At 36.4% G+C, this 135,950-nt stretch overlaps 11 protein-coding genes and 1 pseudogene across 16 annotated transcripts in view; 5 read left to right on the top strand and 7 right to left on the bottom strand.

The window, feature by feature from the left end:
* The window catches only part of LOC133865028 (uncharacterized), an 18,538-nt gene extending 5,005 nt beyond the window's left edge, over positions 1-13,533 (bottom strand). Inside the window, exons 1-4 of the mRNA XM_062301493.1 lie at positions 13,177-13,533; positions 11,540-11,672; positions 9,399-9,619; positions 7,315-7,488 (exon numbers count right to left, since the gene is read on the bottom strand). Coding sequence (XP_062157477.1) covers positions 7,315-7,488; positions 9,399-9,619; positions 11,540-11,672; positions 13,177-13,344 — 696 coding nt within the window. The 5' untranslated portion in view covers positions 13,345-13,533. The remainder of the gene's footprint in view (positions 1-7,314; positions 7,489-9,398; positions 9,620-11,539; positions 11,673-13,176) is intronic.
* A 1,174-nt stretch (positions 13,534-14,707) lies between these two features.
* On the bottom strand, positions 14,708-16,713 carry LOC133864850 (uncharacterized). Its single transcript, XM_062301280.1, has 4 exons — positions 16,590-16,713; positions 16,111-16,259; positions 15,177-15,699; positions 14,708-15,009 (listed from the first exon to the last, which is right to left on the bottom strand). The coding sequence occupies exons 1-4, from the start codon at positions 16,616-16,618 to the stop codon at positions 14,841-14,843; spliced, it is 870 nt and encodes a 289-aa protein (XP_062157264.1). The 5' UTR covers positions 16,619-16,713; the 3' UTR covers positions 14,708-14,840.
* Positions 16,714-17,486: 773 nt separating this feature from the next.
* Positions 17,487-22,403, bottom strand: LOC133863674 (protein KINASE OF THE OUTER CHLOROPLAST MEMBRANE 1-like). 3 transcript variants are annotated; one of them, XM_062299715.1, is made up of 5 exons: positions 22,298-22,403; positions 20,863-21,237; positions 20,671-20,762; positions 19,857-20,330; positions 17,487-18,750 (listed from the first exon to the last, which is right to left on the bottom strand). In XM_062299715.1, exons 2-5 carry the CDS (start codon positions 21,226-21,228, stop codon positions 17,787-17,789), a joined length of 1,896 nt encoding a protein of 631 aa, XP_062155699.1. In that variant the 5' UTR covers positions 21,229-21,237; positions 22,298-22,403; the 3' UTR covers positions 17,487-17,786. The 3 variants fall into 3 exon arrangements, with proteins under 3 accessions (XP_062155699.1, XP_062155701.1, XP_062155700.1); XM_062299717.1 differs by lacking the exon at positions 22,298-22,403 and adding an exon at positions 22,136-22,188; XM_062299716.1 differs by lacking the exon at positions 22,298-22,403 and adding an exon at positions 21,936-22,027.
* Positions 22,404-23,441: 1,038 nt separating this feature from the next.
* Positions 23,442-29,509, bottom strand: LOC133864821 (uncharacterized). The gene is made up of 5 exons (XM_062301244.1): positions 29,209-29,509; positions 27,748-27,835; positions 27,569-27,668; positions 26,519-26,613; positions 23,442-23,993 (listed from the first exon to the last, which is right to left on the bottom strand). The coding sequence occupies exons 1-5, from the start codon at positions 29,417-29,419 to the stop codon at positions 23,732-23,734; spliced, it is 756 nt and encodes a 251-aa protein (XP_062157228.1). The 5' UTR covers positions 29,420-29,509; the 3' UTR covers positions 23,442-23,731.
* An 11,578-nt stretch (positions 29,510-41,087) lies between these two features.
* LOC133862242 (pre-mRNA-processing-splicing factor 8A) lies at positions 41,088-53,633 on the top strand. The gene is made up of 25 exons (XM_062298016.1): positions 41,088-41,519; positions 42,260-42,383; positions 42,516-42,608; positions 42,746-43,136; positions 43,812-44,301; positions 44,438-45,228; positions 45,345-45,613; positions 45,860-46,174; positions 46,276-46,580; positions 46,660-47,114; positions 47,249-47,375; positions 47,962-48,203; positions 48,290-48,413; positions 48,516-48,705; positions 48,792-48,899; positions 48,984-49,237; positions 49,823-50,439; positions 50,527-50,633; positions 50,725-50,979; positions 51,084-51,557; positions 51,868-52,029; positions 52,145-52,342; positions 52,423-52,701; positions 52,831-53,073; positions 53,205-53,633. The coding sequence occupies exons 1-25, from the start codon at positions 41,278-41,280 to the stop codon at positions 53,397-53,399; spliced, it is 7,050 nt and encodes a 2,349-aa protein (XP_062154000.1). The 5' UTR covers positions 41,088-41,277; the 3' UTR covers positions 53,400-53,633.
* Positions 53,634-54,027: 394 nt separating this feature from the next.
* On the bottom strand, positions 54,028-64,332 carry LOC133862244 (PTI1-like tyrosine-protein kinase At3g15890). The gene is made up of 4 exons (XM_062298017.1): positions 63,914-64,332; positions 63,305-63,452; positions 54,915-55,177; positions 54,028-54,839 (listed from the first exon to the last, which is right to left on the bottom strand). Exons 1-4 carry the CDS (start codon positions 63,955-63,957, stop codon positions 54,200-54,202), a joined length of 1,095 nt encoding a protein of 364 aa, XP_062154001.1. The 5' UTR covers positions 63,958-64,332; the 3' UTR covers positions 54,028-54,199.
* Positions 64,333-70,578: 6,246 nt separating this feature from the next.
* On the bottom strand, positions 70,579-72,216 carry LOC133864453 (protein TOO MANY MOUTHS). Its single transcript, XM_062300793.1, has one exon. The coding sequence runs from the start codon at positions 72,214-72,216 to the stop codon at positions 70,753-70,755; it is 1,464 nt and encodes a 487-aa protein (XP_062156777.1). The 3' UTR covers positions 70,579-70,752.
* An 18,710-nt stretch (positions 72,217-90,926) lies between these two features.
* Positions 90,927-108,777, top strand: LOC133863882 (topless-related protein 4). 4 transcript variants are annotated; one of them, XM_062300014.1, is made up of 26 exons: positions 90,927-91,058; positions 91,151-91,296; positions 91,837-92,016; positions 92,155-92,268; positions 95,310-95,468; positions 95,582-95,759; positions 95,859-95,982; positions 97,315-97,427; positions 97,681-97,849; positions 97,971-98,080; positions 98,228-98,297; positions 98,548-98,621; positions 98,749-98,844; positions 98,919-99,014; positions 99,401-99,528; positions 99,632-99,866; positions 99,963-100,127; positions 100,203-100,301; positions 100,491-100,634; positions 104,741-104,851; positions 104,942-105,121; positions 105,231-105,359; positions 105,468-105,563; positions 107,374-107,562; positions 107,878-108,044; positions 108,144-108,777. In XM_062300014.1, exons 2-26 carry the CDS (start codon positions 91,217-91,219, stop codon positions 108,337-108,339), a joined length of 3,402 nt encoding a protein of 1,133 aa, XP_062155998.1. In that variant the 5' UTR covers positions 90,927-91,058; positions 91,151-91,216; the 3' UTR covers positions 108,340-108,777. The 4 variants fall into 4 exon arrangements, with proteins under 4 accessions (XP_062155998.1, XP_062155997.1, XP_062155995.1 ...); XM_062300013.1 differs by having other exon boundaries at positions 97,378-97,427; positions 107,878-108,777; XM_062300011.1 differs by having other exon boundaries at positions 107,878-108,777.
* Positions 108,778-113,910: 5,133 nt separating this feature from the next.
* Positions 113,911-116,705, top strand: LOC133863883 (SNF1-related protein kinase regulatory subunit gamma-like PV42a). Its single transcript, XM_062300015.1, has 3 exons — positions 113,911-114,367; positions 115,553-115,910; positions 116,180-116,705. Exons 1-3 carry the CDS (start codon positions 113,946-113,948, stop codon positions 116,516-116,518), a joined length of 1,119 nt encoding a protein of 372 aa, XP_062155999.1. The 5' UTR covers positions 113,911-113,945; the 3' UTR covers positions 116,519-116,705.
* Positions 116,706-122,635: 5,930 nt separating this feature from the next.
* LOC133862222 (phosphatidylcholine:diacylglycerol cholinephosphotransferase 1-like) lies at positions 122,636-124,366 on the top strand (annotated as a pseudogene).
* A 3,325-nt stretch (positions 124,367-127,691) lies between these two features.
* Positions 127,692-133,278, bottom strand: LOC133864155 (protein POST-ILLUMINATION CHLOROPHYLL FLUORESCENCE INCREASE, chloroplastic). Its single transcript, XM_062300407.1, has 8 exons — positions 133,037-133,278; positions 131,898-132,021; positions 131,676-131,760; positions 131,500-131,578; positions 131,024-131,134; positions 130,746-130,858; positions 128,032-128,142; positions 127,692-127,939 (listed from the first exon to the last, which is right to left on the bottom strand). The coding sequence occupies exons 1-8, from the start codon at positions 133,140-133,142 to the stop codon at positions 127,829-127,831; spliced, it is 840 nt and encodes a 279-aa protein (XP_062156391.1). The 5' UTR covers positions 133,143-133,278; the 3' UTR covers positions 127,692-127,828.
* A 2,242-nt stretch (positions 133,279-135,520) lies between these two features.
* LOC133862546 (palmitoyl-monogalactosyldiacylglycerol delta-7 desaturase, chloroplastic-like) overlaps positions 135,521-135,950 on the top strand; it is a 2,158-nt gene continuing 1,728 nt past the window's right edge. Inside the window, exon 1 of the mRNA XM_062298378.1 lies at positions 135,521-135,950. This exon is cut by the window's right edge and continues 272 nt beyond it. Within this exon, the coding sequence (XP_062154362.1) occupies positions 135,671-135,950 (280 nt within the window). The 5' untranslated portion in view covers positions 135,521-135,670.

Here is a 135,950-nt window from a genome sequence, read left to right as displayed (position 1 = left end):
CTTCACCATCTCTCGACTCCAGTGATCCACTTAGTGATCCCCTTATTTCTTCCATGTCCGAGGCTTCCTCAGCTATTATTCCTTCTCATTCAATGGTCACACGGTCAAAAACCGGTACATTGAGGTCTCGGGCCTTTCCTGATTACACTTCCTTCTTCTCTACCAAGCATCCTGTCTGTGCTCTTACAAGTGTCTCTATTCCGATTGAGCCTACATGCTACTCCCAAGCTGAAAAGTCTCCTGAATGGCGTGCTGCCATGGGTGATGAGTTTGATGCTCTCCTTGCTAATGAAACGTGGTCTTTATGTCCTCGTCCTTCTCAGCATAACATCATACGGAATAAATGGGTTTACAAGATCAAGCAGAAACAAGATGGTTCTATTGATCGATATAAGGCAAGGTTGGTTGCGAAGGGTTTTGATCAAGAATGTGGGGTGGATTTTACAGAAACATTTAGTCCAGTGGTTAAAACATCTACTATCCGGGTTATTTTGGCCCTTGCAGTTCAGTTTAATTGGAGTATTCGCCAATTGGACGTATCTAATGCTTTTCTCCATGGACATTTGCTGGAAGAGGTTTATATGGAGCAACCTAGAGGGTTTGTTGATTCTCAGTTTCCCTCTCATGTTTGCAGATTGCACAAGTCCTTGTATGGCCTTAAACAAGCACCTCGTGCTTGGTTTACAAGATTATCTCAGACATTGCTGGAGTTTGGGTTTGTTTCTTCTTCTGTTGATAGTTCATTATTTGTGTTTCATGAGGGAAGTGTACACCTTTACTTCTTAATATATGTGGATGATATCTTGTTCACTGGAACTTCTTCCTCCCATATTGCCTCTGTTATTACTAAGCTTCAGCAGGTTTTTAAACTCAAGGATCTCGGCAACTTAAGTTTCTTCTTAGGCATCCAAGCTGTTCGGTCCTCTCAAGGTTTACATTTGAGGCAAGCTAAATACATCTCCGACTTGCTGTCTAGGTCTAAAATGCTGGGTGCTAAGCCTTTTTCTTCCCCCTGCCTTGCTGGTTCCAAGATGTCCAATGCAGATGGTGATCCCTTATCTCCAACTGACACTACTCTCTATCGCCAAACAGTGGGTGCCTTGCAATATTGTACCTTAACACGTCCGGATATTGCTTTTTCTGTAAATCAGTTATGCCAACACATGCATACTCCGTCTACACTTCATTGGACAGCAGCTAAAAGAGTCCTTCGCTATCTTAAAGGGACTATTGATCACGGCTTATGGTACACCAAAGGTCCCTTGACTCTTCAAGCTTTTTGTGACTCTGACTGGGCAGGTAATCCGGATGATCGTCGTTCTACGACTGGTATTGGTATTGTTTTGGGCTCCTCTCTAATATCTTGGACTGCCAAGAAACAAACAGTGGTTGCACGATCAAGCACAGAGGCTGAATATCGTGCTATGGCCCTTGCCACTACCGATCTATTTTGGTTGCGTATGCTCTTTAAGGATCTTGGTATTCCTTTGTTTTCAACTCCTCGTCTATGGTGTGATAATATTGGGGCTCTTGCTCTTGCTTCTAATCCTGTTTATCATGCTCGGACTAAGCATATTGAAGTCGACTACCATTTCATTCGGGAAAAAGTGCTCAATGGTGATATATCCATCAAGTATATAAGCACTCATGATCAGCTTGCTGACATCTTCACTAAAGGTCTCAGTTCTGTTCGGTTTTCTTTCCTACGTGACAAGCTTATGGTTTGTTCCGTCCCCATTAGCTTGAGGGGGGCTGTAAAACATATCACTGCTGCCACCTCAGCATCCGCAGAATCTCGTTCAAGTTCAAGTGAAGACTCCTCTCTAGTGTAGACTCCTAACTAATAGATAGGATTATGTATATTTAAAATAGAGAGTTCGAATTCTGTTCAAACTCTAGATAAGCTAGATAAGGTTTATGTTTGAAATTCAAACTTTAGATAGGTTTTCTTAACTGATCAAAAGATCATGTAACTATTTTCTCTATATATACGTTACTACACATCAATACAAATCATTGAAGTTCAAATTCTATTAGAGAGGACACTCCACAACCCAATATGTTAGCCAGACCGTCCATATTATCCACCTCACCCACAGGAACCATCACAGATTTGGCCAGATTAATCTTCAATCCTGACACAGCTTCAAAAGAAATAAGAAGCATACGAAGATAATGAAGATGATCAGAATTAGCCCCACAAAAGACTAAAGTATCGTCTGCGAACAATAGGTGAGAAATGTTAATAGCTTCGCTGTTGCCAGAACCCACAGAGAACCCTGAAAGGTAGCCCTTTTGAACAGTAGCGAAGAAGAACTTACTAAGAGCCTCCATCACAATGACGAACAATAGTGGTGACAGAGGATCACCCTGTCTAAGGCCACAAGAGCTACTGAAAAAACCGGTTGGGGAGCCATTCACCAGCACAGAGAATCGCACCGTAGATATGCAGTGCGCTATCCAAGAGCACCATCTCTCCCCAAAGCCACATCTTCTCAACATATACAGTAAGAAATCCCAGTTAACGTGGTCGTAGGCCTTCTCAACATCCAACTTACAAAGTAACCCTGGTTCGCCGGATTTGATTCGACTATCCAAGCACTCATTGGCAATAAGAACTGAATCAAGAATTTGCCTGCCTTTCACAAAAGCATTTTGAGGGGATGATATAATCTTCTCCACCACCTTTTTAAGTCTATTTGCAAGGACTTTTGCAATGATCTTGTACACACCACTAACAAGACTGATAGGACGAAAGTCCTTTAGATCCACAGCCCCAGACTTCTTCGGAATTAAGGCAATAAAAGTGGCGTTAACACTTTTAACAAACTTGCTTTGAGAGTGAAAGTCCCAGAAAACCCTCATAAGATCTGTCTTGATCACATCCCAGCAGTCTTGGAAAAACGCAAGAGAAAACCCATCTGGACCAGGTGCCTTGTCTCGATTCATGCTTTTCACCACCTCTAAGACCTCCACCTCCTCGAAAGGAAGTTCTAAAGAAGAGGCCTCAGCTGCATCCAAGGTGTCGAAAGCAATATTATCCATTCTAGGTCTCCATGGGAAGGGTTCTGTAAAGAGAGACTCATAGAATTGAGCCACATGTTCTCTGATAACCTGCTGGTCGGATGAAACAGAGCCATTGATGGAGAGCGACTCTATGGAATTAGACCTCCTGTTCGAGTTAGCAATCCGGTGGAAGAATTTAGTGCATTTATCACCCTCTTTCAGCCACAGAACCCTAGACTTCTGTCTCCAACTAATCTCTTCCTGCAAGGTAGAGTTCTCCAGATCTCTGATGACCACACATTTCCTCTCCTTTTCTTCAGAAGATAAACCTTGTTGTTCCTCCAACCTATCAAGAGTACATAACTCTTCCATGTGCAATTTTTTGCGAAACTCCACATTGCCAAACTCCTGTTCATTCCATCTCTTGAGATCAACCTTTAAGGCCTTAAGCTTTTGAGTGAAGATGAAGCTAGGAGAACCCTGGAAGCGATAAGATTCCCACCAAAGCCGAACCCTATCCACAAACCCTTCAGCCTTCAACCACATATTCTCAAACTTGAACGGTCTGGAACCCCATTGAATGCCACTACAATCCAGAAGGATAGGGAAATGATCAGAACACAATCTAGGAAGCCCTTTCTGAATAGACCCTGGAAACTTGACCTCCCAATCTGGAGAGACAAGAAATCTGTCAATACGAGACCAGGAGGGGTTCTCCTGATTATTGGACCACGTGAAAGTCCCTCCAGCGAGAGGAAAGTCCATGAGGCCCTGCTCGAAAATAAAGTCTGAGAACTCCATCATAGCAGCGTTAAGGCGACCTTCCCTAGACCTTTCAGCAGGAAAACGAATGACATTGAAATCACCCCCAATGCACCAAGGCATCTCCCACCAAGAAGCAAGGCCAGCCAGCTCGTCCCAGAGCAATCTTCTAACAGAGTCAAGGTTAGGACCGTATACCCCCGCGAAGGCCCAAGCAAAGTCATCGGCAACGCTCCTAAAAGAACAAGCGACAACAAACTCCCCCACATACACATCTAATTTCTCAACAACCCTTCTATCCCACATGATAAGAATACCACCAGAGGCCCCGCATGAGGGTAAGTAACACCAATCAACGAAGTGACATCCCCAAAGGCGCCTCACTAAGCTGTTGGAGATGAACTCCAATTTGGTTTCTTGCAAGCAAATAATGTCTGCCTTCCATTGTCCAATTAGGTTTTTAACTTTCAACCGCTTGCTACCCTCATTTAAGCCCCTGACATTCCACGAGAGAATTTTTGGCTTCATAAAATACCTCCAATCGCCCTCCCTTTACACCTACTCTGAGAGCTGCTTCCGCTTCTCGCATCATAATTAATAGAACAAGATAATCTATTAAGTTCTCTATTGAACTTATTGCCCGCTTTCAGAGAAGAACCCGTCTCCTTCTTGTCATTTTCAGCAAGGATAGCCTCGAACACGGCTGAAAGCTGACCTTCATAGCCATCACACGTGACCCCCACCGACTGGCTATACTCCATAATCGCCTTCAAGAAGTCCATTGGAGATATTTTACCGGATAAACCCCTGAAATTATCACCCGGACAGCAGCACAAAGGAGCCGGCTCTTCCTCCGGGGGCTCAATAAGCTTCATTCCATTCGTGGGCCCCAAACCGGAAGGGGAGAAGAGAGTAATAGAGGCATCTTCAGCTTCTAACTCCGAGGGATAAAAGCCCGAAGGCATCAAAGGATCCAACGAACTCCGACCAGCCCAGACAACCATCACTGAGTCTGAACCCATCCGAACTGTGGCAGGGACTTCCGGAATTTTAGGTACAACCTCCAACCTAGAACCGGGTAGCTTAGACCCATTATTAAGGACCGGCTGGGAGGTTAAACTTTCCAAGGCAGGGACAACAGTCAGCCCTCCGGCGCAGAGCAGAGGTGGGCATATGCCGGTGTCCACCACGTTGATGAGTGGCCCGGGACCTAACTCCAACAGCTTGGAGTAGCATGCTGGAGTTTGGATATCGAGAGGAGCAGAACCACCACCGTCAGTCTCTGTGCATCCCGCAGACTGCATCGCACTCCTGGCTATACCCTTTTCTTCCTTTTCTTCCCTTGTATCCGCATCTATGATAACAGGACGAGACCCCCGCTCTGGCCTGGAAGCAGACTCGACGCATGTGATCTCCAAAGACGTGATCGTCGTAGGAGGAAGACAGAACCCGCCAGAAGTCGACGCTCCCTCCGGAACACTCCCATCGGAACCCGACACTGCCAGCGGTTCTGTTACTGTAGGCGTTACTATAGGCGTAGCCCGATCAGCTGTAGAAACACTTGGGTTGGGCTTAGATTTCGGAACCCAACAAGTCCTCTGCTTTTTCTTCTTTCTGTTCTTTTTTCTCTTCTGCCTGTCACCATTGGGCTTGAAGCCCGGCCCAACCAACAGCAGCCCTTCACGCACACTACTCAGTGCTCGGTCCACCTCATTTTTCAACTTCTCCAGCTGGCTCTGCCAGAGCAGCAGGAAAGGTAGCGTGTCTTTCCCTCCAAACTTCTGAAAACCGTCGCTTTTTTCACCAAAGGAGTAGTCTGACTTGCCTCGGAAAACAGCATGGGACTTTGCTTCCGATATAGGAAAATTCATGTCCCCCTGCACAGTGTCGAAGGCATAACGGTCATGATGGTCTTTACCCAAGAGTTGCTCCGGCTGAACCTTCTTCAACACTTCCTCCTCCGGTCGGTGAGGACCTGTGCATAGCACTTCAGCGTAAGATGGTGCTTTGTCTGTGGTTGAACCAGTAGCAGCATCAGTGCCGGCTCCATTATCGTGAACCCGCTCCATCGCAGGCGGAAGTCCAGTCCGTACCAGAACTTTCCCTGCTGAGTCTGAGAGGAAGTCCCTGGTCTTACCCAGCTCAGCCAAGAAACTGCTCCATCCCCACCCATTCCGTCCTTCAGGAATGTAAATAATCCCTTTCAAACCTCCCAAGGCATAGGCTGCTACTTCGATAAAACTTCCAGCTGTGTTGCCTCCTCGCCTAACAATGAAGACCTTGGACCCCTCCCTGAAAGACCTTACAAAATCCTTCCCTGTAAACCTCAGCACACTCTCCAGGGTCGAGAGCAACCATCCACAGCTCTGGGCACCAAGCAGTACGAGCCCTGAAAATCTCCTCCTCCTTTCCTCCACTCTTACCACCGAAGCACCTTCTATCACCGAGAAGACAAACGTCTTGGATTCCACACAGCACCACCTCTCCATTCCTAATCTACTCTAAAGATCCTCAATTAAAATTAACTAATCAGAAGAAAACCATTTCATCCAACATCTCAACACGTCCCCAATCAACTTTTAGTATAATTGATGTATCATGTTACGAGAAATGTTCATCATCTATGATCTCTCACCTTTTTCTTGCATTTACTGAGTTCAAGAAACTCCAACACCAATGACGATTAGTATTACAAATGGAGTTGATAGTTTTCTAACTAAGTGTGATTGGGTGCGTGTGTTTTCTTTGTTATTTTTAACCTGGAATGTGGAATCAAGATATGGATTTCATCTAAAACACTAAAACTTTTTTTAAAAAAAAAAAAAAAACTACTACTAAAACAGGCCCAAAACAATCTAGAAATTGTTTACAATAGGCCATAAAATGAGGCCCAAAGAAGGCTCAAAACACTAAAATAGCCTCAAAAGGCCCATTACCTATTAGGCTGTTAGCGGTGTGGTTTTGCCTTCAACAACCGCAATACCCCGTGCGGATAGCAGTTACTAACCACACACCAACGCAGATAGATGTAGTTACCTAAAAGTAATAACCGCATAATGCGGTTGTGGATGCGCTTATGCTATAACCGCCTTCGCATGTACAACCCTACTTTGAGATATGCGTACCACATTTGGGCAATACCCCAAAAGGACCAAGTATTGTGGGGCTCCTTTGTAATTGCTTATAGACAGAAATTTCCTATAAACTGAGTTGTAGAAACTCCTACAACCCAACCTCTAAAAAAGTGACATGTATCTTTTTTAATAACATTAATAAGAAAGTATTTGCTTCTCACATGTTTAAAGAACACATGTCATGTTTTAGAGGCTGGGTTGTAGGAGGCAAAAAATTTGTATCCATTGCTTATATAGCTAAGTTCCGCCTAATACATACCCAATGTGGGGGATGCTTCAAAATCCATATCCAAGGTGTCAAACATAGGATATTTCATTTCTATGGAACATTTAAATGTATCATCCAAGACCTTGATGATCTTACTATTGAAACAAACAAGTGAAAACAATTTGCAAAAGTCCTTATCCTAACCTCAAGTGTTCTCAATTGTTCTTGATACTGAGACACCAACTCCTTCAAATGCTGCAATTCTCTGCTCTTATCATCGTACTCTTTCTGACGTTCATGTTGGATAGCCACAGCACGCTTGAGAATGGCATTCTCCCGCATGAGTCCCTCAATTTGTTCCTTCATCATCATGTTTTCCTAACATTTTAAAACATTTTAAAGAAGTAAATAGATAATAAGCTAAAAAAATATGCACAACCATGGCTTGGGCAACAAAAGAAAATTGACTTAGTTCGACAACACTTTTCCCTTCTCTCTTTTGTTCTCTCTTTTTTTTTTATAGGTAATAAACAAAATAGCATTAAAAAAGCGTAAATGTGCCCCTAAGCTTACATGGAGTATACAAGGACACCAAAAACAAAAACAAAAACAATGACTATTCATAACAAAAACAAAAGCGTAAATGTGCCCCTACTTTTTCATCCCACCATTTTTCCTTCTCTTTTCTTCAATGCTTCACACTAACACATGGTATATAATCTAGATAAGAGTTGTTGAAAAAGCATAACAATGACTATCCATATCAAACACCATTACTTACATTAATATCCTAATTACAAGGGTGTCCACTATTAGACAATTCTACATAAAAGCAGTTTCTCAATCCAATATCCATTATGACCTATTCTAATATCATACACCAAAAATAAATATTGGCATGGGAATAGTTTTGGCAAATTTTTCAAAATCAGTTTTCTCTTCTCAAATCTTTTTTTTGTTAAGTAATAATCCAGTCTTATTAAACTCTTCTCAAATGTCAGTTATCCAAACGAATTTTCAAATGTGGCCCACACACTAATTCACTTTTCAAAACAAACTGCCAAACTCTAATAAAAACAACACTTCCCAAAAAATAATTAAATAGTGTATGTATATATAGTAGAGATTGTCTATGTACAATATTTTTAAGGTGTGGAGGGTGCAGGTTACACGTACAAAAATTATTATTAAAAAATAAAAATAAAATAAAAAACTGGCGTGGTGTTGGAGGTCGCCTGACCCATGATGGCAATGACCACTGTCTGGCTGCCACCACCATGGAGCAGTAGTCTTTTCTACTTTTTACTTTTTTATTATTATTATTATTTTGTAAAAATATTTTTTGGTTTTTGTTTTTCAAAAACAACTTTGAAGTATTCTTGTGGACCCTCATACAACACTTTTTTTCAAATGTAGCCCCCACCTAAGGCCGTAAATGAACAAGTCTGTTTGACAACCCGCTCGATACTCGCTCGTATAAACTCGACTTGGATTTTTCAGCTTTTTGTTTTGCAAAAACAACTTTCAAATATTATTTTATGGACCCTATACAACACTTTATTTCAAATGTAGCCCCCCACCTAGGGTCGTAAATGAACAAGTTTGTTCGACAACCCCCTAGATACTCACTCGTATAAACTCGACTCGAATTCGGTTCGTTTAATAAATGAGCCGATCATGAACACAAAATTAAGCTTGATTGTAAACGAGTTATACTCATATAAACTCAGCTCGACTCATATAAGCTCGTATAACTTCATTTTTATTATTTTTTTATAGTATTCTTTTAATTTCGTATTTAGAACATCTTAAGTAAAGAGGAATTATCTTCTTGATATAATAGATATATCTTGAATTATTGTTATTGTGAGTCTAGATATATCTTGAATTATTATTATTGTATGTGTGCGCGCATAATGAATTTATATACATACATATAAACTTGAGATTGGATTATTTAAGATTCAAGTTTTTATTTAATTAACTCAAGTGATAAAATCTTAACAATAATTAATTAACTAATAATTAGTTTGGATTTACGAAAAAATAAACAATGATACTATTTATTTTATATAAAGAACGAATGAGTTAATTGAGCAGCTTGTGAATAAGTTCAAGTCTGTTAAAAAATAAATGAGTCAGTTCGAACAAATTATCTAACTCGGTGATAAGCTCAAACTCAGCTCGTATTTGAAATAAAATTAAATAAACATAACTTAAACATTCAATACCTAGCTTGATTGCATCCCTACCCCACCAAACTTTACCAATCACACCCATAGATGTACCTTGTGAAGAATTTGTGTTGCCTCGGCACCAGCATGTGAATTGATGGACTTCTCTAAAATCTCTAGCAGTCTTGCAGCACGAGCTTTAGCATCATCCATACTGGTAGCACACATCATTTCCCTTACAAACAAGTTTACCCATTCTGCACCTTCCACAAGAAGGCTGTTTGGAGTTGACAAATTATCAGGAGCAACCGCATTCTCATCATTTATTAAGCTAACTGCCAATTATGCAACTGTGAGATTGTTCCCAATAAGAGAGACTGCTCACTCCAAATAATACAACTTAGAGCAAACAACTTAGAGAACAACACCATTTAATACAAAATCATAGAATTAAAAAAAAACAATTAAGTTCTAATTGAAAATGACTTTTTTTTTTTATTAAGTAGAACTGGAGAGCTAAATTAGAGTCCATATGACAGTAATAACCTCCTCAAAGGAAGAGTCCTCAAAAGCACACCATAAATAGAATTGACAATGCATCCAACAGGACACACAATGCAATGATTTGGGAATGACATCAAATACGATTCTAAGAGATGAAAAATGATTTTGTCGTGTAATGCCAAATAGCTAACAAGAAACTCCTCAAGGAGTTTCAGGTAAATGGGTATAGTTTGAGAGTATGTTAAGTGGTCGGCATACACATTTTAGAAAATCTGACACCAATGGTGCCTCACCTTCTTCTAATGCCATCTCTTTTGCCTTTGCAAACCCCTTCCCAAATGGTAGCAGATAGAGGTGGAAATTTGGGTTCATGGGTCGGGTTTGTGTCATGTTGAGTCATAGGTATACAATTATATTAGTTGACCCGATCACGACCCATTTAATTAATCGTGTCAAACCTCTCAACTCTAACACGATCCATTTAACTAAATGAGTGACACAACACGACTCGCATAACCTGTTTCAACATGTTTAGAGAAAGGCTCACTAGAGCTGTCAAGAGAGGAAATGAGAGATATGGGTAGTGGTAACAAAAAGTCGTGGGCGTTTAGTGTTGATTGCTTCTATTAAAGTTTTGTTTTTTATGATTCAATTGATTGTGGTATCTGGCTTTGTTTCTGTGTTGGGTCCATTGTCCTCCAATGGTTTTTCTTATCCAACTACCCCTGGCTATGGAGCTCTGGTCTCCCTACTTCAATCGGGACTGTGACTTCTTACAAAGATTCTTGTTTCATCAATAAAAGACAGTTAAAATCATTTGCATTTTGTGGTGGTAGATGTTAACAACATGGAAGAAGCTATCTCCAATGACTATGTATTGAACCACTCTTTTACTCCCTCATTATAAATAGCCAAACCTAAGGACCCCACGGACGCCGTCAACGAGCTCACGTGTCTCGCGCGTGACAACCGCAACAAGATGATCATCAAGGAGGGAGGTATCGGACCGCTGCTCAACCTTCTCAATGAGGGCCCCTCTGTCGAGGCCCAAATCGTTGCCATTATTGCTCTCTACAACATCGCCATCAATTGGGAGAGGGTACGCCTTGTTGAGAAGTCGATCAAAATTCCGGTGATTGTTCAAGTACTCGAGGACTAGCCGACTAGGTTCAAGCCCCAATGGCGAACCTCATGGCACAAATGGCCGAGCTAGACCCCGATGCGCAAGAGGAGTTTGTCCGAGGGAACGTGACGAGGCCGCTCATGTCAACGCTATCCATGGCCACGATTTTGGACGATCCGAAGCTTCAGTCCGATAAGACCAGCATTCATTCCCTTGTTCAGATACAAAGAGCTAGCTAAGAGCACCATGAAACTATCATAACAATAGTGTGTCGTTGGGTCATTCGCATTCCAATGGGAGTAGCGGAGGTTCCAATGTGAGAGAGAGAGAGAGAGAGAGAGAGAACTGGAAGTATGAAAGCGGCAAGAATAAATTTGTTTTAGAAAATGTGGTCTTCAAGTTTTTAAGGGTAAAAGTGTAATTTAATTATACAGGTTATACGGATCAAGTGTGGGTTAAGCGGGTTGACACGAATTTGACCCGTTTATTAATCATGTCTAATTGAGTCAACCCATTTTGACCCAAACTCTATTACACTCAACCCTAACCTCCTAATTTCATGTAGGTTTTCGTATTGATTTTGTGGGTCATATCAAACATTGTCAACCTAAGTAGCACATTAACATACCCTTCTCCACATTTGCATCTGATTCTTCAGCAGAACCTAAATTTCCCTCAGTAGATTCCAAGCAAAGCTCATGCAGGCTCTTGATGGTAGCATCCAAATCATTACCACATTCTTGTAGTGCTCTATCAAGAATCTGAAAGTTAAAATCATCACTTGATCAAAAATAGGGAAAGGAATTTGGCTGTGAATGTTATACTTTCATTCGTGCAATCAATTACTATGTGAAGTCATTCCCAAGAAAATAAAACAATAGTCACTAATGAAAAGTCAAAACAGAATATAATTTCAACACAAAGATTAGGTAAGGTAATATATACCATTTAACAACGAAAAACTTAAACAAGGATGCAACCTTGAACAAATAGGAAAACTATAATACTCCAAATTGTATTGATTGAATTACATGAAAGCATTGAATGAAATATGTTTAATCTCATATCAAGCATGTTCTATGTAAATTTTGCTGTATAAATGATTATAAGAAACCTCAATTGTGATTAATTCCTTTAAGATACCGTACAGATGTTGCTAGTGCATCCCTAGACCTAGTACTGCAATGTAATCAAGGGCACTGCAAAGCAATGCAGGGCCTAACAAATACCTCAAAAGATTTAAATCAGGAAGATTCCAATATCATGAAGTATTGGATTGTATTGTTGAGGACATTACACAGGATTTATTGGGTCCCACTAGGTGTATTATACTAGATTGATCTACCCTATACAAGTGATTTCAGAGAGGCCAAATTGTAATAGACCTTTCAAGGTATCACAAAAACGTGACTAAGGTATCCCTAAGTCGTGATAGAAATTGTAACAAAAACTACTCTGTCAAAAGAAACTAATTTCAATAAAGCTTACATCTTGCACCCACCGAGGGATTTCTTGCATTAACAATAATATTATACAGGTAACGTAAGGACAAGACATTATGTTTTTTAGTATTACACAGAGACACCTTGATGACAATGCCAAGATAAACAGTCAAAACAAATAAATTTATGCAAACATCCCCTCAAGTTTCTTGCCCAAAAAAATTCAAAACCCATCCTGCAAACTTGATTTGAAAAACAACCCCTGGATGGAAAAACATTTAACTATATTCATAGAGAGCGAGATAGAAGAAGAACAAGAAGAACTCTTACATGGCATGGCCATAGAGGATCATAACTCCCAAGTCACAAATTCTTACAAGGATCAAAAATTTGTTTTTCGATAGCTGGCAATTCATTTCATTGAAAATCTTTAACATGTAATAAAAAGACATTGAAATTTAAAAAATCCATTCGATAATAGCTTAGCCAGCTAAAAAATCCTAAATAAATCAATTAGACGCATTAGAACCAACATAACAAATTCTCTATTTGGCTAATCCAATAGACAAAATGCAAAATAATCCTCAGCAAATTCTTTTCTTGGCTAAGAACAATTAAAAAAACAAAAGTTAAAATTAAATCAGAACAAAAATCTGAAGTTCCAAGTTGGAAATTTCCCAGTAAATTAAATCATAATTCCCATTCCACTGCAAGCATATCATCACAAGTTTCTCAGCAACCAAACAGATCACCACCACAACCCAAAACTACATTAGTTCAACATCTACAAAGTAAAAATCGATTGGAGAGAGAGGGTGTTTACATGAAGTTCCATGTGAGGAAATACGGAGCGGAGCTGATCGAGGAGAGAGGGGGCAGAGAACCGAATCGGCGAAGAAGAAGAGGCGCAACGGATTCTCTTGGCGACCGGAGGCGATGACGGAAGCTCTTCGAAGAAGGATCTCTTGCTCCCACACACAGCAGCAGACATCGTCTTCTTCTTCACCTACAACAACAATAATAATTCCGCTCACCCCCCCTTGCTCCGCTCCGACACCTGATAGAGAACAACAAAACAAGAAAAACTGAAAGCCAGGTTACAGATATTAGGGTTAGCACAGGGGCTAGAGAGAAATTTGTTGCTTTTCTTGGGGCTTGGGTTTGGAATTCCACAAAGAGAAGAAAGCGGCCAAGGGGGTTTTTATAATGGTGAAAGTGACCCTGGACGATGACAAAGCGTGTTGTTTTCCAACAATTTATTTATATATTTTACCCTTTCATCTTCTAAATATCTCTATATAATCAAGTTTTTTTAATAATTTAGAAAATAATTTAAAAAAAGTTTTCAAAATTGTTGTCCGAAATTGGGGATTTTCCGTTGAAGGCAAAGGGTCTCTCGCCGTTATACTAATCCGGCAAGGGTGGAAATAAATACATGTTTAATGATAGGATTACAACGGTTATATATACTCCTTACGGAATGTGTTTTATTTCTGACTTTAAAGTTATCTATATAATTAAAATCAACAGTTGACTGGGTTTGGAAAAGAATTTATTTGGATTCGGCGCATCAACCCGTTTTTTTCTTTTTCTTTTTTAATTGGATATTAATATTATCATAATTTTTTTTATTTAAAAGTTATCGAAACTGTCACGTTAATATTATGAAATAAAAATATAATTTTTAATATTAATCCATTGGTAAAGCTTTTAAAAAGTGTTTTGAGTTTTAAAAAGATTCCTAAAATTGATACGTGTTTTATTGTTGTACCACTCCCCAGTTCTCAATAGTTGCAACTCAATCAAGAGAAGCAACCCTTGGAAGGGTTCGTTTTTATCCCTCACGTAGGGACACCTCTCATGAGAACCTATCATGAGTCATGGGAGATAATTGCATGGTTGAGGGTGCACACTGTTATAATGTGATCACCCCGACAGAAGCTTTCAAAAAAAGAGTTTTATAGTTTGGTTTGAAAAAATGTGGAGATGGAAAAGTAAAAGAAGGCAAAATATTAGTTGAAGTAAAATCACATAGGGTATGTTCGGCAAGTGAAGAACATAAGAGAATAGTGGGGAAAGAATTTTTGAGTTAGCAAAAAGTGATAGATGTGATATAAAGTAAAATAAATTTATATAGAAAAGTGAAAAAGTTTTGTAGTATTGTAAATTTTTTTATTTGAATAGTAATAAAAAAAAATTATTAATATGATATAAATAGTGAAAAAAAGTTGGAATGTTTTGATGTTGATTGTTTTTTAGAAATGTAAAAATAATGTTGAAAATTTTTGTTTTGCTTACCAAACAAGGCCTATATAAAAACCCTTTTAGAACAATGATGTTTATGAAGCTTTTTTTTGCGTTTGAAAATTGAGAAGAATTTTTCCAAAATTTGCAAAAAAGCAAATAATGTTTTCATGAAAGCACAATATTGTTCATTATCTATACAATTTTCACAAACAGGAGTTGGCTACCGGCATTTCTTTGCTCTTAAGTATACCCCAAGGCCTTGAATGATAAAGTGGCTGGACCCTTTCGTAGCCTTTGGGTTGATGCAAACTGGTGGATGACATCTTGAATTCCCTCAAATGCGACTAAGAATTCTGCTGCATCAGTTTGGCTCAACAACTTCTTTACCACCAATTCCAATGCCTTGAACCTGTCATATACATCGGCAGTATGGAGAAAACCAAAACCAAAACCAAAGCTAGACACGATACGTGAAATATCTTAAGTGAAACGGAAGTAAACTGTAAGAGTTACCGTTTAAATTCTTATGTTAGATTACTATTTATCTCAAAAGCTTAAACGGGTGGGAAAATGGACCTGAGGTTTTGGGCCTTAGTGATGACACGTTCAATCTTCCTGAACTCGGACTGAATACATCCCAAGGCAAACCCAGCTGAGCGGTTTTTGATTGGAGTGAAGGGAAGGTGAAGGATACACGTAGCTTGAATCTCAGCCATTTCCTCATCGAGTATTGCCTCCTCAATACGTGTATCATGTGTGAGCTGAGATAGGAGGTCTTCATTGCCCCTCATTGAGTCTGATAATGATGAGCGGGCCAGGCCACAGACAAGGTCGAGCATGGCGGAGGGCCGCCAGTCGCCGAACCAGGTGAGGGAGGCCAACTGCTGCGGCGGAGCCCATTTGGGCATGAGGAGTTGGGCCACGTCCTTGAGGCGGGTAGGGACTGTGGCTCGGTTGTAATGGGCACGAAACCTGTTCAGTTGTTCTTCAATTAGATCCTCAAGTTCCCACTTTGTCTTCAGTTGCTTCTCTAGCCTTGCTGCTCTGTTCTTCTGCTCATGTCTCCACAGACTCTCTTTCTCCCAGAACAGCTCTTCACCTTAATAACATAACATAAAATAACATAGAATAAATCCATTTTCCCAGGTTAAACATTGAGGGAAAGGTTTAATTTCACAACCTTTTCACCAATTTTCCTTTACGTTCCCTTCATCTTTCCAAGATCCAAATGAAGCTTAGTCAAACTCCCAAGTGTAAAAACCCAATTATCAGGTTGCCTAACTAAATTGATAATTACCACAAACGTATGAGCAGTTTCCCAGGTTTTCTAAAAAATTACTATATCTTGTAAGAAAGGAAATTCTCCTGCAAAAAATAAATCCTTCAAATTTTCCCAGAAAGAAAATGAAGGAAATTTTATGGATTTTTACCTGTTGAAAGTAATATTCAATAACTCCTATGGAAAGCCAAAAAAGGGGGAAAAAAAGTTGAGGGAAAATTTAGGACTTACCTCGTTTGGGTGTTTCACGCTTGTGGAGGACCAAGCACTGGAATTTCTCTGCCATGCCATCGATTTCATCACCACATTCTTCTTGGATGACTTTCCTTGCCTTCCCTCCATTCTTTTCTCCTTCATGTTCACTCTCACTACAACTATTCCTGCAAAGATTTCCCTTTTGATTAGAAAGAAAACAATATGGGGCCTTAAAATAAATCTTTGCTCTAGAATCCCGCATCTTCTTTTGTTTACATTACTTGCTCGGCAACCAAGCAGAGGAAAGCTAAGTGCTTGCATAAGACAAGATAGTCTGAAAACTTCCAACCAATAGGTAATCAACAAAGTTGTTGAATCCCATATTTTCTTTTCCCGTTCTTTCCCGAGAACCATACAGAAAAAGAATAATTAACCAAGACACAGTAGCAGAAGAAACACAACGACAAAAAGAAAGGAAAGAAACAGTTGCTCTTCAAGAAGGTAATGGAGCTTACAAGAGTAGTTGGGGTGATGCTCCTTTCATTGATTTTCCTTTCTTTTCTCTCTCCACTCTGATGGCTTTTCTTGGAGTTTTAGCTCGATCTCTTCTCAGTTCTCGCTGAGAATGAGAACGTTTCGAAGTGGAAGAACCGGGAATTTATTATAGTTAGGAGGGGCCAAGGCGAGTGATAGACACCGTTGGATCTGCCACGTCCATCGAATTCGTGATGTAGATAATGGGAGTGTCTTGCCAGCTCACTACTCACTGCTCACATGGAAGCATACCTTTCCACATGGCTCCACTCCATGGAATAATCTTATTATTGATTATTATTGCTCTTTTATGGATTAGATAATGAAAATAAAAATTTTATATTTTCATTATGTCCAAAAGATATGTTATTTGTACAGCTTTTACACAACAATTGCACAACAATATTGTTGTGTCATTTTAAAAAAATAAAATAAAAATATAGCTCATGAATTTGTTAATATACTTTTTATGGCAGTCATGGTGCCAAAAAAAAAAAAGCTACCATGATGGACAATGATTATTTTACTTCTTCTAATTCTTTTAGAGTAAAAAATTTAAATAAAAAATAATAATAATAATAAAAAATCATAAAATTAATTAAAAAAAAAAAAATCAATATTGGTCATTGCTAACCTTGTCAATAAATACAAGATACCGAATAGAATCCTATCAATATATATTTATCGTATTAGTATATACTAAAAAAACACACAGCAGACAGTTTAATTTTTGTAAGAAATTTCAAGATTTCAATTTATGTTTCCCAAATACAGCACAATCATTTTCACATTCGCCACAAACCAGCATACATTCCTTTATTAGAGATATGGAAAGTGGAAACGAAGTTCCAAGTCAACAATCATGCCTCAGCAAGAACTTACAAAAGAGTCTACTAAAATTCATGAATGTATGGATTTCTACAACAGTGTGAAGCAATTCATTGAATTGATCATATACACAAAAGGCATACAATGATAGTTAAACATCTTTTCCTGTATATACATACACAAACTATGAACAGACTTAATTTTCTTCCCTAACAGCATTAAAATAAGAAGTTGCAGTCCCTGCCACATGCACTGAACAACCCATCACTCTACAAGCAATTCTTTTTCTGTTCACTATCTCTGCTGTCTATAGGGTCTAATAAACTTGCTTGTGACCACACATCAATAAATTACCTAGCAGCAGGAGCAGCAACAACACCTTCCTTGAAAAGAATATTTGCAACTGGTGATGGAAGCCAACCTGCATTTCCACCAGTCTGGCCATCCTGGCAATCCCCGTCATGCCGCTTCGAATTTTTCCGGCCTTTCTTCAGCCTAGCACCTATGTTTTGTCCAACAAATAAGCCCAGCTTCATAGCTGTGAATAAAGTACATGCAATTGCAAATGGCCTCACGGCCCAGTGAAAGTCCTCAATGTGTTGATACTTCTGCACAACTCCTGGACAGGTATCAAAAGACACTGCCTCCACTTCCGCTGGATCTGCCAAGAAAGTATTAGATTCATCTCCAAACACCAACCTCCCAGGGAAAGAAACGACAAGACAGCCATTTGGAAGGACTTGTGAGATCCTCCCAGTAGCCCATGCTGCTCCATTTTTATGAGGCCACTCAAACCGGGGAGTGGAAACATTTGCTTTCAGCCTCACAAACTGTCCAATATAATAACCTTCAGTCTTTTGAAGCTCAGAAGAGCTCCCAGTCCAGAGAGTCTCTAACCCTATAAATCCAACTGTTGCACTCCCATCACGCCGTATCGAGTGCAAAATTCCCACAGAGGAGTGCTTGTTGTTTTCCTCTTTCAAACATACCTGATCACCGATTGCCAAATTAAATGTCACCCTCTCAACTGTCGAGACCTGTACTCTCAGAGGGTTGTGTACTCCAGGTATCTTCACTAGAACAAAACTGTCTCTATCATCGCCACTCTCCAAAGCAACCACCGTTCCTTCAGGAAATTCTGTAGTTTTTGGTTTGTGTGCATTTATTTGCTTTCTTGAACGAACTATGTCACCCACTTCAAGATGATCTTTTGACAGATACCATGCAGTATAGCCACCATCACTTAATCTATTTGTAAGTGCGCAGCCTCCTAATTCAAGTGATCCTCCATCACTGTACACAGCATTCTGCGAACTGCAAATGTAAATAGTCAGTACACAATCAAAATGGAAAGAGATGGTGGGAGGCAACAAAGATAGAGCTCCGACATTCTATTGTTCCTTTTGGTGGCCAAATTTTTGCATAGACATATGAGTTATATGTGAGAATAAAAACCAGACACATCAATACAGTTAAGCAATTATCAATAGTTAGCATTTAAGCAATTATCAATAGTTAGCCAATTATTAACGTTCAAAGACAAAGGAATGCCTGGTTCAACTACAGTATGATTGTAATTTCTTTTTCTTTTTCCTCTCTTTTCTTCTGCACTAGGACCATAACTTCCACATTCTGCCAAAAACGGTTCTATTTTAGTGTTTATTGGATTAATCAATATGATCCCTAAACCAATATATTAATAAAATTAAAGAATGAGGTTCAAATGTGTATGAAACAATCATGAACTCCTAAATGGGGGGAAACCCACCCGTTTTGTCAATTGACACTAGCTTCCTACTAATCAGTAAAATACTAACATACTGAGGAAAGTCAGAAGTCATTCTGAAAATTAATTAGCCATGAATGGGGGCAAAATATATTTGAAACTAAATAAAATGCACGGGAAAGATTACTTCTAGGGAAAATAAAATGAACCCTAAAATGAGGACTTTCAGAGAAATTACCCTGTATTTTATTAAGATCTAATACCACTTATATTTAACCAGAAGTCTCTCAAATGGCCTTTCTCACACACTCAAGTGCAAAAACTCTTAGCTAGAAATGAGGGTACAAATTCACTGATATGTGTGCACTAACCAGAGAGAGAATTAACAGGGAAAAAAATAAAAAAAAAAATAAAAAAGAAAAAGAAAAAAAAGGACCTTATTGAGAACATTTTTTTGTGCTTTTATTACTCCCAAAAAAGGCTCTCCATCAAGCACCCAATTTAAGAATGCACCGATTTTTAAGAGTCAAATGTATCTGACCAACTGGAACCAGGAAAGAGAAAAATGAATACCATTCAAACACAGTAAGGCTATGATATTAGATCACATGCTGCCCAAAGTCAGCCCCAGGAGCCTGCTAAAAACAGCACCTTCAATGATCTAAAGAACAACAATTATATTCACAGTGAATACCTTTTAAATGCATGTAAAATATCGGTCATTAAAGGCCGATTCCGGAAATCATACTCGAAGCAACCATTGATAACATTCTCAACAGCAGGAGGCAAGCCACTTGGAATATGTGGTCTTTCTTGTTTGATAACAACTGAGTGGTATATTTCTTCAGCTGATTTGCCGAACCAGGGCTGAACACCAGTTAGCATCTCCATTATGCTACATCCAAAACCCCATGAATCTGTCTCAAATGATATTGGACCTCTAACTTCTGGTTCCCACTGTTCTGGGGCCATGTAGTTCGGAGTTCCAAGTCTTAGAGTCATCTCTGAATTAGACAATGCAATCCCAAGAAGTAGATATGGGATCCCAAAATCTCCCAGAACCACTTGGTCATGTTCGTTGAGCAGAAAGTTAGAAGGCTTAAGGTTCAGCACCAGGGCCCCAATTGAGTGCAACTCTAGAATTCCTTTTGCCAACTCGATCCCATACCTGTAAGCATCAGCATTCTGTAAGACTATATCTAACCATCAAAACCAATTGTATACTTCAGTATATTCTGATGAGTTTTAGACCATTCATAAAAAGTCTAATAAAGTTTGGTTAAATCATATATTAGAGCATTATTTCTAATTGAAATTTTGCACATTTCACATGCTAAATGGGACCTGTTAAACAGAAAAGACGACTCTCTGATTTAGTTGTTGACATAGGAGAACCCAACAAACCTAACTTTATGAAACTATATCCAAGTCTAACCCTATCTCATAAGGTAAATGACATTATTTCATAACGAAATAAATTAATTAATTAAAAACCCCCAAAACAACACCTTAAAACATCAGACAATTGGAGCTTGCCGCCCTTGAGCTGAGCCATTCGATCACCCACTGATCCCTCATGAAATTTCACTGCGATGCAGATCTGCCAGGACATCAGAAAGTGAACTAATACGGTGAGACAGATAAAGATCTTCCAAGAGTTAAAATAAAAAGTATCTAAATTAACTTTTCAAGAAAGTCACCTTTCCATTAACTATTGATATACCATACAACCAACAAACACATTGGAGTTCTCGGCACTTAAAAAATAAATCTTCAAACTTATCCAAAAACTTTTGGGTATGGCCCTCCTTCAATGGATGTAACATCTTGACAGCCACTTCATGATACTCCTCAAAATCATGACCCAATTGGTGATGAGTTGCCAACCAAACATCACCAAAGGGGCCCCTCCCAATCCTGTGCTTAAGTTTCAAAGAGGAAGGATCAATCCATGGACCAGTCTGATTTGGTGTAGCTTTGACAGTTCTAAGGCGGTCAGGGTCTCCTTCAAAGAGTTCATACTCAAAAAAAGTTGCTGGCTTCGCTGATCCGATCTCTTCAGTCATATTTCTTTCCTGCAGAAACGATACGGGTAAAAGAAGAGCACATCCAATAATCTACTAGTCCTTATCAAGACTGACAAAATAGAAAATCACATCATAATAGAGGCTCTAATCTTCCTAATCCTTCAGGAATGGAACCTCAACCCCAAAATTTGAATCTTAAGGCATACAGAGGTCAAAATTAATATATGTCACTGCAGGGAAATTTGATTATTCATAATTCACAATACACTCATATATACACCACTAAATCCAGTGAAAAATGCATAGACCGGAAACGGAGTTAGAGAGTTTAATGCCATCATCAAACAAACCTTCCTAAGACCAATTCGATTATTGCTGACTCTGAAACCAACTACGATTAAAAATAACCCCCAAAAAAATTAAATTTCAACATCCTTCAGTAACATCTTTTAATTACTGATTTCTGTCGGTACGAATTCTTGTTGAACAGAAAACATTTGGAGAAAAAGCCTCGAGGCATAAAACTAAACCATCTCAATGAGCTTCCCCTCTTCTCTTTTGAAATTCTTCAGATTAAATCCCACCCCATTCAAGGCATGGGCAAAAGAAACCCCACCCATACGTGAGTAACCGAGTAAGCAAGCAACTGATAGATGACACAGCTTTGACTACAGAAGGCTAAAAACTTTACACTTGAAAACAATCTCCTAGAATTATTTGTTCAGAGAATTAAATTTAAGACACACCAATTAAAGCACCACCCATGAACAATTCTCTTGCGTATATTTCGGCACGATTTACCCAGAAAAAACTAGTAGATATCTACTTCGATCCATATTTACAAGTGGGTCTGAAAGTTTTTTTTATCCAATATAGCTCCATAAATATCCCTTCTTTCCATTTATTCATACTCTTAATAGATCCAAACTAAAACATTCATGGGTACCTAACATACATCCGTACATAACAGTCAAATTTGCAGTTAAATTCCGTTTCTTTGCTGAGAAAAAGATACAGATAAATACTATATATATATACATAAATACATACATATATATATATATATATATGTATTTATGTATATTTATATATGTATAAAAACCCTTACCAGTAGAGAGAGAGAGAGAGAGAGCCGCTGTGTGATAAAGTGCGAATAAAGATCAATTTGACGGGTAGTTTGGAAGAAGAACGAAGAACGGGAAGTGGAGGCAAAAAGAAACAAAAAAGATGGGATACCACGTCACTAGAAACTCCGTTGCGGAAGATGCTGATCGAACACGTCACCGAGTTGGAAGCTGGGTAAGGTGGACACGTGGCTGTGATAGTTTACCGCGAGTTTTGGAGACGTGGACCGCTTGCAGGTGGGGCCCTCAGATTCTCTCGTTGGGGATTCGACGCTAGTGGAGCCCTCATCACGTGCAAACTGTTTTGGAGTTTTGGTCATTTTGTGATGGTGCACGCGCCATACCACTCTCCGCAAGTAATTTCAGGAACTTCATAGAATATGATTTTTTTATTTTTTATTTTTTTTCGGTTGTCTTTTTTAGTCGCTATCAAAGATGTTATATTACTACCAAATAATTTAGAATTCGATTGCGTCTGCAATTTTTAGACGTGTAATTTGAAAATATAATTTTTAAAAATGTGATTAAGTGTGATAAAATTACAGTTTATATTTTTAAATCATTTTATTTATAAAAACACACATTTTTGTCTGTAATTTAAAAACAAAAATGTTTCTACATTTTTAAATTACAGTTTTCAAAAAACGCAATCCCAAATAATATATTTTTTATAATTAATGCTTCGTTTGTTTCGATATAAAATATTTTCATCGTAAAATATTTTCAACGATTCCGGCAAAACTTGTTGGAATCTGGACAATATAACCGAATACCGGCAGAGCAGATTCCAGAATCCGGCCAGTGCCGCCAGATTCTAGTAATCGAATACCTACATTTGAGAATCTTCAACGGTAGAGTCAAGCTACCAACAAACTATAATGTCCGGCGGTAACGGATTCTCACAAATGTGGAATGTCAAACTCAATCTTAATCACACAATTTAGTGATGAAATTTAAAATATATATATATATTATTAATTTGATGGAGAATTGTAGATATTGTGAAATGGATATATGAGTTCAATTTTCATCTTTTAAGGGAAAATGTCTTCAGACAATCATGGGGTATTTGAACCAAATTTAGAATATCATTTGCACATGAGGGAAGAGACACAGAGGGGAAAGAGAGTACTAATTGGCAGTAGATAAAAATTAAAAGCTTTACATGGAAAACATCTAAAATAACAGAGGGACCCAACCATAAGATATTTACACTGAAACTAGTCCTCCACCCGCCCGCTTTTCTTTCCTTCTATCTTTGGTTGGGGAAATTACGCCTACTTCCAACTCAAAAAAATATAAAAAATTGTGTTAGCTGAGCTTATAAAGCACGATCATAGACCACCTTCTGGAACAAAATGGCAGCCCAAGGGCAAGCTTGGACAGGCTTTCACCTATATATAGTAGCCTACTCAATTTTACATCCATTTCTGGTAAGCTTTAAACCTACTTCCACCTCCTAAGCAGTGCAGCCCAAATCTGCCTTCTGATCTCATCCTTGAAATGCCCCACAAGCTGGATTTTGGGAGCCACCCCCTTAAGACATTAGCCAACTTCAACTCTGGAATAGGAGCATCCTCCTGGTTGCCATCACTATAGCACTTGGAGCTCTCCTGATTTTCGTCATCGTCGATATCATCTGAACCAGTCTCTTCGTGAAAATTTGATCCTGATGAGAACCTTACATAAAAGGAAAAAGCTACTAGTTCCATTTCTTGGTAAGCACAGGGCAGAAACAAGAAGTTGAGTTACAAAGTAATTTCGTGCACAAAGAAAAATCAACTGGGGATTTTGGCCATCTCACTCACCCCAATTAATTAGTTCTACCACCCTTCTTTTCTATGATATATATTCTTCAGATTGATTTTGTTCCTTTGCAAGATTCGAATAGCTAAAAGCAATGTAATTTGGCAGCTAAGCAGGCTAGCTAAGTGTCATTTCTAGAGCTAGTACTATTGAGACAGCTTCTGATAAGATCAACAAACAGAGCAATTCAAAGAAGGAAGATGATGCAGATAAGAAGTCTTCAAATCAAATACAAGATAAAGATAACAATGTGCTAGCTGAAGATAAGATCATGTAAATCATATTTGAATTTTGTAAGTGCTGTAGCTAAAGATATATACAAGTAAACGCTCCCATAGATTGATATGGGAACCACATTCATCAATCCTATCCTTAAACTCTTCAGATACTTATGCAGGGGCTTTCGTCCTTCTCCCTCGTAAACCTTTTCCTTTGTCAATTAACCCTTTTCTTTTCTTTTTCTTGTTTTTTTTTAAACAGGCTGAGTTTCCATAATTTAGTGAATGTACATGCATGATTCATGCATGACGATTAAGGAAAGCAAGGATGTGTTGAAGAGTGTTTGAAGCGATCACCCCAGCTACAAGAGCTAATTATTTTTTTTATAAGTAAATCTAGTCTTATTAAAAGCGTTAGACGCCCCTAAATACACCGAAAGTATACAAAATGAAACACCTAACTAGAAAGAGAAAAACGAATAAAGAAATCGACAAAACTAAGCGACAGAGGGGACAAAAAAACCATCATCCAAAGATACAAAGTATGAAAGAACGAAGCTAAAATATCCTCCATGGAACTCTCAAAGTCCTTGAAACACCTAAAATTTATTTCCTTCCAAACACACCAAAAAATGCAGATTGGCACCATCTTCCAAATCGCAGTACTCCTTGGCCTTCCAAAATTCCATCAGCAGACAAACAAGTCGATAACTCTTCTAGGCATAACACAAGACATACCAAATCAAGTGAAGAGAGAATTCCACAGAACTAAAACAACATCGTAGTGAAGAAGAAGGTAATCCACTGATTCCCCATTTCTCTTGCATAAGCAGCATCTATCCACTATGATAATATGCATCTTCCTGAGATTATCCATTGTAATGATCTTGCCTAGGGCCGCCGACCACGAAAAAAGAGAGCCCTCGAAGGAGCCTGAATCCGCCACACACTCTTCCAAGGGAAGCAACTACCTTCAGAGCAAATCCAGGGAGCTAAAGAAGGACTTGACCTTAAACATGCCTCTCTTGGAAGAGACCCACCAAAGCCTATTTGTACGACCTCTACTCACAATAGCTGAGTGCAACAGCTGGAAAAAGGAAGCAAAGACATCAACTTCTCAATCAAGCGCTTCTCTAACAAAGCTCACGTTCCACTGAGCAGAACCGCTCAAAATCTCCATATTATCCGCAACTAAGGCATCCTTCGCACGAGCAATACCAAAGAGAAAAGGAAACGATTCCTTCAAAACAGTATTCCTGCACCATAGATCATGCCAAAATTTTGTCCTAACCCCATCCCCCACCTCAAACCTAACAAAACTAGAGAAAGTGTTCCACCCTTTATGTTCTTCCACAATCCCACTCCAAATGCACCTACAGGCTCAAGGGAGCACTACCTGCTCCACAAACTACCAAACTTGGAGTCCACCGCAACTCTCCACCAAGCATCTCTCTCAATCCCAAACCGCCACAATCATTTACCTAACAAAGCGCGTTTGAACATCACCAAGTTCTTGATACCCAGCCCCTCTGAAATTGTAGTATAAACCTTAGACCAACTCACCAAGTAATATTTGAACTCTCTTCACCAACCCCACCCCACAGAAAATCGAACAAGAGCTAATTAGTACTATCAACTTTCCTGAGAGCCAAATGAAAAGTCAGACCAAAGTGAGCTCCAACTCCAACTGTATTAATGTAAACATGAAAATATAAGATAAAAGGTAGCATACAGAAGTCACACAACTTCTTCTTAAACTTTATGCGAAAATTGCATATGTTCGGGCCAAAATTGATGCTTAGAAAACATTTCTAATCTGCATCCTGCACCTAAAGTCAGCCTCAGATCCTGATAGGGCCTCTCAAATTTTTCAAATATTCTGATCGTTGTTTATTTTGTCTGGTCCTCAAGCTGTTAATCACATATACATGTGCTTAATTACATCCGCCCCAGTCTGCTTTCAGTGATCTACAGAAGATGTCTTTGCAAAAAGCAAAGACACAGATGAACTGCCTAATGCATCTTTGAGCCTCACTAACAAGTCTGAGCAACAGTTCTGAAAAAATGCCATGAATCATGGAATAGTTTCAGGGAGATCCAACACCACCGGTTTAGTGAGGGTGTGCACGAGTGATAATCATGTGAAACCATGACAAAAAAGAACCAAACAAAGATTCTTACAGTGAGTGCAGTTTGCAAGCAACGCTCATGTTCTTGTTCTTGGCACTTTCACTCAAAGGTGAATTTTGGATGGACATATGCCGAATGAATTGCAGCTGCATATACCACAAAAGAAACATTAGAAACTTGTAAGCAACCCCTTGAAATTGTAAGGTACAAAAATAAATGAAGCCAAGAAGTCACAAAAGAGAACTTAGAAAAAGCAAAAACCAAGCAATGGAATAGATTTAGAAACTCTCAAATCTAATTTTGAAACTGAATCAACTGATAAATGGACGAATACCTCTCTCTCTCTCTCCTTTTCTAGTCTGGGAATTAGTTAAGTAGAAGTTATATAATCTGACAATTGCATATAAAAAATGCTAATGATTGTCTATTCATCTAATCATCAACCCCCAGATATTGCACCACTGCACAGTAGTTTAAGAGATATACCCTGAAATCCAATAGCTAGAAGACTTACGATAACACCAAAAAAGAGCAAAGGAGTTGAAGTTGAAGGCTCTACAAGGGTAAGGCCACTTAGGATGAGGGCGGTGAGAAGCAAATTGATTATTTATGATATAACTAATAATTAACACCCAGATATAGCATAGAGCAGTACGATGTAGCTGATTTCAAATCATTGGGTTTGCAATAAACCACAAATGATAAGTTAATTTGAACAGCATAAATCAAAATCAAGCCATTTGGGATTGCTCATGATTTGTTTAAGTAATACTCATCAATAAATTGGAAAAGCAACTGATGAACTATACATATGGAATTTATGCCAAAGTTTTGGTTGAGCAGTGAAAGAAGTGATCAAATATTATCTATTTTGTTTTAGCACTTTCTTTTTTTTCTCCTTTTCTATTGGTACTTTGAGTATACAGTTATAATTCACTCATGCTCAATATACACATTATTATCTGAAATATTAACACTAATTTCCTCATTGCAAATGCAACTAACAAGTCTGATACACCAGAGACTAACTATTCAACTGAAACACTTAAAAATAATAATAATAATAATAATAATAATAATAATAATAATAGTAATGCAGACCTGATCACCATCCTTGATCCCAAAATTTTGAAGACACGCTTTGTCATTAATTAGCTGCTGATCAGCATAAGATAAGCAAAAGTGCCCCCATACATGCGACCTAACCACATGGAATCCAAAGAAAATAAGCCATAAAACTAATCGAACCATGTGATTCTGAAGCACTATCATTTGATTACCATGAAATTTCCTTTTGACACGAAACAAAAACATCCTCTACGGCTTGCTTGAGCTCTGCTACCGTGGCATTCTTGGCAACACAAACATCTATGAAATCAAAACCAAAAATAAGAAAATTGTTTTTGCATGTCACTATACATTGTTGTGCTATGCCAAATGTAAAACATCTGTGAAATCAAAACCAAAAATAAGGAATTTGTTTTTCCATGTCACTATACATTGTTGTGCTATGTCAAATGTAAACCATTGGGGAAATTGGAGGCCACATCTAATCCCTACTAAGCACAAATTGATTAAAAGCAAAAGACCAAAAAAAAAACCAACAACAAAATAAAAAGAGAAGAGCATTCATATCCGGCTCGGCAAATGTTTAGCTAAAATTTAGTTAAAAAACACATTTTTTTTCTATTTCAATTACCCACTTTTCAAAAACACTTACATCCGGATTAGCATTTTAGCTATTTACTTTTATTATTCCATTTAAATATTATTTCTTTATTATTTCCCCAACAATCATATTTTTAAAAATTTATCTTTTTCTAACGGTCATATTTTTCAAAATTCATCTTTCGCAACGTTCATATTCTTATGCTTCGTTTGTTTGGGTGGAAAATATTTTCTGTATTTTTCGGTATTTGGTGCAACCGAAAATGATGGTCAACAGAAATTATTTTCAGTTTAAGCGTAAAAGACTCTTTAATTGTTAGAAAACAATTTACGATTTTAAAAATCGTGAATCGATTTCTAAATTTAAACTCTTCATTCTTGCAAGCACGTTTGTGGGAATCCGCCACTACCGGGCATTAGAGTTTGTTGGTAGCCCGAATCTACCATCGAAGATCCCCGAATTTTGGTATCCGATCACCGGATTTCGGCAAAATAGGCCAGAATTCGGCCGGTGCCGGAATCTAGCACTGGTCCGTTGGATTCTAGATTGGCCGGAATCAGGCACAAATGACCAGATTCCGGTCACCTTCGCCGGAATCTGGCCAACCCAGATTCCGATGAAACTAGCAGGAATCTGGCCATTGTTGCTGGATTCCGGCCTTTATTGCCAAAATCCGATGAAAGTGGCTGAATCCTGTGGGCCAGTGACGAAATCTCGTCACTGGTGATTTTTTCATATAAGCCAAACGCTAAAAAACATTTTCAAGAAAATTATTTTTTTTGAAAAATTATTTCATTGAAAATATTTTACGAAGAAAAACGTTTTAAGTCGAAACAAACCGATACCTTCATTATCTTTCATTTATAAGAAAAGTTCATGACAACACATTTTAAAAATCGACGTTTACCTCCAGCATCTGTAAATTTGACATTCTAATCAGTTCAACATTCTATTCAGGGCAATCCAATTATAACGCAGCATGGGGTATTAATTAGCATTTTGAACTTAAAACTTTTTCAAACGGAGCCATCATTTTAGATTGAATGCTCTAAGAATGAATAAGAGAGGGTACCGAAGAGAGAGCCATCGAGCTTGAGGACGGAGAGGTTGAGGTTGAGGTGGAGCTGCTGCGGCAACTGGCGGTACGGATGGTGGTTCGGTGCACACATCTCCACGTCGTCGTTTAGCGTTAGCGGAGCCAAGCGCCGCCTCTCTAAGAAAGCCCTTAGATTTCTATCACCACTACTACTCTGTTCCTGAACAGTCAGGCTTCTGCTTCTCATGATTAGCTTGTTAGGGCTAGCTTTCTCATTTCTGGTTTTGCATTGAGATTTGAGAGTGAGAGAGGAGTGTAACGGAACGGAGGGGGTTTAGGGAGTTTGTTTGTCAATTTGATTTTGGAGAGAGAAAAAACGACCGTTATTATTATTTTGGCAAAACTCCGCATGCTCCTCAAACTATCACTTACTATCACGTAATTAGGCATTGACAATGTTCCCAAATTATTAAAAATCTGTCGATATCCTTCCAAAGATAGCAAAAAAATAAAAAATGAGAGTTAAATATATATCTTTTATCTACTTGAGTTTTGAAAATTTTATTTTTTGATACTTGAGTATTAATTCGTATCGTAGTTGGTATCTAAATTTTGAGAAAAGACAGACTTGGTACCTCTGTCTATTTTTCCATCCAATAATTAACGGTCAGCCACATTTCAACTCCATAGCGTTGACACGTGACATAATATAAAAAAAAAAATAGAAAATTAAAATCTTTAAAAATTAATTAAAAAATAAAAATTAATAAAACTTACAAAAATAAAAATAGAGGTTAAATACCTCTTTGCCCCCCGTGGTTTAAAAACTTTATTTTTTGTCTCCTCAATTTTCATTTTTTTCATACGTGGTACATATGTTATGCGAAAAGACGGAGATGGTACTTCCGTCAATTTTTCCTTCCAAAACTAATTGAATTTCACGTCAACGACACGTGGCACCATTGAAATTGCGACACGTGGCTACACAATTTTTTTCTTTTAATTATAAGCCTCTAAAAAAAATTAGGGATGGCCGGCCACCCCCAAGGGCCAAAATTGAAGAAAAAAAAAAAAAATCAGTTTGGCCCTCAAAGGTGGCCGAACCGCATGGGCCAAAGTGAAAACAAAGAAAGAGGTTTTAGCTCATGGGGGTGGCCGAACCACCCCCAAGCCATAGGGGTGGTTAAACCACTCCTTTGGCTAAAATAGGGGTAGCTGGCCACCCCATGTGGCCTTTTTTTTTATTATTTATTTTTTAAAAAGAAAGGCTTAAAATTTAAAAAAAAAATTGAAAAAAATTGTTTGGCCATGTGTCGCAAGTTCAATGATGCCACGTGTCGCTGACGTAGAAATTCATCAGTTTTGGATGAAAAAATTGACAGAGATACCATCTCCATCTTTTTGCATAATACATGTACTACGTATGAAAAAAAATGAAAATTGAGGAGCAAAAAATAAAGCTTTTAAACTACAGGGGTGTATAAGGTATTTAACCCATAAAAATATTAAAAACTTAAAAAAAAAAAAAAAAAATTAAAAAAAGGTGGCTCAGCCACCCCCTTGGCCGGCTTGGGGGTGGTCAAGGGCCAAAACCCTCACAATTTTTTCTTTTCTTTTTTCTCTTTGGCCATGAGCTACCCTTCTTCTTCTTCTTCTTTAATTTTTTTTTAAGTTTTTAATATTTTTATTTTTTAAAATTTTTATTAATTATAATTTTTTTAATTAATTTTTAAAGATTTTTATTTTCTATTTTTTAATTTTTTATATTCTGAGGGTTGACACATGATTGACCGTTAAATATTGGACGGAAAAATAGACAGAGGTATCAAGTCCTTTTTTTTCCAAAACCCAAACACTATATGCGATAGAAATTGAAACTTAGGTAATAAAAATGTATTTAACCCAAAAATGAAAAAACTTAGCCAGAAAAAATAGGGTAAGGAAGGGGTTGTGATTTGCAAACCCCCCCCCCCCTCAATCATATTAGTAATAATAGTAAGGAAAAATTTGTAAAAACAATCATTTTATTGAGTTGCAAATAATTTTTTTAGGAGTTTAAAAAGTGATTAAAAACTTTGGATGGAAAGAAAAAAACACAAATAGGATCTTGGACCCAACGTCCATCCTAATTTTGACGGAAACTGTCTGAGAGTGTTACATCAACACCAATCATATTATTACATGTCTCACTTGTAATAATATATATATATATATATATATATATATATATATATATATGTGTGTGTGTGTGTGTGTGTGCACGCACGCTTGCGTGTGTGTGTGAGAAAACTATACTTTACTCCCCCAATGTTTATCCATTTTTAAATCTTGCCTCCAAAGTGAAAAAAAAAAAAAAAAATTTGCAATGGATCCCAACAAAGTTTCATAATTTTGCAATGTATCCATTCCATTAGATGATTCCGTCTTCCCTTATGGAAATTGCCGCACATGCGCTGCATGTGTGATTTTTGCTATCGACTTCACCAAAATGCTCTCATGTTTCACCCGTTGAAATTTCGAAAATGACTAAAAATTAACTCACGCTGGCCAACTTCCTCAAGACCAAGACCATCATCGACCACACCAAGATCTTCAACATTAACCCTGACGTCCTCCTGGCCTTTGCCAACACTGGCATCTTTGTCACCGTGACCGTCGAAAACGATGACATCCCCGTCCTAGCGGTCCACGCCAATACGCACCATTGGGTCACCACCCATATCGCCCTGTTCCACCCGTAGACGGGGATTAATTATATTGTTGTTGGCAACGAAATCATGGCCACCACGGACAAGAACCTCATCAGCCACCTCGTGCCCGCGATGAGGAGTCTCCACCACGCTCTTGTTCTCGCCGGAATCAAAGACATTAAGGTTGGATAATATAATAATTTTGGCTCTGTTTTTTCCCCTTTTTGGGGTACATGGATTTCCTTTGATTTGGTATTTTGTAGTTGGAATATATTTTCTAAATATACCATCGAGCATCTATATATTATTTATGGCTGTTAATATATATAATTTTGTTATAATATATTATGGTATTTGATTTGATTGTAATTTATTATAATTTCATATACTCAGATGTGATGAATCAAATCTGATTACCACATTTATTTAATCAATTCCTTTTTTTTTGTAAATATGAGTCTTTTGTATTGTAATATTATCAATTGAATAAGCACAATATGTAGCTCTTAGAGCTTTATCCTCTGAACTTATATTATAGGTCGAACCACGTAAATTTCTTGTTTTCATTTTTATTTATTTCGTTATTTGTTATTTCTTAAAGTAAATTCTTCAAATTTCACCTACCAACAATTTCCCATGAGCAACGGAAGCCCCACTGTTAATCGGTTTCGGCCAATTGGCCTTTGTAGTGTTCTATATAAAATTAATTAAAAAATTATTACCAATCGGTCCAAGAAGGTTCTCCCCAAAATTATAGCTATGTTTCATCAACCTTTGTTCGTGATAGAAAAATACAAGACAATTCCATCTTGATCCATGGACCATTCCACTCTATGAAGCATGGGAGGGGAAATGAGAGTTTAATGCCTATCAAGCTTGATATGGAAAAAGCCTCTGACATAATGTGTAACATCTCGCATAATTATGTCGCAATTATTTTCAAATAATTATCAATTTTACAACTCACAAAAACTTTTAAACATTTTAAAAGATATTTAAGTGCGAAAATTTCTCTTAAAATATAAAACACATTTGCACCCATGCTCGTCTATTCACAAAGTTGTTAAAAAGCTTTAAAAAATTTAGGGTTCATTGAGCACCAAACATTCGATGCTACCATCGATCATTCGATGAAAACCCAACGTTCGCCTCGTGGAATGAATGATCAATGGCGATTATAAGCAATTTAAAATTTGAAATCTCAACACTTTTGTTCATGCACCATGCGACTATAAATTTATCCTTCAACCCCTCAGCTCTATTTTGGTCGTACATAACCTCTTAAAACCCTAGAGAGAGAGAGAGAGTTTCTTGAAAGATATTTTGTTCGTCAAAGATTGAAAAGCTCTTCATCGGGGGTAATAACCTTAAACTCAACATCCAATCTTTCATTTCCATGCATGTAATCACTACTTAAATTTGTATCTAAATCATGCTTAACTATTTTCTAGTAATATGGGTTAAGTTGACAATCTAGCTTGAGGTGATTGAATATTGCATGAACTTTAAAACTGGGGTGAAAATGCAGTTATCGAAAATCAACAACCACTTGCGCTAACCGCCGAGGCGGTTATTCCATAACCGCTACTTTTTTTGTGTTTTTTTTTTTTTTTGGGCCTTTTGGGTGTTTAACTTGCCTTGGATATATATATACTTGATAACATGTTTCTATTAAGCATACACCAAACTAAATAAGGCTAATAAATAATTCATAGTCCAATACAATCATATAAATGAAAATTCACAACTTCAAAAAATAGAAAATTCAAAACAATTAGGGATAATTACGTTTTCCCTCCATGAACTACCGGTCATTGTCAATATGCTACCACGAACTGACACTATCACCAAAAGAGAGCATTGAACTATTATTTACATAGCAAAACTCCCATTCCGTTAGGGAATCTCGTTAAATCGGACGGAATATGCTATTTTTAGACGTTAAATTTTGTTCAAAGATAGAAATGTCCTCAAACAATAATTTAATAAAAAATATTAAACCTAATAAATATATATTTTTTTAAAAAGAAAAGAAAGGGGGTGGCTTGCGGGCCACCCTAGAAAAACCTGGGGTTGCTACGCGGCCACCCCGTAGGCTGGAGGTAGCCTTCGAGCCACCCGGAGCCACCCTAGAGGTGGCCGACACCAAATCAAATATATATGTATTTCACAAAACATTTTTCATATGTATAAACGGGCTTATATGTACTCTATTTTTGCAACTGTACCATAACAAATAGATGGCTTTAAAATTTGAAAGCAACATTTTCTAGAGACTATACATAATAAACAAGCACAATTAAGCCTTTGCTCCCAACCAATTGGGACAACTATAATACTAGATAAAATACTATTTGCTTTCTTTTATTTTTTGTATTTTTCCTATGCACCATTTGGCCATTTGCTTCATTTTCATTTGTTTTAGTTCTAATACTTGGGAAAATATGCATATAAAACTAATGGTGATTGTCATGGTGGTCGTCTCTATCTGCAGAAGACGCTGAGAGGATAAGGAAAACTAATGTTGTTCCCGTGGAAGTGATTATCAAGATCCCTAATGACAGCGAGCCAGCTATTCTCCATGCCGACGTCAAGATTGTCCTTTATGAAGACATGCTATTGTGAGTTTTAAAATATTGCAAGCACACGAATCATTTGCAATATTGTGTATGTGCAAGTGCAAGGTCGAATATACAGAGAGTTGTGTTGCAAAAATTCATTTCTATTTAAACTAATTCTATTTTACCCTAATTCCAATTTTTGGGATTTCTATCATGCAAAATAATAAACTAAATTAAAACTTATTAAAAACCATTGATAGAAAGTACTAAGGTTTTAGAATCCACCTCGCCAAATCATAGCAACATATTATCATGATGATCAATACATATTCGAAGTTATTACCATACAAATCTTATGTATGTTCTACTATGCTTAAAAAATTAATTAAATCATTCAATGAATCCGTTCTTTGCACAAATCACAAAAAATATCCAGTTTAAACCAAATCATCAAATGTATCCGTAGAACGACATATAATGAATATTCAACGTTTTGATAAATAAAAACTACCGCAATCAATTAAATGAAACTATCTCAAATCATTACATGTATCCGTAAATCACAATAGATATTCAAGAATTATCTCAATAATTGAACTGAAGTATAACGATTAGAAATCAAAAACTCATAACATCAGATAGTATAAACCTACATGAAAATATTGTTGTTCTTCAATGACGAGGCTTCACCCTCAACCTTAGTTGAAGATTTAGCCTCTCATAAGCACAGTACTACAAGTGTGGCTGCTGGAAAATAAAATAAAAACTCAAAAGTTGCCTCCTAGCCGTCCCAGTACATGTACCAATTACTCTTACAAGAGAAAAGAGACATATATAACTATAAGTCCCTAGGGTTTTTGGCTGTTGAGCTCAGCACTAGAGTTCTCAATAAAAACGTGTCGGTGCTGCCTATCACGTGCTGCTTCTTCATAAAGAAAGAGACATGCTTCAACAATTCACGCGCAGCTCTAGCTGCCTTGGAGAGAAACATGTTTCAGCTGCTTCAGATAAATTGTTCGCCTTTAGTGTGTGTTCGGTGCTGCAGGTTAAGACAAAGTATAAATCACTCCACGTACGTGTACACTTCCAAGAGAAAAGACAAAACTATGCATAGACTACTTGCTAGGGTCAGCGCATGCACAACTTTGGAAAGAATGATTCGATCAGTTCTATGTGTTAAGAGCTGCTGGACTTTCCTTGGAGGAAAAACGTGATGTGCTACCAGGAATGGAAAAAGAACATGTGTATTTCACTGTTGCCTATTATCAGTAGTAACGTGTGTCTCAATTAAGTAAAAAAAAAAATGTAGGTCTTCGGTGATGCTCCTTCTCAAGGAAATAAACATGTGTTGCTCTCTTACATGGAAAGAAATCATGTGCTGCCATTTGGAGAAAACGTGCATGTTCAATCTGATCTGCTCTTCTTTTGGAAAGAATGACGTGTAGAAAACGTGTCTTGGCTCATGAAAATTATATATGATCTCCATGCAAGCATAATATATATAAATAAAATGCTATTAAATTAAATAAGCAGCGGAATTATAAATACCTTCAGCCATATCTTAGTTCAAGCAAGACGAATAACGAAGAAAATTTTCTGCAATACCAAAATTCTAAAAAAAAAAACAAAATTTAGAGAGTTCTTATAGCCTATGCCTATGAGTGTGTCAATAGATGAATACATATGGCTCTTTATATAGGTAGGCTAGGGATCCTCTTTATTAATTGGATATCTGATTATTCTCCTTCCATCAAGGAGAATAAATCAAAAATATTAATGTAAAAAACCATTTTGATTTCATATAACTTAATGTGGAATAAATCATATTTAATCTTTATATTAAATAATTACCGTTATGATAATTATTTAAATTCGAACCGTTACAACAAATTAAATAATTACCTTTATGATAATTATTTAAATTTCAACCGTTACAACAAATTTAATGTGTCTGAGGGACACATGTTTAATTTTTTACACTCCATGTTTGTTTTGGAAAGAATTCGGTGTTGCCCATGTTAAAAATATGTCAATATGCATGCCGCACACGTTCAAGACAAAATATTCTTTCCAAATTTGCTTCTCTTATTTCCTCTTCATTTATATTTTCTTCTCCCTAATATTTTTTTCCCTTGTCAATCCACAAAAATACAGCAATTTTCTTTCAATATTTTGCAAAACACTAAAACTAACCAAAACATTATAAAATAACAAAGTTAAAGGTTTAACAAATGCAAATTAAGGGGTCAAAATATACAATATTTAGCACTCATCATATGCCGAACGCAGGGCTTAGGTTCCCCATTCCTCCCCTTGTGGAGGAATTGCTAGTGGAGATGACTCTCTCACTTGGTCAAATTAAGCCAAATGGATGGCATTTCATTACCAGCTGTTGCACTTTATGGTATATGGTAGTGGGGGGAGTTCTCATTGCTCAAGAGTTTTTCATTTGTATCTTAGGGTAGTAGCAATGGTTGACATTATAGAATCATTCGCGGTTATAGAAGACGGCGGGACTATGAGGGTTATCCCTGAGCCTAGGCTGGTAGTCAAAACTGGCGACTCGGAGTCTCGTTGTCGACACGGGGAATGGCTGGCTTGTCGTCATTAGGGATCCTGATAATCAATTCCGTGGGAAAAATGTAAGTTTTCCATATTCTCTCGGCGTCTTCTGCAGACAGAGATGACTGCCACCTCTGACCCAACTTGGAGGGCGGAACCTCCACCGCCAAACTTGACAAAGCCTGACTTTTCTCTTCGATGACCTCTTCTGCCATCTCCTCCGTGGTTCGGCTTTGACTCTTTTTCTCCATCTTAAAACTAGCATTCAAAAAAAAAAGAGAGAGAGAAAAAAAAAAAAAAGGAAGAATAAAATGCAAATTTCACGCGCTTTGAATAAACAAAGGAAGATAGGGCAACATACGCCTAATAAAGACTGATTTCAATCACATGACTATCGAAGGGACACCTCGCATGCGTGACACCCTCCTGTTCATAACAAATATCCAGCTACAACGCACTAATCGAGACGCTGGTTGATTCTATGTTGATCATAATGGTGATTTATATATATTAAATTAACCAAAAATAACTCACAGAGCAAGTTCCATGATAAACTTTTGGCACTTTACCAAAATAAAGAGCACTTTTTTAGATAATTTTTTTTTTTTGTTCATATAAAACTACAAGAATGAAATAGCTTCTTTTCTATTTCTTTAGCAACTAAATTTGCTTCGGCCTTTACTTTGTATGTTGAGCAATGTTTTATACATGTTTATTTGAATAAATGATGTTATCGGCCTTTATTTCTGTCGAACTATATATTTTAATTGTAAATGTCAAATATATTTTGAAATTGAACAATATATTTTGGATTGTCATGTACAGATGGTGGGCACATGTACGGTATATAGGCTTGACCATATGGTATATAATTTACAGTTTAAAGGTCATTTGGTATCAATGGTTTATAGCGTGATCAACAAAAACATGTTTAATTGATGGTCACTATTGACAAATGTCATTAATGGTGTGGATTATCCAAAGTTGGACTTGGTTGGGTTACTTGTGATGAACGGTATGCGGCAACATTCGATAGGGTGGGCAATTTGGGTTGGTGTGCCGAGTTCGAGTCAACTCGCTTGACCCGCCAACCCGAACCCAACACGATTATTTATCGGGTTGAAACTCGTAACCCGAACACGACACGACTAGCCTGTCGGGTTATATACCCAACACGACACGATTAAACAAGCGGGTTATGTTAACTCGACAAACTCGAAATTTTTAAAGACTATGACACTTTTACCATTATAATTTTTATTTTTTATTTTTAAAAAAAGTAATAATAATAAGTAAACAAGTTGAACCCGTCAACCCACGAGTTGACGGGTGAACCGATTACTAAACATGTTGTAAACGGCGGGTTGACCCACCAACCCGTTTATAATCGTAACAATAAATTGGTCAACCCGCCAACTCGTTTAGCCTAAACCCTAACCCTGTAATTTCGTGTCGTGTTGGGTTCGCGGGTCCAACCCAAATTGACCTTAACATTCGAGACGTCAATGTTATACTACAGGTCCTTCGTGAAAGTGCCAACTCTACTAAGAATGAGTTCGTATCTCGAATAAACCATATGTAAAAAGTTACGACTAATATATAATTATGTATATGATTTTCCACTAGCATGATTGCATTAAATGTGAATTGTCCTTGTAATTATGCTTACTCTACTTTAACAGTAAACCTATTTTCTTATTGGCGTAATAACATATACAATACCTATAAATTTTAATGAAACTAGTGACATTCTCAATTTCTAATGGTTTATGGAATATGTTTTTGATACTTAAGGCTAATCGCATAACAAGTTTTGTGATAATTTATTTGCTAAGTCGTTGACTTACACAATAGCTTTTTCATTATAAAACACCTCAATATTTTGCAGGTTTGATGGATTGTTGGATTGAGTATTTCGCTGGGAAGAAGATGCCAAGCGAATGACTTAATAGTCAGGTTCGAGTATAATAGTTAGAGGTTGTTAAATATTGCAGTTATAATTATTTGGAAGCTCTATGTTTGTATCGATGATAGTTAATGATGTTATTAAAAATATCTAATTTTATCTCAAATCATTATTTTCCGCTTTTCATTATATTTTACTCTAGTGGTTAGTGTCAAGTTTAGTAAATTTAGTTAATTACAAGTTAATTAATGTGGAGGCACTCCAGGTTTATTATTTTAATTAATTAATTTGGGACGTCACATAATGAAATTGTCATTTCTTTTCTCAATTCTCAAAAAGTTAGGGTTCTATTCCTCCATGATTGGCTAGATTTTACAGTGCATCACTTCCCTCCTCTTCTTTTACATAATTAAAAAAGAATTCATAGTGCATCTCTTCAAGCATAGGCCCCTGTTAAGACGACCCGCTCTCCCCCTTTAGATGGTTCTAAAAAATCAAGACAAATTTTCTTTTCACAACATATGTAGGGTTTTCAAAAAACTAGTGCACATCACACATTTGCAGAAACATTGATGAAAAACTTGTATCTTTATCGTTAAAATGAGAGAGTTTTTCTTTCATAATAGATTCTAAAACTAAAATATCTTAGCATTTTCATTTACATAATTATGTCAAGATCAATACAAATACGTAACGGTATGGGTAAACTTAGTTGCTATCATATGATAATGGAAACAATATTTAAATCAAAACATATACAAAAGCATAAACATTTGACTAGATTTCTTTATCGATTTACTTCACTTTTTACTTTTCATTTCATTATATATTTTTATCAAGCGAACGCCCCACTTAACACTGGGTTGTTAGTCCTATTCCCCCTTATAGTACCGGGTTGTTAAGCACACTCATCCACTTAAACATTGGGTTGATAGGCGTACTCTCTCACTTAACACTGAGGTTGTTAAGCATACTCCATCACTTAACATCAAGTCGTTAAGTGTACTCCTTTACTTAACACTGGGTCGTTAAGCGTACCTCTCACTTACCATTGAATCGTTAAGCGTACTCCGGTCCCCACTTAACACTGGGTCGCTAGTTGTATTCCCTTTTATAGCTCTAGGTTGTTAAGCGTATCCTTTCGCTCAACACTGGTTATGATGAAACATTTTCTCAAAAAATTAATTCTTCAAATTTGGTCTATCCATTTTCAAAATTATACTTCTCTTGAAAACCTGTTTTTTTTTTTTTTTTTTTCTCAAATTTTGTTTTATAGTAAAACATGTAAAGCACAGTATAACATATGATGACATATATAAAATACTCAAATAGTAGGACTCGTAATCACAAGTACAATTATAAATGTACATGTGAAGCAGGTCATGATAAAATACTTGCATATAAAACAAAACAAAGTTATGCTGATTGTAATTGGGTTTTACTCAACTCTTTGCTAATATTCTTTGCCTAATCGTTCAATCTCTGTCGTGTGTTCGTATGCATTACGTTATGTTTATGAGTTAGATTTTATTTCTCTCGAGAACCCTAAAACTTTTCCAAATTTCCTATGGTCTTTCACCAATGAAAAAAAACCCCTAACTTTCAAAACTAGATTGTATCGGTCGATTCCCAATCGACTGAGAGAAACCAGCCCTCTGGCTAGCATGGCAGTGGCTCGAGTACTAAAAAAGTGACTCTTTTGCAAATCGATGTGGCTATTTGATAACGGAAAAAAACACAAGTACTAAAAAAGTATATAACCCTTATTTTTATACTGTATTTCTCTTGTATTTGTTTGTGGTTTCTCTTGTACTTGTTTCTCATCTATAAAAAGAAAAGAAAAAAAACAATTTTTCAAGAGCTCAAATTTGAAGTCATCATCCATGACAATTTGGCAAACATAGCAACATTTTTGTAGGACTATCAAGGTCCCTATGCATAAATTACCAAAAAAATGTCTCTATAGACTCTTACAAATTACAATTGACGAAGTGAAATCAACTCATTTTGCAATGTGGGCCTACCTTGGGTTTTGTAAGGCCCGATGATACCACCCAACCCCTCTCACATCTAAAGACCAAAAAAGAAAAGCCCACATCCAAGTCGGTACCCAATACCGCAGTCACGTGCCACCGCCATATCTATTTCTATTCTCCCACGAAATATAAGCCAATCGCCACACCCATTTTCTCTTTAGTTTCTCACTGTCTCTTTTCTCACTGAGAGAGAGAGAGACAAACCCACAAAACCCTAGAAATCGCCATTGAATCCCCTCAAACAACAAAGCTCTCTCGTACAGAGAAGTATCAAATCTACCAACGCTATAACTCATTTTGCTTATCAGAGTTTTTTAGGGTTTTAGGGTAGAGATTCGAATCTTTCCACCATGTGGAACAGCGGCCAGATTGCGCCGCCGGGGACCACTGGTTCGTCGATACTGCCGCCTCCAGCGGCGCAGCCCTCGTACACGGTGCTGCCGTCGCCGGCCGAGGCTGAGGCGCGGCTCGAGGAGAAGGCCAGGAAATGGCAACAGCTCAATTCGAAGCGCTACAGCGACAAGCGCAAGTTCGGGTTCGTCGAGACGCAGAAGGAGGACATGCCACCTGAGCATGTCAGGAAGATCATTAGGTGAGCGCTCTTTTCGCGTCTTCTTCGAGCTCAGTTTGGAGGATTTCATAGATATTATATTTTATCTGATATGTATATATGTTTTGTTTCTGTTAGTATTTCTGTTTATGTACTTATGCGTATTTTGGGCATCAAATAGTTGGATTCTGTTGATATTGCAAGCTTTTGTTTTGCTGTCGTAAGTTTGTATATTTCGATAATGGTCAAGTAAGTTTAGCGAATTAAAAGTGAAATGAGTTACTCTGACCCTTCACCTTGCCGGACCCGAGTTTATAGGACATGGCTTGGGTTGATATGGCTACCAGAAACTCCACAATAAAGGATAGCTTTTGGGAAAATTAGCGTAACAAATAGCCTGTAATTTAGAGTGTGAAGTTAATGTTCACTGCTGGTGGGTTAATTGTTGTTAGTGAGCGAAGTTTTTGGCTTTAAGCACTGCAAGGGTAGGCTTCGGTTTTTTAGTTGTACCCCACCCTTTTTTTTTTTTTTTTTTTTTTGTGTTTTTAATAATACGCTTTAGTTTTCTGATGGGATCTATGTCTTAAAAACTTCGCCAAGTAATAGATTTTGCATTTTAGCTGTTTATGTATTTAAGGAGCTACGTGCGTAATCATTCATTGTTTGTTTAACATATAAATTTCTTTTTTGTTGTCATGAAGTATGTCTGTATAGCTGTGACATTATAATAGTTGGTTGTTCTGGGTTTATCATTGTATTCATTTTGGTATTTGCTTTGACAGAGACCATGGGGACATGTCCTCCAAGAAGTATCGTCATGATAAACGCGTCTATCTTGGGGCCCTTAAATTCATTCCACATGCAGTTTACAAGCTTCTTGAGAATATGCCTATGCCATGGGAGCAGGTACTCATTCTTTGCTTCTTTTGACCATTAAATTTTTACTTTTGGTTTTAATACTTAGAATGTTTCGTTTCTGTCCTCGATTCTTTCTTATATGTTATTGTAAGTTGCCTTACTATGTCTTTCTGGTTCTAGGTCCGTGATGTGAAGATTTTGTACCATATTTCTGGGGCAATTACATTTGTGAATGAAATACCATGGGTTGTTGAACCTATATACCTGGCTCAGGTTTATTTCTCTCCCTTCTAGTAACACCCCCCAAAAAAAACCTCGGGGAGCTGTGTGGTGCGTGTTATGTTATGTGTTATTATCTTGTCAATGCTCTTTTTATTGATGATAACTGATTGAATCATTAAATTTTACAGTGGGGTACAATGTGGATCATGATGCGAAGGGAGAAGAGAGATCGACGGCATTTCAAGAGAATGCGCTTTCCACCTTTTGATGACGAGGAACCACCATTAGACTATGCTGATAATCTTTTAGATGTTGATCCTCTGGAGCCTATCCAATTAGAGATGGATGAAGAAGAGGATTCTGCTGTATATACCTGGTTTTATGACCATAAGCCTCTTGTGAAAACAAAACTCATAAATGGTCCAAGTTACCGTAAATGGCATCTCTCCCTTCCTATCATGGCGACTCTTCATCGGCTTGCAGGACAGCTGCTTTCTGATTTAATTGACAGAAATTATTTCTACTTGTTTGACATGGAGTCATTTTTTACAGCTAAAGCATTGAACATGTGTATACCTGGTATATCTCCTTATTTCTTCTTTTTACTTTATTTTATTTCTTTATTTCTTCCCTTTTCTATATGAGATCTCTGGTGCTCTGAAAAACATTTTTGGACATTCTAGTGGTGCAGATTTTATTGTAGATTATTTACTGTATTACAGTGTTCCCTTTGGTTTGATATGTGTCATTCTTAAATCTCTGGTTGCGTCTTTTAGGGAAACACATTGGTGCCATTTTTTTTTTGTCCTTTTGCATGATGGGGGTGTGTGTTTGAAATATATGTGATGTGATGTCAAGTACCAACACAGGTGCATCATCATCCAATGTTAAATTGGGCTTTTAATGTGTTTTGTGCTTTCGAGGCACTTCAATTTGAAGAGATCTGGTGTAAGTGTAGCTGCTTGTTGTTCATTTTATATTACTTAAGGTACACCCAATGTCAGTGGTACAATTGTTATGCTGGTATATGGGTGTGTTGGCAGTTGGTTGTATGCTGTGTTGTTGGTCCTATTATTAATGAGTTTTTAGTAGTTGGTACTAATTTAATTAGTTTGCCATGAAGGTTGGATTTACTCTCAAAGTTACTGTTTTTTTGCTTTTCTGTTGGCCTCTAACTAGCTAGTGACTCTTAAACTTCCAAATCTGTTCATTAGTGTAGTTCGTGTATGTACTTACTTTGTAGCACCTATGCAGGTGGCCCTAAATTTGAGCCTTTGTACCGTGACATGGAGAAAGGGGATGAGGATTGGAACGAGTTCAATGATATCAACAAGCTAATTATTCGGTCACCTCTAAGGACAGAATATAGAATTGCATTCCCTCATCTCTATAACAATAGGCCCAGGAAAGTTAAGCTTTGTGTGTACCACACTCCCATGGTCATGTACATAAAAACCGAGGATCCTGATTTACCTGCATTTTATTATGATCCCTTGATACATCCAATAACTAGTACTAACAAGGAGCGGTCTGAAAAGAAAAATCGTGATGATGAGGATGATGATGATGATTTTGTCTTGCCGGAAGGGGTGGAACCTTTTCTGAGAGACACTCAACTTTATACTGACACTACAGCTGCTGGTATTTCCTTATTGTTTGCCCCACGTCCTTTTAACATGAGATCTGGTCGGATGAGAAGGGCAGAAGATATACCACTCGTGTCGGAGTGGTATAAGGAGCATTGGTGAGTTCTCTCTGTTTCCTTTTCTTTTCTTTTCCTTTTTTTTTTTTTAATGCTGCTCAGATGTATGTATCGCATATAAAGTATCTAATATACATTGAATGTCATCTGATTTTGCTCTGTTTCTTCAATTTTGCAGTCCTCCATCCTATCCAGTTAAAGTTCGAGTCAGCTATCAAAAATTGCTAAAATGCTTTGTATTGAATGAACTGCATCACAGACCTCCCAAGGCTCAAAAGAAGAAGCACTTGTTCCGATCTTTGCAAGCAACAAAGTTTTTCCAAACCACAGAACTTGATTGGGCTGAAGCTGGTCTTCAAGTTTGTAAGCAGGGATATAACATGCTAAATCTGCTTATACATAGGAAAAATTTGAATTACCTCCACCTTGATTATAATTTCAATCTGAAGCCTGTGAAGACCCTCACTACAAAGGAGCGTAAGAAGTCACGATTTGGTAATGCTTTCCATCTCTGTCGTGAAATTTTGCGTTTGACAAAGCTTGTAGTTGATGCCAATATCCAGTTCCGCTTGGGTAATGTGGATGCCTTCCAACTTGCCGATGGTTTGCAATATACATTTTCTCATGTTGGTCAACTTACTGGCATGTACCGTTACAAGTATAGGCTTATGCGGCAGATCAGAATGTGTAAAGACTTGAAACACTTGATTTACTATCGGTTCAATACTGGTCCAGTTGGGAAAGGACCTGGATGTGGGTTTTGGGCACCAATGTGGAGGGTGTGGTTGTTCTTTCTTCGCGGTATAGTGCCTCTCCTGGAACGATGGTTAGGGAATTTACTTGCACGGCAATTTGAGGGACGCCATTCAAAAGGAGTGGCGAAGACCGTTACCAAACAACGTGTTGAAAGCCACTTCGATTTGGAGCTTAGAGCAGCTGTTATGCATGACGTTCTTGATGCGATGCCAGGTAATCTATGATCCACCATTTTCATTTCCTTTTGGCTTCTTGTTTTACTGTAAGATCTTTTGGCTGTTATAGTCCCAAGTGGTTTGTGGCTCTAACATTCTATTATCGAATTGCAGAGGGCATTAAGCAGAATAAAGCTAGAACTATATTGCAGCATCTTAGTGAGGCGTGGCGTTGTTGGAAAGCAAATATTCCTTGGAAGGTTCCAGGTTTGCCCGTTCCCATTGAGAACATGATTCTTCGTTATGTCAAGTCAAAAGCAGACTGGTGGACAAATGTTGCTCACTATAACCGGGAGCGTATAAAAAGAGGAGCGACAGTCGACAAAACAGTTTGTCGGAAGAATCTTGGAAGACTGACTCGCCTTTGGTTGAAGGCAGAACAGGTGCATTTACTAACTTCATCATTCTTTTTGTGTAAATTTCCACTCCATAACATATATGCATATGTATGTACAAATGTATGTATGTGTGTGTGGATCGTTCATATATACAGAGGCAAACACACACATGTATGTGTATCTATATTTTTCTGAAGGAGTTATTGGCAGCTCTTTTCTGTCTTTATCAACTTCTAATAAATGCTGTATTCTCTGTCTTGATTGTCTTTCAATTTTCATTATCCCTTGTAGGAACGACAACACAACTATTTGAAAGATGGTCCATATGTCACACCAGAAGAAGCGGTTGCCATTTACACGACGACAGTACATTGGTTGGAGTCAAGAAAGTTCTCTCCCATTCCGTTCCCTCCACTGTCTTATAAGCATGACACGAAACTACTTATCCTTGCTCTGGAGAGATTGAAGGAATCTTACAGTGTGGCTGTGAGATTAAACCAGCTTCAAAGAGAAGAGTTGGGTCTCATTGAACAAGCTTATGATAACCCACATGAAGCACTGTCTCGAATTAAGCGACACCTACTCACTCAGCGTGCTTTCAAAGAAGTAAGTTTGTCGATGGTTAAGAGTGATTTGATTTTGAGCCTTGATTCACAGCCTAATGGAATGAGTTTGAACTGATTTTTTTTTCTTTTTCTTTTTTTAAGGTTGGCATAGAGTTTATGGATTTGTACAGCTATCTCATTCCAGTTTATGAGATTGAGCCTCTTGAGAAGATTACAGATGCATATCTTGACCAATATTTATGGTATGAAGGTGACAAACGTCATCTCTTTCCGAACTGGATCAAGCCTGCAGATTCCGAGCCTCCCCCACTTTTGGTTTATAAATGGTGTCAGGGAATAAACAATTTACAAGGTATATGGGACACAAGTGAGGGGCAATGTGTAGTGATGCTTCAAACAAAGTTTGAGAAGTTCTTTGAGAAGATTGACTTGACGATGTTAAACAGGTGAATACATTGTTGGTGCTAGTGTAATTAGTTAATTTTTTGAATTATTGAATTGATATTTTTTACTTTGCTGTTGCAGGCTCTTGCGATTGGTTCTTGACCACAACATTGCTGATTATGTCACTGCAAAGAACAATGTTGTGTTGTCGTATAAGGATATGAGTCACACAAATTCGTATGGTCTTATACGTGGACTCCAGTTTGCTTCTTTTGTTGTTCAGTATTATGGGCTTGTGCTGGATCTCTTGCTTCTTGGATTGACTCGAGCTACTGAGATTGCTGGTCCTCCACAGATGCCTAATGAGTTCATCACTTATTGGGACACTAAAGTTGAGACCCGACACCCAATTCGGCTATATTCTCGATACATAGACAGGGTCCATATATTGTTCCGCTTCACCCATGAAGAGGCTCGAGACCTTATCCAGCGGTATCTTACGGAGCATCCTGATCCTAACAATGAAAATATGGTTGGATATAACAATAAGAAGTGCTGGCCAAGAGATGCGAGAATGAGGCTCATGAAACATGATGGTATATATCTTATTCTTTTTTTCTTTCTTTCTGGAGTTGCTTATGACCAACCCCTTTTACATAGAATGTATGGCTTTCTTGAGATTTAAAAAAAACTTGTATCATGTCTCTCTTTCTCTAAATTCTCTTTTCAGTAAATCTTGGGAGGAGTGTTTTCTGGGATATGAAGAACCGTCTTCCTCGAAGCATCACAACATTGGAGTGGGAGAACAGCTTTGTTTCTGTTTACAGCAAGGATAATCCGAACTTGCTCTTCAGCATGTATGTATATCTAGCTATCTAGTTACTTTGTTTTGCATTTTTTTTCCCTTGCTTTGGACCTATGCTTTCCATCAAAGATTATATACTCAATGTTGCTTGGAATGCTTTGTTTTTTTATTGATATGCGCTGGTCTGGCTGCTTTTATCTCTCAAGTTGGCAGGTCCTGGATATTTTCCATAGAAAAATCGAAAATATGAACTAAAATAAAAAGAATTGGTGGATAGTGTCAGCCCAGATCTTATTCAACCATGAGACATCGTTTTTGCACCCAGATTTTTTTAATTTGTTTGTTCTTGTGTTTATGGTTGGCATTTGTCATATTGTTTATACGAGTGTGTTATAGAGGTTTCTTATTCTTAAGACCTATATGTTTGGGTTTAATTACTAGTTTCTTTTATTTTTTAAAAGAAAAAAAAACTGTACCTTTGAGATGTCTTGTGTCTTAGTACCATATCGCTTTGGGAGACGTTTTTTCTTTGCCTCGCTAGGCCCCTCCGTAAAGAGCTTTTTCAGGTTATGATTGTGATGCTTGCTTAATGACGAATGGAATTGTTTTCTGAAAATATCTCTTCTTTTGTCTTGCAGGTGCGGGTTTGAAGTTCGGATACTTCCTAAAATAAGAATGAGCCAGGAAGCATTCAGTAATACAAGAGATGGTGTCTGGAATCTGCAGAATGAACAGACCAAAGAACGGACTGCAGTTGCTTTCTTGCGGGTTGATGATGAACACATGAAGGTGTTTGAGAATCGTGTGAGGCAGATTCTTATGTCTTCAGGATCCACAACATTTACAAAAATTGTCAATAAATGGAATACAGCCCTGATAGGTACTTGTTTTGAAATTTTTATTCTACCTTGTAATAATTCTTTGGACATCGTGTGGATATTTATTAATGGTTCTTGTTTTTGCTAGGTCTCATGACTTATTTCCGTGAAGCCACTGTACATACTCAAGAGCTGTTAGATTTGCTGGTTAAATGTGAAAATAAGATTCAAACCCGTATTAAGATTGGGTTGAACTCAAAGATGCCTAGCAGGTAAATTTATGGTCATATAAAATACTATATTCTGGGTGAAGGTTTTTAATCTCGTTACTGTTGAATTTCAATCTGCCATCCTGAAGCTCAATCTGCTTTCAGGTTCCCTCCTGTCATTTTCTACACTCCGAAGGAAATTGGAGGACTTGGCATGCTCTCCATGGGTCACATATTGATTCCACAAAGCGATCTCCGTTACAGCCAGCAGACAGATGTTGGTGTAACTCACTTTAGGAGTGGAATGAGTCATGAAGAGGACCAGCTGATTCCCAATCTTTATCGATATATACAGGTAAATTGAGATTCATTTTTCACGTGTATATGGCATGCCTACATATTTACTTTGCTTGTTTGACCATCTTGCTGGTTTCTTGACAGCCATGGGAGAGTGAGTTCATAGATTCACAGCGTGTTTGGGCAGAATATGCACTGAAGAGACAGGAAGCTCAGGCACAAAATAGGCGTTTGACCCTTGAAGATTTGGAAGTGAGTGGTCTTTAGTTTTCTGATGTTTTTACGGCTCATACAAAAATTCGACCATCCTAATAGCTTTCTCCATTCTTTTGACAGGATTCATGGGACAGGGGAATTCCACGTATAAATACTTTGTTTCAGAAGGATCGACACACTCTGGCATATGACAAAGGATGGAGGGTGCGCACGGACTTTAAACAGTATCAAGTTTTAAAACAGAACCCTTTCTGGTGGACACACCAGAGGCATGATGGTAAACTTTGGAACTTGAACAACTACAGAACTGATGTCATCCAAGCTTTGGGAGGTGTTGAGGGAATTCTTGAGCATACCTTATTCAAAGGAACATAGTAAGTATACTGTCTTTTGATTTTGTTTAGATTAGTTATCACCATTGGTGTCATTGTAATAATTTTTGAGGATTGCATAATAATCTTTTGGGGCATGTGAAAGGGACAAGTGGGCATATTTAATCTGGTTAGTTAATACATCTAGTAGAGTAAGTTTTTGTCCTTTATAATGTAGGATAGAGTTTATTGCACTCTTCTTCATACTCGTAACAGAGTTGAATTCTTGGTCTTCAAATATAGAAGGTTCACTGTGATGCTAGACTTTTATTGATAGATAATTACAACACTCGCCCATAGAAGGTTGAACCCATGACCTCCCTCTCCGCTCCTTATTTATGGGGCAGATATGTCATTTGTTCCAATGGACCGCTGGCATCTATGTTGGAGTCCATGTTCTGTACACTGAACCAATTCTGAAGGAAGTGGGTCATATGATAGAGAACAGCAATACTGTATCTTTTAAATTGTTACTGTAGCTATGTGGATAATTTATATAGCGATGGTTGTCTTCTCCCTAAGAGATTAATATCTTTAAAAAGAAAAAGAAACACTTCGTGATTGAATCTGCTTATTTTGAATTTTCAGCTTTCCAACTTGGGAAGGTCTCTTTTGGGAAAAGGCATCTGGCTTTGAGGAATCAATGAAGTATAAGAAGCTGACAAATGCTCAGAGATCTGGTCTCAACCAAATCCCAAACCGTAGGTTCACTCTTTGGTGGTCACCTACTATAAATAGAGCAAATGTTTATGTGGGTTTCCAGGTCCAGTTGGATCTAACTGGAATCTTCATGCATGGGAAGATCCCTACCTTGAAGATATCACTGATTCAGATATTCCGTGCTCATTTGTGGCAAAAGATTCATGAGAGTGTTGTTATGGATCTTTGTCAAGTTTTGGATCAGGAGTTGGATGCTTTGGAAATTGAGACTGTGCAGAAGGAAACAATCCATCCACGGAAGAGTTACAAAATGAACAGCTCTTGTGCAGACATTCTTCTCTTTGCTGCTCATAGATGGCCAATGTCAAAACCTAGTCTTGTGGCTGAGCCAAAGGATGTGTTTGATCAGAAAGCAAGCAATAAGTACTGGATAGACGTGCAACTCCGCTGGGGAGATTATGACTCTCACGATATTGAGCGCTACACGCGGGCCAAATTTATGGATTATACAACAGACAATATGTCTATATATCCATCCCCTACTGGTATGCTTTTATTATTTTTTTGCTTTACTACATTAGATAGCTTCAGGTCTTTCATTTGAATTGATAATTATTGGATTTTCCATGCAGGGGTGATGATTGGACTTGATTTGGCCTATAACTTGCATTCTGCATTCGGTAATTGGTTTCCTGGGTCAAAGCCTCTACTGCAACAGGCGATGAATAAGATCATGAAGGTACTCATCTTAATTTTATTTTGATGTATTCGTTGATTATGTTATAAATTAGTGATATAGTGCTGAATAATGGTTCTTTGTGCTTTTGCAGTCAAATCCAGCCTTGTACGTCTTGAGGGAGCGGATAAGAAAAGGTTTACAGTTGTATTCTTCTGAGCCCACTGAGCCGTATTTGTCATCTCAGAACTATGGAGAGATCTTCAGCAATCAAATTATATGGTTTGTTGATGACACTAATGTGTATCGTGTTACTATTCATAAGACATTTGAAGGAAATCTTACGACAAAACCCATCAATGGTGCCATCTTTATATTCAATCCAAGGACCGGGCAGCTGTTTCTGAAGGTCTGTTTCTTTCTTTCTTTTGCTCTTTTTTCCAATGGTATTTTGGAAGTAGTCTCTCGTTAGGTGAGATTCTGAACTTTAGTTCATGATATGATTTCTTGCAGGTCATCCACACCAGTGTGTGGGCAGGGCAGAAGCGTCTTGGTCAGTTGGCTAAGTGGAAAACGGCAGAAGAAGTTGCTGCACTTGTGAGGTCTTTGCCAGTTGAAGAACAACCGAAGCAAATTATTGTGACTCGTAAAGGAATGCTGGATCCCTTGGAGGTCCATTTGCTGGATTTCCCCAACATAGTTATAAAAGGTAGTGAGCTGCAGCTTCCGTTCCAGGCATGCTTAAAGATTGAGAAATTCGGTGATCTGATTTTGAAGGCTACAGAGCCACAAATGGTTCTTTTTAACATTTATGATGATTGGTTGAAAAGTATTTCATCATACACTGCATTCTCCCGGCTCATTCTGATCTTGCGCGCACTTCATGTCAACAATGAGAAGGCGAAGATGTTACTAAAGCCTGACAAAACAATCGTCACTGAGCCGCACCACATCTGGCCTTCTCTCACTGATGATCAATGGATGAAGGTAGGTAACCCCACTGTTGTGATTATGCATTTATTTTTCTTGGATTTGTAGCGTATAAAAGAAAAAGGATTTGTCACCATATTTATCTTTCAAAATACTTCATCCAAGTTTTGTGATTGATATTGGATGGTTATGATTTAAATTTAATATTTTCAGGAAGTGGCCTTAATTAATAAATGAATTATTCTTATATTTTGTACTGCTTGTGCCATATGTTTGCTCATATTTGCGTCTAACTGTCTTTATCTATTAATAGATTTTATGTATCCCTTCGATTTTAAGAGTTATGCCAATAATTTTTATGGTACAGGTTGAGGTTGCTCTAAGAGATCTCATACTCTCAGACTATGCAAAGAAGAACAATGTGAATACATCAGCTCTGACACAGTCTGAGATCCGTGATATCATACTTGGAGCTGAGATTACTCCACCTTCTCAACAGAGACAGCAGATTGCTGAGATTGAGAAACAGGTGATGTTTCTTTTTCTGTTTCTCCTTGGTTTAAACTCTGTTTCTTCATTCTCAATATAAACTGGTTTTCTTTCTACTGCTTATTAACTTGATCATCTTCTGTTAACAATATCAGGCGAAAGAAGCAAGTCAGCTGACAGCTGTGACAACAAGGACTACAAATGTGCATGGTGATGAACTGATTGTCACCACCACAAGTCCATATGAGCAAGCTGCATTTGGATCTAAAACTGATTGGCGTGTGAGAGCAATATCAGCAACAAATCTCTATCTTCGTGTCAATCATATTTATGTGAATTCAGAGGATATAAAGGTACATTTCTACCTTCTCATATTTTATATCTGATAATCATATATGTTTATATTTGTTGACATGGTCACTTGATAATGCAGGAAACTGGATATACTTATATCATGCCAAAGAACATCTTGAAGAAGTTTATCTGCATAGCAGATCTGCGGACACAAATTGCTGGTTACTTGTATGGTATAAGCCCTCCTGACAACCCACAGGTGAAGGAAATCCGTTGCATTGGCATGCCACCACAATGGGGAACCCATCAGCAAGTTAATCTTCCAGCAGCTCTCCCAGAGCATGATTTCCTGAATGATCTGGAGCCTTTGGGATGGATGCATACTCAACCTAATGAACTTCCCCAGTTATCCCCACAGGTTTTTATCTAATCCAGTACCTTTTTTTTTTTTTTTTCTTTTTTTTTTCTTTTTTGGTAAAGAAAAGAAGATGCTTTAGCCTTGGGTTGTTTCGATGATTTGTTATCTTACCTGAGACATTACTCGCAGGATCTCACGACTCATGCTAAGATCTTAGAGAGCAACAAGCAATGGGATGGGGAGAAGTGCATTATTTTGACTTGCAGTTTCACTCCTGGTTCCTGCTCCTTAACGGCGTATAAGCTGACACCATCGGGGTATGAGTGGGGGCGCGTGAACAAGGACACCGGAAGTAATCCTCATGGCTACCTTCCCACTCATTACGAGAAGGTCCAAATGCTCCTGAGTGACCGCTTCTTTGGTTTCTATATGGTAAGAGCATTCTCTACCTGTCTTTTAAATATATACATGCTTCATCGGTTATGCTTTTGAGTGGATATTGTATGTAGTTATTTTTCATGAGATGTTTATTCGATTGGTGAATGGGTTTTGTTTGTTTGTAGATTCCGGATAATGGTCCATGGAATTACAACTTCATGGGGGTGAAACACGCACCTAGTATGAGGTACGGGGTGAAGCTCGGGACGCCTCGTGAATATTACCATGAGGACCACAGGCCAACTCATTTCCTGGAGTTCAGCAATTTGGAGGAGGGAGAGACTATTGCTGAAGGAGATCGCGAAGATACCTTCACTTAGAATTTTTGAGATCAGCGGTTATCTTTCTAGATGAGAGGGTGGGTTACATACAATGCGAAAGTGCATGTACTGATAATCTTTAACTTGGCAGGACTCCCACCTTTTTTTTGTTGTAAAAATCATGTGTATCTTGAGTTATTTCTATACCCAAATTGTGGTTGCCAGCTTTTTGTAGCGGTTGTATTTTACTAGTCTTTGTACATATATATACGATTCTTGCTAGTTTTAAGTGTATACATTTATATTGAAGCTAAAGCCTCGAATCCCTAATTCCGCCACAACTCGAGTAACAACGTGTGAGCATTTTGTTTCTTTGCCCTGTGTTGCCACAGTTAGTGAGTACCCCTCTTTGTTAACTTCCACTATCTTGAATTTTATTTTATTTTTTGGGTTTATTCAAAGCACGTTTTCTGAAGAATAATGTAAATACTGTATGCAGCAATAGTTTACCAAAAGTCAACATGATAATGGCAATTATGGTACATTTGTGTTTACAAAAGAATACATATTAGAAAGATAGATGGAGCCAAAGATCTGAGCACCATCCGAAAAAAAAAATTCACACTTTTCATGTCATTCTTCCAGAAAATTAAAAAAGAACAAAGAAAAAAATGAGAAGGAACAAAAGTTGATAAGCAACGCACAATAAATCTCACAGCACGCACAAAACCAAGCTTTCTTGACAGTAGCCAGTAGCCAATACTAATAAAAAGAACGGCCAGTGACACCTAGCCCAGATAAACCCAAATATTGTAACTAAATACATATTTCACATTGAATCTATACTGCAGTTAGTAGTCTCAGATCTCCTCTTTCAATTCCGGTTTTGAATCCTTCTCCTCTGAGATGAAGTCTAAGCTGTCTTCCGCAGCTGATGCCCCATCATTATAATCTGCAGCTTGAGGGGCCTTGAACAGTTCATTATTTTCCAGTTCAGCTAATTTTACTTTCGAATCTCCCTTCAGAAGCTCCACCACCTCAAGCATCGTGGGTCTTTTCTCGGGTCGACTGTTAGCACATATGAGAGCAACCAAGACAACTCTTTTCAGCTCTTCCTCTACATACTTACCATTAAGCTTTGGATCTGCTACCTCATCGTACTTTCTCTCACAAACCAATGGCAGCGCCCAATCAGTAATTGAGCGTTTCATTGTTGAACTCAGTTTTTCAATGGGTTTCCTGCCACTAGCAATCTCTATCAGAAGTATCCCAAAGCTGTAAACATCACAACTCTCATTTGCTTTCCCTAACATAGCATATTCAGGTGCAAGGTAGCCAAGGGTACCCTTAACTCTCGTAGTCACATGTGTTACACCATCAGGGATTAATTTTGCAAATCCAAAATCAGCAACCTGAGCCTTAAATTCTGAATCTAGTAACACATTGCTTGCTTTAATGTCTCTATGGATTATATGAGGGGTGGAGTAGTGGTGGAGATAGCTGAATCAAACAAATTAGGAGGTTATGTATGTGCTGCAACAAAAGATGAACAGGAAAGTTGGGTTCAGTACTTACGCGATTCCATCAGCAGCTCCAACAGCAATACTCATCCTTCGGTCCCAATCAAGAAGGCATTCTGCTGAGTGCTGCCCATGAAGATGAGATAGCAAGCTTAAATTTTGCATGTAGTCATACACGATCAAACGCTCTTGCCCCTCAGCGCAATAGCCACGTAAAGTTAGCAGATTCTTATGCTGTACTCGTGCCAGTATCTCAACCTCAACAGCAAATTCCATATCTGCTTTGTTGCTCCAAGCCTTCAACCTTTTGACTGCAATCTGCAAATTTATCACCTTTCAGAATGGTATCCAGTACAAGGAGTTAAAGCAAACACCCATAAGAATTCTGCTATATATGGGAGAAAAGGAGCACTACAACAGTACGCAGTTGCTCAGACTACCATCAGGAGAGGAATATTGAGGACAGGCTGCAACTCTTTAACAAATTGAGCACCTTATGGATGACATGAGTGAGAAAAAAAAAAACTTGCTTCTAATGGCGATAAAAATTACAGATACTAACTTTTGATATCATGATTCTCGTCAACTTACAAATGCTTTACTTATAAAATTTAAGAATATTTTGTATAATGCTGCCTACCTTTCTGTAGTGCAGTAGCTTGAATATATATAGAACAATCTGAGAGAATACAAGTATACATCAACTAGGACTGTACCACACAGTCGTGTACTCTAGAGACTAAAGTAGTATAATTTAAACACATCACTCTTCTGATAAGATAGAAGAGATCTAACTTATATCTATCTCTATCTCTATCACAAACTAACTCTAGATAGAAGAGATCTAACTCTTATCTAACTCTATATCTTTAGAATCACAAACTAAGTCTACATCTTTAGAAGAGTCCTCAGTTAAAGAGTTGTTTGTGCTAATACGCCCCCTCAAACTCAACGTTGTAGGCAGCCGAACGTTGAGGTTGGTCTTGAGAATGAGGAATCGGGCTGCAGCCAAGGGCTTTGTGAGAATGTCGGCAAGCTGGTCTTTGCCGGAGATAAACTGAACATTAAGAGCTTGGGAGGCAACCATGTCCCGTACAAAATGATAGTCAATTTCTATATGCTTAGTGCGAGCATGATAGATAGGATTTGACGTGAGATATGTAGCTCCAATGTTATTACAATACAAAACTGGTGGTCGGGAAGATTGTACACCAAGATCACCAAGAAGAGTCTAAATCCATGTTATCTCAGCTGAAGCATTAGTAAGGGCTTTATATTCGGATTCAGTGCTTGAGCGAGATACTGTTGGCTGCTTCTTTGAACTCCATGAGAGGATGTTTTTGCTGAGAAGAACACAATAACCAGAAGTGGAACGTCGATCATCCGGACAGCCAGCCCAGTCAGAGTCCGAGTAGGCTGTGAGCTGCCGTGAAGAATTCTTGTGAATGCAAAAGGTATGATCAATTGTAGACTTCAAATAGCGCAGGATGCGTTTGACTGCAGACCAGTGAGAATCCCTTGGATCTTGCATGAATTGTGAGACTTTGTTGACCGCAAAAGCAATATCAGGTCGAGTAAGAGATAAATACTGAAGAGAGCCGACTGTGCTGCGGTATAGAGTAGTATCCGTAATTGTCGAACCATCAAATCGACTAAGAGTTGTAGAGGTGGACATTGGAGTAGAGACAGGCTTGACAAGAAGCATATTTGTCTTGGTGAGAATATCATGAATGTAGCGCTGTTGAGAAAGATGTAAACCATCATTATGCCAAGTAGCTTCAACTCCCAAGAAGTAATGTAGAGGTCCAAGGTCTTTGAGAGCAAAAGAGGAGTGTAGAGCACTTATAAGTTGAGAAATAGCTGCTGTGTTGGAACTGGTGATAATGATATCGTCTACATAGATAAGCACAAAGATGATAACACCAGTTGCTTTGTAAGTGAACAATGAAGAGTCAGCCTTGGAGCTTTGGAATTTGAGTTCAAGAAGTTTAGCACTGAGGCGCGAAAACCATGCACGTGGGGCTTGTTTTAAGCCATATAAGGCCTTGTGTAGCTTGCAAACTGCCGTGGGATAAGATGGATGCTGAAAACCGGGTGGCTGAGCCATATAAACAGTTTCTTGAAGAAGACCATGTAGGAACGCATTGCTAACATCAACTTGATGTATTGCCCAACCTGCAGAGACAGCAAGTGCTAATACAGTTCTAATAGTTATAGGTTTAACTACAGGGCTATATGTTTCAGCAAAATCAATTCCAGGTTGTTGATGAAAACCCTTTGCCACGAGACGTGCCTTGTACCTTTCAATTGTCCAATTTGCCTTTCTTTTAATTTTGAACATCCATTTGCAGCCAACTATATTCATGTTTGGGGAAGGGGAGACAAGGGACCAAGTTCCATTCTTAAGGAGAGCATCAAATTCCTCATTCATTGCGGTACGCCATTCTGCATGTTTACTTGCTTGAGTGAAGCAAGTAGGTTCAACTTCATGTAGTGCTAGGGAGGCCGTGAGGGCCTTAGGAGTGGGATACTCGATTCGACCATCCGTAAGGATCGAAGGTTTGAAAATATTATTTTGAGATCTTGTGGTCATGGCATGAACATGGGGAGGATGTGATGGCTCGGAATCAATGGGAGAGTTTAAGGGTATTAGAGCTTGAATATTGTCAATATTTGGGGAATTTGAGGTATTTGGAGACAACTCTAAGGAATGATTGTGAGGAGCTTCATTATGATGTTGTGAAGCAGGAAGAGGTGATGGAGGAATCAAAGGAACAGACACAATTGGAGGCTCAAGTGGAGGTGAGGAGGAGATGATAGGAGTGAAAATTTTGAAGGGAAAATTACTTTCATTGAACACATGGCGAGCAATATAGACTTTACCAGAGGGAATATGAAGACATTTGTACCCTAGGTGATTTTTACTATAACCAATGAAGACACATGAGGTGGATCGAAAAGCAAGTTTGTTGGAATTATAAGGACGAAGGAAGGGCCAACATTCACATCCAAATATTTTGAGAAATTTATAATCGGGTGATATGTTGAACAGGCATTCATAGGGAGATTTGTGATGTGTGACTTTGGATGGAAGCCTGTTAATGAGATAGGTGGCAGTTTCAAAGGCTGAGTCCCATAGGGAAAAAGGAACAGCTGCAGTGGCGAGGAGTGAGAGTCCAGTCTAAACAATGTGTCGATGTTTGCGTTCCACAGAGCCCATTTGATGATGGGTGTAGGGGCAGCTGAGACGGTAGGAAACTCCCATAGAATTTAGAGAAGTTTGAAGAGGTTTGAATTCACCACCATTGTCACTTTGGACCGAGATAATTTTAGTACCAAAATAGGTTTCAACAAGTTGTTTGAACCGAAGAAAAGTAGGACAAACAGCAGATTTTGATTCAAGAGGATATAACCATGTGTATTTGCTGAAATCATCGACAATACTTAAATAAAAACGATTGTTATTTATAGAGGTTTGTGGAGCTGGGCCCCATACATCAAGAAATAACAATTGTAAAGGAATGCTGGAAATAGAAGGAGTGCGACTAAAATGAAGACGATGGCTTTTTCCTTGCTGACATGGAGAGCAGATGGAAGAGAGCTTGGAGGAGGTCACGGGCAATTTATTTGACTTGATAACTTGACTAGTGATAGGAGACGCGGGATGGCCCAATCGAAGATGCCACTGGTCCAAAGAAACTTTTTCACCAATGAAAGCAACATGAGACTTGGAGGAAGCTTGATAGGTGGGCCATGGATAAAGTCCGGACTTACTCGGGCCTTGGAGGAGGAGCTTGCGAGATAGAAGGTCCTTAACACAGAAATAAGACGGATGAAACTCAATAAAAACCTGGTTATCACGAGTGAATTGATTGACAGAAATCAAATTCTTTTGTATTTGAGGAACATGAAATAGAGAAAGTAATTTGAAAGTAGTTGAAGGTGTAGGTAAAATGCCATGACGAGAATGTAAAATTTTCAAACCTTGACCATTGCCCACTCGAATTTGATCAGGTCCAGTGTAGTTTTCGGCCTGTAAATTGAGGTTGGAGAGGTCATTGGTGAGGTGAACATTTGCACCAGTATCAGGGTACCATTGAGAGTCTGGAGCAGAATTAGCAGATGCCAAATTGGCATTCAGAGGAGCAGAATCAGCCGAGTAGTCTTGATCAAAGCGGTACCAGCATGAAGTAGCGGTATGACCCTGTTTTTGACAAACTTGGCATGTGGGACGCTGTGAGGAGAATTGTTGAGGAGGTCCTCGGCCACGGCCACAGCCTCGGCCTCTGCCGCGTGAAAAATTGTTGCGGTTGCCACGAGTGTACCTCTGAGATGGAGTAGTTTGGCGTTGTGCAGTATTGGCAGTTGATATATTGACATCCACAGCAGACTTATGGAGGTCTAAACGCAGCTCAAAGGATAGGAGATAACCATATAAATCGTTTAAGGATATGGAATCTTGCCTTGTGGTCACAGATGTGACTAGAGGATCGTACTCGACACCGAGCCCAGCAAGTATGTGAGTGATCAGTTCGGAAGCCTCAATGGGCTTGCCAATTGCTGCGAGAAGGTGAGATAAACCTTGCGCCTTTTGGAAGTAGGCTGAGATGGGTTGGTCGCCTTTCTTGAGGGTCGCCAATTGCAGTTTGATCTGCATAATTCTTGATTGTGATTGAGCGGAGAAAAGAGTCTCCAAGGTGAGCCAAACTTCACGGGAAGTGGAGAGGTCGATGACGTGCGGCAGAGCTTCGACGGATAGCGTGGAGATAATCGCACTAAAGATCATCCGATCTTGATGATACCAGGCTTGATAGCCGGGGTTGGCAACCAGCAGACCAAACGTTGGGTCGGCCATGAGCTGGGGAGGTCGGGGATTTGTCCCATCGACATAACCATAGAGGTTTTGTCCCTCAAGAAAGGGGACCATCAGAAACTGCCAGAGGAGATAGTTGTCCTGACTGAGCTTCTGAGATACATGATGATGAACATTCTGAATAGACAGTGGTGCGGAAGAGACAGTGGAGTTGGAAACCGGGGGGGAAGTTTGGGTACTATCCTCAGAACCGGAATTTACTGGAGTAGCCATAGACGTGGATCTTTAAATTGGCTCTGATACCATATAAAATTTAAGAATATTTTGTATAATGCTGCCTACCTTTCTGTAGTGCAGTAGCTTGAATATATATAGAACAATCTGAGAAAATACAAGTATACATCAACTAGGATTGTACCACACAGTCGTGTACTCTAGAGACTAAAGTAGTATAATTTAAACACATCACTCTTCTGATAAGATAGAAGAGATCTAACTTATATCTATCTCTAACTCTATCACAAACTAACTCTAGATAGAAGAGATCTAACTCTTATCTAACTCTATATCTTTAGAATCACAAACTAAGTCTACATCTTTAGAAGAGTCCTCAGTTGAAGAGTTGTTTGTGCTAATATTACTATCACAATTAAAGTGATTTCTTGAGAGAGCATTGACCAGAGAATATCGGGAGGTTTAACTGAACTTTGTAATCTACATTTCATGAAGTTTCATAACCAAGCACTTTGAACCCTCTTTAACTAATTTTCTTGTTATTCTAAAGAAAATGTCACCATAAAGTCAGTTCCATTTGCACTCTTGCAATTAAGAACTATAATTTTGACAACACACACACATGTATGTATGTATGTATGTATGTATGAAAAATGCATATTCAGAGAAAAAAAAAAAAAGAATAAAGGAATTCCTAATCAATGTGCATGACACAGGAGGCAAAATGCAAGAACCACGCTTATTTATCTTCAGTAGTTAGTGCAACAAGTATATCAAGAGTAATCAATCAATGCAATTAGCAGTAACATTTCTCCAAGCTGGCCCAAAAGAGCACCGTAGCCATCTTCCTACTACGTCACTTAAGATGCAAGTTTTCTGTATCTCAATACGGGCTGTAAACCTATTAATATTAATTGGTAAGAGCAATTACAAAGAAGAGTGCACTATTGGCAATTGGCTAAAGAAGAGTGCTTCAAGATAGAATAATGATGGAAAAAGCTCTTCAAAATATTAGGCAGGCACTTAAAATAAACAAACACAAACCATACTGGCTTAGGCAGTGATTGAGCAACTTTGAAACCGACAACTGTGCGTGGCCACAGGAAAAGTTTAGTGAAACAAGGCTGGCAATTTGCCATTTACAGGAAACACTGTAAGGTTATAAGATCGATACTCATGTCCGTCCCAATCACCTTACACCCTATGGCATTACTTCAATAATAAGTTTAAAACTAACCAGCTAGGCTGAATCACCTGTCAAGTGTAACTGTACCATGACTTCCCAATGCTATGTCCTTGCTTGACTTGTGCGAAGTCTTCCATGGCTTATCATTACATTTTACAGTGCCAAGCTACAAAGATTTGGCGCTATGTTGGGCACTAGATTTTTGTGGTAAGCACAGCAAGGATAGGCACATAAGAGACCATTTAGCATCGAATATAGCACAAACGATAAGCTTTAAATTTAATATTGTTTTGCTATATGCATGTTGACGTATGACGAAGTAGTTTTTTATGTAATGTCAGTTTCCTTCAATAAAAAAAATTGCCTTGGAGAAAGGGAATATCGTGGAAACAGTATTCCAGCTCAAGCAATTTAAATTGAAATTGCTAGTGTGGGACGCAATACTGAAACTAGGAAAACCCAATCACTAGATTAGACCACAACATCTGTCATTCCATATAACATGAGAAGTCATATCCACAACAAGTGCTGAGACAGAGGCCCCATCCCACTTCTTCCCTAATGGTTCCTTATGCAGGTTCTAAACAAGGTTGGGGTGGGTTAATGCAATGGCCCAAGCAGGATAGAGTGCGGTGGCAGCTTTTTGGTTGTATTTTATCCTAAATGTATATCAACACATGTATTTTATCCTAACTCTAGAAGTTCCCCTAATACATATTTCATTAAAAACTTTAATTTATTGGAATCATTACAAAGTCTGTCATGATTGGTACTCAACTCACCTTACTTAGGGTTGACACATGAATCTTACTTCAGCTAAAAGGAGTCATTTACATGTACCTTTCTTGGCATGTCTACCCTGTAACCATATTCTCTATTGCGTCCTTTTTTTTTTTTTTTTTTTTTTAATCATATCCTTCACTACTTAGACCTTTCTCTAACCATTTTCATTCCTTCAAGTTAAATCAAATCTCTCTTTCTCATTGATGGTTTAATGGATCTTTGTTGCACATGGTATTAAACCATTTTAGGTGAGTCTTTCTAATTTCTTAAAAAATACTATCCCACTTTTGAACAGATTTCTCTATTCCTCATTCTATTAATTCTCTGAATCTTCAATCTTAAACATTCTCTTTCTAGATTGATGCTAAAAGAAATTGAAATTAAGGTTAAAAAAAAAACAGTTCTTATAACAGGAGCAAGGACAGGATAGGGCTGCCCTACCTCAAATCCACTCCCTTCCCAATCTTACTTCCATACCATTATTGTCATCCAAAAGAGGGATGCTAGACATCCAAACACTTTTTTCTAGAATTTGGTTCCAAGTTGATGTGTCACAATCCCATGAGATCTATTATTTTGGGAAATGTGACACATCAGGTTGGAATCAAATTCTGGAAAAAAGTGTTGGGATGTCAAGCATTTCTCCATCCAAAAACCTTTTTCTTCACCACATTCCAATGAGCGACAGCATTCTCAGAACTTTTTTTTTTTTTTTTTGAAAAGTAACTAACAAGGGGGGGTTTCATAGAACTCAAACCTCCAATATCTCTACTAGTCATAAGCATGACTTCCTAGACTATTCAATGTTTTATATCCATTTCTGATGTAAGCTATGGAATCTTCATGCCAATGCTTAATTATCCATACCGTACATTTGCGTGCATTTGTTTGAATGCAATCTTTCAGTTGTTATGTTCGGTTATCTTATCATTAAAGCATGCATTTCAATAAAAATTTGGAACATTAGAAATATAACACTTATAATTATTCTTTCTAAAATAAAAGAAAGCTAAAGTCCTTTTTGAGAAAACAGAGAAACTAGACACAGGTCACATGACTGTTTAGATTTGTTGACATTGTCTACTAATCACAAGAGTATATAACTAGTTGATCAACTTCTATTCAAGGCCTGCAATGAAGGGGGTGGGAGACTACCAAAAAGTGGAATGAAGCACTATGAGATTATACAGTTCCTAAAAATATAAACAGATCCAAACCTAAAGTTGAAATAATAAAAAAGCCAACATTTCAAGACACTCATTTTTCTATATGAATCTTAAAATTGCCATTCAATGTTGTTAAAAAAAAAAAAAAAAAAAAAAAACCTCTTTTGGAAAATTAACAAACGATAGAGGGGTAAAATCAATTATATACTAAGCAGAATTCACATTAGAGAACATAAGTGGAAAGCTTGAAATGAATTCATTACTTGTGATCCATCCCAAAGCTGACCCCAGTAAACACTGCCAAATCCCCCTTCTCCAAGCTTGTTATCATAATTAAAATTGTTCGTGGCTGCGTGCAGCTCCTTCAAAGAAAAGACTCTCCATCTTTGCTCCTTCTTCCCTCGTTCTTTCCTGTAAAATTAAGCACTCCACTAATTAAATTTGTATCCCAACATTATAATGTAAAAAGAAATACAATTATGTCTAATAAAATTGTGTGTGAGAGTGTGTGCTCGGGAGTGTTACTCTTCATTTGGTTGCCGACAAAACTGTGGTAGAACATATTATTCTGGTAAAATTAATCATATACTATAGTTCACTGATGCCTGTGTACAATGTTTTATTTACTCGTCAAGATTCCATTTTTATCTCCTTTTCCCACCATTTCTCAATAACCAAGCAGACCACTGAGAAATTCCTCTCACCCACACCCGAGTGCTTGTCCCTAAAATCTAAACTAAACTCAGAATTCAAACCCTCCTTAGCTTTCTCACATCTCACCAGAATACAGCACATCATAACAATTTCTCAATCCAACAACATTAAGGAAAAAAAACCCACAAAAGAAAGCAACAAAAAAAGTAATAACATACCGATCCGAACCCTTCCAGCAGACAAACATTGAGCAGAAATCCATATTCCGCCACTACAACCAAACCCAATAAAAAAAAAAAAATCAAACAACAGATTCTGGGTTTTCAAAACCAGCTCCTTCTCCAAGCTTTTGACCCTTCAACTACTCCCTGCTCTTGTGCTTGGTGTCCTTCCTCTTTCTCTAGGCTGTTCCAGAGTGAAAGTCAAGAGTACAGCTGAAGCTGAGGAAGATTAGATGCGAAACGTAACGCTTTGGAAGAAGGGACACACATTTCTCTTCGTTTGCTTTTTTGTATATTTTTATTTTATTTTTTTAACTGTCGCAAGGAATAAAGCTAAAATATATTTAGGCAAAATGTTGCGCTACGAGGAAGACGTCGGAACAAAACACTTGGGTGCGGGGGGGTTGTCCTTTTAGCCTTTCTTGCAGAGTGTAGTGGGCAAGCACTTGAATAGTTGAATCAATGCGTTTCTTCTCCATCAAGCCTTCTTTTTTTCTCTCTCTTTTTTTTTTACACTTTTCTTTATGTTTCTTGGTCCTTGCTGTTTTCAATTTTTATTTTGTTAATTTATTTTTATTTTTATTTTTATTAAATCCAATGAAATATGTCCTTGTCCTTAATTAGAGTGGTTTAGAATATATTTGTTAATGGGAGAGGTTGCAAGTATTTTCAAAGGAGTTTTGAAGGTGGACAGAGTATGATTGATTTCCAACAAGTGGGTTATATTAAGTAAAGTTGAAAGGTAAAAATATTAGTAAAAAGCCAAGCATGATGACGGACCATGTTTTAATGGCGATGGTGTATGTTGCTAATCACCTTTTTATGATTTATGTATTAAGGAACTCATAAGATACTTCTTGTGTCATTTTCCTTTTCCGGCTCAATCATAGAGATTAGAGACTAGAGACTAGAGAGTCACCCTTATCTATTAATCCTCTTTTGGGCTTTTTTTTTAAATAATAAATCTAGGTGCGTATTCCTAACACAACATTTAGGGTTAACAATTTTTGACACGACCCGTTAAACCCGACTTAAACTCGACACGAAGTTAGCAAGTAGAGTTGAGCGCATGGATAGAAACACTCATATCCTTGGTGGGTTCCGAGCTCCTCCAAAATTGAAATAAATTTCACAAAAATTTGAAAATTTATATTAAAATCGAATTCAAAATCTAAGTGTTTTGTATGAATGGACTCCCCAAAATTACTTTTTACCCCCATTAATATAGTTTTACCCCCCTCTCCTAAAATTTTAGTTCCACCCTTGGTTAAATGGTATAATACGTTTAATTATATGAATTGAGTTAAGGTTGATCTATATAGTCTTATATCAATACATTGACACGACTCAAAGCCGACACACGAATATGAATTGCCACCTTAGTTGAGATTGTTCATGTGCTTGCAAGGATTTTGGCATTATTTTGATGATTTTTTTTATTAAGACTTCTTAGAGAGAGAAGTTATTTCTTCATCTATAACAATGAGAATATAAGATGCTTTGTTGGTGATTTTTTTTTTTTTATTAATTTCATTGTATTTTTTTTAGCCAAACATGAAAATTGGTAGTGGGCCACTTCTATTTGGCCAAGTGGGATAGTCAAGCCAATCCTTATGGTCGTTCACTCTCAAATGGCTAAATCAGGGTGGCTCAATCACCCCAAATTATTATTATTATTATTGTTGTTGTTGTTTCATTTTTATTTATTTTTTGTTATATATAGTTATTGGATTACTATAGATATCATCTGCGATACTTTTCGATACAGACAAGTTCCCTTATTTCGAGTCAAAATACATGTACTAATAAAACATTTAACTCTAATAAGGGTCCGTTTGGGTTTACGATTTAAAAAAAGTGAGATTTAAAAACGTGCAATTTAAAAAAGCGATTTTTAAAAACGCAGTTAAGCGTTTGACAAATCGCAGTTTAGCCTTTAAAATCTCAAATTAACCTTTAAAGAGAAATGCTAGAACATCTCCTGGTGTTCTCCTACAATGGCATATATGTAATTAAAAAATTACATCTATGTCCTTTTGGATGGCATAGATGTAATTTTTTAATCAAAAAAATTACATCTATGTTATTCCAGGAGAACACCAGGAGAACACAAGGAGATGCTCTAGCATTCCTCACCTTTAAAATTTCGCGTTTTCAAAAAAGTACCATCTGACCTGCGATTTGAAAAAACAATTTTTTTTCATTTTCAAATCACAATTTTTAAAAACGTAATTCTCAAATAATTTATATTCTGCAATTCGATTTAAAATCACACTCATTATCTATAAAATCACAATTTCAAATACACCCTAAATGTATAGAGACGGATTGCAATTCTTGTCAGGATAGTCAATTACAAAGGCATCTTGGTAGAAAATATGGCACTAAAACCGTCAACCTCAGTGTGTCTTTTTCCTTGATTACATATAAGTGACAAGATTGCTAAAAGTCCAAGTTCATTGCCCCCACACAATGCTTCAAATTATATATATATATATATATATATATATATATATATATATATATATATATATATATATATTATTCGCCATAATTTAGTTGAGAATTCAAAAACTTTCAAATGCCCTTAAAATAACACCACAATTCTAATGCTCTTCCCAACCTCTCTCTGACTCTCTCTATCTTCAACCACTTTAATCTTGCGAGCCAATTTTTATTTATTTATTTTTGCAAAGTGGTGGTCAAATTGAGTAGTAGGAATGTATAACATCAAATGGGAAATTTCATGTTTTGAAAATTAAAAAATAAATAAATTATCACTTGCATCACATGCACCTTTTTCTTCAATGCTGATTACTGATTAGATGAAAGAAAATATAAAAATATAAAAATAAAAAAAATAAGAACATGGCAAGTTGTTAGGAATTTATAGGATTGGCATAAAGTTCAACGACAAAAGTTAAGACCCAAGAAGAGATAACAATATTATTTGCAGAGAGGGGCTCAAGTTTAACATCTTGAGGCCTGGTTGTTTTTGTGCACCCGATACAAACCAATTATTGGAAATATATTCCATTTAGGTTAAGATTAAAATATTTTTCATTTAGGTTTGAGATTTGATTATTATATTTATATTTTTTCATGGACTTTTATACCGTTAGCATTGATCAAATTAATGTAACAATAACGTAAGTGTTTAATACTGATCATCTCAAAATTCTGTGTCTTTTTTCTCTACTTTTCCTCATACATTTCTACATAATGAACCACCCAAATGATTGAGAATAAATAATGAAGATTCATGAAAGGAAAAAAAAAAAAGGGAGAAAAAATAGATTTACCAAAAATTGTTGGGTATAGTCGGATTATGAATATAATTCAAGTTTGATGCTTTAGAAATGATCCAAAAATTTGAGTAGGTAGGCCTAAACAATCATTGATGTCAGAGCAGATGCCAATTGCTTTGGCGAGCCCTACACGACAAAATTATTATCCATGCCATGTTAACTTAATTTGGCAACATTTGGATTTCTTTAATTTCCTCTTAATTTAAATAATTATTTAGAAAAATTCAAGATTCAATATATTAGATGAAAAATAATGAACAAGAAACTATTACCATTCACACACACACATATATATATATATATATGGTCATTGTAATTAACCATTGTAATTTCTTAGCTTTCACTATTTTCTTCAGAAAAAACACTTTTCCTAATTTTTTAACTTCAAAGTTACTACTGTATACATTTTTTTTTTTAATTTCTTTTTAAATTATTGGATTTGAATCTACCTAATGATTTTAGACATGTGCATAAACCAAGATTGTCCAGTTTCTAATTAGCCAAAAAAAAAAAAAAAATGAAAGAAAGAAAAGATTTGCCCAGTTTCTGTATAAAACAAGAGATGGTATCTCTCTCACAAATTAAGTTTATGTAGAACGTGTTGTTTTGATCCTCCTTAATCACACAAATTAAGCCTATTATCTACGGGATATAAATTTAATTTTCTATAAGCCGGGTTGAAGGAACTCCTTCAACTCAGTCTCTAAAAATATCATGCATTTCTTAAGCACGTGACACTTTTAGAAACTGAGTTGATTTTTTATTTTTTATTTTTATAATTCAATTTGTAGAAAATTTCTGTCCGTTACCCGCCCATCATATGTCTTAACGAAGATGTTTACTTTTTGTAAGTTGAATTAATGTTGTATCCAAAAAAATACACATGCACGTCGACACGTGCGTGTTACTCTCATTTGTCTCTCTCCAATACAACATGTTATATTATACACTAACATTTTAAAAACGGCACGTCGTGTGGTAATTAAATAATAATATGATTTGTATTTATTAATGAGATCAATTAAAAATGTGTTATTATACTCCTTTTTCCTGAGGGTGACATTAATTAGAGATTAATTGAACATTTGAACCTATTACCGTTGTTTGCTAGCTTATTGACTTGCATGTGCTTCCATGAAAAATGCATGTTGGTCGTGTTGAAATTTAAATTGGTCCATAGAACGTTCACATCGGCTAATGGGGCCATAAATTTAAATTAAGATAATATGAGGATTAATGTATTTTGAAAAGGTAAGTTCAATGAGTAATATTTTAATAAAGTACTCGTCAATTGTGAAATTTAAATTTGTGCAAGATTTCTCGGGAAATTTGTGTGTTACATACTCATGTTGTACGTTTGTGGTGAAAAATGAAAATTATTAGGAATTTAATTTCTCTTATACTTCGTTTGTTTGGGCGTAAAATGTTTTCTGAAAAATATTTTTGGCATTTTTCGGTGTTTGGTGAGGGCGAAACTAATGGTCAACGAAAATCATTTTCAGTTTGACAGTAAAAGCCCCTTTAATTTTTGGAAAACGATTTATAGTTTTAAAACCATAAATTGTTTTCTGGATTTAAATTCTTCATTCTTGCGCTCACGTTTGTGGGAATCTGTCATCCGCTGGGCACTGGAGTTTATTGGTAACCTGAGTCTACCGTCGAAGATTCCTGAATTTTAGTATCTGATTGCCGGAATTTGACGACGTCACCGGATTTTGGCGGACCAGATTAGTTGGCCGGAATCTGATCAATACGACTGAAATCTGAAAATTTCTATCGGAATCTAGGGATTTTGTTGGATTCCGGCCAAATTGGTTGGAATTTGAAAATTTCTATTAGAATCCAGCCGTACTGGTCAGATTCTAGCCAATTTGGCCAGAATCTTGCGAAGGCAGCTGGATGTCGCTGGATTCCATTTTACGTTGTTGGTAATTTTTTCGTATAAGCCAAACGCCAAAAAATATTTTTTTAAAAAATTAATTTTTTTGAAAAATAATTTCGTTGAAAATATTTTATGACGAAAAATATTTTATGTCGAACCAAACGGAGCATTAGTAAAGATTTAAGGAAAATGATTTTTGCACAACAGTTGTACAATTGTTGTGTAAGATCTTAGAGACATGAGATGAGTTCTATCTCCTATGTGGTGGGTTCTATCATATGGGTCTCACGTGGAATCCATCTCATATTTCTAGAGTGGTGCCCAACAGTTGTGCACCAATCACTCCTCAAGATTTAATGTGAGAAAAAACAAACATGTCTGCCAACCAGCTTCAATGTTTGTTAAGATCATCGCCAAATGAGCCCCATTGACCCACATTTGCGACAAGCTCATGATCAATTCATATTGATTAGCTAACCACGCGGTGTGCCCACACGTTTATACCCAACTGCATGCTGCAACCAGTACTACTGAATGAGGAGAAGACTTTTATTCGTGCAAGCTGTACAAGTTAGGATATACCAAAGCATTTACATGTTCTCGGTGGTTAGGCCGTCAAAGTGTGAGGCAATGACATGTATGTGATGCCTTTAGATGTTCTGGGCCGCATTCGTGCTATAATGATTTAATTAACGAGTTTATAGCCTTGGCAGACAGGCCTGTATAATCTTTGAAATTTTATCATGATGGGATAAATCATTGCAATAGTTGGTATTTATCGAGAAATTCTTAGTAAGCGTGAGTCATCAACTTGTGTTGACTACATTCTTGCCTTTTGTACAGACAACCCATCGCTCCTACCGATTGAATGGTTCGGTGAAGTATTCGGATCACAACCAAGTGGACGGTTCGCTTCTGTCTACATCGTGAGAAATCTACTGAAGCTTATCATTTGAGGAATGAGAAGTTGTAACAAAGTTTCTATAGGCGAAATATGGGGAAGATTCATTGTTGAAACTTGTCCAACAAAACGACTCGCGAACTTGTCACAACACCAGGGGAGGGGGCACGAGTTCGTCTTGTGCCTTTGAAATAGGGAGACACTTTGCTTTTTTGCCGATCAACCAAGCTTGACACGGTTCGCGCCAAGTAACTTTAACCAAAGAGTGCCTTTGGTCACCTCGCAAAGAGATGAGGGGGGTACTATGGGGGCGGATGTCAACCTCCCCTGAGCTAATGCATGTGCCTGACCTAAAAATGAGTCATCGTCGACGAGCGCCATGACAATTGGTAATTGATAAACCTTTATGTCTCAACCTGTGTGTTGCGTAGCTCATTCCATGCTCCGTGAACTGTTGTGTCATACTTACGAAATTTGTTAATTCAATAGACAGAATTTAATTGTAGAGAGTAAATTGTTCTTTCGGTATACATCATAAACTTCTGAGTTCATTTTGGTACTACATTAAGCTAATTGCAAATCAGATAAACTTCATGAATTAATTTTACATTTTTCCCTTCAATTAAAAAAGTACTTAAGCAACAATGGCCGGAGGTAAAAATGGTGTTACCACTTATATTTATGTTACAGCCAAAAATAAATATTATAAATATTATATATGTATTACTTGGGTTTTATTTCTACATTACATTAAAGGCAAAGAAGAAATTACAAAAGTAGCTAGTTGAAGCAAACTAACATAAACTGACAATTTCAAAAAAGCCCCAGATGATGTATGGAATTTTGTTGGCATGTATGTTTCCATGGTAGAAAGATGCTCTACTCTTCTTGCTGGCCGTGGCACGTCACACAAACCAATGCCCGGATGAAGCCATGGATCTAAATCTTCTACACCGCTATTGGCGTTGTAGCAGAGTCCGGAATTGTTATAGAGCCTTAATTTCCTTCTCATCCTCCACACCGTTTCTTTCCCGAAAGGAATCGGCCCCCTCAGTTGATTATCGTCTAATCTCAACTCGCTCAGATTCTTCAAGTCTCGGAAGTTCGCCGGAATTGAACCGTTGAAGTTATTCCCGTCGAGATGAAGGACACGGAGGTTTGTTAATCGGCCGAGTGATTCCGGAATCGGACCGTTCAAGTTCATATTTGATAAGACTAAAATCATCAAGCCTTTCATGCCGTCAAACCCATCGCTAGGAATTGCGTCGGGCGCCATTGGATTTCCTTTCATAATCAATGCTTGGAGAGAGACTAAGCCTGATATGGGTAGGGGTCCCGTGAGACGATTGTAGCTTAAATCCATAAGCATGAGGTTTTTTAACCCGTCGATTGAGTCGGGGATTGGACCGATCAGACGGTTACGGCTAAAGTCTATTTTGATCAAGGAATGGCAGGTTCCAAGAGTGGGTGGGATCGAACCGGTTAGCAGATTTTGGCTAAGGTCCAAAATGTTCAGATCCGGGAAGGTAAAACCGGGTATTGAACCGGTTAGTTTGTTCCCACTCAAGTCTAACGACCTTAGACCGGTGACTCGGCCCAGTGAGACTGGGATTGTACCGTTGAGATTGTTTTTGTGAAGATCAAGGACCCTTAAACGGGTGAGATTGCCGAGTTGACTAGGGATGGGACCCACGTGGCCGTTTTCTCTAAGCACCAAAGTTTGTAGCGTGGCACCCAACTGACCTAAAAATGCTGGAATTGGCTGAAGGTTGTGACCAAAACAACGGTAAAAGAATAGGGTCCTAATGTGTGGGAGCTTAGTGACAGATGGCGAAATATAGGAGCGGGTCGGGTCGCACGTCGGGAATGCGGTGTCGTCGGACAATGCCCCGAAGGAGAGTGAGACAATGTGGTAGATGTTGTCCTTGTCGGGCATGCACTCGATGCCGTGCCAACGGCCACGACAAACGTCAGGGATGTCGGTGGCCCAGTCGTTCCCTGTGGCCCTCATGATGTCGTACACCGCTTCTTGCTCGTGGGTGTCGGTCCGGAACCCGTTCTTCTTCATGGAGAACCCGGTTTGTGGCCCATCAACTAGAGCAGAGGAATCGGACATTATAACGGTAAAAGGCGTAGCAAGTGGCAGTAGAAGACAGAAGAAAATGAGTACTAGAAGTAGAATACTTTGGAGTGAGAAAAAGAGTGCCATTTTGTGAGTGGAATGAGGACATGGAATGGGGCATGTTTGCTTTTTTATAGGGCCCGAGAGGTGAGTTAATGAGGTGGGTCACGTTGGTGGAGGAACCAAACTGACAAATGTTTGGCTGGTGCATGGATTGATGTGGGGGTAGTTATGGACTTCACGGGGATGAGAAGGATAGAAATAAATACTCTATCTTTTACATGTTAATGTGTTTCACGGGAATTTCACCCATTTTGGGCTGGGGACCCCAACCCCCCCCCCCCCCCCCCCCCCCCCCTTGCGCCAGGGACAAAGATTTTAAATGGGAAATTTCATTTGCTCCGTGATGTTTTAACTCTTTTGCAATCATATATCTCTAAAGTTCAAATATTTATAGTGTCGGGTAGCTAAGTTTAAAAAAAATTTAATGTCACCCGTCTAACGAAAGCCGTGAAAATTCTCAACTCACGAGTCAAGGCTACGAGTACTTTTTTTTTTTTTTTTTTTAAATTTAATTTAGTGATAATTTTGTATTTTTATTAGTTTTGCAGGGGTATAAGGGACATAACACTATTTTACCATTTGATTTAACTGCAAACCCTAGAGGCAGGGGTGGGATTGCAAAGTTTTTAAACTTGACTACTTGACATTGTGAATTTTTAAAACTTTGAAGGGGTGTGATTACAAAAACGCTGAAACATTAAGGAGTAAGTGAAGTTTTTCTATTTTAAATTAATCATTTCATAGTCAATATTTTATTTTGTTGTATCTAATAGTATATATGTAATATTTCGGTTCCATATTGGAAAGAGATGAATAACTCACATAGAGTGAGTGATTTATAAAGATACTGACGGGTGCTAAGTCTTACCTTACCTAGTTACTAGGTGAAACTAGACTTCATAACAGATTCTAAAAAAAAGTTTCAAATTGACTAGTCTTCTTCGGATGATAGTGCAGATGTGGTTAACGCTTTTCTTTGGGTCGTTACAATATATAATCGGACATCATTTAAATTTTTTTATTGACATGATAACATATTCATCATGTACCATCATATACACCGTCAAATACAATAAATTAAAATTTTGACCGTAAAATAATTCATCTCTATTATATTAAATAGATTTGAGATTGGGAATATCGGTAGGTAGCACTATGTCTATGGGCTGGATCCGGGTCCTTCATTAATCACATTGAGAGGTACAATTCTTTCCCGTTGGTGGCTCAAAAGTCAAAAGTCGTCCTCTCCAGTCTCCTCCCATAGTTGTCCAAGGTTAAAAGAAAAATAGTCAGTTGAAAAGTGAATGTTTTACTTCGAGTTCATGATATTTAAAATTTGGGAAAACTTTACTTAAATGTTTTTAAACTTTCATCATATTTACAAATATCTTTTTAAACTTAAAAAAAATTTCAATTTAGTAAATTTAGTATATCAATATTTCAATTTTAACACTCCATTATGATTTCTCGTTAAATCTTAACAAAAGAGTGTTAAAACTTTCAAAATACTCATCTCTTTCTTTTAGAGATTTTTTTTTTCTTCAAGGATTTAAGCGTTGGTCAGAATTTAACAAAATTTACAAAAATATCCACACCTGAATCTTTAACTTTTTTAATATATATTAGACAAACATGAGTATTTTGAGAATTTTAATAGGATTTAATGGAAAATCTTAACGGATGGGCAAAATTTAAAAAAATTGAAAGATATATATATATACTAAATTGAGAGTTTTTGAAGTTTATGAAAGTAATCGTAAAAGCGGTGACAATTAAAGAGGATTAAGTGAAGTTTCCTCTTCAAATTTTGACTATTGGTAATTACAAATTCAAAACCTGAATAATCTTTTTTTTTTTTTTTTTTATTTGTAATTTTTACATATAGGATTAAAATATTGGTGAAAGAGAGGCAGTGGCTAGATTGGCATACTTTGTGAAGGACTGTAATCTTAATAGAAGAGGTTTGTTCATATTAAAAATAAGAAAAAATAAAAGAACCGCTCTCTCACACGAATCGGGTAAAGTTCAAACTTTTGTCCATGAGTGTAAATCCAAAAAAATTATTTGCACTTAAAAGGAGGACTTAGTTCCAACCATAAATATAGTTTGCTTAATTGCCTTGGTTGAAATGGCTATCGGGTTCCAACTCAATGCTATGAGTAAGAAGTAAAGATTTCCAATGCTTCCATTTAGGGTGATGTAGAATGAAATTATTTTGACAGATCTGGTATTTAATCCCTTTTATGATTATCATGGCCAAGTCAGCTTACTCCTCTTTTTTTCTTTTTTTTTAACAGCACATGCAATTAGATTCTGGAAGCTGCTTTCAGAAAACTACCATCATTACATTGGGGTTGATGTCATGAAAATGGTACCATTAGGCTGCAGTAAACATGTATAAGAACTCGTTATTGGTTTTAAATATTTGGATATATAGGAGCCATTTATTGAATTTTTTACAAGTTCTGAATTTTCTTTTCTTGTTGGGCTAACTCCATTCATTTGCAGGTGTTATGATCGAAGATGTGCCACTTGATCGAGGAAATGCAAGCAACACAGGAGCAGCAGACCATTCAAAATCTTTGTAGATAGGCAAATACTGCTGCCACTTTTAGTAATTTTTGATTTGTTTCTACATGTATCTAGTTTTATGGTGTGTTTATATCTACGAAGTTTTGAAAAGTCGAAAACTGGGTGGCAACCAGTTGTGGCCTAGAGACTGAGCAGAGCAACTTAATTGTATTGAATGGCATAAGGCATGTAATCATTGAATGATTTTGATCATTTTGAGCCAGCAGCTTGTATTGAATTTTTAAAGATGTGTACTGTGTTGGTTTATTTTATTGGCTACATTTTATCAACGAAAACACTGCCATATCAGGGACATTGTAATTCCAGAAGACCGGCAAAAGATTTATTGCAGAAATATTTAATCAAGAACGGAAAGGGCTGAACAAGGCAAGATTTGCATGATATCTCTCAAAGAAGGAAAGGTTCTGAAGAAGGAAAGGTTTTGGAGACTTTACAGGTCAGAAAGTCGGTTTTCCCTGAAGACCATTTGGATGGCCAAAAGTAGCGTCCAGACGCCAGTCACAGAAAGTCAGAGTTTGATTCCTGTCCGGACGGCCCATCAGACGCAAGCCACAAAGAGCTCCTGTTTGCTACCTGTCCGAACGGCCCAGCAGACGCGAATTATCGAGAGCACATGTTTGCAAGGATGTTCGAACACAAAAGTGAAGACTATGGATGGAGAAGCTTGTCCATACAATCGTCTGGACACTAGGTCAAGCCATCCCTTCAGCAAAACATAGGGTTTTCTATTGCCCGTCCGGACGCGCGATGACATGTCCGAATGCCACCTATGGAAATCCGAATTTGAGTAGAATTTGAATTTTTGAAGTCTATTTAAAGGGGCTTCTAGATATTGTTTCTTTAAGGATTCTAAATAGAATTCCAATGTGCTAAGAGAAGAATATTTAGGCATAAAACGTTCATATGTATTTCTCTTAGAGTTATTTGTGTTGTAACCATTTCAAGCCTAGCTAGAGAGGAGCTCTAGTTAAAGGGGTCAATTGAAGAACTCTTCAGACAGGGGTCTGGTAGAGAGGCGCTCAAGTATATGTATTTGTTAGAGTTCAAGGTACGACTACTGCAAGGGTATTGTGAGTACTACTATCTTATAACTAGTTATTTCTTCTGTTAGTTGATTTATTGGGTTTGGCTGCCCCGGAGTGATTTTTCTTTTTGGTGCAAAGAGTTTTCACTTCGTAACCAAAATATCCATGTCTATTTCTTTACTACTTTTATATTTTGATTGCATGCTTGGTTGCGGTTGATTATTTAGGAGTTATTATTTTTCAATTGGTATTAGAGCAGTTTCACTCGTATTTTTGGATTTATTTCCTGAGTGTTTTTCGTGACTCAAACCATGTCTCTAAATCTTAATTTTGTCCCTACTTTTGATGGTACTAATTATGGCTATTTGAAAGCTCGAATGAGATTTTTTTTTTAAAAAATCTATAGATGTTTGGCACATAGTTGAATCTGGATGGTCCCCACCAGAAACACCAACTATTGAATATATAGACTATCATTCAAACTCGTATTTCGAATGACCAAGCCTTAAATGCCATCTGCCAAGCACTTTCACCATTTGAATTTTCATGAATTTTTCATTGTGAAACTACCTTGGAAGCATAGGGAATCCTGGAAACCACATATGAATGCACAAAATTTGTAAAATCTATCAAACTTCAAATGTTGGTTTCCCTGTTTGAAGGAATTAAGATGCTAGAGGATGGATCTTTTAGTGAGTTTTACACCAAGATTAGTGATTTGAGAAATTCTATGATAAATCTTGGTAAGAAAATATCTTATACAAATCTCATTAAAAAGATTTTTAGATCTTTACCTGAAATGTTTAGAATTAAGGTTACAACTATTGAAGAAAGTAAAGATCTTGATGAGATGAAAGTAGAAGAGCTCATAGGTTCTCTTCAAACTTATGAGTTTTCCTTGCCCCCTATCAAGAAGGCTAAATCCATTGCTCTCAAAGTTGCAAAAGGTAAGAGCAAAATTTCTTCTAATGAATAAACTGATGATGAGGATGGAATAGCCATGTTTGCTAGGAATTTCAAAAAATTAATGAACTCTAAAAGGTTCAAAAATAAGAAATTTTCTAATAATTTTAAAGGTAACCCCAAAGGTACTTTAACAAGAAAAAGATGAATCTGACAAAAAGGATCCTCATGGTCTTAAGTGTTTTGAATGTTCAGGTTTTGGGCACATCCGAGCAGATTGTGGAAACCTCAAGCAGGCAAAAGGCAAGGCTCTCAATACCACTCTGAGTGATGATTCTGAGGATGAAGAGACTCCAGGTAAGGAATCTAATCTTTTGGCTTTTGTTTCATCATATGATAGTCCTAAAGAGTCCATTGAATATTCCTTTGAAAGTCGTGGTCCTGAAAATGAAAAAGATAAGCTTCAAAGGGTTTACAATAAGCTTTATATTAAATTCATGGAATTAAGAGAAGTAAACCAACAGAATGTTCAGAAGCTTAATCTTTATGAGACGGAGAGAAGTAAGCAGATTGAAAGAATCAAAATCCTAGAAGAAGAATTAATTGAATCACAGGTTTCATTAGAAAAAATTTCTAATGATAAACTGGTTCAAATGTTAAAGGGGCAAAAATGTTCATTTGATAAATCTGGTTTAGGCTTTGATAAAACTGTGATTTCTAACATTGCTTATACTTCTAAGACTGTTTTTGTGAAGCCTGAAGTTACTGAATCCCATAATGCTTGTGAGGACAAAGGTAAGGCAGTTATTATTTTTTGTGAGAATGCTAACATTAAACCCATAGTGCTTGTCATGAAGCATTCCAAATCAAGAAGTCTGCCTACCTGCCACCATTGTGGCGTCTCTGGTAACATCAGACCACACTGTCTACAGATCCACTCTCAGAAACCTCGGATCAAGAAGCAAGAGCCAAAGAAGGGTAAATTTGGCACTAGACCTTCCAAGATTCATCATGCTCCTCGATAAAAGCGGCAAGATTATTAGAGGTTTGCTTCCACTTGCCGTCATTGTGGCAAGACTGGCCATAACAAAGCCAATTGTTTCAAGCCCCGTGAGCCCAGGGATAATCACCTCTATGAAGGATTATTCAGCATGATGCAAAATGTCTTGAGTAGATTGGACAAACTGGACATGGCTCACAACCCTGCACCTAGGGTAAAAAAGGCATGGGTAAGGAAGGATGAGATCATTCACCCCTTGAGGGAGAGTGAACTCACCTAGAGGTAGGTGAGGACATGGCATGCCTAGGATCACGGTTCCTTATCCTAGAGCATGTTGGGATTTATGCACTGCATCTTGCTTTTATTGTCATATATTTTTCCTTATGCTTTGCATCTCTGTTTGGAACTCTCTTTATCCTCATACTTCTCTTGGCACTTTAAGAGAATTTTTAGCAGGTTTTCATGAGGATGACAGAAAAAGCACGTCGGACAGTTGCTTTTCTGGTAATATCAAACCTCTCTTTGAGGACATGTTTGTTTTTCTTTACATGCTAAGATTTAGGATTTGGTATCTCAGTCTTCTTATCTGAAAAACATGTTCTAGTTGTTTTTTTTTTTTTTGTGTTTTTTTTTTTCAACAAAAAAAAGGGTGTTGCAGTTTATTCTTTATACATTTAATCAGATAACATATGTATTTAGAATTGGTATCTCAGTCTATGGGCATTGATAACATATCCTTACATATCCTTGAGATGATTTAAGTTTGATATCTGCTGAGTTTCTTTGCTGCATCTGAAATTTGATAGTTTATTCCTCTTATGCGATGGATTTGTGCACTATCAAAAGCTCCCTTAAGGTAATTATTATTTTTTTTGGTGCAAAGATGATCAAATTGACCAACTCATTAGTTGAACCTAGAATCTATAAATTATGGCATTCTTTCTAGGTTACAGCACCAAGAATAAAAAACAATTAATTCTCATAAAATATGAATATAAAAAAGATCCATTGCTGAATGTGCTGTTAGACTGTTCTTACACTTGTCTCTATAGAAATAGTCAGTGATCAAATCATTGCAGAAATAAACAATCACTAACGAACTAAGTAAAAGAAAAAGTGTTGTGACTTAGGGGAGTGTATCAGATGAGAGTGGCTAGGCCCTAGTAAGATAAGATTTGACTTTTGACTCATCAAACAATAATTTTCTCTTAGTTAGAAAATTCAGTTGTTTTAAACCTTATCAGTGAACCTATTGCCTTATTGAGAAAGCTTTCACACACGACACATATGGCATGAGTTGAGTAAATTGTTTAAATTTAAATTTCTTCAGAAAAATTTGTGCTCAGATATTACTTGACTCTCATGTATATTTTTGGATATGTTTTAACTGCCACATAACTGTTTTTTCCATTTTATATACATGCGTGTTCTGATTATCTGTGTGAAAGTTTAACTCTGCTTGTCTTTCTTATCTTTTTCAGAAAGCTGCAACGGGATCTAGTGCCGTGATGACCCTTATTTTTTTGTGGTTTATTTTGATAAACACTTTTAATTTATGGGCTACATTTGCTGAACTCTGCTACATTCATTTTTTTTTTTTTTTGGGATGTCAGTAATTATTTCTTGTGGTTTTTAATACTTTGTTTACCCTTTGTCTTTTTGAGACAAAAATGTGAAGTATTTTTAATTCTTGGGCCGTATATTGTTTTTTTATCCCAGAATTGTCAAAGTGGGAGTTTGTTGGTTTATTTCATTGGCTACATTCTGTCGACGAAAACATTGCCATATCAGGAACACTGTAATTCCAAAAGACCGGCATAAGATTTATTGTAGAAATATTTAATCAAGAATGGAAAGAGCTTAAAAAAACAAGATCTGCATGATATCTCTCAAAGAAGGAAAGGTTATGAAGAAGGAAAGGTTCTGGAGACTTTATAGCTCAAAAAGTCGATTTTCCCTGAAGACCGTTTGGATGTCCAGAAGCTGCGTCCGGACGTAAGCCACAGAAAGTCAGAGTTCTATTCTTATCTGGACGGCCCATTGGACGCAAGCCGCAGAGAGCTCCTGTTGGCTACCTGTCCGGATGGCCCAGCGGACGTGAACCACCGAGAGCACTTGTTTGCAAGGATGTCTGGATGCAAAAGTGAAGATTGCGAACGGAGAAGCTCTTCCATGCAATCGTCCAGACGCTCGGTCAAGCCGTCCGGACGCCCTTAAGCGAAACATAGGGTTTGCTGTTGCCCATCCGGACGCACGATGACCTTACGCCGCCCATGAAAATCCGAATTTGAGTAGAATTAGGATTTCTAAAGTCTATTTAAAGGGGCTTCTAGGCATTGTTTCTTTAAGGATTCTGAATAGAATTCTAGCATGCTAAGAGATGAGTATTTAGGCATAAAACGTTCATATGTATTTCTCTTAGAGTTATTTGTGTTGTATCCGTTCAACCGTTTGAAGCCTAACTAGAGATAAGCTTTAGTTAAATGGATTAATTGAAGAACTCTTCAGACAGGGGTCTGGTAGAGAGGCGTTCAAATATAGGTACTTGTTAGAGTTCGAGGTACGACTACTGCAAGGGTATTGTGAGTACTACTATCTTGTAACTAACTATTTCTTCTGTTAGTTGCTTTTCTGGGTTTGGTTGCCTCGGAGTGGTTTTTCTCTTTGGTGCAAAGAGTTTTCACTTCGAAACCAAAATATTTGTACCTTTCTCTTTACTGCTTTTATATTTTGGTTCCATACTTGGTTGCGTTTGATTATTTAGGAGTCATTATTTTTCATATTAAAAATTTGAACTACTGATTTTTTATTTTATTTTTTTTAGATAGATGTTGATGATTGTTTTTGCCATCTTTTATGTAGTTTCGGAACTTTGGTTAATACATGTGAGTGTTGTGTTAAGGTATTTGTTGATGGAATACTATGATGTAAAAGTGTTAGTTGTTCTCTATTAGGTGTCTACACATGCCAAGATTAATTAAAATTGGCAATTAAATAAATAAAATTCTTTTTTTTTTTTTGAAAATAAAAACAAAGTAATCGACTTCGTATGTCGTCGTGGAAAACAAGCTACCAACAACGAATTTGTATGTCGTCGCAGATAACAAGCTATATATATAGGCAAGATAATCTAGACAGACACATACACTAATAACTAATGTGGGACCACAATACATTGTACAACATATAACCTAACAGCTCCACACAAACTCAAAGTGGAGTGCGAGAGACCAACTTGAGTTGGAAACAAGATTGCGAATACTTTTTGGAAGATGTAATGGAATGAAGCTTTAGTGATTCTTGAAGAAGATGATGACTAACAAAGTGACAATCAATCTCAATATGTTTGGTCTGTTCATGAAAAACATCATTATGAGCAATTTGAATAGCATTCTTGTTAAGCAGTAAACATGAGTGGTAGAGGAGAGAGAGAGACCTATATCCTGTAATAGCCATCACAACCAAAGAAGCTCCGAGGTGGTGTCAGCCACCCATTGGGGGAGGGGGGGTGGCCCACAATCCACCCAGAGAGGGCCGAGGGTGGCGGCGATTCACCCCTAGCCACCTCTAGGGTGGCTTGCAAGCCACCCCCTCTCCCAAGGAGTGGTCGTTGAACCGGCAGCCTGTATTGCTTCCAAAATTAAATAATTATATTTACTTAACTTAAATTATTACTCACAGTGTCATCCATCAACTAATTGGTAATTAGTTGATTTCAATATGCTATACTAATAATCAGAGTATACTGAAGCGGTAAGCGAAATAAATTGATCTGAGATTAACAATAAACCTTCAAAACAAAATCAAGTACCATCAATTATAAATTTGGAGCCTCCAAATAGACTTTACAACTACAACTAACCCAACCTGCCAAAACGATCCATTCACTTGGCATCTTCATCCCATTGAACTTCTCACTCAACCTCCTGAAAACTTGCTAATATGCAAAACACCGAGGTGTTTCACAGTGGAAAAGATATAACAGCGTAAGTCCACGACTTGGTAATCAAATCATTACAAAATCAATTACACACTGAGCCTTAGTTGACAGTTGGAATATTAGACGTGAGTTTTCATAAATATGTGTATTGTCTCTGTTATTATGCCATTAAAATGTAATTTATTTTAAAGAAGTAATGAGTCATAGTTTCGAAACAATCATTGATATTTTAATGTAGGAAAATCAAGCTATATATATATATATATAACAACTTTTTTCATTTTTGCCTCCAATGTTTAAAAATTGGCAATGTACCCTAATAAACTTTTTGAATTTTTCAATGTAATCACTCTGTTGATTATTTTTGGGGATAAATACATTTTACCCTCTCAAAGTTTGACCACTTTTTTACTTTTGCCTCTGATATTTAAAAAGTAGCAATGTACCCCAACAAAGCTTTCAAAATTTTTAATGTAAGCACTCCGTTAGCCATTTCCTTCTTCTTTGACGTAAAATGGCTCACATGCTCTGTACGTGTTTTTATCGGTACAAAATTTTCAAAATTGTCTCATATACACGTGTTAATTCTCAAAATGACCACATTTAAAAAAAAAAAAGAGAAAAAAGAAAAGAAAAAAAAGGAGTGGTCGTGGCAACTCTCATGGGCCATTTGGGGGTGACTCCCCCCATCTAGCCACTAGCCAGAATGGGGCTGTCGAGCCCCATTCCAGTCTGATGGGGGTGGATCGGCCACCTCCTTAGCCAAATGGGGGTGGCCGAACCACCCTCATGGGTTGTAGGGGTGGCTCGCCGTCCCATTTCGATCAGATGGTGGTGGATTGAGCATCTCATTGGCCAAATGGGGGTGGCCAACCTTTTTTTTTTTTTTTTTTGAAGTAGGGGAGTTTAGGTATTTTCAATAATTTATGTTAAAAAAGACAAATAATTAGCAATTTAGCGAAGTGCTTGCATTGAAAATTTTGAAAACTTTGTTGGGGTATATTGCCACTTTTTAAACTTTATTGGGGTACAAGAGGCCAAATGAGGGTGGCTGATTCACTCCTATCTGACTGGAATGGGGGTGGCTACGGCCACCTTTTTTTTTTTTTTTTTTTTTAATGGGGGTCATTTTGGGAATTCAACATGTGTATATGGAGCAATTTTGGAAATTATACCGAAAAATGCACATGCAGCACACGTGAGCCATTTTTCATTAAAAAAAAAAGACAGAAATGGCTAATAGGGTCGTTACATTGAAAATTTTCGAAAACTTTGTTAGGGTAGATTGCCAATATTTAAACATTGGAGGCAAAAGTGAAAATGTGGTTAACTTTGAGGGTGAAATGTATTTTTCCCATAAAATTATTTATTTGTTTGGATATTTAGGAAAATTATTTTAGGCATTTGTCGAAAAAATTTAACAACACAAGTATTGGTTGATTTAAAATGGTTAATTACTCTTTATTTTATTTTATTATTTCGGGTTATTACAAAAAAAAAAACCCCATTTCTTTTTCTTTTCTTTTTTTTTTTTTAATTTTTTTTTTTAAGTTTTATATATTTAATATATTTATATTTTTTAAATAAGGGTGACATATGTCATTATTTTATTGGCGTTGATGTGGCACACTAACAGAATCTGTCAAGTGTTTGACAGAATTTGACTACATGGACTAAATTATTTTTTTTACTTACCCCGAACACTTCTGAATTATTTTCAACCTGCTAGAATTATTATTATTTTTTAAAATCTCAACCATTATTTTTTTTTAATTCAAATTGTAGAGATTTTTCCATATCAATATTTCTCGCTTCATTATTTACTACTTTTTTTTTTTTTTTTTTTTATTACTTCCTACGATAAATTACAGAAAAATGCTATTTTGCATACTCAGTTGGCGTGATATATTCAATCTGCCTTTAGATTAGTCTTAATTAAAAAAGATAAAAAAAAAAAAAAAAAAATCAAGAGTGAATTAAACATGTCACATCAAATAAGTATGATAAGAAAATACAAATTAACATTTCTTTAAATTATCCGATGATAAGTGTTGATAAATATGGTAAATAATAAAGTGATAGATGCTGATATGATCATATGGTTGTTGGTAAATGGATTGTAAAAAGGGAATAAATGGAATTGAAAGTAGTTCTCCATCAACCTCGGACAGGACTTCACCTCCTGCGAGTTGCTTGACAAAATGACTCAATGACTTCTCCCATAGAAGGATTGCATTATCATTTAGTCTACTACCTAACTAAATTAAAGGACAACACACAAAACAAAGAATGCTAATCATCTACCTTATTCAAATAATAACAACTAACTCAACAACCCTCGAGATAACAAACAATTTTAAGGATCAGAGAAATTCTATTTTTCATATTTGGTGGTATATCTCTCATTCATCTTTTGATCAAATTAATTATTGAAATTTGTAAGACCGACAGATTTAATGGTTGATCTGGAAAAAAGAAAAAGAAAAAAAAGAATTGAAATGTATGGAAAATGTATTGCAGAATATGAAATAGTATTTCTATCAAGATTAGGATAATCAATCTTGTCAATCCTGGTACTTAGGATTGAGTCTACTAATCCTTCGGATTCTAACGTATGATAAAATTTAGAGTAATGTATCTTACACAACTTTTGCACAATTCTGATTGCTTTTTATTTTTATGATCAACCATTGGATTTGTTTTCCTACATGTGTGCCATAAATATTCAATAGTTGATTTAAAAAAAAAAAAGTTATTAGAGTTGTGCAAAAGTTGTGCAAGAAACATTACTCTAAAATTTATATCATTTAATTTAAAAATAATTGTTGATTTTTTATTTCAAAAAAATTACTCAGTAGAATAACCTAAGAATTCTAAGTAAGGGAATAATAGTTATCCGAATTGAACAAAAGTAACTATCATAATGAGAAAAGATGAAACAGGCTTGTTCTACCAAATCCTAAATCTATCTCATCAAACTATTTGCTGATTCCAACTTTAACCGATGGTGCCAGTAATGAGTACGTGTGACTTGGATATTGTTTGTGCAAATACCATAAGACAATGGATCACACTTTTATGCTCCGTTTGTATCGACGGAAAATGTTTTATATTAAAAAATATTTTTAATGAAATAAGATTTTTCAGCATTTAGCTCATGAAAAATGAGTTACGACTGAAAATGACTAGCGACTTCAAACAACCTTGTGATCCAACGGTTTGAGAAGGAGAAGTTCAAACTCGAAAAATGATTTACGAACATTTAAAAACGAAAACCATTTGCCGAAACTAAAGAAGTTTTTTTGGTCAAACATAAAATATTTTCGATTTGACCATCATTTTCAATTGTACCAAACACCGAAAAAAATAGAAAACATTTTTCAAAAAATATATATGCTGAAATAGATAGCGCCTTATTTTTGTTTGGTAATCAACATATGCATTCAGTGATAGTTTTTTTTTTTTTTTGAGTGGAATTAAGCGCATCTTATAAATAAACAATTTAAGTACATCGCTCAACAACGATAATATCATAAATACATTGGGGAGTTTCCCCAACACAAACATGGGCCTTACTCAGAGATAAAGCTACCCTTGCAAATAGATGAGCTGCACCATTTAGATTACGCCTAACATGATGGACCTTCCAGTTCTGCATATTGTGCAATATCCCCCTAGTCTCCTCAATTAGATGGCCATATATACACCAGTTACTACCCTCTTTTCCCAGTGCTTGCACTATTTGGAGAGCATCTCCTTCCAAAATAACCTTATAAAAGCCCAATTTGTGACTAAAGTATACAACCCTTAAAGCCGCAATTGCCTCTGCAATCTCCGGAGCAATGATATGATCCTTTGGTTCAGATAAAGTTGCTAAAACCTCACTTTTGCTGTCTCTGATTATAACACCAATACCCATTTTCTTTTTGTTAGTCTCCACAGCTGCATCCCAATTGACCTTAACAAAACCATCCATAGGAGCTTCCCACCAAAACTCATTTTCCCCTATTGTTCCTGATAATTTATGAGAATTTGCATCTTTAAACGCTATCAAAGAGTTATAAACATTACTTACCACTGTATTATATGGGCTATTGGGTTTTCCATAAACCACTGCATTTCGACGAAGCTATACGTTCGGAACAACAACCCCTAATAGCTCCATATCATCTTTATCCAAAAACCGGTGAAGTTTCTCAAGAACAAAAGTGTTAGGGATAAAATCAACCCTAGAGACACGTGGATCCAATGACATCTCGGAGTTACGTCTCGGACATTTGTTCCGCACAGTTCCGCCCAGCGAAGAGAAGGTCGTTTAGGTCCAAAGACATCTCGGAGATATGACAATGTCTCGGTCTTAACATTCCAGGTTACGGTATATATAATATCCCGAGATCTTCTAGCCGAAACGAAGTGAACATATCTCGGATATTTGTGTCTCGGAGTAATAACGTCTCGGCATGATATCGAGTCAGTGTGATATCCCCTCGGGGTGATACCCATTGGATGTGTCAACATCTCGGAGTATAAACATCTCGGACTTACACAACCCCGTTATGGTGCGAATATATCCCGAGATCTCCAGATCGGAGCGAAAACATCTCGGATATCGTCACCTCGGAGGTTGGCTGAAATGTGCTACAATCTTCTAAAAAGTGCCATGCGCCACACTCGTCTTAGATTGCGATAAGGATGAAATCCCAGAAGATCAGGGATAATCTACAGATCCTTAATTTATGGGATAGAATAGTTATTGACACGGAATCAAGTCTAAAGAAGTACAAACGCAATCAACTACGGACTTCACACTCCTACCCGAATTCCCTGAAGATCTGGTTAAAATTCAAACAGGCTAGGACTCAAACTCCTAATCCAACTAGGTGTCAAGAAGGTCCGGCCTATAAATAAAGACCGTCACACCAGGTATACGATGACGAATTCTCTAAGCTCTTGAGATTAATATTCAGAATACTCTGCAGAAAACTTTTTAGACTGACTTAGGCATCGGAGTGGGCGTGGTCGGCACCCCCGACGAGTTGTTTGTTCCTTTTTGCAGGGTTGAGGTATTCAGAAGAAATCAACAGCGAATCTTCAGGCGACACGTCACCATACCGGAAACTGTATCAACAAAAAGCAAAATTTTCATGCACAATACTACGTTTCTAGATCTTGCTGTCACACATGCTCCTTATGACCCTTGCAGTCAAACAGCCCCATAAAACATGCCTTGTGGTCTCCACCTCCACCCCACAAAGGGGGCATAGAGGGTCTTCTGAAATTCTTCGTCAGAAAAGGTTGGCTTTAGTGGTCAAAGCATTATGGCATGCCTTCCACAAGAAGACTTTCACAACATGAGTGACATTCATCATCCATAAATTTTTCCACATTAGATTATGCTTACGTGCATGTGAGCACTCGCCTTGATCAAATGCTAAGATCTCCTCTTGTAGGTAAGCACTTCTAACTGTGAATTCCACATTTGTAGTGTTTCTCCAAATCTGTCTGTCTTCATTATGGATGGTCCCTGGAGGGATTTGACAAATGCCATCTGCAATCTTTGCTCCAAATAAATCCCGAACCATGCTTGTCTTCCATGCTTTTGTCTCTCAATCAATAAGATCCATTACCCTTGCATTATCGCGTAGTCCTCCTCTATGAATTATAGTACGATGGCCTGTAGTAGGGGGAAGTCATTTATCATTCCAAATGTGTATGTGTCCACCATTACCCACACACCACTGTAGACCTGTCTTGAGAAACTCAAGCTTCGAGCATAAACTCCTTCAAACATAAGATGGTCGGCAACACATTAAAGAATTGAGGAGCGAATTGTTCTTGAAATGGTTTGCTTTTAAGATCTTTGCGGGTAGAGACTCAGGGTTCTGAAGAATTCTCCAACACTACTTATCTAGTAAAGCTTTATTTAAATTTTCTAGGTCTCGAAACCCCAATCCATCTTGGCTCTTGGACAAGCCCAACTTTCCCACTTTATCCTTAGATCTTTGATACCTGGTCATGACTGCCCCACCAATACCTCTGCATCATAGCATTAATCTCCCTTAATAAGGTATTTGGAAGAAGAAAAATGTTCGTAGTGTTAGTAGGAATATTGGATTGGGCCACTGCTTTCAAGAAAATTTCATTTACAGCTTGTGACAAGAACTTGTTCTTCTAGTTAGAAATTCTACTCCAAATTCGATCTTTCACAGACATAAAAGCCATCCTTCGAGACCGTTCCATCAAAGCAGGCACACCCAAATATTTCTCAATACTATTAGCTGCATGGATACTTGAATCAAGCAGAAATCCCCTTTTAATTGCATCCTTCGTGTTACGGCTAAAGAAAATGGAAGTCTTTTCTTTGTTCGGTCTTTGCCCTGAAGCCATTTCTTATCGAAAAAGTACATTTTGCAATCTTTGCCACTCACTGACGTTCGTCTAACAAAAAAGAAGACTATCATCGGCGAAGAATAAATGGCTTAATCTCACCATTAGTTAATAAACAAATAATCTCACCTATAAATTTATGGGGCTGAGATGCTATAAAATCCAAAAAAAAAAAAAAAAAAAAAACTATTGGGCAATAAAATGCACCCTTAATATTTTGAAAACGATTAAAATTTTGTAAAATAGCTCAAAAAACATTTAAAATTCCACTCTTTTTCTTTTTTCTTTTTGGGAATAGCTTACACATAAAATGATGATAAAATAATTGTATTGTTCATGAATCATAATTATGTATTGCCACGTGTGAAAACCATATTTTTATATCAACATGGGTCACTGTTCCACCCAACACCCTCGCAATGAATACACATACATCAGTTGGTTGTTTTTTTAATTAATCAGATAAGAGTTTTGATTTGACTACAACCAATTTGATAATGATTTTCTAAATTGAATGAATATAAATGTAATGTAAGTTGGTTTAATTAATTAATGATGTTCTACTTTTCTTTTTTGTGTTTTTCAAACCCAATTGCGCTGGAATCATGACCAAATGGAAAATTTTCTAAACCAACCCCTGTTTTTCCGGCCTAATCAATCTTCTCTTTCATATTCTACCGTCTTCTTCTAACATCCAACCAGCAACACCAACACGACCAATTGCCCTCATTTTCTTAGACAAAAAAAGACTTTGAATAAATGTTTCCCCAACATGCACGCCACACCAAAGCTATCACAATCCTTAGACAACCCAACCAATGGGCCGAAGAAAAATAAATAAATTCGCGAATTCTTTCGAATTATTATTTAATTGATAACGTTTCTCAAGTTATCAACGTCGACCCCCCAAAGTCGATCGGACAAAGACAAAAATGATTATAAAATATCTTCAATAAAACAAAAATACCCTTATAAATTTAAAAAAGAAAATTAAAATAAATAAAAACCCAAGGTCAAACCACCTCAAATTTTTATGTTTTTGGACTATTTGGAGTGATTCGGCCACCCTCCATTTAATTATTATTATTATTTTGTTTAAATTTAAATTTTTATTATTGGAAGATATTGACATTTTTTGATAATTTGAAGAAACGTTATCATAATTTAATGAAAAATGCTACACACACCTTCGAGTGTACATTTTTTAACGTGACACAAAATTATCGTGGGATTTAAAATTTAATAATAATTTATCTAAATTTTAATGATAATCTTTAGTGTTATGTCAATGAATACGTATTTAAGAATATGAAAGTGAAAGCGTGTATCTAGCAATTTTTTAATGGAGGAATATATAGACTTTTTCGAAAAGAAAAAGAAAGAAGAAAAAGAAAAGGACCTTCGCGATTGCTTCTTATCGAAGTCAAGTGCACGCAAAGTGTTGCTTTATAAGCACAGTATCTTATCATCGCCTTCATTAACTCAATGTTCTTTGTGCTTATCAGTCGTCCTTTTCCTAGGAGCCTCAGTCACTGACATAGACGATAACCAAGCGCATGCGCGTGGAAAACAATGATGTGTGTTAGTACCATCGTGTTTTTTGCATAGTTTGCCACGCCCCTTAAATCCTCTGCAATACCTTTCTGACAACGAATGCTTTCTTCATCATTTGACGGTGTCGTTCCCGTACGCGCTCTCTGGCGCGTAGGATCGTTCTTTTCTTCACGGAAATTAATAGATATGATTATTCTAATGAGAATTATAGCCTGAGATGCCACCCAGTAAACCTTCACGCTTTAGACTCTTAGATGTTCAAATATTATAGGTAGAAAATTTTATCACCAATCCAGGGATACTGTTAATTTCACCATTAAAAAAAAAATAAAAAAATAGTGATCGAGGGCAATTCTATACTAGGGTTGAATAATCAATAAAGAAAGAGAAAATGTGTCATACATAATTTATTATTTTTGAAAATGTGTCCGACATATTATTTTGGAAGTAAATTTTAATTTTTTTAATTTTTTTTAGAATTGTAGCATTTTTCAAAATAAAATGGTATTTTATATTTTACAGAAGAAAGAGAATTTAATCAACTCATAAATAAAAGGATTCAACCTTACTACTTTTTGTTCTTTCTTTGTACTTTTTAAAATTAACATTGGATTTGTAAAGCTTATGTTGAGATACATATGGACCGAGTGCCGAGCTCTACCGACTTTCTTTATTGACAGCTGCACTTGCGATGGGCTTTACTGACTAACGACCATAGGTCAATTGATAATTTTGAAAAGCAAAAGGATGAGAGAAGAACCAGAAAAGAAAATGAATCATTTTTCTTATTTAAAATAAGTAATTAATGCAAGAAGGATCTAGTAATTCTTTCTGTCAAGATGTTACGCGTAACTTAATTAGAGTGTGTTTAGTATTGTAATTTTACTAGTCAAAAGTCTAATTTTAAATTAAGTGCGTTAGAAAAACTAAAGCATATAAAAAAGAGATTAAAAAAATTATACTCTAGTTTTTTTTTTTTTTTTTTTTTTTTTTTTTTTGGCATTTTAAGCCACGAATCCTAATTTTACACGACATAACAATTAATTCGTACTTTAATGCTTACTAAGATAGATCCCTCATAATTAGTATTGTATTATAGTGTAATTTTAGGTGTATTTTGTTTGGGGATCTGGCCAGATATTTTTAAATGCTAGCTGACTATCGTTAATAATGGGACGGCGGCACACCGCAGAATCCTCCTTTTCGTAATTCCCTAGAACTTTAAGGGAATTATATAAGCGACAGGCGCAATAGTAATAATGCCCTTTTCACTTCAATTAATTCCTTTTTCGTAGAGAGAGAGGAAAAAAAAAAAAAGAAAAAAAAAAAAGGAAAGAAAAGAAGAAAAGGACAATATATAAACCCCACCAGTCATTTCGTCGTTGTCCTTCACGTCTACGCTCTCTCCAAGTCTGGATCCGCTACGCTCTCTCTCTCTAAGTCAAGTACAGAAAGAAACAAAGAGGTCTATCTCTCTCTCTCTATAGGTGTATGTGTATGATTGTCTGAGGTTTGTAATTTTGGGAATTGGGAACTCAATTTGGAGTGGTTTTGCAGTGAGGCTGGGATCGGTTGGTGTTTCTTTCATTTGTGAGGTTTTGGAGGTGTTTGGATTGGAGGGAAATGACTTCGCTGAGCAGAGAACTGGTGTTTCTGATACTTCAGTTCCTGGACGAAGAGAAATTCAAGGACACAGTTCACAAGTAAGGAGATGCTTTTTCCTTCTTTTTTTTTTTTTTTTTTTTTGGGGGGGGGGGGGTTTATTTTGTCTTTTCTTTTGGTAAAATTGTTATTTGTCTCTGGTTGGTTGCCAAGAAAAGTTCATGAAAAAGAAAGAAAATGGAAGATGTTGGATATTGTTTTCTGTGTTGTTTTGGTGGAAGTGATGAATGTTGTCAAATGTTTTGAGAATTCAGTATTTTTTTTTCTCTAAAGTTTATTATAATTTTCGGGGCAACCAATCGGAGGTTAAATTGTTTAATTGATGCCGATTGTGTATTGGTGTGTGTGGTCTCTGGTTGGTTGCCAAGAAAAGTTCATGAAAAAGAAAGAAAATGGAAGATGTTGGATATTGTTTTCTGTGTTGTTTTGGTGAAAGTGATGAATGTTGTCAAATGTTTTGAGAATATAGTATTTTTTTTTTCTCTGAAGTTTATTATAATTCGGGGCAACCAAACGGAGGTTAAATTGTTTAATTGATGCTGATTGTGTATTGGTGTGTGTGGTTGTGGTTTTGAATGAAGGTTGGAGAAAGAGTCGGGGTTTTTCTTCAATATGAGGTATTTTGAGGATTGTGTCACGAATGGTGAATGGGATGAGGTGGAGAAGTACCTATCGGGGTATACCAAGGTTGATGATAATAGATATTCAATGAAGATTTTCTTTGAGATTCGGAAGCAAAAATACCTTGAAGCACTGGACAGGTGACTTTTATCGATTTTTTTTTTCCTTTGAATAAATGCTTATGTTTGAAATGATCGGTGTGCCACTAAAATTTCAGGGAATAATGGCTTTCTCTAAGTGGGTATTTTTATGTTTGTGGGATTGTTTTTACTTTGCAGGAATGACCATGCTAAAGCTGTTGAGATTCTTGTAAAGGACTTGAAGGTGTTTTCTGCATTCAATGAAGAGCTCTTTAAGGAAATCACGCTGCTTCTAACCTTGGGAAACTTTAGGTACGTTGAATGTTTCTTATTGAAACTGTAGTGAGTGGTTATATACATGTTATAAGATTTATGGCCTAAGTTTTAGTCATATAAATGTCCAATCGATGATATATTGAATAAGGAGACATGGATAACCAAAGAATGTAAATTTAGTGCGTTTCTCACTCTCAACGTGGTGCAATGGGGGCTCTCTTGTATTAGTTGGGTGGATTCATTGGTTCCTGTTGTTTGTAGGACAAGGTTAATAAGAGGCATTTTTCAATATCCAATTTTTCTAGTACCAATTACGTAATATTAATCTTTCGAAGTGTTTCTTGGTCATTCTTTTGTTCATTGGATTGTGCCACATGGATACATTTTTTTGACATGAACTTGTTCAGTTGCATGTTAAGACCAAACCTCTAAATGACTGTTGGTTCTTTTACATTTGTTGGTTGAATTTGTAGGATTGGAACACAAGGATTCAGATAACCATGGGCGGAAAGCCCCCCCAAAAGTTTTAAAAGGCTCCCAAAATATGTGTTTTTATGAGTATCCTCCTTGCAAATTTATTTTTCACCCCCTCCCCCAAGAAAAAGTTTTTTTACTAACACCCCCCCCCTCCCTCTTCAAGTTATAGTTCTGCCCCTGCAGATAAATTTTAGAACAAGATTAATGAGAACACAGGACACAGACTCCTTTAGGTAGCACAGAATACTAGAACCAATTACTTAAAAGAGTATATCTTTAAATGTTTTCTATTTCTATTAGTTTCTTCTTGTGCCTTGACATTTGTGTCCTCTCCGAAATTTTGGAATGAATTAAACTCCAAACCAATGACTTAAATGTTTGGCCATAAGTAAAGAATCTTATTGAATTGATTCATTGGAATAAAAAGGTGTTTATATGTTGGATCATGTCATTTTGATTGAAGATTTTTTTGGCTTTCAGCCTTTTCTGGTAAGACTTTAACATGGAATTTGTATTGAATGATTAGAACATGCTTTGAGGTGGTAGGAGGCGACATAAAGTCCTTGGATTTAATGGAGGTTATAGCATACCATATTAATGCCTTTTTGAGTTATGAGTCAAGAAGTTAAAGATTAAATGTTGTTAGTATTTTTCATGGATCTATACTTTTGAAGGGTGAGAGAACAATGTGCTAAACACAAGAGAGGACACCACATACAGCTATGTGGAGATTATTGATATTTGAATGTGGATTAGATGCTTATGCTTGGTCCTTAATAAAACTTTGCTTGGAGATGGGGAACTCTATTGAGTATACACTGTGTAAATGAGTGCTTAGAGGATGGCATGTCTTCTTTGGACTTAATCAAATGGTTTTTTTTTTTTTAAAAAAACAATGCTTGTTACAGTAACTTTTAAACAAATGGTACATGGAGAAAGTTGGAGAACTACTTTTTTCCCTGCCCCCTCCCCCATTGGGAGTAGGGCTGGGGGGGGGGGGGGGGGGGGGGGGGGGGGGGGGGGTTAGTAACTGAATATTTACCTTCAAGGAAAAAAGTTATTTGCAGGAAGACAGACATAAACATGAGTCATAGTTATAATGTGACACAGACATGCCAGCACAATTAATTTTTCGAAGTGCAGGACAAGGAAAGGACAGTATAATGGCAGAATAAGTACCTTCAGATCTTCCTTTTCCCGTAAGATTAGGTTGGAGGGTGAGTTTTTGGGTTCAAAGACCCACTAAGTACGAGTTTATTTATCACTTAACATCTAACTATCTATCAAGCATTGATAAATTTCACTACATAACATAAGGTCCAATTTGACATATGCCTCTAGTTCTCCACTGATTCATAAATCTTTAATAGTCTTGTATCTTTTTGCCCTCTTTCTAATCTCAAATTTTGTAGGAGATGGCATCCAGTGTTCTCACTTTATTTATTTTTGATAAGTCAGTGCTCTCGCATTTAATTTAAAAGCTACTATCTTATTGTTTCCAAAACTACATCCATAACTTTCCGAAAGACATTAAACTATACTTTTCTACAATCTGAGGAAGAGGAATGTCCTGGTGATTGAGTGGTGCTGTATGTGTAAAAAGAGTAGGGAGTCCATTGAACATCTGCTACTTCATTGCGAAGTTGCTCGCAATCTATGTAGTTACATTCTTACTTTATTTGGGGTAGAGGGTTATGTCACGAAGGGTGCTGAAATTGTTGACTAGCTAGATGGTCTAGCTAAGGAAGTTTGGCGGTTAGTTCCGTTGTGTTTAATGTGGTGTATTTGGCGGGAGCGAAATGCTCTGCATTTTGAAGATGTAGAGACATCGATGTTGGAGCTACGGAAGCGTTTGCTTAACACGTTATATGTTTGGATAGCGGCTCATCATAGGTTGAGTGTTTTTACTTATGCATATTTTTTAAATTTATTTTCTGTTCGTTCCTATTAGGGGTACTCTTATATACTTCATGTGTATTAAGGTTGCGCCCTGCGTTTTATTAATGAATTGACATTACTTATAAAAAAAATAAATAAAAAAAATAGGGATAATTTTAAAAATTAGTACGAGTGTGCACATCAATTTTTGAAGATGGACATGTATTATGAGACATCCCAAAAGAGGAAAGAAGAACAAACTAAATGGGACCGGGGAGGTATAATTCATGCTACATCGAATTTGCTTAAGCTTGTTATGAGATTTATACAAGCCATCATTATGGTTGTTTCCTATTTACACTTTCATTATGTCCATTGCATATCTGCTGAATGTTGAAGAACTTTTCAGATAGGTGTTGGGAAAGTGTCCCAGAATGGAATCATACTTTAGGAGACGTGGACCCTGATAAAGAACTACCGAAACAAAATAAGATGTATTTAATTTACCTCCATGTTGGAATTCTCTAATACCCATAATTTTGAAAAGGTGGCATGGGCTCTGAATTTAATGCAAGTGGAAGCTTATTCTAATGTATAAATGCTGGATTCAAAGAGAGGAACTTGTAGTTATAGGTGTTGAACTATGTTAGTGTTCGCATAAGCAGTATATCATGTGTGTGTTTGTTCTAAATGAAGTTCATGGAAACATTTTTCTTCGTCAGGGAGAATGAGCAACTGTCCAAGTATGGGGATACAAAGTCTGCGAGAGCTATAATGCTTGTTGAGCTTAAAAAGTTGATTGAGGCAAATCCACTTTTCCGGGATAAGCTTCAATTTCCTACCTTAAAGAACTCAAGGCTGAGGACATTAATCAATCAGAGGTAGTTGGAACAGTTATCCATATATGCTCATGTTTTATTCTTTTATTCAACAGAAATGTCAATTTTTTTCTTGCCAACACTGATTGTCTTTTGTTATTCTTGTTAAATTGCAGTTTAAATTGGCAGCATCAGCTTTGCAAGAACCCAAGGCCCAACCCTGACATAAAAACCCTTTTTGTGGACCACACTTGTGGAACATCGAGTGGTGCTCATGCTCCGTCCCCTGTGACTAATCCTCTAATGGGTTCCATTCCTAAAGTTGGTGGCTTTCCTCCATTAGGTGTTCATGGTGTAAGTCAATAAAATAACATCTCTATTTCGGGGACAACAATAATCTATTTTCCCCAAAAATTTGACTTGGCTGTTTATTTTCTTATTTATTTATTTCAGCCTTTTCAGCCACCCCAAGGATCTCTTACAACATCTCTTGCGGGATGGATGGTTAACCCTTCTTCTGTGCCGCACCAAACAGTTTCTGTGGGGCCTATTGGCCTTACTGTTTCCAGTAATGCAGGTACTTCTTGCTTTCTTTTAGATTATTTCTTCAAACTATATTCTTTTAATACAAGTTGTCATTAACGGAAAAAACCTGGAATTCACTGTTTTTTTATTTTTTTTTTATTTTAAGTATGCCTTACCTGTATATGAGCTATTCAGAGTTATGATATTATGGCTATTTAAATTGTAACTGAAGTTCCAGTTACAAGTGATCTATAAATCACTTTGTAATATAGGTTTAAATGCTCCTTTCATAGTTTTGGCTGATCTGGACTGTTTGAAGGACTTAATATAAGCCCTTAAATTTTTCTTGTATTCTTTTTGGTTTGTTTGCAGCTCAGTAGTTGGGTTGCTTGTAAGTTGTTGCCTTTTTAGTTGTCTTAGTCATTGGAGTTACAGTTGTCATGATCATAAGTAGACACTGATAATCTCTATAATATACTTAACTCACATGAATGTTTTAATGTATTCATCTGCAATTTTAAGCCAAAAAACTTAGTTTCAAGTTCGTTAATGCAGTATCTTGTCGGAACTGTGCAACAGATAGGGAAAGGGCTTATGTGTGAAGTCATATATTTAATCCAGCTTCTCCATTGGATTTCCTGGGACTTTCTGATATTTATTGTGCCGAGTTTCAAATTGACAGAGTTGCAATAGTGATTTTGATGGGAATCTTATTAGCATTTGGTGACCATGGAAAGTATGTAAGTTTTAGTTGCCAAGGTTGGTTTTGGATAGAGCATTAGACCATAGAGCCATGGGGATTGTCTCTGAAATATTTTCTGATCAAATCACATGTTAAGAGGATCTGTGAACCTTTGATCAGTGTACAAAGACATAATGACCTACTTTAAGATGGAGACAAGTTGTTCTATTCAACAGATCTGCATATATATTAATCTCATACTTTTCAGTATAGAAATCTTAATAGGAGTTTTTCTATGGGATTGTATGATTACGTTACACAAGAGAGAGTTCGCATCCTCTATTCTCTATTTGGATTCTTTTTGACTCTTCTTCCCATTGGTTATTACATATGCCAACGAGTTTAAAGATAGACGTTTCTATATTATCTTCTCTTTTCTCTGCTTTTATTCAGAGAACATGGTCATTTTAATTCTTTAGTAATGCTTTGCTTTTAGAAAAGTGGTTGAGGAGGGTCTGGCTAGTGCCTGCCATGATTGCATTCGTTGGATACATGCCAATCAATCTTCTTTTGGATAAAGGACTATGTTCCTTAGAATGCACATGATACACACCCTATGTTTTCTTATTCTATGCTCTCTCATTCCAACTTCACTTTTTCAACTGAGTTTGTCATCCTTCTTGCATATACTTTTTGTGGTAGCATCTATGCTAAAGCGCCCTAGGAGTCCTACTAACAACCCGGCAATGGATTATCAAACTGCAGATTCTGAACATGTGCTGAATAGATCAAGACCTTTTGGATTATCAGATGCGGTATGACAATTTTGTTGTAGACTTTACTTTTTCTAATTACATGGATTATTAGCCACTTTTTGATAATTTCTTTGATTACTTATTTCTTGAATGGATTAGATGTTTATTTGTTTTTATTTCAATGTGGACCTGAGCTTATGACAATCTGTAACATCTTGTGGGTTCACATTTCAGATAATGTTTCTTTCATGTTGTTGATGTAGATTTATTGTTAAATGACTGTTCCACTCCGTCCCTCTCTACCCCCTTGCAGGTTAATAATATGCCTGTCAATATCTTGCCAGTGATGTACCCTGGCCAGAATCATGCCCATACTTTGTACTCTTCTGATGACCTGCCAAAGACTGTTGTTGTGAACTTGAATCAGGGTTCTGCTGTCAAGAGCATGGATTTTCATCCAGTGCGACAAATTTTGCTTCTTGGTAAGCTCTTGCTGCTCATATATCTGTTTCTGCTTCTTGAATCTTTGAAGTTAAAATGTAGTTGTTTAAGGCTTTCATTAATGTGTTTCCTATTATATATTTTATCTTCTGTCAACTTCAGTTGGAACGAATATTGGTGACATCACAATCTGGGAAGTAGGTGGGAGGGAGAGGCTTGTTTATCGGAGCTTTAAGGTTTGGGACATTGGAAAACGTACAATGAATTTGCAGGTCTGACAAATATCTCTATATATGTGTATATGTATGTTCCGGTAAATATGTACCCACATGAACATGTGGACATACATATAAAATTTTAAGCTGGACTACTGCAGGAGCAATTATGCAGCTAATCTCTGTCTTTATGTCATGTGATAGGCGTTGTTGGCCAATGAATGTACTGCATCTGTAAATCGTGTGATCTGGAGTCCTGACGGTGCTCTTTTTGGTATGTCCAAGGGGATTTATTTGTTTATATATTTTTCTTTAGCTTTTCTTATCTTGTGATTTATAACAAGATATAACAGATATGTCTAATAACATCACATTTTTTAGTTCAAGCATGGGACTTATATTTTTAACAATTGGACATTTTAGCACTTACGGTTGTTTTACCTTTCTAAAAAGGGGCATAAGAGGACTGATGTCTCAAGAAACAATTTGTATCTCTAATGATTTTTTCCTGCTTTCCATTTCAGGCGTTGCATTTTCGAAGCATATGGTGCAGATATATTCCTATCATGGTGGTGATGATTTACAGAACCACCTGGAGGTCTCTCTCTCTCTCTCTCTCTCTCTCTCTCTCTCTCGCGAACACACACATATAAAGCTTTTAGGGATTATTAAGAAAAAGATGTCACTTTTGTTAATGATTGAAATCTATCATGAATTTTTTTCAGATTGAGGCTCATGTCGGTAATGTTAGTGATCTTGCCTTTTCACATCCAAACAAACAACTATACATTGTAACTTGCGGAGAGGACAAGACCATTAAGGTTTGCTTTATTTGGGATTCTTTCAGTTAAATGATGATGATGGACTACATTTGTAAAAGTCCGATGCCGTGCAGGTATGGGAAGCTATCAATGGTAATAAGGTGTACACTTTTGAGGGGCATGAAGCACCAGTTTACTCTGTGTGCCCACATCAAAAGGAAAACATTCAGGTATTTATTTTGTTTTATTTGCATTGTTGCTATAGTCAACAGTTTTCCCTGCTTGAAACTTTTTCTTGAGATACATCCAAGGCTTATATCTTGTGCCTTGCCAGAGTTTTAGGCTCTTGGGATATTATTCATGGTTAACCTTAGCAGCTTTACCTAAAGTTTTTGGTTTAGTTATTACACTCTAAGTCCATGCAAAAGTTTTTTTTTTTTTTAAAAAAAAATTACAAAAAGTGACACTATTTGGTTGCAGCTTTTTATTCTGAATTGTTTTGGAAAAAATGGGAAATATGAAGCTTAACTTTCACACCCTAAGGCTAGGGTTGCCATTTTTTTTTCTGCCGTCTAGATTTGGTTTACATCATTGAAGGTTTTCTTCCTTCCAACAGTTTATCTTTTCAACGGCTATTGATGGGAAAATTAAGGCTTGGTTATATGATAACTTGGGTTCAAGAGTTGACTATGATGCTCCAGGTCAATCTTGCACAACAATGGCCTATAGTGCTGACGGGACAAGGTAGTAGTGAGACTGATCAAATAGTTATTTCCTTGAAATTTTCAAACTGACTGGGTGATTGCTCAAACTTTATATCACGTTTCTCTTGTTACGTGCATCATAGGCTATTCTCATGTGGAACGAATAAAGAAGGAGAATCATACATTGTTGAATGGAATGAAAGTGAGGGGGCTATCAAGCGGGAATATAATGGTCTTGGAAAGCAGTCTGTGGGGATTGTGCAGTTCGACACAACAAAGAGCCGGTTCTTGGCTGCTGGTGATGAGTTCCAAATCAAATTTTGGGAAATGGACAATGTTAAAATCTTGACAACTACTGATGCAGAGGGTGGATTACCGGTAACTCCCATGGAGGCCCTCTTCTTGATGTACTTCTCTGTATTATGAAGAACCTCTTCTTATAGTTAAACAATCTTTACCTTGAATATCTTTTAGGCTTCTCCTTGCATTCGATTTAACAAGGAAGGGATATTGCTGGCTGTATCAACAAGTGGGAATGGTATCAAAATACTTGCAAATGCGGATGGTGTACGGCTTTTTCGTTCTATTGAAAGTCGTGCAGGTGATTCGTCCAGAGTGTCTTCTGCGACTTTTGCAAAGGTACTCCTTTTCTTTCAACTACTGTAGGAACTTCAACTGTGTACATGCTTGTTAAATGCATTGTTCAATTTTCAGGGACCCATGATTAGCACCTTTGCTGGTTCCGGTTCAACTCATGGAGCAACCATAATGGATGCAGATAGAAGTGCACCGATGACAATGATGGCTGGACTGGTAAGCTTGATGCCTGTCATGTCAATAATTGGGATCTTCCTTTGTAAAAAATTTAATGGTTTTGGTATTTAGGAGCCCTGAGTTTGTTACAATCAATAATTAATTGTCCCACAATTTTGTGTTTGTTTTTTTGGGACATAAGAAGATTTCATGCGTTAAATATTGATTTTGATTTTTAAAATTTATTAGAATGGAGATAGCCGAAGTTTTCCAGATGCAAAACCAAATCATACCGATGAATCGGAGAAATTAAAGGGTTGGAAGCTGACTGAAATCAGTGAATCATCTCAACTTCGTTCCCTGCGGCTTCCTGATAGCCTGCTGCCAGTAAGGGTAATTATCTTCTTCTTTTTTTCTCCTTTTTCCAGGCTCCTTTGAAGTTAATATCATGTATCCTTGTCTCTTTTTCTAAGTTAATTGGGTCCTATTTGTTGATTGAGTTATTAATATTTAATTTTAAGTGTCAATAGTATTGTTTTTGTTAATTCAATAAGTAGGTGATTGCCCTATATTATGTTAGATAAATTAATAAATGGGCGTTGCCCTAGATTATGTTAGGTAAGTCAACAAATGGGCATTGCCTTGGGGTTTAGTCGTTAGTCTCTTTAGTGTCTTTTGTACTCCAATGGAAGTAGAGTTTTATGGAATAGAATTTATGAGAAATTTCTCTTCTCTCCATTTCTTTCCCCCCACCTTTCTTTCTCTCTCTATCCTCTAGCTTCTTCTTCTTCTTCTTCTCTCTCTCTCTCTCTCTCTCTCTCTCTCTCTTAGCTTCTTTTCCCTACTCTCCGCTTACTTTCACCTTGTGATTTTTTTTTTCTTTTTTGTTTTCCTACGTCAAATTGGTATCAGTGATGAACCCGATTGTTTCCCAGCCATGCCGTGGTACCCAAACTGAGCCAACACCATTTCCATCACCATCCCAGCACAGCTGCTGTCCACCATCCCAAGCTTCTCCACTGCCGGCCAAATTAAACCCTAATAAAACCCACGAACTTCCAAATCCCCAAGCCTGCCACGGTTCACAAGATCATAAAAAACTATTCTGAGATTCTGAAATTCCCAAACACGCCACGCTATCACGCCACCGCCACCCACCAGCCCACTGCATGGCCCAGGCACCACTACTAAACCCCCAAGCCGACCGACCAAACACACCAATCCAACACCCAAACATCCAACCCAAAACCAACCTGCCCCCTTCTTTCGCTCTCTTTCCCTAGCTTCTTCTCTCTTTCTCTCTTCTTTGCCTAGCTTCTTATTTCTTTTCTTTCTCTCCCTAATTGTAGCTTCTTTCCCCTACTTTCTGCTTACATTCACTGTGATTTTTCTGATTATTGTTGTCCTACATCAAATTGGTATCAGGGACTAACCCGATTGTTTCCCATAACAATCTTGCGATCCACGCCGTTCTACCCCAACTGAGCCAACGCCATGTCCATCACCATCCCAACACAGCTGCTGTCCGGCATCCCAAGCTTCTCCAGTGCCAACCAAATCAAACCCTCAAAAATCCAAAATATGAATCTATCTGATTCAGAGGGGAAGAACTTGTAGCAGGAACTTCCAAACACCCAAGCCTGCCACTGTTCGCAAAATAATAAAAAAATCCGAAATCCCCAAACACCCCACACTATTGTGCCACCGCCACCTAGCAATCCACTGCGATGGACGGAGTCCTTCACACGGCCTAGGCAGCACTACCAAACCCCCAAGCCAACCAACACACCACTCCAACACCCAAACATCCAACAAAACCAACCCACAAATCCAACCTACCATTTAATCCAAGAAAAAAAAAACACATTTTCACATTTCCAAACTCAAGGTCGAGTTTTCTCTAACCAGGGGAGAATGATGCGATACAAGAAGTTCATTGTGTCCTATTAGTTGATTGAGTTATTAGTATTTAATTTCAAGAGTCAATAGTGTTGTTTTTAGTAATTCAATAAGTAGGTGATTGCCCTAAATTATGTTAGGCAAGTGAATAATTGGGCGTTGCCCTAGGGTCTAGTCGTTAGTCTATTTAAGTGTCTTTTGTGCTCCAATGGAAGCAGACTTGATGGAATAAAATTTACGAGAAATTGATTTTCTTCTCCCCCTTTCTCCACCCCCCTTCTTTCTCTCTCTTTCCCCTAGCTTCTTCTCTCTTTCTCTCTTCTTCCCCTTTCTCTTCCCTTGGTGTCTCTCTTTCTAGCTTCTTGTTTCTCTTCTTTCTCTCCATACTTTTAGGTTCTTTCCCCTACTTTCCTCTTGCTTTCACTGTGTGATTTTTCTGATTATTGTGGTCCTACATCATTTGGTTTTCTAGGTTGTTGGTTCACCTTTTCTTTTTGGTAGTTTTTTATCCAAGTCAGGGGTTGGCCAACATATTGCCATTTTACTGTTATGGACCAGAAAAATATTACAACTTAAGTATTTGATGCAATTATGACCCCTGATGACTTTATATTAAGAATGTGAGAGGTCTTGATGGTTTCTTTGAAAAAAAAAAAATTAAATCGGTGTTTATAGTCCTACCTATTGTTTTAAGTCCTATTCCATTTTGTTAGGATCACTTCTGATTGGCTGTGGATGAGCTTAATGTTATGATAAAAGTTCAGCGTGGCTGGATTAGTTATAGACTTGTTGGTAGTACAAGCACATAACATGTGGGCAACAAAAGTGGAGGTCATATCTTTCTATTGCCACATGGCGGCATATAGATTGTGGCATATCCACACATCCATGCATTTGATGATATTTTCATGGTAATTATGTGGTTCCATGGCACTATTGCCATTCATGAACCAATGCAATCTCCGCTGTACCTTTTTGCAGACTGTTACATATATGAGCAATTTTGAGAATTTAATTTAGAAGTTGTCTGCCCACGTGGTTCACCAGTGCTGTACACTGTGTCTCAAATACCCTTGCAGCGCGGTTCATTTTATCATCATCCTTTCATTGCACTACAAAGCATATTAAGTTCTTTTAATTATTAGAATGTCTGGAAACACCATTGCTACTTGGTTACTTCGGATTTGAGACGTGCTATACATCTTCTCCTGGTCTTTCTCCCATCCTTCCATTTTTCAAAATTACCATTGGATCTGTGGGATACACATGGGCCCCCCATCGATTTTGAAAAGTGAGGATGAGAGAAGGACCATGGGAGGAAATGAATAATTTCTCTTTGAATTTAGTCTCTGCTCTACATTTCAAATGCATCCAAAATAGCTTTCCTTATTTATAAGGCCCTCCTACTGTTATGGGGGGTGTTTCTCTTGGGTTTTTCTCGGGTTCTTGGGTTTTTTTTTCTTTGGGTTTAGGGGGTACTGTTGGGGGTTTTTGGGGTTGGCTTGGGTGCTTTTTAGGGGCTTTTATTACGGGGGTTACTAATGGGGGTTTCTATTGTATTGTGGAGGTTACTATTATGCTTGTTAGGGGTTTTCTTGTGGGTTCCTTGTGGGTTTTCTTGGGTTTTTTTGTGGGCTAGCTGGGTTGCTTCTGTTATACTTCTTGTGTACTTAGGGGCACCTTACACTTTTTTTTAATGAAATTCTCTTACTTACCAAAAAATTAATGGAAGACATAATTTTTAAACGTCTTACTTTTGATGTAAGACCAATGATAGAGGTGTAATGATTACCTTTTGGCCGCCTGATGGGGTCATCTAGTACTTTCAGATTAATCCACGATGAGTCTAAGTCTTGGGTGTTGTTGAAGGAGCTAGTGACAGAATTGTTTTGTTTAGGGTGTTACCTGTTTCTCTCCATCCATGGTCTTGAGTACTCTAGTATCTGGTGTAATTAGGTTTGATAGGTAAGTCATACAATGATAGTTATGTATGCGTTTGTATTGTGCCTTGGTTTTATAGACAATTGCAATTCTACTTTATTTTTTATCCAATAAAAGCTATGGTTTCATTTTATGTTTCCAGTATGTGGTTGGAACTCCGGAAGATAAATGGACAATTTTTATGAATTTGGCATGATATGACAGAAATGATCATATATTTAAAGGTGGAGTAGATTAATTTGTTCTACTTTTTAGGTTCATGGACCTGTCATTGTGGTATTAATTTAAAAAGATAAATTTCGTACTTGTTTATAGAATTTTTATTTAAGTATAAATATTATTTTTTTAATTGAGTACTTTGGAAATAATTTTTAATTATAAGAATGTTGGGTCCTATTTAGGCTTGAACTGGACAAACAGATATTTAAGTACAGATAATTATAGTAATTGCTTAAATCTAGTACTTTTTTATTTATTTTTTAATCTGTTTTTAATTTTATAGAAAGTTTATTTTTTCACATTTACAATCCAATGTCTGAATTCCCAAGCAATGTTTTTGGGAATATATTCTACAATAAAACAAAATTAGGTCAAAGTACGAATTGCTTAAGTTATTGTGTTTTTTATCCTAATTTTAATTGGTTCTTTCTCCATTTCAGATTATTAGGTTGATATATACAAATTCAGGAGGTGCCATTTTGGCATTGACATTCAATGCTGTACACAAACTATGGAAATGGCAGAGAAATGATCGGAATCCTTCGGGGAAGGTATGGATGCCTTTGTTTATAAGGCAACATGTCCAACTATATTGTTAACATATAAAGCTTAGCGCTTTTCAAATGCTTTGCTTACTGTAGGCAAGTTCAAGTGTGCCACCACAGTTGTGGCAACCTGCCAGTGGAATATTAATGACCAACGACATAAGTGAGATAAATCTTGAAGATGCTGTTCCATGCTTTGCTCTTTCAAAGAATGATTCTTATGTTATGTCAGCCTCTGGTGGAAAAATTTCCCTTTTTAATATGATGACATTCAAGGTAATAGTATTTCATGCAGTCTAGTATCTTTCCAGGAGTCGAATTCTTGCAATGTCTATAATAATCTCAAATGCCAACCTTTTCCATTCTATCTTCTTTATTTGTGCAGACAATGACAACATTCATGCCCCCTCCACCTGCAGCAACATTTCTTGCCTTCCATCCACAGGACAATAACATTATTTTCATAGGCATGGATGATTCTTCTATTCAAATCTACAATGTCAGGGTTGATGGGGTATTTGGCTGAACTGAGATCTACATTTGTTTTAAAATAACTTGAAGATGCGGGTATGAAACTTTTAAATAATGACATTTGAAAGTTTTGGATGTGGTATTTTGACAGGTCAAAAGCACGCTCAAAGGTCATCAGAAGAGAGTAACTGGCCTTGCCTTCTCTAAAGTTCTAAATGTTCTTGTATCATCAGGAGCTGACTCTCAGGTATATTCTTCAAATATGAGAGAGGAATTAGGATATGAATCTTTGAGTGGCTGTGTGTACAATTATGTACCTGTAAGCTTCGATGTTGAAATGCACTGTAGTGGCTCAAAACAATGCAGTGTCAGCCATACATAATGGAGATTATTATTTAAAGTTGTCATTTTAGTTTGTATACATTGGCAGACTGTCCTTAGGGCCAATGAGGGCCATGGCTCCCTGACTTGAGGAAAAACCCCTATATTCTTTGGTGCCTTTTTATTCAAGTTTTTCATGTTTTTGTAGAATGGCACTCTGAGAAGGACAAAGTTTCTTGGTTGGAGGAAAATGACACGTCTAAAATGCATGTGATTCTCACATGCACACGTGTCAATTTAATAGACTTGGTTGGAGGAATTTCCTCCAACCCAGTTTGGAGGAAAACTGCGTCCCTCTAAAAATATGATTACTAATATGTATTCAATTTCTTTTTTCCTGCTGTTGTTCTATTCTATTTGCCCATTTCCTTCTTTTTCTCTGCTCTACTTTTTTAGGTTTTGCATCTCTCTCGGTTCTCTTCTTTGTTGCTTTGAATTCCCAAGATCTTTAATTTAATAATGTTGTTCTTTCTTCTAATGCGGTTTCCTGTGTGCATGATAAAGAAGTAAATTATGTTTTGGTGCTTCATTTATCATGGATATTCTAAAGTTGACTTTTCATGGATATTCCAACATTATGGGCCAATAGATATTTTATACACAACACATAAGATTGCTTATTTGTCATTTGTTTTCTCAAGTAAAAAGATTGTGCATATTTATTTTGACTCCCTTAAGATTTAGTCCGAGCACTGCCACTTGTATATGTGTACATAAGAAGAAAAGGGCCAAAGGTGACGGAATTGAACTCTGGTAAAATGGAAGTGGTCAATTTTTGAAAAGTTAAGTATGGACTGTGTCTATCTTTTATGAATGGACTATATCTTTCTTTTTTGAATCATATCAAAATAAAATACTCTTTTTGGTGTAATTATTTGTCCTTACTCTCTTCTGAGATTAAAATATTGTACGATGCGTTTGGGTGTTCGATTTTTGAAATCATAATTCAATTTTTATTTGGTGCGCGAATTTCAATGTTTGACTTTGTAAGATAAAATTAGAAAAAGCTGAATAAAATATAATTTGTTTAGAAAAATTTGAATAAAATATAATTTGTTTTTTAAAAAGTTGAATAAAATATGATTTGTTTTTGAAAAAAGCAAACACTGTAGCAAGTAGAAAACGTTGTTTTGTTTGAAGTATTTGGAAAAGATTTAGAATAATTAAGAAAATTCTATTTTAGTTTTACATATCTTAATTAAACCTGAAGTTTCCAAAACTGAGAACTAGCTGAAGTCCACAAAAACATTGAAACTTTTAAATTCCCAGAGAGTCTTTCAGTAGTAAGCATATGTTCAGTCGACCCATCTGAATCTAGAGCAAAGATGCCTGGTACAATAGTTCTCTGTTAGATCTAAAGATGTGCATAACCTTTGTTAGTACTAATAATGGCATTTATGGAGCAGCTTTGGCTCCTTTTGAGATTCTTTTGTCTTATTGTAGCTGGAGTTTGTGCTTCATCAAACTATGGATCCATTTTGAGGTGCATTAGAAACTTGATACTATTAAGATATGCTAATTCCCATGTATTCAAATTACTGTTAGGGCCGTTGTGGATACAAGAATTGAGAAATGTTCTTCTTATTAGGTTGTATGTAATTGGTTTTACTGGTGAGTGACTTGAAAAAGTATGAAACATTAATTTCTTTTTTCATTTTTTTGGTACTGATTTCCAGTTGTGTGTATGGAGCATGGATGGATGGGAGAAGCAGGCTAGTAAGTTCTTGCAGATTCCCTCTGGGCGTGTATCATCTCCTCTTGGACAGACCCGCGTTCAATTTCACCAAGATCAAATACATGTGTTGGCTGTCCATGAAACTCAAATAGCCATATATGAGACACCAAAGTTGGAGTGCCTTAAACAGGTCTGTAATAAATAATTTCCTTGTACATTCTTGGCTTATTTGCATTTACCAAAACTTTTAAATGTGAAGATATTTTTGATGTGCTCAAGATAGAATTATTTGATTGTTGACTCGCTGTCTTTATGAATATTGTTGTGTTTGCAATTAAAATCCATGCAATCTTGATCTCAAATGTGTGAGAATAGATATGTGCACGCTCAAAAGTGCCTGCTTTTTGCGGAGGGAAATGGGGTTATTTTTTGCAGTGTTAGTAAATTGTTGTGCTGAAAATAGTTAGGTATAAATTTGCTCATTGAGAAGTTTTATTGATGACAGTGGCTTCCCCGGGAATCAAGTGGTTCAGTCACGGATGCTACATATTCATGTGATAGCCAGTCAATTTATGCAAGCACTGAAGATGGAAGTGTGTGTGTTCTTACTGCCACAACACTCCGACTCAGGTGTCGGATTAGCCCTGCTGCATATTTACCTTCTAATCCCAGGTATGTTTTGTTGTTAGTTATAAGCAGTATGGGTACTGGTAACCAATATATATTTACATTCTCCACGTTTGCCTTCTTACTGATGCTACTGTTGGACAGCTCAAGGGTATTTCCGGTTGTCATTGCGGCACATCCATCTGAACCTAATCAATTTGCACTTGGACTTACTGATGGTGGAGTACATGTTATGGAGCCGCCAGAATCAGAGCGGAACTGGGGTGCCGCACCTCCACTTGAAAATGGTGCTGGGCCGAGCATCAACTCTGCTGCTGGTTCAGATCAACAGGCAAGGTGAAGATGATTTATTCAGGGCCTTTACTAATGGCCTGCGTGCATACCTCAGTGCATGGACCCCTCTTAATCCCAGGAAAAAACTGCCAAGTGTTAGGTTTCTTAGTTTGTAGGATACACAGCCATGCCTAGTGGCACGATGCTTAGACAGTAGACCTTTGGTCAACCTGTGGGTTTGGGCAGAAAGTCTTGTATACATACTAAAGAAAGAAAAGGTTTACTAGTGTTGATATAATAGAAGAAACATTGTAAGTAGTTATTAGGATTGAGGGAGTGATATTTGCCTCTCTAGTACTGTAATATGGAATGATAAACTTTGTTGTTGTTGTTGTTGTTTTTTTTTTTTTTAATCTTGTAGTGGAAGGTATCTGTTTCTACTTTTCATGTATTTCTTCCACTATCAGATATAATTGATCAAGCATCATATCATCTCTTCTGCCTATTTTGCTTTTAAAATGTGCATGTTCCATGTTTACATACATTCTCTACTTTCAGGGCCACTCTTCAAACTGAGGAATCAGTCATCATCAGTGTTGCAAATGTTGTATGTTGTAGAATGATCCAAAGGCATGATTTGTTGTTGTTGAGTTAGATTGAGTTTAAGCATTGATGAATGATGAATTTGATTCCCCACTATTTTCCTTAGTTTAACTGCTTCAAAGCCCCTTGTTCGAACAACAAACAGTTTATGATGATTATATAATGATCATGATGCTAATAAACCTAAGTTTATTGCATTTCCTACAATAGAAGCGAGTAATTATATTCATATTCATTCATTCCTTAATAGAGCCGTTCTCTGTGTTTGGTTACCAAGGAAAGATGTCTCAGTTTCCTTTCCTTAAAAGGTTCTAGTGCAAGCTTCTTTGCCTTTTGCAGAAAACTCCTTTGAGGAGGTGAGAGCTATAAATTGAACGTTTTTTATTTTTATTTTTATTTTTATTTTTGGGTTGGGGGAGGGGGAATGGAGATTACAAAAGTGAATGGAGCACTATGTGCTCTATGCATTCGAACAGGCTATTATTGCGGTTGCGATCGAGGTACTTAGCATCTTTTTAATTCGAGCGATTTGCAATTGAAGCATTCTAGAAATGTCTTCACACTTTGTGCTACTTCTGTTTGTACTTACTTTGATTGCGATTGCGATTGCGATCCATGCATTGTAGGGCCTATCTCAGGCATTCTCAAAACGTCTTGTTCGAACGAGACAATATTAAAACTAGTTTTTCTACATAAAAACTTTCTCAAATCCGACCTTTATCAGTACCATACTTCTTTTCCATCTTACGAATACTAACCCAACTCAAAAGGCCAAACATAACATCAAAATCCCACCTTCCTGTACAAACCCTCATCTCCCTGTACCACCTCTTTCTTCAAAGCACTCACTAAACAATCAACAACCATAATATGATAATATCAGTCACTCTCCTCAATACTATCCTTAAGTCAACACAACCACAACATTAACTTCACAAAGCCTCAACTCACAATTCACAAATATTCACAAAATATCAAACTCTAACCTCAAATCACTACAAAAAAATGTTGATTGGTGTATTTTTTTTTTTTTTTTTTAATAAGTTGTTTTATAAAAACGACACTAAATTCTTCATTAACGTCGTTTTTGTTAAATGTCATAAAATTAGCACTCTTTTATGTAAACGACACTTCTCCTCATCCATTCAGACTCTTTCTCTTTTGTTTTGTGAATAAGCTTTTGCCACTTTTCCCCTTTCCATCTTCAGCTCTCTCTTCCTCCGAGAGAGACCCGTGACAGAGAATTTTTTTTTAAAAAAAATCTTGTGGTATTCTTAGATGTATTAGGTGTCAAGTCGAAGTTCTAGATTTGGATTTCTTCAATTTTTGAAACTTTTCTTGCTTATGGTTAGTGATTTCTTTCTCTCTTCAATAGTGCCGCCCTCCGCCCCTCTTCTCCTCTGCCACTAGCGAGTCGTGCCTCCCCTTTTGTCGAACCACGCCACCCCTCAACGCTCACTAGGGATTTATGAGAATCTCAAATCGTGGTCTTCTCCGTCTATCCCACCCTCCGACGCACCTCACCACCACCTTTCTCAGCCTCTACGCTTCTCTCCGCTACCTTCCATTCTTCCCGGCGTCCTCCACACGCACGCCCGTGTTTCAAGGGTTTACTTTTTTCCTTTTTTTTTTTTTTATTTTTTTTTTTTTAGGGTGTTAAAGACCTTTTTGGTACCTGTGGTTTTAAGGTTTTAAGAAAAGACGGATATGGTACCTTCGTCCATTTTTCGGTCCAAAATTTAGAAAATAAAAAATATTTAAAAATTAATAAAAACTAAAAATAATAAAACTTTTAAAAAAATTATATTAAATTTTTTTTTAAAAAAAAAAAGTTTAAAAAAATGGAGGGGTGGCTCCAATGGCCAAAGAAAAAAAAAAAAATTGTGAGGGTTTTGGCCCTTGGGGGTGGCCGAGCCACCCCCAAGGCCAAACCCTATAATTTTATTATTATTATTATTTTAGAGGGTTTGCCCATGGCCAAACCCTCTAATTTTTTATTATTATTTTTTTATTTTTTATTTTTTCTCTTTGGCTATGGGGGTGGTTCGGCCACCCCCAAGGTCCAAAACCCTCACAATTTTTATTTTTTTTTCTCGAACAAGGGGGTGGTTGATTGGCCAAAATGGGGGTGGCCCCTCCTTTTTATTTTTTTTATCAATTTTGTTTTTAAAAGTTTTAATATTTTTATTAATTTTAATTTTTTATTAATTTTTTAATTTTTTTTTTTTTTAATTTTTTTTTACATTGTGCCACGTGTCAATACCTGAGAGTAGACACGTAGCAATCCGTTTAATTTTGGACGAAAAAATGGACGGAGGTACTATATCCGTCTTTTTCCAAAACTCAGGTACCATCTGCTATGCGAATTAAAACTGAGGTACCAAAAAATAAAGTTTCCAAACCACAGGTACCAAAACGGTCTTTAACCCTTTTTCTTTTTTTTTTTTAAAAAAAAAAAAAAGACTTAAAAAATTAACATCGTTTTTTTGTACAAACGACGTGAACTGGTTTATGTCGTTTCTGTACAAACGATGAAAATTTTGGTCGTTTCTACAAGAGATGATGTAAAAAATTCACGTCGTTTAACAAAAACAACGTAAAATGGTTTACGTCGATATCGTTGTTTTGTTGTATAAATGATGTAAATTTTTTTTCTCGACCCTAGGTTTCACGACAGATGATCACAAAGGACGTGAACAAAATGACGTCAATTGTTTGACTTTTTTTTTTTTTTTTTTTTTCCCACTGTTCACGACGCCAAATAGCAGATTTTCTTTTATTAGTATTATTATTATTTTCGTAGTGAATACACATTAATATTAAAGCTCTACTCTACAAACTCAAACCAAAACCTTAAAACAATACAACAATCGAACAAAACTCCCACGTAACATCTAAAATCGTCGCCCAACAAAATTATCCCAATAGTACTTCAAAATTAAAATCAAAATCAAATGGAGGAAATAATAGGTGGAAGGGGCCGGGTTACCTTTGAAGCGCTTTCTCAAGTCTCTTACTTTCTCCTTCTAGCTTCTCTCTCTCTTTGCCCTCGTTTATTTTTTGAAGCTCAACCGATCGGAAATAAAATTTGGGCTTGTTAATGATTTGGGCCATTAATCCTCACCTAGCACTCTCACACGTGTTGACATGTGGAGATGTCATCGCATTCGAACGGTACACTTAGCATGTTTGAACGCATTCAACCTAACTTAGTGACACGTGAAGATTCATTCTCGATCGAACGCGATGCATTCGCGTTCGAATGCGACACCTCATTTATATTCGACATTTTTTAAACTTGTACTTAGAAATGCCATCCCCTTGGGCCTTTTTGTTGTTTTTTAAACTTTTTTATCAAATGCCTATAATCCATGATTCCATGTTGTACTCTATCTATTTACACTAGCTAAAATATGCCTTTATATTTATTATTTTACTTATACTATTATTAAATTCAATTTTCTCTTTTCTTTTTGGGTATTTTCTTACTTTGTGCGCTAACACATGAGGGTTAAGTGAAAGGGACGTCTAACAGTTTGAAAGGTATGGCATGTTTGGGTAAGAAATTTTTTTAAAAAACTTTTTAAATACTGTTTCTCAAATATCAAATTCTACTCAAATTTTATCTTATTTTTTATAATTTGTTTCGAATTTTCTAAACCATCCAAACATAATTTTGAAAAACAAATTATCTCGATATTCACAATTTTTCAAAAAATCGTACACCCAAACGAACCCAAATTACGTTTTTATTTTATTTTAGCATAACATTGCAATTAAGAGGAAAGTTAAGGAGTCTAAGTGTACTTTCCCCAATATTTAGGCTTGTTTAGCAAACTATTTCATAAAAAAGTCCACTCAGAAACATTCAACTTTTTATATCACATCAATTACTTTTTAATAACTTTCTTCATTTTTTTATATTACATCAATTAACTATTTTTTTTTTCTTTCACTTTTTCATACAAAAATTTCAAAACTTCTCTCTACTTTATACATCACATCAATCACTTTTTATTATTATTTTTTTAAAAAAAAAAAAAATCAACAACCCAAATGTTTACCAAACACAACCAACATTTTATTTTATTTAGCTCATATATAAATAACTTCTTTTAATAAAATGTAGAGTAGTTCTATACACCACCTCTTCCTCTCCTAAAGCCTATGTGGCGCTTTAGAAGATGGGAGGAGATGTGGGGTATGTTAAGCGACAAAGAAAAATGATGTTTACACAACAAATTAACACAACATACTCACAAGAGGTGGGACCCATGCGAGTGTGACTCACCACATACGTCTCACCTCATGTGAGTGTGTTGTGTAATCTTGTTGCGTAAGAATCATAACCCAGCCACAAAACGTAGAGACTATATGCATTAGGAAAATGCTATATTCACACCCAAACCCTTACACCCATTTTTTTACAACCTGATGTGGAATTTTCAAATCAGATTTTTTTTTTCTTTTTAAAATGAAAACTCTCTCCCTCTCTCTCTCTCTCTCTCTCTCTCTTCTTCTCTCTTCCGGTCAGAAATGAAAACGGAGACGGAGAGAGCCAGAGACTGAGAGAGTGCCGGCCGGCTAGACGGGTTCCCGCCCTTTCCCAGCCTGCTGGCCGAGATCTGGTCGTACCCCGGCCAGAACGGTTGGGGATCCGGCCCTTTCCCGGCCAAAACGGCTGGATCCTGGCTGACCGGCTGGGATCCTGCCCTTCCTAGGCCGGATCGGCCGGAATCCGGCCATTATGGCCGGGGAAGGGTCAGAATGGGTGGCAGGAGGTGGGAGGGAAAGGGAAGATGGAGGGAGGAGGCGAAGAGGAAAAAGAAAAAGAACCAAAAAAAAAAAAAAAAAATCTGATGTGAAATGCCACATCAAGATGTGGGGATTTGGGTGTGAGTGTAGCAGCTCTCTATGCATTAATTGCCACGTGTCGCAAGAAAGTGTAGCCATGCAATTTTGGCAAATATTGATTTGGACACGTGGATGCACTCAACTGAAGCAATCTAAGGTATTAAAGACAACCTCTGTACTCTCGAAGACACATTCAATCGATCTCATCCAAAAAAAATGCAGCAAACGGGGGAGGTCAACACCACTGAGAATCAACCCCTGAGAGAGAAGCATGTGAGGGATCTAACGGTGGACAAGAGGAGACTAGTGGAGGTGCCGTACACGGCGTCGCTGGCCCACACCATGAACGCGCTGGTGGCTAACCGCGTTGTGGCGGTACCAGTGGCTGCACCGCCTGGGCACTGGATTGGAGCTGGTGGGTCTATGATCATGGAGTCTGATAAGCAGACGGGGGTTGTACAGAAGCATTATATAGGGATTGTTACCATCCTTGATATGCTGGCACATATTGCTGGAGATGATAAGATAGACGGCGGTGATGGGTCTAATCTTGATCAGAAGATGGCGGCCCCAGTCTCCTCAATCATAGGGCACTGCCTTGAGGGTCTCAGTCTATGGACCCTAAACCCTAATACCAGGTGATTTCCTGTTACGTATATACCATGTTAAAATAACTGAAAAAAAAAAAAATTCTATAAAAAAAAAAAAAAAAAACTAAAAAATTATTAATAGAATACTATCGTCGATGATAGCAATATATTTGATGTTGTATCTAATTCCAAAAAAAAAAAAAAAAAAACTCTCATCACCGATGACATTTGTTGTCACTGATCGATAGTAATATATATATATATATATATCATTGACACTATGTCGTTGCTAATACTACCAAAAATAAAAAATAAAAAAAAAATAATAATTTTAAGGGTTAAATACGTTTTTGGTTTTTGAATTTTGTTTTTTAGTATTTGAATTTCAATTCGTATCATATATGGTATTTCTGTTTTGGGAAAAGATTAAATTAGTACTTTAGTCAAGTTGACATGTGTTTTAGTATAAAAAAATAAAAAATAAAAATCTTTAAAAAATAATTAAAAAATTAAAAAAATATTAAAAACTTAAAAAAAGTTGAAAAAAAAAGAAAAAAAAAAGAAAGAAGGGTGGCTCCTTAGCCACCCCAAGGGTCAAAACCCATGAAAAAAATATGAGGGTTTGCCCATAAGGGTGGCCGAACCACCCCGTGGCCCTTGGGAAGTGGTTCGGCCACCCCATATATATTTTGAATATGGTTTATAGGTTGTATTAATAAAAAAGCTACGAGGAAAGAACTAGGACATCGTGCTTGTAGGAAAATTTAAAAAGAAGAAAAAATGGTGTCCCTATGATCATGACACCGGAAACATAATGCCAAGATAACAAATTTGCCAAAAGGGACGAGCACCAAAACATGGGGCATCTGTTCAGAAGGGAATAAGAATACTGCAGATGGCAGAATCAAGCATTTGTAGCTATAAATTGAATCACAGCTTATTTCAAAAGGTTAAACTGACAAGAAAGTGAGAATTTGATCGTTTATAATTAATATTTTAACAATGTTTCATATTGTGCAGATTCAAACTGTTGTAAACAATCCATTTGTTTGGATACTTGGAATGGTTGAATTGGCACACATGTTTGTGTAAACTAAATTAATTCATCATATATATTTAGTTACCTGAAAATAAGGATATGGCAATCAGGTACTGGTGGTACGTATATTTATTTTAATCAGCATCTTGGTAATTGTTGAATTAAGCAATTGCTGTTAATACCACCTATTGCAGCGTGATAGATTGTATGGAAGTGTTTAGCAAAGGGATCCACCGTGCTTTGGTACCCGTGGATGGTCACATGGAAAACACGTCGGGAGTGGAACTTGTGGAGTCTGCATCAAGCTATCGAATGCTTACACAGATGGACTTGGTGAGGTTCTTGAAGGAGCATGCATCTGAGATTGGAGGCATCATATCACGCACAGTCACTGAATTGGGAGCGGTTACTGAGAATCATGTCTTTGCCATCACTCATCGCACCAAAGTAATCGAAGCGATCAAGTGCATGAGGGCTGCGATGCTCAATGCTGTTCCTATTGTTACAGTCACAAATGCTCCTGAACAAGAATATCACAAGCAGCTTATAAATGTAAGTCTCCCTCAAATTTCTGCTGTTTGATTTAACGGGAAGAGAGAGAGACTGCCACAAACATCAGTATTATGAAATAGTTGTGAGATAAAAATGTGATACATAGCATTACTCTTTTTGTAATAGAAAATGTGATTTTTTGGAAGCAAAAAGGGATTAACTAATGAATTATGTAAATGGGTTTCTCATGATTCTATCTATCCTATGTTATGTCCTGTTTCATTCATGTATTCCCAGCTGAAACTGAAATTTGAGACTACAAAATGCAGGGCAGAGGTAGGAAGCTAATAGGTACATTTTCGGCAACAGATTTGAGGGGTTGCCACCTTGCCACGCTGCAATCATGGTTGCCTTTGAGTGCACTAGACTTTACTGAGACTGTCTCGAAAAGCCCCCTATATGCAGCTTCGGAATCACCAAGGGAGCTTGTGACTTGCCTTGCTGAATCATCCCTTGCCGAGGTGATCGACAAGGCAGTCACTAAACATGTCCACCGAGTTTGGATCGTGGACCAACAGGGTTTACTTGTCGGGCTTGTTTCAGTCACAGACATAATTAGAGTGGTAAGGCTTTCGCTGCTATCAGATCCCCAGCCACAGGTGATGTGAAAGGCTTTCTTCTATCTGTGTCATATTTTGGGTTTTTTGTACACGTTAATAACCTGTGACATGGGTGTTCTACTGACTTCAATTAGCGTGAAAATTAAGCACTTGTATGCTAATTAACTTAACAAACAGTTAGCTGTCCAATGTAAAAAGCAGTTTGTGTTCAAATAAAGCGATTTTGGATTATGAATTTAGGTTAGTAATATGCTTCAGCCTCCAACAAATAGGATTGCTTGATTACATGTTCTTGTATAGATGTAAAACCCTGCAGTAATATATAGAAAACAAACCTTACGAATCCAGTCAACTGGTTGAGGTCTTTCGTCAAACATATTGTGTGTGCTCTTGTTTAGGCAGCAACCCAACATTATCCATTCTTGATTTTTGAGTTCCCACGCAGTTGATCATATGAAGCATGTTTGGTGTATTCAAGGTAATTCTGTTTTACTTCTGCCTTCCATATATTTGTAGTGCATGTAGGTGTTGAAGAAATTAAGGAAATTCCTTTGTCATGTTATTAAGAATCTCTCTTTTTAATGGTGCATTTAACATTGCAATTTCGTTGACAAAATATGCGATTTTAAACTAAATCGTAAAAAATGAATTGTTTGGAAATTGTGTTTTTAAAAAATTGTGATTTAAAAACTCAGAAAATTGCTTTTTTAAATTTCAGGCAATATGGTTTTTTTTTTAAATAAAAAAAAACATAGAATTTTAAAAGCTAACCCAAGATTTTAATGGCTAAACTGCGATTTTGTCAAACTCTTAACTGCGTTTTTTTTTTAAAAAAAAAAAAATTTCAAGTCGCACAATTTTAAAAAAAATAAGGCATTTTTTTTTTTACTCTTATTTTAATTTTTTTTTAATTTTTTTAACTAAGGGCGTAATTACATGTTTTTAATTTAATAAGTGTAGACCAGAAATTTTACATTCTGCCCGTTTAAGTTAACAAAAAAATTAAACAGTTGGGAGTAATTGAAAACAATTGAAAATTCAAAACCTCGCATTTTTAATTTTTAATTTTTTTTTTTTTGTAAGTATATTGCAAGTTTTTGAAATTTAGACATTGAAAAATACTTGATAATTCAGGGTGAATTTAAAAAAAAAAAAAAAAAAAACTATGAAATAATTTAAATGACGTGTAATCGATGTGCTTGGAGAGTGGATAAAAGCGAACTATATTTTTTTTATATATCGTGGAAAGATTTCCTTCTTTACTAGTAATTAAAATCTATGAACCGATAAGATTCTAGTTTTGTTAAAAAAATTAAAAAAAAATAAAAAAAAAATAAAAAATAAAAAAAAATAAAAAAAAATCGAAATTTACTCCTTTTTTTTTTTTTTTTAAATGTCATTCCGTACGTAGGTAGATTCTTTTCTCAGAATTGGCTGAGCTTGTCATTATCAACGCGGATTCAATTATCACGTCTTTCTGTCGGTAAGCTATGAGCTATCCACGTCTCCGAGGTCGGTGGGTTTTTAGGTGCCTGTGGAATTTCGATTTCGTACATAAAATAAATAAATTTAAATCATGGATTTTGAGAGTCTGCGCGTGTTGCGATTTTATAAAAAAAAAAAAAAAAAAAAAAAAAAAAAAAAAAGAGTATAAATTTAAATCAAATTGCAAAGCATGAATTGTTTAGAATTGTTTTTTTTTTTAAAAAAAAAAATAAATAAATAAATTGAGATTTGAAAACGTAAAAAATCTGTATTTTCAAATCGAATGCATTGCAATGTGATATCTTTTTTTAAAAAAATACAATTTTAAATGTTAAACTGCGATTTTGTCAAACGTTTAACCGCATATTTAAAAATTACGTTTTCAAATCTCACATTTTGAAATTGCAAACGTAAACGAACCTAAACCATGGCTCTACTTGTTACCTTATTATTATAGGAGAAGGAGGTGTTGTTTTAGTTAAAACTCACTAATATATGTAAGTTAATTAGGAAAATGACATATGTTCACTACTCAATTTGCAATATCTCTTCAAATTAAAGATTGGGTTATTATTTTTCTTAAACTACCAAAAATTTCAAATTAATGTTCTCCCAAATAACAAAAATACTCTTAATATAGATTTTTTTTTTTTTTTTTAAATGAGGATAATTGGGCCAACAAAAAAGACTAATATCTAGTTCTCAGAGCATCCTTTATTTTAATATAGATTGGGTTAATTGACGGTTCATGCTTGAGTTGTTAAATTTATTTTGTGAATACCCTTTTTTTTTTAATAAAGTCTATTTTACTCATTTGAAATAATTTTTCAAGGTAGCTAAAGTGATTGCTCTCAAATTTAATAAAAAATAATATCTATTTAAAATATAGAAATATTTAGAGAGTTTGATGTAAAAATTTTTTTTAAAGTGATAGATAAAATAAAAAAAAATTACTTATTTAAATTTTTTTTAAAAAAATAAAAAGCTCACTAAAATTGCTCGGACGCAATAAAAGAATCCATCATTCAATAACGTAGGGCAAGGGTGTCCTTTTGCGGTGTCCAAACCGTGACCATCAATGGGTACCCCGAAACATGTACATTCGAGACATCAAAACTCCATTTCAACAACTACCACGCATTGCTTAGAAAACAAACAAACCACAAAAAGAAAAGAAAAAAGTACCAAGCTAACACATAGATGGTTTTTTTTTTTTTTTTTTTTTTTTTTTTTTTTTTTTTAATAAATAAAATAAAAATTTTTAAGGTTATTTTTATGTTATTAAACAAATTTTTAAAGTCATTTTTATATTTTTGCGAGATAAAAAGATTATATTACACATTTTTTGTAGTTTGAAGAGGAGAGTGATGCAATCTTTCATTGTAGACTGAGTACTAGATTCACAGAAGAATTTAGCTTAGGTGTTATAAAAAAACTACACCATGTGTGATATAGTTTCACTTAATGGTCCAGGTTGAATTTTACTTTCTATTTTTCTCATGAAAAACTTCAAATTAAATCTAGACTCTTAATAAAACTATAACATACATGTATTTTTTTCTTTTTTTTTTACAGTGTCTAATCCAAATCCGAGAAGCGAAATATTTGTACTTTTTCAAGTTAAAAGGTTTCACGACTTAACATATCAAATATGTGATATATGACTAATGCTAAGAAACAGTATTTTATCTAGAATTCATTCGAAAAAATTGCAACTTCATAGCACATTTGTAATTATTCATGGCACATTTAATTACAAATGTCCTATGGAGCAACATTTTTTCTGGATGAATTCCAAAAAAAAAGTTGCTATGTAACATCACTCGTGATATATATATCAACCAAGCAAGATAGCCAAATTAAAATGGTTAAATTAATGAATTATATATATATAAACTAATACTCCGTTTGTTTCGACGTAAAATGATTTCTGTCATAAAATATTTTTGATGAAATCATTTTTTAGAAAAACGATTTTTCCCAAAAATATTTTCCGGCATTTAGTTCATACGAAAAAAATTATGAATGGCAAAAAATAGAATCCGACAATGTCCGGTCGCCGTTGCCAGATTTCAACGAGCCAGTTTGGCCGAATTCTAGCCGGGCCCCGCCAAATCATGCCGGATTCCAGCCATTTTGCCCAAATCCGGCCAGATCAATGGTCGGATCCAGTCATTTTTTTTTTTTGGCCAGATCCAGCGACGGCGGCTGGACGTCCCTAGATTTCGGCACTGACAGTCGACGATTGCCGGAATCTGGTGGGTGTCGCCGGATTCCAGTAATCAGATATCAAAATTTGGGACTTTCGGCAGTAGATTCGAACTACGTACCATCAAACCCCGATGCTTGGCGGTGGTAGATTTCCACAAACATCCGTGCAAGGACAAAGAGTATAAATTTGGAAAACGATTTACGGTTTTCAAAATCGTAAATCGTTTTTTAAATATTAAAGAGGCTTTTACAGTCAAACTAAAAAATAATTTCCGTTGACCATTATTTTCGCTCCTACTAAATACCATAAAATACCGAAATCATTTTTCAGAAATCATTTTACGCCGAAAACAAACAGAGCATAAGAGGAAAATGATATTCAGTTGTGACTCTTGTTAAAATATTGATTAAATGATTAAATTTATCTCTTTTTATAAGCTTAAACTTTTAGGAAAAATTGTGATTTAACATGTTATCAGAGTCAAAGGTCATGAGTTCGAATTTGACTCCATCAATTTTCACCCTTTATTTCAATTAAATATTCCGTGTATTGGGCCTCACTTATTAAAAATGAGTTTAAACACACACGTTAGAGGGAGTATTAAAGTATTTACCAAATGATTAAATTTATCTCTTTATATAAACTTAATATTTTAGAACAAGCAGTGATTTAACAAACCCGTAATATTATAATGAAAAATAAATAAAAATTCCTATGCTACGAAAAATCTGTCAATGAAATATGCTTATTTCCATACTTATCAAATTACATTAATATGAAATTACGTTTTTATGGAGTAGCTTGGCAAAATTTGTGACATAAACCATTTCTGAGGTGTAAGTTCAGGGCTTTGATTATTACATCGATTAATCACATGAATATTCCTTTTTTGTTTTTCGAAGTAAAGTATTATAACTATCGATATTGAAAGAAGAGAGGTGTTTGAGGAGGAGGCTCCCTCCCCCAATGGTGCTTTTCTCTTAGTCCTTTTAGGACTACGAAGGTTTTTTTTTTTTGGTTTTTTTCCCTCGCTTAGATTCAGTGGAGCTTTTGTTCTCCTAATTCTTCTAAGGCTATGAAATTTTGGGTCTTCTAGTCCTTTTAGGGCTATGAAGCTTTGTGTTTTTTCTTGTTTTTGATTTCTTCAAGCAGTAAGGCTAACACGAGACGTCTCGTAGGAAAGTAGCCTCTTTGTCCGTGTCGCCGGCGAAAGTTTGGCTAAGGTTTCTTATTCTACATCTACTTTTGAGGCCAGATCTATGTTTTTCCGCCGGTTCCTGCAAGACATGCGCAGTTTCTCTTCAGACATCGGCTTGTATTGGGTGCTTTCTATAATTGTTTTTTTTCTCTGTTTTTTTTAGAATAGTTTTTGAAAGTCTATCTGTTAAATTTGAAGATTTTACTGAACTTTTTATGACTTGTTAGCTAGATCAGCCATCTTTTCTTTGTTAGAGGGTGCTTTATTGTTAAAGAGTAGCTCAAACATATGTCTTTGTAATATTTGTTTATTTGTAGATAGCACCCAAGTCAAATTTTTCTGACTTAGTGTGTAGGGTGTCGATGTGCCTCTATTCATTGTATTTGCTCTCGGGCCTCTTCAGATTAATGCATAGTAGCTTCGGTTATTTTATTAAAAAAAATGACTATCATTATTAATAAATCAAGAAGAAACAATTTGGTTAGCAAGTACAGTGTCCCAGATGAAATCGGAATAATTTTCTATCCAAATTTGCACCCATGATTGATTTACATTAAATTAGGATAAATTCATGTTTATTTATTAATCACAATTGATGGGCATTAATGATAAGCCATATTTTGTGGTAAATGATATGATTTGAGCCCATTTCGATAGAGATAAATGCTATTCAGTATATTTAGATAATTTTTTTATTTTTTTATTTTAAAAATTAATCATTGAATCTGTATAACTTACGTGAATTTTACGTATTCGATGGTTAATTTTCAAAACGAGAGGTAGGTGAATCTTACAAATTGAATAATTAATTTTTAAAATGAGAAGATAAAAAAAAAATATAAGAATACAAAAAATAATAATAATAATAATAATAATAATTCTTAACATTACTCTTAAAAACTTAATTAAAGGAGACGTGCTATAAATCTCCCCGGCCCGGGTCTTTCTAGCACATCCGTCCTTGGTCTCTTTCTTATTTTTCAACTTTTTAAGATTACCCTTAAATTTGTGAGGTCTACCTGAATTTCACCCATCAACTCCACAGATTTTTAGTAATTTTGAAGAACGAGAAAGAAAAAAATAATCATTATAAATTTGAAAACACATCAAAAGCTATTGTAATATGCATGCGCCCACAAACCGAGAAGTCTCGCGTCACGGCCCTTCCTTTTTCCAAACGCGTCACCGACCACAAAACGACCACCCTCCAAGGCCCACGTCCGCGTCTCAACCTCTCAACACCTATACAAATTTATTTCTAAAAAAGAAAAAGAAAAAAGAAAAAAAGAAAAACTCTTTGGACACTCCGCTCCGAATCCCTTCCCTCCCTGCTTTATATCCTACGCACCACAGCCTTCCTGTCACAATGTCATTCGCCATCTCCGTCACCTCTAATGGCGATGAACGGCGCAGTGTTGGTCCCCCTTCACGCTCCGTCATGCGGGCTTAACCGTAGGCGCAGAACCAACGGCAAGCACGTTAACGGCGTTGCTAGGGACATGGGGAAGAAAGAAAAGATCAGAGCCGCGTCGTTTATGGCGTGGACGGCGGAGGACGTGGTGCACGTGGCGAAGTTCCATTGGGTGCCTTGTTTGTTTGCGGTGGCGCTGCTGTTCTTCATGGGCGTGGAGTACACGCTCCGGATGATCCCGCCGTCCTCTGCGCCCTTCGATCTGGGGTTCGTGGCCACGAGCTCACTCCATCGCCTGCTTACAGCGCGACCCAAGCTCAACACCTTGCTGGCGGCCCTTAATACGGTATGTATTTGGGATCTGGAAATTATTCAATTGAATCCATCGTCGTCCATGCAATTTATTGAGCGCGCGCGTTGGTAACATAGAGAAGGAGAAGAGAGGCTTTCTTCATTGTTCCACACTTATTTTGTATTAATTTTCGAATTATTTTTTAATTATATTTAGAACTTGTTTGGATTTGATCTCCAAATTAAGCCCGATGTGACGTAGAACGCCTTTATCATATGGCTTGATTTGGTTGTTTCCAATGTGGTAGCACTTCTTTGGGATTGGTTTTGACTTTTCTCACGCAATTAATCACATTTTCCAGGGAATTGAAGGAAAATGAATTATATTTAATATATATATATTTTTAATTATTATTGATATATATATTTGTGGTTAGGTCTTTGTGGGAATGCAAACAACATATATCCTGTGGACGTGGCTAATAGAGGGCCGCCCAAGGGCGACAATCTCGGCTCTGTTCATGTTCACTTGCCGGGGAATCCTCGGTTACTCCACGCAGCTTCCATTGCCTCAGGTGGTAATCTTGGTATTTATTATTGTTTATAAAACAAATAAATATATACGGTGGTGCCAAATGTAATAAATAATAGAATTTTGATCATTTGGGTAGTATTAATTTGTTTGGTTATGAATTGAATAGGGATTTTTGGGGTCGGGTGTGGACTTTCCGGTAGGGAACGTATCTTTCTTCCTATTCTACTCGGGTCACGTGGCGGGGTCGGTAATTGCGTCACTAGACATGCGGCGGACGGAGAGGTGGGAATTGGCGTGGACATTTGACGTGCTGAATGTTCTCCAAGCCGTGAGGCTGCTGGGTACGAGGGGTCACTATACAATTGATTTGGCTGTCGGGGTCGGTGCCGGAATTCTATTTGATTCTCTCGCCGGAAAGTACGAAGAGAGAGCAAAAGAAAAGCAGCAATTGCCGCCATCCTACTATGACCAAAGAGGCACCTTTGAAATGTCAAAAAAGACGATGGTGAGAAATGTGACTTGTGAAGAGAGAGGAGCTTAGGCTTAGGCTTCTCTTTTTCGGGCCACCAAAATACATAGCTCGGTTTTTCTTGAGGTATTTTCCATGTTTAAAAAGATGCTCACATTTGGATTGGCCCATGGCCCATAGCCCATGGCAGATAGTACGTACGGAAGGATCGATGTTTACCCTTTTCTTTTTCTATTAATTTGTATATTTAGGTGGATATATATATATATAGCTTTTTTGTATTTAAAGTCAAAAATGATTTTATTTATATTTATTTTTTTCTCTAGTGAGGACCAATATGGGTAGTTCATTTTCTAAACCATTTCTTGTGAAATTTACGCAATTTAATAAAAATACCAATATGGGTACATTGGGTAGTTAACTTATAAACCATTTATTGAATGGGAACTATTAGCAATAAATGGGATAGACCTTAAAAATTATTCTCTGAACAAATGAGTATGAGTATATGATTTTTGTCTGTTGTGGAGCGGAGAGAATCTAGTCTTTATTTGGAAAATCTAATGGAGTCTTCCCATAAAAAATCTCTTCTTTTTTTAGTAAAAGTAAAACCCACAATTAAAGAAAGTTCAATTATTAAAATAAGATTATATTTTAACATTTCTTACATTGATTAAATTAAAACATATTAGGTCGCGCTAGGATAGTATTGTAATTTTACCGGGGATCTTGGGATGATGAAATATGAAAGGATATATAGCAACAAAAAAATGATTTGAAAGATCTTACAATTGGATGCTTATATTTATGGACGTTAATTCACTACAATCTCCCGCTCAAAGAGGAAGAGGGGGTAGGAGAACTGCAATTACCTGTGAGAGAGGGCTCAGAAGGGCTTCACTATACCCCCCCCTCATATTCTCCTGTCCAATTATAGCGCAGAAATGCTTGCTGCACAACACCACTCATATGAGTGGGACCCACTTGAGTTGTAGCGGGCATAAATGAGTTTTTTGTAATCCAAGTTTTATATTTGCAGTTTGTACTTGAAAATTTAATAGAGGCAATTTAAATATTTTAGCCTCCAATATAAAAAAATTAAAACAAAAAGCTTCTTTAAATGACTAGAAATGTTTAAATAAAAAAAATAAATAAAATAGAAATGTTTAAAACAATTAATTTTAATTAAATTCCTAAGGTTATGGTCGTGAATAGCTTGTTGGCAAATGGCAGGTATGAAAGAAATGCAGTGAATTTAGTATAAATAAAGAAGCAATAAGAAATGGACTTATGTTAAAAGAAAATGATGAAAAATGGAAATGGTTTTTCAGAATATTTTCAGAAATAGAAAGACATATGGGCTTGTTTGACAAGTCATTTCCAACTCTCCATCTTTTTCTTTTTACTTCTCTAAAAAAAATCAAATAAAAAATATTCTAACTTTTTTACATTTTTTATATCACATCAATCATATTTTTTTATTATTCAAATAAAAAAATTCACTATAAAACAAATTTTTTTCATTTTTTTATAAAACATTTTTAAATTTTGTATCACATCAATTATTTTTTACTGTACAATACACAAATATTCTACGACACAATTATTTACCTTTATTATTTAAGAATTTGAAATGAATATGCTGTGAATATGATGACTATCCATCCACTCAAATTAAGGAACTAAGTACAAATATTATGAGTTTTCCAAATCCAAAATTTATTGATTCTAAAACAGTTTTTTTTTTTTTCAAAAAAAAAAAAAAAACAGTTTTAAAATGATATTAGTAACTAAAACGGTTGGGAGTTCGAAAACCGGTTGTGGTGGTTGAACCACTTGTCGGTTTCAAGATACACGTTATCATAAATTGGCAAAATTGTCGTTGTCACCGTTGTACCGTTCATGTGTTCCATCTGTCTTCCATTTCAGTACTAGAAAATGGATATCACAACTAACACACACACAAAAAAAAAAATAAATAATAATAATAATTAAATATCACAGTCCTTCAATAAGAAATTATGACGTGGCAGCTCAATCGGGTAGATCCAATTAATCCCCGCTTAATTGCGTTGACCAATTGGTCTGACCATTTGTTGACTCAACACAATCATAATCATAGACGACTATATTATGCTCCGTTTATTTCGACGTAAAATGATTTTCGTCGTAAAATAACTTCGACGAAATTATTTTCAGAAAAAATGATTTTTTCAAAAATATTTTTCGGTGTTTGGTTCGCACGAAAAAATTATAAAATGCAAAAATCAGAGTTTGACAAATGCCGCCGGAATCCGGCAACGTCCGGTCGTCGTTGCTGGATTCCGGTGAGACAGTTTGACCAGATCAAGCCAAAATAGCCGGATTCCAGCCGGATCCAGGCCTTTTTGGCCAGATCCGGCCCGATCAATGGCAGGATCTGGTCATATCCGGCCGTTTTGGCCAGATCCGGCAAGAGCTTGCCTGATTCCGGCTGGCTTGGCCAGAATCCGGAAATATTTCGACTGGAATCTGGTGGCCAGCATCCGGCGCCAGTGGCCTGATTCAGGCGCCGGCAGGATACCGGTGACCAGATGTTGTCGGACTCCGGCGCCAATTGGATTCCGACAATCGACAATTGCTAAATTCTAACAATCGGATATCAAATGTGCGTGTAAGAACGAAGAGTTTAATTTCGGAAAACGATTTACGGTTTAAAAAACCGTAAATCGTTTTCCGAAAATTAAAGAAGCTTTTACGGTCAAATTGAAAACGATTTTAATTTACCATTATTTTCACCTCTACGAAACACCGTAAAATACCGAAATCATTTTCTAGAAATTATTTTACGCCGAAACAAACGGAGCATTAGGTTATTAAGAATATTTAACACTATTTTCTATTTTTAAAACACTTTTCAATTTTTAAACTTTGAAAAACATGCTTCAGATAATAATTGTCTGAAAGAGGGTTGGCAACCGTAAGTGGAGGCTACGCTCCAACGTGTTCATTTTTCATTCTTTTTGTGTTTCCAAAAATTATTTTCTATTATTAAATCAAAACACCCTTAAGAAACATTTTCTAGTTATGAAACAACTTTTCAGAAATAGTTTCTACAAACAACACTTTTCGGTCATTACTTTTTCAAAAAACTTTACAAAAGTAATTACAAAAGATAATATGCTATTCGTAAGTTTGTTGCGGTTTTCCAAACGCTCTTAATAAATTAAATAGTATTTTTCGTATTTCTTCCATGAGAAAGATTAAAGTTTCCTAAATTTTTTAGCTATTAGCGGGCCAAGCTGAGCTGCATCATGCACTCAAAATTATGTTTTTTGCGACCCAACTCTTGCTTGGCCCTAGCCTATAGTTGAAGCATTAACCCTAGTTATATCACTCTTAAACTCGATCATTTCTACTACATATATTTAATAGGCTGTTATATAACCATCATACAATTGAAATGACGTGATATTAAAAATTATGATTTATTTTTTTTTATTTTTTTTAAGTACTGATCTAAAGGTTAGTTTTCAATACCACGCCATCTCAATTGTATCGTATAACAGCCTACTAAATAACATTACTTTGTAGGAGATAATTCACAATCATATATAGTAGAAATTGAAAAACACAGTAAGAAAATTGGAAGTGATGACAATAGTATATCCCTTTTCTAGCAAACCAAACAAGATTGCTTTATTGTTTTTGCTTGTACATGCATCCATCAAATGGTATTTACGTGTGATCAGGTGAGAGGGTATTGGAGTGGATGATACTATTCCACATCAAGTGGACAGGATCCATCATCTACATTAGCAAGTGGGTCATATAAGAGCGAGCTAGGATCTGTGCATCCTGGTATGAGATTCAGATCACAACGATCACCCTGCAATGTTGTTCCATCCATCAAAGTAATTAGAAACTGGAGAAATAATGAAATGGATGTTCAGATTGACTTGAAGAAGAAGTTATAGTTACCCCTTCTACTGTCAAATTTCCAATCATGGCACATCTTGTGACCACAAGGTCTGTGTCTGGAAAGATTGCTTTCTCACATGCACCTTCTTTACTCAACTCTTCACTTAGACCCTGCAAGACTCAATTTTCAGTTTATGAAATAAATTGCTAAAGATGGTTTCGTCTGAATAATTCAAAGAATGTTCATATATATCACATGTACAGCAATATTTTCTATACATCTTTGAATAATATCAGAACAAAATGTTTACTGCAAAGATATTTCTGACCTGTTTGCACTTTTTGTTTGATATCACCCAAAGCGTTTATGACATGCCATTTTCACATTCATTTATGTTACGATCTTAAGTGTCTCAAGTGACTTAAAGTATAATTTTAACAATGTGTATATAAGCTTTTTGGCACCATTCCCTTGCAACACGGTTTTCAAGAGTGAATTCTATCTAAGGTTTGTATCATTTGGTATTAGAGCTAGCCACCATGTTAAATATGGAATCAGATGCAACTAGACGAGTATGAGATCGAATGGGTTGCGGCTTTTTGGTCGATTCACATAAAGAGCGACTTATAGATTGGATTAAAATGTCTTGGTACTATATATGGGCATAATGTTAAGTTATTGAATACTTATAAATGAATGGAGCCGTTAAAAGATAAAGGGCTACCATCGAGTCAGTGTCAATAGAGTAGGCCGCCGTGAACGTTGGCTGCATGGCGTGGTGATATATTAAGATGTTAAGTATTCCTAGGGGTGTAAATGAGCCGAGCTCGAGCGAGCCAGAACCGAGCTCGAGCTCATTCATTACGAGCTCGAGCTCATTCATCACGAGCCCGAGCCGATCTCGAGCTTATTCATCACGAGCTCGAGCCGAGTTCGAGCGGTAATAATTAAGTCAAGTCGAGTCGAGCCGAGCTTATACGAGTTTAACATTTGTTCTTTTATTACCATTAATTCTACTTTCCATCAAAGTTAGAATTAATTAATAAGAATCATTAACTTCTCGTAGTTAATTAACCAACACTTTATTAAGGTGTATTAATTAACCATTAACCAACAATTAATAAAGGAGGATTAATTTACACATTAAGATCGAGTCTAATAAGTTGTCTTATGTGTCAGGTCATGTGGGACATTGAATTCTTACAAGAAGCACTTGTTATTAAAACATGTGATTCTCACATGTTAAGGGACACATGTTAATCTTATATGTGAGTTGTATTAAATTTCATACCTACTGGTTTGTAGGAAATTTATGTCATTTAATTATAAATAAAAAAAAATGTAACAATAGTCAATATAAATATTAAGTTAAAACATTAATAATTATAATAATTATATTTTCATATGGTTCTATATATCAAATGATAATAATACCTTTTTTTTTTTTAAAGTCTAATGATAATTCTTAGATCATATGATTCATATCTAATGGTTATGTAGCACAAATGCACAATGTTATATCATATGATCTAAATTCTAATGATAACACCTAAATTATTATCATAATTAACACATTAGTAATTCCAATCGAACCAATCGACCAATCCTAATAACTTAATTTGGGATTATATGAATTACATTGTCATTATATATGAATAATATGATTAAGTTTAAAAAGTGTTATTATAATTCGTATAATTAATATGAATTCATACTTATGTATATAATCTATATACCTAATCATTGTATCTAAGACTCTAAGTATTATTAATAATTATTAAATACTTAAAATCTTACATCATACTTAATCAGTGTATCTAAGTATCTAAATACTTAATCATTTTATTTGTATGCTCATATGATCTTAGATTTTGAATCACGTGATGACGGTGATGTAATGATTCATAAGTATCTAATAATAATACTTATAAGTTATAACATTGAATATAGTGAATCAATAATTACATGTTATATGCTACAATGTTAATTATATTATTATATGATCATATAATCATATTATATTACATAAATAATATAATATGAATTATATGATTAAGTATTTGAATTGTCATTATATCATATGATTATATGATTAACAATTAAGTATTAATATTATTCACTTTTACTATTTTATATACATATTGATACAACCAAATAATTATAATCAATTAATATTTATTGACTATTTTTATTTGTTACTTAATTCATGCTTATATATAGTATATTGTACAAATAAGTTATATATTAACAAATTAAAACTTATTTTTAACATATATATATATATATACGAGTCGAGCCTTAATAAACGAGTCGATCCTTATACGAGCGGGTTCACGAGCTTTAATCGAGTCGAGCCGAGTTTATACGAGTTTGCATTGTTTAATAATCGAGTTTGATTTTCGTGTTCACGAATAGCTCATTTAATAATCGATTCGAGCACGAGTCGAGTTTATTCGAGCCGATCCCGAGTAAGCTCACGAGTAGCTCAGCTCGTTTACACCCCTAAGTATTCCACATGACTTAAGTACAATTTTAATCATGTTTTAAAAAGTTCTTAGGCACCATCCCCTTGGAAGCTAGTTTTCAATGGTGAATTCTACCTAAGGTTTATATTATTGTATAAGTGATAGATATGCGCATTTACAGAATTACCAGTTCATTTTTGTTTTGATTTCATATCTTCTTTTTCAACAAGAATTTGGTAGCATACAGTAACTGGTTTGAAGCTAGAGGCAGTAAATTCAGACTGCTAACAGAATGTGACATATTATACCTCATTAAAGAAGTCTTCTGGTTTGTTTCGCCAAGCCTTAGGAACTTGAAATTGCAGTTTGTAAGGACCATCCCAATCAACTCCATTTGTAAATGAGAAGATCGAGTACACAGCTGTGAAAAGAAGATAAGTTCATAAGAAGAAGAGAACCAACAGAAAAAAAAAATATATATATATATATATATATACAGTAGTGGAAAGCAAGATATATCAGTGAACAAGTGCCAAAGACATACACTTGCTCAGAAAGAAAAGAAAAGAAAAGAAAAGGTACCAACCATGCTTAGGAATGCATATCTGGATGGTATAAAAGGGGGGATCAGCTTTGCCTCTGTTTTTCCTAAGCATTGCCCTTGGCTCACCACACATAATGGGCTGATTAAAACCTCCTGCAGAGGAAGCGGCTCAAGCAGTCAATTGGATTGAACTGTAACTGAATATTTGCAAAAGCAGAGACCCATCCACAGGAATAACATCATTTAATTGTGTTTTCCATTGCTAATAAACTAGCAAGTTCACTTTTTTCTACCACTAAAACTTGGTTGGTTCTCTTGTTTATTAACAATTTCAAAACATAAGATTCAATGTATATATTTTCACTGATAAAACGATAATTTCATTTCTATTCATTGATGAAGCTTCTGTTTTCATAATCACTTTCATATTTGTGCCTGCTTTAATGGTAATTTATGGACAAGAAAACTGGTTAGGATTTACAAGATAGTATGAGGTCATATAGGGTATCATAACTTACCGTTAAAAGCAATCCCAAATTCTTCATTTGGAACAAGGTTCTTTGCAGTCGGATTGTAGAAAAGCTTTAGCTTTTCCCCCTGTCAAACATTGTATGCACTTTGTCATTAGAAGAGTATAACCAAGAAAAACCCAAAGCCCACTGAAATTTTAATTCAGCAGCAATAACAGGCTTACAGAAGAGGGAGGAAGACCATTCATGGTTTTCCAATATACAGGGGCCTTGCCAAGTTCAAACATAGCCCACGTAGGAAGGGTAAATCTGAAACAAAGGAATTTGAAAATAACACCATAATCACAAATCACTTTCTCAAAATAAGGCACTGATTTTTTTTTCTTTTTTTTCTTTTTTAAAGATATACTTCCAAAGAAATCTAAGAAACATTCATGAAAGCATACTCTTTGATTTCCTCAACAGGAGTAGTTGCAACAGTTGCCACAGCTCTCACTTTCCCACTAATCTTGACACCTCTCTTCTTGTTAGGGAAACATCTTGGCAGGGAAGAACCAATAAAATTGCTAGCTGCATAAAAAAACAAAAATTATGAAGCTTTTGTGCATTTGAAGTCTAGGACATAAACTTCTGCCTATTTTTCATTTGACTTTGGGGTAGAACAGTCCTGTTTCCAGCTTGTACACAAATTATTAAGGGAGATACAGCCATGCATAGAGAAAATTAGTAACACATCATGACATCATATCCAAATAGTTAGCAAAGGATTTAATTAGTTAATTAATTACACATGTTCATGATTGAACTTCTCAAAGCTTTCATTCTTGATGGATCTCAAATTGAGTAGCAACTTAATTTCATGATCCTTGAAGTGTCTTGATACAAATCAGAATGGAAAATAGCTATTAAGAAGCATACACCATGTACAGAAAACGTATAGAACCTATTTTAAATAAGTGAAATGTAAAGAATGATGGTATATATTTTTTAACATAAATCAAGTCAGTTCATTTTACTTTGAGCATTTGACAGACAAGACTTTCTGAAAGCAGCTAAACAAACTTACTAACACCTCAATCCAATTTTTCTTACAATCATAAAGGCAATAACTTGGACTAAAATTGTTTAGTGTATGGTTTGGTTCTTTTTTCCTTTTGAGGAAGACGAACCCCATCTACTCATTTCAGAACTGTTTTCACATACCTTTTTCAGTACAAATTTGTCAGTATAACTCTCTATTTCTGCAAGGAAATCTAAGAGAAGAGATTGATGAGTAACAAATGAAAGTTTGTTCTCAAAAGCTAAGCCCATAAAAGAGATGAATATTTAATTAAAATGGATAAGGTAGGGAGGTGAACGATGGAGAAGAGTTCGAACTCAAGGTCTTTGCTTTGATACGATGTTAAATTACCGCTTTTATTTAATTTATATTCTAACAGTATGAATGTAAATCTCTAAGCGAGGTGAAAACATTCTATTCCAATAATTATACATCACAATTCTCAGACGCAAAATCAGAAACAAGTTGTAAAGCGGTACCTTAAAGAATTTGCAGTTGAATAGAAACCAAAGCAAAGAGACTCACCAAGCATGTTTGAAGCAGGTCGACTTGTATTAGTATTAGAAACAGACTGCATGCCCAGAAAAGGTTGAGTGGAAGATGTAACCATTGATGAACTTACTGCCGCCATTTCTTACACTTACAGTGCCTTCTCCAACTAACACACAAACACAGGGAGAGAGAGAGAGAGTTGTAACTTAAACCATTCTGCGAAGATATATTAGAGATAGAGAGAATTATAGAGACAAACGCGCCTGACCACAAACGCGCAGTGTGCCTAAAATATCTGTCTGTACAACTAAGAACAGGTTAAATATCTATCTATACAAGTAAGAACAGACAAAAACACAATATATATATATATATATATATATATATATATATATATATGCTAGACATCTCAACACTTTTTTTAAAATTTAGTTCCAACATGATGTATTACAATCTTTTTTTTGAATGGTTTATGGAATATTTTTGTTTCCATTTGTATGATTTACTTGATTTTCAGCCTTTTTTTTTTTTAAAGCAAAATAAGGCAAAATTTTATTTGCATGATTGTTGTACATAAAATGAACATAAATACTTTTGAAACACAAAAGAGAGATTAAGCATTGAACCTAGCTAATGTAAGGTTTATTTGATTGTGTTAAATGTTTAATGAAAGATTTTCTTTTATTTTGTATTCATAAAAAAATATTTTGTTTAGTTTGCTATACATTTTTTTTGGAATGTTCAGAATTATATGGATTTTATTTATATCGAAATGTAATATGAATCACACCAATAATATTAGAGACTCTTGCTAGTTTTTTATTAATGTTTTGATAATCATAATCTATAGGTTATCTTCTTGTTGTTTTTTTTTTTTCTTTATATTTCTTTTCATTTTAAACTACTGATATGGGAACAAAGATTTAACATGTTTTAATTTATATGGATTAAAATAAAATTAAGGGTCTTATTTTTGAATTCATTTGAATGACTAATGGTAATATATATATATATATATATATATTGTATGATTCAGTAAAAAAAAAAAAATGGAAGTGTTTTCTTTGTTTTTTAAAGCAAAATAAGACAAAAATTTATTTGATTAAGCAATATTGAACGTGATGTGAGAGGATTTATTTGATTGCATTAAATGTTGAATGAAAAATTTTGTTTTATTTTGTAGGATTTGGTTGAGGTGCTGTAAAAAAAACTACAGCACGATCTTGACCATTGAAAAAACTACAACACTTATTCTCTAATATTTGGAATTTAAATTTTCTTCTAGCCATTTTTTTTTTTATACTTCTTTTTGTTATAAACTACACCTATGTGAATAAATATTTTGAAAACTTTTACTTTTTATGGATTAAAATAAAATGAATCTTAACCTTTAATGTCTTTTATTGAAAGATGTGTGATAGTTTTTTTCACACGCATTTTTTAACCTATAATAAAAAATACGATGAAGATGTGTTGAAATTCTGAAATGAATTGATAATGAAGAATCGTTATGAGCTAGTAATAATAATAAACAGATCAAATGGTTTATTTGGAGTCTCATGTCAATATTGTTGAACAATTACAAGATAAAAATATGAAATCTAAGCATGACTCAAAAGATAACTATTAGAATTATTTCTCCAAATCTTGTCACCTATCCCTAATTGAATTATAATTAATGCTAATCCTAAACTTATCCCCAGGCTAAGCACCAAACATTCTCTTAAAGAAACTTGACAACAAATTCAAATCTAAGATTACTATAGGAGCAGTGATATGCAAGGGACAGAAAACCGTCTCCTTGCAGGCTCTTTTTGATTAAAAAAAAAAAATTAAATTTAATCAAAAAATGTCATTTGATGTCACATCAAAAGATACTTTTTGATTAAATTTGATTTTTTTTTTTCTTTTAATCAAAAAGAGCCTGTTGGGAGATGATTTTTCGTCTCTCAACAATCATTTCCCTTACCATGGAAGTTACATGTTTGATGGAGTTCTCTTAGAAGTTACTCATGTTTGATGGATTCCTCTTCTTAGAAGTCAAGTGTTTGATGGAATCCTCTTATTAATTAGAAGTCTTTCAACAAACATTCATTAAGTAAAGTCAAGTACTATAATCTCAGTCAACACACACACAAAATAATAATAATAATTATTTATTTTTATTAATAAAATGAAAATCTTAGTAGGGCTAAGAAAGAATGTTTACAACTAACGGAAAGGAAGAAAATGAAAAAAACGAGTCTGTCGTGATGCAGGTGGACTTGTGTCATTCCGAAGAGTGGACGGCGTGGCTTAAAAAGGTGTGGCAAACATTGACGCATTTGTAGGCCATGAATCACACTTTCAGAGAAGTTACACGTCTTCTTTTGTAGAAAGGAAAACAGCCACAAACACAAATTCTGCAGAAATATCTACCAGCGCATACATAGAAAGAACACAACAGAACAGACAAAAACGAAATCTGGGTGCAGATTAATCTTAATAAGATAAAAAATACCTGGATCCTACTGCATCATCCGTAATCTAAAAACTACTCAAAAGCCCCACCCCCTTATCCCCTCCTTTACATCTTCTTAACCATTTATAGTTTTGACTGTCCCAATATCCACGAACTCTCTCCCAGTCGATGCAAAATCCAATATACACGGATACAAGCCTCCATTCATGGCTTTGATCATATCTCCACCGTCTAATTCCAAACCCCACCAGTTTTCTCCTCTGCGCCGCTCAACCAACCGGCCCGAACAGGCCGTAAATTTTGGTCACCATATTTCAAAGGCTAAAAAGCTTTTACCGAACACAAAATTCTCCATCCATTTGCATAATAATAATGCCAATAGATCAACAGTACCAGGCATTGTTAGTGCCGCATTGGTAGCAGAAGCAGAGCCAGAGCCAGAGCCAAAGGCCGCCAATTGGAAGAGAATTTTGTTGTCGGACGTGG

The sequence above is a fragment of the Alnus glutinosa genome, chromosome 3 (assembly GCF_958979055.1).
Source record: "Alnus glutinosa chromosome 3, dhAlnGlut1.1, whole genome shotgun sequence".
NCBI classification, from domain to species: Eukaryota; Viridiplantae; Streptophyta; class Magnoliopsida; order Fagales; family Betulaceae; genus Alnus; species Alnus glutinosa.
This window is presented reverse-complemented; position numbering and strand designations above follow the sequence as displayed.

Excerpts from the sequence above, each read along its gene's own strand:
- LOC133864850 (XM_062301280.1), bottom strand. The coding sequence starts at position 16,618 with ATGAAAGGAGCATCACCCCAACTACTCTT. Across the intron at positions 16,260-16,589 it reads GCATCACCCCAACTACTCTT|GAATAGTTGTAGTGAGAGTG; the intron begins GTAAGCTCCATT and ends AAATCTTTGCAG. Across the intron at positions 15,010-15,176 it reads ACTAAGGCCCAAAACCTCAG|GTTCAAGGCATTGGAATTGG; the intron begins GTCCATTTTCCC and ends TGTATATGACAG.
- LOC133863674 (XM_062299715.1), bottom strand. The coding sequence starts at position 21,228 with ATGACTGAAGAGATCGGATCAGCGAAGCCAGCAACTTTTTTTGAGTAT. Across the intron at positions 20,763-20,862 it reads TATCAATAGTTAATGGAAAG|ATCTGCATCGCAGTGAAATT; the intron begins GTGACTTTCTTG and ends ATGTCCTGGCAG. Across the intron at positions 20,331-20,670 it reads CAATTGTCTGATGTTTTAAG|GTATGGGATCGAGTTGGCAA; the intron begins GTGTTGTTTTGG and ends TGATGCTTACAG.
- LOC133864821 (XM_062301244.1), bottom strand. The coding sequence starts at position 29,419 with ATGAGAAGCAGAAGCCTGACTGTTCAGGAACAGAGTAGTAGTGGTGAT. Across the intron at positions 27,669-27,747 it reads TGTCAAAAGGAAATTTCATG|GTCGCATGTATGGGGGCACT; the intron begins GTAATCAAATGA and ends CCATGTGGTTAG. Across the intron at positions 26,614-27,568 it reads GGATCAAGGATGGTGATCAG|CTGCAATTCATTCGGCATAT; the intron begins GTCTGCATTACT and ends TGGTATATGCAG.
- LOC133862242 (XM_062298016.1), top strand. The coding sequence starts at position 41,278 with ATGTGGAACAGCGGCCAGATTGCGCCGCCGGGGACCACTGGTTCGTCG. Across the intron at positions 42,384-42,515 it reads TGCCTATGCCATGGGAGCAG|GTCCGTGATGTGAAGATTTT; the intron begins GTACTCATTCTT and ends TTCTGGTTCTAG. Across the intron at positions 47,115-47,248 it reads GAGGCTCATGAAACATGATG|TAAATCTTGGGAGGAGTGTT; the intron begins GTATATATCTTA and ends TTCTCTTTTCAG.
- LOC133862244 (XM_062298017.1), bottom strand. The coding sequence starts at position 63,957 with ATGGATTTCTGCTCAATGTTTGTCTGCTGGAAGGGTTCGGATCG. Across the intron at positions 63,453-63,913 it reads TGCTGGAAGGGTTCGGATCG|GAAAGAACGAGGGAAGAAGG; the intron begins GTATGTTATTAC and ends TTAATTTTACAG. Across the intron at positions 55,178-63,304 it reads AGCTTTGGGATGGATCACAA|ATTGCAGTCAAAAGGTTGAA; the intron begins GTAATGAATTCA and ends ATAAATTTGCAG.
- LOC133864453 (XM_062300793.1), bottom strand. The coding sequence starts at position 72,216 with ATGGCACTCTTTTTCTCACTCCAAAGTATTCTACTTCTAGTACTCATT.
- LOC133863882 (XM_062300011.1), top strand. The coding sequence starts at position 91,217 with ATGACTTCGCTGAGCAGAGAACTGGTGTTTCTGATACTTCAGTTCCTG. Across the intron at positions 98,622-98,748 it reads ATTTACAGAACCACCTGGAG|ATTGAGGCTCATGTCGGTAA; the intron begins GTCTCTCTCTCT and ends AATTTTTTTCAG. Across the intron at positions 107,563-107,877 it reads AGTTGGAGTGCCTTAAACAG|TGGCTTCCCCGGGAATCAAG; the intron begins GTCTGTAATAAA and ends TATTGATGACAG.
- LOC133863883 (XM_062300015.1), top strand. The coding sequence starts at position 113,946 with ATGCAGCAAACGGGGGAGGTCAACACCACTGAGAATCAACCCCTGAGA. Across the intron at positions 114,368-115,552 it reads ACCCTAAACCCTAATACCAG|CGTGATAGATTGTATGGAAG; the intron begins GTGATTTCCTGT and ends CACCTATTGCAG. Across the intron at positions 115,911-116,179 it reads ATCACAAGCAGCTTATAAAT|GGCAGAGGTAGGAAGCTAAT; the intron begins GTAAGTCTCCCT and ends TACAAAATGCAG.
- LOC133864155 (XM_062300407.1), bottom strand. The coding sequence starts at position 133,142 with ATGGCGGCAGTAAGTTCATCAATGGTTACATCTTCCACTCAACCTTTT. Across the intron at positions 131,135-131,499 it reads ATTTGGGATTGCTTTTAACG|GAGGTTTTAATCAGCCCATT; the intron begins GTAAGTTATGAT and ends CTTCCTCTGCAG. Across the intron at positions 127,940-128,031 it reads GAAATTTGACAGTAGAAGGG|GGTGATCGTTGTGATCTGAA; the intron begins GTAACTATAACT and ends ACAACATTGCAG.